Source organism: Bacillus rossius, chromosome 13 (assembly GCF_032445375.1).
Source record: "Bacillus rossius redtenbacheri isolate Brsri chromosome 13, Brsri_v3, whole genome shotgun sequence".
NCBI classification, from domain to species: domain Eukaryota; kingdom Metazoa; phylum Arthropoda; class Insecta; order Phasmatodea; family Bacillidae; genus Bacillus; species Bacillus rossius.
Window position 1 is genome coordinate 12,375,584 of NC_086340.1, and position 134,030 is coordinate 12,509,613.

At 36.8% G+C, this 134,030-nt stretch overlaps 3 protein-coding genes across 3 annotated transcripts; 2 read left to right on the forward strand and 1 right to left on the reverse strand.

Annotated features, from left to right (window-relative positions):
• The first annotated feature begins 10,248 nt into the window (after positions 1-10,248).
• Positions 10,249-95,831, forward strand: LOC134538250 (putative inorganic phosphate cotransporter). Its single transcript, XM_063379401.1, is given in 12 exon segments — positions 10,249-10,572; positions 55,847-56,037; positions 59,046-59,282; positions 64,285-64,372; positions 67,319-67,542; positions 70,116-70,268; positions 80,574-80,706; positions 89,295-89,380; positions 89,383-89,436; positions 89,438-89,536; positions 92,589-92,748; positions 94,366-95,831. Coding segments are annotated over 12 exon segments (1,500 nt in total). The 5' UTR covers positions 10,249-10,538; the 3' UTR covers positions 94,407-95,831.
• Positions 80,786-87,530, forward strand: LOC134538249 (uncharacterized). Its single transcript, XM_063379400.1, has 2 exons — positions 80,786-84,881; positions 85,240-87,530. Exon 2 carries the CDS (start codon positions 85,251-85,253, stop codon positions 87,282-87,284), a length of 2,034 nt encoding a protein of 677 aa, XP_063235470.1. The 5' UTR covers positions 80,786-84,881; positions 85,240-85,250; the 3' UTR covers positions 87,285-87,530.
• A 751-nt stretch (positions 95,832-96,582) lies between the features above and the next one.
• On the reverse strand, positions 96,583-115,074 carry LOC134538596 (coiled-coil domain-containing protein 96-like). Its single transcript, XM_063380023.1, has 5 exons — positions 114,718-115,074; positions 109,852-110,051; positions 105,215-105,478; positions 101,546-101,896; positions 96,583-98,313 (listed from the first exon to the last, which is right to left on the reverse strand). The coding sequence occupies exons 1-5, from the start codon at positions 114,995-114,997 to the stop codon at positions 97,999-98,001; spliced, it is 1,410 nt and encodes a 469-aa protein (XP_063236093.1). The 5' UTR covers positions 114,998-115,074; the 3' UTR covers positions 96,583-97,998.
• Between the last annotated feature and the right edge of the window lie 18,956 nt (positions 115,075-134,030).

Genomic DNA, 134,030 nt, shown 5'->3' on the forward strand with positions numbered 1-134,030 from the left:
TTTTAAACATGGGTTGTTAGTAATGGCATAGAACTGGAATGATACACGGAGCTAATTGTTATGTGTCAATGTTACTAGTGTATCCCACATGTAATATTAAGTAAAAAATAATGTAATAATTTATAATGCAAATAAATTAGACATACGGGAACCCAACCTCACCTATATAAACATATTTTACTATATTTTTTAAACAATTTCTATCTATTAAATAAAAAAAAATTGGTTGTCTGTAAAGTCGGTTTACGGACGATAGTTTAACGTGATAACGTCATAACAAAACATTGATGAAATGATTGCATACTTTTCTAAATAAAATTGAATCATTTTTATTGAATTATCACTTTTTTATGGATTCAAAGAAGGAGTGAAATGAAATCTACAATTTAATTGATCAATTTACTTTTATTTACACTCATTAATTCAAATATGTTTATTACTTTAACGAAGAGATTATTTTAACTATAACTTTCATACATGTTTGCTATTTATGTATTTAACTTCTTTCAATCTGTGTTATTCTGTTAAGGATAGGACGATGATAGGAAAAGTAGGAAACGAATGGGAGTGATTCAAGTTTAATGTGCCTCGAAAAAGTCAAATCGATGGTTGTTCCAATCGAGTGGAAGAGAGATAGATGCGGCGCAAGCGTACAATGAGCGTAACGGGACAATGTGTGTAACGGGACAACGAGTCATCCTTCTTCGTGCGTGCAGCCGGCGTTCATCGATTTATTAGACGTTGTCTCGTCATAAAATACAGGAATCAGTCAGAACAAACGTCACAGCGAAGACTAACGCAGTGGGCTTCACAAGACAAATCATTTTCGACGTTTCCCGTCAACAGGCACAATCAGCCTGGTGACGGGTTATTATTCTCTATGACATACAGACACGCGACAAAGCCGCTGACACTTCGGTTTCCAGTTTCCGTCACGAAAAAAAAAAAATAAATGCGTGTACTTACGTACGAGCGTTAGAAGTGACAGTTACTTGGCGTTATAAAAACAAACTTTAATTTTGCATGCAAATAATTAATATTAATCATAATAAAAGGATTGAAGTGATATTATAAATACAGTTGGTAAATTATAAACTCAACCAAACTAAAATAAAATAATTCAGTATTAAATATTAATAAAAACACGTGTATAAAATTATTTTTTTTCATGTAGTAAAATAATTGAGGTAATTTTTAATTTTTAATGAAAATCAAATAATATGTATGTAGAACATGTAATATTAATTTAAATATTTTAATTATTTATTAAATAATCATGTAATAATTTATAATGCAAATAAATTATACATACAGGAACATAACCTCACTTCTATAAATGCACTTGAAAATATTTTATAAACCATTAATATCACCAACGTTTACAATAAATAAATAAATGTTTTTAACTATATGACCAGTATCAAATATCAATCACTAAAATATACGATTTAAAAGCACATATATAATTTTTTATGTGTGTGTAGCCTTTTTTTCATCCTGTTGTAGTGGAGTGACCAGCAGCACCGCTCCCATAGCCAGTTTAACGAACGAGACGGCATCCCTGATTGATAGGCAACCAGCGCAGGTTGTCACCGGCGGAACGCCCGGGAAAGCGCGGTTCACACGGGAGCGGAAGACGCATCGGGAGATTCACGCAGACTTCAAGCGCGGATCGGTCGGAACCCGAGGAACGAGAGACGTTAAAGAATATCACGTAGTGACGTAAGACGTAAGAGCATTATAGTGACCGTCAACGGGGCTGCTCAGCGTCGCTGTCTTGACGGAGAAATAATATCGCCACAACGGACTGAACGACGCTGTAAAACGGCCCCCGGTGACGTCAGAACACGTGCAACGAGGTGCCACAAGCATAACTTGGGCCCTCGGACGAGTTTTTTTACGTGACAACGTCTAATAAATCGATGAACGCCGGCTGCACGCACGAAAAAGGAAGACTCATTGTATCGTTACACACATAGTCGCGTTACTATGTGTCCCGTTACGCTCATTGTACGCTTGCACCGCATCTATCTCTCTTCCACTCGATTGGAACAACCATCGATTTGACTTTCTCGAGGCACATTAAACTTGAAACACTCCCATTCGTTTCCTACTTTTCCTATTATCGTCCTATCCTTAACAGAATAACACAGATTGGAAGAAGTTAAATAGCAAACATGTATAAAAGTTATAATTAAAATAATCTCTTCGTTAAAGTAATAAACATATTTGAATTAATGAGTGCAAATAAAAGTAACTTTATCAATTAAATTGCAGATTTCATTTCACTCCTTCTTTGTATCCATACAAAATAGTGATAATTATTCAATACAAATTATTCAATTTTATTCATAAAAGTATGCAATCATTTCATCAATGTTTTGTTATGACGTTGTCACGTTAAACTATCGTCCGTAAACCGACTTCACAGTCAACCAATTTTTTTTATTGAATATATTGTACTTAGCATACTTCTTCTTGATACCTTTTTTTCAGTTCATAAAAATAAAGATGTACAAACCCCGAGACACTTCAGGTTCATCATTATGACCTTCATGATCATACCTAAGTGTAGATTGTCTGCCAATACGCTGGCACTGTGAAAATTTTTTTGCATTGTGCACGCGCATCGTAAAACTTCACTCTTTTTTTTCCTCCCATAACGCGCCTAAAGCAGTATAACTTAAAAATAAAAACTGCGCGAAACGATTTTTTAAATTATTTTTAGTCCTTTGATACCTCATGGGTATGTACTAGAATATAGGTATGTATGGTGAACTGTGCTAAAACATCAATAACATCGCAATGCGTGTCAAAACAACATATAAGACCTAAATGCAAGTTAATGCACCATTTAACACATAAATGTAACAAAAACTTTAAACAAATTAAATCAAATAACAAAATAATTATATCTTTTAATACGCTAAATTCATATAATGTAATTTATTTAGCATGATTATGATAATTGTACCAAAATGAATGAAATAAATGGATTGGAACAAATTAATATTAAGTTGTTTGATCGGGCATGGCTTTTGGTAACTCGTTTTTATGTTAATAAGACTGGCACATTTTTCAAACACCTAAAATTTGCCGAGTTTTTTTTAAATTTTTCTGAGTAGTTCTGTTCTGTATGTGCTTATTTACTACTAATGATTTTATTTTCCAAATGCACCGGTTGTCAATGAAAATGAGACTATATCAGTGAAACAAGTATTAAGAAATATTTTAGTTGAATATATTTTTTTTTAATAAAACACTATTTTACCACGTTTTTATTAACTCGTTTCCTTATCTGTTCTGTACAAATTTTGCAACCTATTTCAAACTAACTTCCCGATGAGTTAGAGACTTGAAACTTTACACATAGCTCTGACTTGGATGACAAAGCAATGTTGACTCACACACACACAAACAAGACTAAAGAGGAAAAAAATTAAAATAATTTTTTTAGTATACCACGATTTTAAAATAGACTAAAAGTATAAAATAATTTCGTCTAGTTCTATACTGATTTATAAACCCATACAGATAGTCCTTAAAATTTTCTATTGTGAATTTTTAATACGTACAGAAATATTTGTCAGATAAAAAAATATAACAAAACGTGGGGCTCATAGTAAGGAGTGCAGGGAGTATCCGTCGTTGAAAAAACTCACACACCAATTCATGTCATTCGCAGTGCTGTAAAATTGTTAGTGACTTAGGTGATCGTTTCATGCATCAATTATCTATTGCATGCATCCTGCATTTTTACACGCTTTATATTAGCTTCACCTGTATGTTTGTTTGTTTGTTTGTTTGTAACCGACTCCTTTGGGTACGATTTTGACCCACTTTAAACGGCCAGATTTCATTCAAACTTTGTAGATTAATCGAGGACCGATGACAATACACTAATTTGATAAGATTATTCCATTATTCAATTTGCAAAATAAGATTTTTGTCAATTTATATAACATCACAATATTTAGTAGGCTTTGTTTATATCGCGCCAAAGACAAACTGAAAGAAAAGAGTTCGCACTTTGTAAAGAAAACCATTTCGCTCATGTGCGAACTATTTTCTTTCAGTTTGTCTATGGAGCGATATAAAGTCTACTAAATATTGTGACATTTAATCAAATGAAAAGTGAGAGTGGGTTATGATTATTGTGAACAATATACTTTCTTGAAGAGAATATTATCTATATTTGTAAAAATATGGAAAAAAAAAAACTGAAATAAGGGCTTTAAATGTTGTTTCTTCCGTTAAATAGAGAAACACAATTACGTCTTTCTTTCATTTTACCAATTAACCAAGAGTGAAATATAATTATAAAACAACATTTTTCTGCAAATATTTCACGAAACATGGAAAAATTGAGGTTTGATTTTGCTGTCAAACCAACAGCAGATGGGAAATCAAACATCATATGCATAACCTCAATAGCTACACCTGATGAGCAGATTATTGAAATTCCACTCGAACACCAACCTGCAAATCTACACCAAGCAGTTACAAATACTCCATCCAAACTATGCCAAGGTCAGTAAATCATTAAATAAAAGACATCAAACACGGAAAATATGGATAAGTTTGACAGATGATATATCAAAAACATATTTGGATAGAGAGCAAAACTTACAGTTTAAGGATTTTTACCTGGAAGAAATTGAGGAAAAAACAAAAAGTGCTGAATCTATACCTAGTGGATCAAATAAAAAATTGGAAAAACTGTTAGAAAAATTTCTTGAAGAAATAAAAAACTATATCTGAAACTCAAAATTTAGGGAAAATTGCAAAAGATTTCATGATTGAGAAATTCATGGGCAGAAACTCAAATGCTTACCAGTGGATTAAAGAATTCAACAAAGAATGTGAAAGTTTCCTAATCAAAGAAGAGAAAAAGAAAATAGAAATTTTAAAACATTTCTTAGAATACTCCAATATAGTATGCAAATGAAACTTACAGTGGAATCAGACTGGAACAAATGGGAGAAAAAATTTTGTGAGACATTTGCAAACAAAGAATGGTCACCCATCAGATATGCTGATAGAATAAACATCAATGACTTCCTGAATATATTGATTTTTATAGCAGGATATTGAAATTATTGAGTACTGTAGTTTTTCAACTCACTATATTGGATATATATTTTAGAAGCAGCCAATATCTACTCAAATTCACTTTAATAGTAAAGTCATGTAATAAATAAAAAATTTAGCCACATCTAGAGACACTTCTGAGATAAAACAATATTTATCGATTTTATTTTAACTGCAGCCAATATCTATTCAAAATATACTTCAATAGTAAATTGATTTAATAACACTATCAAGTTTTTTTACATTGTTATAAAATTTCTTTCATACGTCGATAAAGAAGTATCACTTTAAATTATAAATAAACCAAACTAAAAAGTAGAAAATAAATAATAATTAAAAAAACTAAAAAACACGCTTTATATAGAAAACCAAACTAAAAAATAGAAAATAAATTTTAATAAATTTGAATTAAGAATAGTTTAAAAATTTTAATAATTATAAATTAATAATAGTGTATATAATAAAAAATGTATTTTATTTAAAAAATATGCGAGGGGTGCATGGTGCCAATAGTTATAAATATTTTATTGACATATATGAGTAGAAGGATTATCATTTCGTAAATATCTTAAAAAGCACCCCACGCTTTTTTTAAAAATAAAATACATTTTTTTCTTATAGAGGTACACTATTATTAATTTATATTTATTAAAAATTTTTACACTATTCTTAATTCAAATTTATTAAAATTTATTTTATATTCTTAGTTTGGTTTTCTATGTAAAGCGTGTTTTTTTTAGTTTTTTTAAACTATTATTTATTCATTTTAAATCTTACAATCACAAATTTTCAAGACAATCTGTATGAAGTTATGAATCTGTTTGGTGTTATAAATATGTATGGGGCTAGGAGAAATTATTCAAATAATCCCTACTAATATTATAATTATCGGAAAAGTGTGCTTGTCTGTTTGTCCTTTTTTCACGCAGCAACGGATCGACATGATTTTTTTTGCGTATAAATAGTTTATGAACCGTAAGGGGTAAATTCAGTTTTATAGTAGAAATTCATAGAAGGTAGGTCGTAGAAACACAAATGTTGAGTTAGTGTCATTTCTCTCTATGTCCGCCACACGGTCAAATAGTAAGGTCTGGCAACGTCCTATCCTTCTCCTTGGCGAAACACGTCCGCTTAGTGAAGCTTGCGGCTGCTAGCGAACTGGAGGCGCCAACGACAGTTTTAGTTCAGAACTTCATAAACAGATGGCGTTGCCTTGAATTTTTAACGCGCTATCGTTTGGTGCGTCCGTCAAGTATTGCCTAGGGATAACCCTATTTTTTTCTTCTTTTTTTTTTTTGGGGGGGGGGGGGGGGTAAACACAGTTAAACAGTTTGGACTTTAAAATCAAAATTTCCCATTTTTTTAAGTACACGTCACACAGGCTTGGGACACGGTAGTAATGTCCCTTAAATTATGGCGTGTTTAGCCCGGGCCACGCTGGGTATTTCTGATAGATAGTTATTAATAAGGATAATATATAAAACTAAAAAATTGATTGTCTGTAAAGTTGGTTTACGGACGATAGTTTAACGTGACAACGTCATAACAAAATATTGATGAAATGATTGCATGCTTTTATGAATAAAATTGAATCATTTTTATTGAATTATCACTATTTTGTATGGATACAAAGAAGGAGTGAAATGAAATCCACAATTTAATTGATAAATTTACTTTTATTTGCACTCATTAATTCAAATATGTTTATTACTTTAACGAAGAGATTATTTTGACTATAACTTTTATACATGTTCGCTATTTAACTTCTTCCAATCTGTGTTATTCTGTTAAGGATAGGACGATGATAGGAAAAGTAGGAAACTAATGGGAGTATTTCAAGGATGATGTTAAGGAAAATGGCTTACCTAACACCAAGATGCAGTCAAAAATAATATATTTGCGCCACGGACTCTGCAGCAATGCTAGGAGGAACGGGTTAGCAAAGAGCAATGAAAATGTTACATTGAAATGCATGAAAACAGAATTACGCCACGGACTCGGTCGCAATGCTAGGAGGTTCAGGTTAGCAAAGAGCAATATAAAATAAGCGTAACGGGACACAGCAAAACGGGACAATGTGCGTAACGGGACACTTTCGTACGTGCAGCCGGCGTTCATCGATTTATTAGACGTTGTCACGTCAAAAACAATTCTGTTTTAAAAACGAAACTGTCCTAAAGATTCAACAATGAAATCTGGTCCCATCTTATGGTGTTTAGTTCAACTACTACCTAGTTCGCAGGCCGCCGCGGGCTTCACTAAGTATGTAGATGAGACACGTCAAGGTAAATGTTAGGGAAGTAGCCAGACTTATATCTATGGCCGTGGCTTGGACATCTAAGCTAGTAACCATTACATTCACATATGTCGTCGGCTCTTTCATTTATCTCACGAAACGCTTGGAATTATAATTTTTTTTTGAAGTTATACTTTTTTAGGCGCGTTATGAAAAAAAGGATGAGAGTGGAATTTTAAGATGCGCGCGCATCACTGTAACACAAAATAAACAGGTTGAAGCTGCCCGCTAAACCGCTCATTAAGTCTCGAAAAATAGCTACCATCAAAATAGAAATAGAACCTCTATTAGTCGCGCATGTTGGCACGCTCGTCGCCTCTGATCACTGTTTTCATATTTATTATATTTATCCACATGTTTCTAGTTTCTACATTCACAACACGTGTTTTAGTTTCATACAAGTGCGAATTATATATATATGTGCTAATAAATTATATTCAGTAGTGATTTAAATTGAATATTTTGATTAATATTATTTACTATTCGTAAATATTAGTAAACAAAATTGTGCCTTTATACTTTTTAAAGTGCTCCAATATAATTGAGTTTAACTATCCGTATGTATTATTTATTTATATAAATTAAAATAGTATTTTTTAATATAATTAATACTAAATATTATTAAATTATTAATGTTAAATATTTATTATTGGCTATTTAAAATTTACAAAATAAAGACATACATTTAATAAAACATTTAATAAAAAATTGTGATAAAAATTAAAATGGAACATCAAATTAAAATATTAATTTTTAATATTTATTATTAAATTAAATAAATAATAACTATTTATAAAAATTAGTGAACAAATTTAATAAAACTTTTTTGATAAAAATGAAAAGTGAATATTAAATTAAGAAAATAATAAATAATTAAAAAATGAATAAACAAATTAAATTTTTGAATTTATTATTTAAAATATATTTTTTTAAATAATAAATAAAAATAATAAATATTTAAATTTAAGATTCTTTAATATTTAGTACAAATTAAGTCATATATATTAATTATTCTCTAAATTTTATTTTTTTAATTTTTAAAATTTAAACTGAACTTTATTGACTGTGTTGACTATATTTTTCCAGTCCTTTTATTATTTTATTGTAATTAATTATTTGCATGCAATTAAAAACTATTTTTTAATGATGCCAAAGTACAACTTATCACGCGCGTACATAAGTACACGCACCCATTTTTTCAATTGATCTTTAACGTCTCGTCGACAATACATGTGATCGGAGACACTGGCTGAGAATATCGGAGAAGGAGCCTGGAGGGAGTGATTTTCGGGGAAAACCACGGGGAAACCGAAATCAGTGTGACCATACCGGGTTTTAAAGCCAGGTGCTGTGGAATGCGAATCCAGTTCAATTCTGGTACTAAATTCACACGGTTTTATCGTATTGTGTATACCTACTCACGTATTTTTCATTCGAAATTTTGACTGTCAATATTTCGTATTTATCAAAACCGGCGCGGGGAGAGCATATTGAAGTATTACTGTAAAGTAAATATTAAAAAAAATTGGTTGTCTGTAAAGTCGGTTAACGGACGATAGTTTAACGTGACAACGTCATAACAAAGCATTGATGGAAATGATTGCATACTTTTATGAATAAAATTGAATCATTTTTATTTTAATAATAAAAGAATAAATACTTGAATTTATATTAGTAGTCAGATTTTTAAAATGCAAGAATTATTAACCTTTATTGCCGAAATTGTTGTTGTAATAAGCAATGAAAACCACGTTAACTTTTCACTTCACTTTATAAACAGTCGACGAAACAGTTCACGTGTAGATGAATCGTAATTAATTTTAAAAACTGGCGTTTAACTATAAAGTTCAGATATAATTATGAACAAGTTTTCATATAAATAAATTGTAATCAAATATCTATCATCAATTATATGAATCACCATAATTTTTTAGTCGATTGTAACATAACCTATTATTATTGCTCTCGCCGACAGCGTAACGGAACACAGCGTAACGGAACAATGAGCGTAACGGGACACAGCCTAACGGAACAATGAGCGTAACGGGACACAGCGTAACGGAACAATGTGCGTAACGGGACACTTTTTTCGTGCGTGTAGCCGGCGTTCATAGATTTATTAGACGTTGTCACGTCATTATAATATTACGTTAATATTTTTTTAAGAAATAATTTTTTTTTACATTGTAATAAATATTTGTAAACCGTAGACGTATTAACAGCCAGGTCCTTGTGGAATGCGAATCCAGTCCTGTTCTGGGCTGAGTGCGCTACTCGCGGGGTTTAACCTTTGAATATATATATACTGTATAGAAGTCGCCAGCTCAGGTTAAAATTTCTAATACGGTTTTGAGGTAGTTGGTTAATTCACCGCCGCAATCGCCACCATCTCTAGGGCATCGACTTGTGGTGGTCCCTAGCGGACAAGTGTCGTACTCTTCAAACACCCCTTCCCCCTCCCGTTGAACGACGTTGAGCTGCAGTGAATGATGGATGAGGGGTGCGGGGAATGACAGCGGGCGACAGTGCTGCGCTCTAACGTGTAAATAACAACTAAGACGATACAGGGCGTTGCGGCAGCGCACTGCAGCGGTGAAGTTCCCAAGCTGCTCATCATAAGCTCCTGAAAAAACGTAGAGTAAATCCTATCCACTCGCGACTTCTATACAGTATATATATTCAAAGGTTTAACGGACGGGTCCTGGTAAAAGGAACCCCTGAGGTCGCAGGAGACGTCGTTGATCGGTGCGCCGGGCGGCGCCGAAGATGCGCCCCGTGGTTGCGGGAGGTTGAGGTGGAAGGGGGAGGGGGGCAGTCCCTCGACGGCGGCGTCGGGACGCCGGTATATAGCGGGCCCGCGGCGGCCACAGAGCGACAGTGCTCGCGCGGCCGTGCGCGGGTCTACAACTCCGTCTACTCCCGTCTCTCCTTCGGCAACAATCCGCCACCACCACACCCACCTCCGCCGTCGACGACGACGACGACGACTCACGAAGGAAGGATTACGCTGAACCTAGAAGAAAGCACGCGCGCGCCGCGGAGGAACATATCGCACACGTGACACCACACACACATCATCTCTCCAGCGTGTCCGCAGATTCAACGTCGGTGCTAACCTCCCCGCTCGATCAGTTCCCCCACCTCCCTCACCATGTTGTCGGGATGGAGAAAGCTGCTCGCGACCGGTGAGTTCGTTGTTTTTATTTATTTTTTCTCTCCCCCCCCCCCTTCCACCCCTTTTCAAGCAAAATCCTTTCTCCCCTTCCCCTGTTGTAGAACCGCTCCCACCACCCCACCAACCCTACTCAGCGGAAGTACTTTCCATCGCGGGCTGGCAGTTTTTCTCTTTGTGAGGAATAAAGATTTAATTTTTTTTTTTTTTGCGCTTCTGCTCCATACTTAAAGGGTGTTATGTATGTCCCATTACAGGTCTACGTTTAACACTGCTTATATACCGTAGACGTTTCGAGTGTCCGAAATTCAACAAAAGAAAGAAAAAAAGAACGATATATATATATATATAAATAATATATATATATATATAAGTGCTTCATTAGCTGGGAAATTTGAATTTAAAAAAAAATATTTTTGTGCAGTATGGATAAGGAAAACAAAAATTTAATAAATAAATGATTTTTTTTGTTTAAAGGCAAATGCTGGGGTGGTAACGCACTTGCTTACCGACTTGACGCTCTATTTAAATGTAAATAATTTAATTTTTTTAATGTCATACCTATTTACGGTTTACAAATAATAATTTCAGTGGAAACATTTTATTTCTTAAAACATATTTACTATATGTCATTTGATGTTTAAATTACAGTAATAATTCAATATGATCTCCCCACGCCAGTTTTTGAGAAAAAACGAAAGATTTGACAGTCAAAATTCCGAATGAAAAATACGTGAGTGAACATAGCCCAGAATTGAACTGGATTCTCAATCCACAGGACCCTGCTTTGAAACCCGGTATGTTAATCTCGGTTTCCCCGTGGTTTTCCCCGAAATCACTGCTCCGGATTCCTTCTCCAATATTCTCAGCCAGTGCCTCTAATCGCCGATCTTGTCAACGAGATGTTATACACCAATTGAAAAAAAAAAATATATATATATATATATATATATATATATATATATATATATACATATTTCCAAGCGATTCGTGAGATAAATGAAAGAGCCGACGACAGATATTAATGATGGGGAAACCTTCTTTTCACAGACGAGAGAGCCAAACGCCCGAACGTGCATCTTCGGTTTTTTTTTTGTTCATCGTAAATGTGTTGATAAAAGGATACTAATGGTCAATTAGGTTAGGATAGCTACATTAAAGATACGGGGGGGGGGGGGGGGGGGGGAAGCGAGCATGAACTTCGGGTTTGGCTCTCTCGTCTGTGAAAAGAAGGCTTCCCGTCAATGTAACTGTTATTAGCTAAGATGTCCAAGCCAAAGCCATAGATATAGGTCTGGCTACTTCCCTAACATTTACCTTGACGTGTCTCATCTACATACTTAGTGAAGCCCGTGGCGGCCTGCGAACTAACGGCGCTAGTAGCATTTCAACCCATCATTAACATTTTGTTAAATGGACATTTCGCATATAATATGATATTATTCCTAATTCCCACCTCAATTTTTGACGTGATAAAGTCTTATAAATCAATTAACGCCGGCTGCACGCACGAAAAATTGTCACGTTCCGCCTGAGCCGAGCGTACAAGAACCGGCCTGTGCGAGGAAAATCTTCTATAATATCAAGCAGGTTAAGGCGGGCTTTTTAACTAATTGTACGTGATTATATTTAAACAAATTATTTAAATTAAATTTGCAAAAACTGTAAATAATATTTGAAAAATAAAAAGTATGCAATTTTTCATCAATATTTTCTTGTGACGTTATCACGTAAAATTATCGTCCGTAAAACGACTTTACAGACAACCCCCCCCTTTTTTTTTTTTTTAATTATTTCCCAGATTACCATTTTCTCATTCGTTTGGGTGCTCGGTAAATGCCTAATCTGTACCAATGGCTTTAATAGTTTCCCGTACTCGTCAGTTAAGTTGACGAGGTGAGAGAGAATGCCTCGCTCTTGTATTGCGCCAGGCTGTGAAGAAGGTTACGGCTCATAACAGTCAAGTTTTATGTTCTTCTACGTTTCCAAGGACCCCGTTAAAAGACAACACAATGACAAGCTGCAACACCAGGAAAACTAGCGCTGAAAACTTTCTCACATTAAAAAGAATTTTGCTGCATCTCAAAAATCACATGTGAAAGAATGACACTAGCTTGAATATCAAAATGTATAGCAAACGAATATCCATGATTTAAATACGCAATGAACATTTAAAACACGCTTTCTCGTGGGAGATCCCAGTAATGGTTTGCATTATCGAAAATTGTTTCAGATATAAGTTTTAGTTAAAAATTATAAGAATTACAAAGTAAACGGATTTGATGGTATGCCTACAAAGGGAATTGTTAAGTTTTTTTTTTTTTTTTGTATTTTAACCCCTCTTTATCTGCCCTTTGCAGCAATGGTTGGTTGTATCACAAATTGTTTCTGTCAAACTTTTTGATAATATTTATGAGGTTTACAAACAATTTGAACGGATTTGATAGTGTATCTCTAAGGGAGTCATGGGATTTTTTTTTGTCATACAGTTTATTCCACTCCTTGCAATAATGGTTAGTCGTATAAAAAATTATTCCAGACGAATTTTGTAAATAATAATTTAAAGTTTTACAATAAAATAGAACGTATTTTATAGTGTTCATGTACGGAAATTATTATTATTTTTTTTCAATTCTACCCTTTAATTTTTTCAACCCCCTGCAACAATGATTAGTCTTATCAAAATTTGTTTCGACAAAAGTTTTAGATAAAAAATTATAAATTTCCAAAAAATTAGAACGGAATTGATAGTGTATCTACTAATGCAATCCGAACTAGATTTTATGAATCAGTTTGGAAGTGATTTGTGAAAAATGGCGACAGTTATCGTGCCACATACCTATATATATTTCAGTTGAAGATGGTTTTGGGGTCTATGGACCATGAAACGAAAAACTATACAAAAAATTTTCCGGAAGTCGTACCATGGTAACGGCTGCAATAGGTAGTATTTCTTATAAATCTACCTAATACCCGAATCATTTAACATCGCGAAGGGAAATTTAGAACAATAATTTCGGGAGTACATTTTCTTGTATTTCAATAGGAGCTTCATCTGATATTATTAAATTTTTACTTCTATCTACTTTGTAACTGAATGATGCCATCTTGGATTCAACCGTTTTTGCCAATAAATATTTTTATATCAATTATTTAAAAAATTGGCTCTTAAGAGCATAGCACATAATTTAAAAATGCCTTGTTATTAACAGTGACCTACTGATGCAAATAGTTTCTCCTGGGAAAAAAAAATCGGTGTTCAACATTGAACGTATTTTTTTCCTTTAAAAATATCTACAACTGCAATAAAGCTGTTAATAGATATAATTTTGTGGCCGTAGAAAAAGCAACAATACAAAATTAAAAATATTAAAACTTATAATAACTATGAATGGTATACACAATAATGATTTTAATCTTACCAAGCCATGTAGAATCAATCTGGCAACACTGGACGTCATTTACTCTGCACTGCAAACTAAAAGTGAGACACGCTATACACTGGTCAATGACGCGAGCATGCGCGCTTCACATAGGTACGATTTTTCGCGTCATCTTTAACTCCAAACTTATCGCGATTACAACGCATATTTATATATGTATTTTTTATTTACTCCAAATAACTTCAGTCATAAGCTCCTTTGTTTCACATCACCTTTTGCATACTTAAGCCAATTGGCAAAGCGACACTCACTTAATGAGACTTTGTCAATGGTTGTTGGAGTTAGTATCAAACATTTCGATATACCTACTATAGGCCTAATAGGAGGCGGAGTGCTTGAATGTTCCAATGGGAAGTGACATTTGACACAATGTGTTATTATGACCCAAAGCAAAAAAAAAAAAAAAAGTGTATGCCTCGTTCCAAGGTCATTATTTTATATTTATGTTCCACACGGTGAAACTTGTTGGTTTTTTGGGTGGATGAATTTTCACAAAATCGAATATATATATATATATATATATATATATATATATATATATATAATATTTCACATACTTTTTTTGTGTAATTAACTGGCAAATACGTAATTTTAACGTTTTTGAGCGGTATGGACAAGGAGAATAAAATGTAATGTCCACCTGGAATTTTTTTATAAATTTTGGGCAAATTTAACTGGCTGTAAACTTAATTTAGCAGCAGGATTGAGCCCTTCCCCATTGTAATATCTTTGTACGGGAGTGGTTGAACGTCCAAGTCCCTGACCGTTGGATTGGTCGTAATGGTGGAGACGAAAGAGCTGATTTCGCTGGCCACCACGTTCACCTGACATAACGCCATGCGATTTTTTTTTCTTTTGGGGGCTTTGCGGAAGATCGCGTCTACCTAATGATATGCCTGAGTTGAGACAGAGAATTCTTTACTCCGGACTTGTCAACCGAAATTCTGGAAGAATTGGACTTTAGGTTTGGATGTTTGCCGCATAACTAAAAGGTGCACATATCGAACATCTGTACGAAAAAACTATATTAATTTACCTTCAGTTTGTAAATAGTCTACATTAAATTTAAATAATATACCATTGATACTGGTACATTCTTTTATGGGCATCATGTATATTATAATTCTCCTTAGATAAGTAGCAAGGAGCTGTAGTTATAATATTTTACTATTGCTCTCAAAATATTGCTTAATATTTTATTTTTACTTTGTTTATTTTTGTTATTGTGTATTATTTAAAGGTTTTATTTCTAAACATACTTCCCCCCTTGACCTTTTCGAGGCTTCCAAGGGCTAGCGACTTACCGACGCTTTGTGTTTTGTTCACTGTACTGATATGACCTTTGCACCTCCCGCTGATCCGTTGATAACAGCTGACCTTGGTCTGTTTCTGTTCCTTTTTCCGTAACGAGAAGGTCGTCCGCTACAGGAGGTTGGGGGGGTGGGGGGGGGGGGCACTTCATAGGGGATGGCAATTGCATTTTTTCTAGTTGCTATACAGTTTTATCCAACATCTGAGCACGAAAATTATAATCAAAATACCACGTTGATTAAATAATTATTACACTTGTTTTAACATTTTATCAAATTTTTGGCATAAATTGGTATTGTTGAAATGAAAATAATATATTTACTTAAAAGAAAATAAACAAGTTTTCGTTGGCATGTTGAACCACTTGTTTATCCAACAACAACACCATAATTAATGGCGTCGGCGTTGAATTAAGCAATATTAGGTTTAATAAAAAATATGTAAGAAAATTTTGTTTCAATCTTGTTGAAATAGTAATCTCGTTAAATATTATCAATGATTTCATGAACTACTTTATAAATCACTGTTATGAAACATGCCTGATTCGGCTACGTGTTGTGTTAACTACTGCTACAACAAGAGAAGAGATAATAATAATAATTTACTTTACTTTAAGTTTCCGTTTGACGAAACTAGGTATGTGTAAATTATTAAAACGAAACAAAATAAAAGTTCTGTATAATTAAAATAGTGATGATTTTGTTTTCATGCCCTACAGAATTTCCACTTTTTAGGTAGTGTGTAGTCGCACATTGAGGACAAGCACACAAGACATTAATACTTAGGTACTGTTCTAAATGTCAATGAGTCTCAAATTCTGCTCAAACTTGCTGCTTATGTACTTTATTTAGTCTAAATGTTTTGTATGTATTTTATTTTTAGGTCTAGAGGGAGGTGTGGGTAAAAATTTTTTTATTGCGTATCCAAATCTATCCCTTGATACTAATGGCATGATCCTGTGGTAATGATGCTTGCTGTTTTATTTAGTATATCGAAAGATCCTGAATATAACAAAAATTCGGATGTAACAATGAATTATGATCATATTATTAGATAAAAAAATCCTGAAAAACTTTGTTTTACTTCGTAACATGGTTTGTATTGTAATATCATTATGTCCAGATCTTTCGAAGTACTGAATTAAAACAGCAAGCATCATGTGCCACCAGATAAATCATACATGATCATGCCAACAGGATCAAGGGATAAACTTTGATACGTGATACGAAACAATTACCGAGGTGAGGGTTGCGATAAAATGTTAAATTTTGACGTTGAAATTAAGGTTTTTTCCCCCTTATCAACTGCTACACACCTGTCTTCAAGAAGTGAAGATAGGAGAAAGATTTTTACTTTCACCTAATCCATAAATAATTACATGCCATTGGTAACAGCTTCATTTCAGTTTTTGTGGAAAAATTGTACATCTTAGGCTGTTAAATTTGCCAGCAATACACATTGCCTGTGTTAATGATTAAATACTTCTGCACATTTTTTTATGCATTAGTTTTGTTTGCGATTTGTAATGCAATTCGTTATGTATCTACGAAAATCCTAACCTTAACCTCAATCAACATGATTCTACTAGAACAGAAATTAGTAGTATAGTAGTATAGTAGTTTTATTGTCCAAGGTGACTACAAAAATATACAATTATATTGTACATGAATTATAGGACTCGTTAAGAATATTAGACATTATGAATACACATTTAAGTACAATCATATACACATAAACAAAAATAATAGTAAAAAACCAATAATGTAGTCATAATAATAATACATTTTTAACATAGTTTTGCTTCCATAAAATCATTAATAGAATAAAAAATGAATTCCAATAGCAAATCGTTCAGTTTTTTTTTAAATGTACAAAGTTGGTTTTCTGATTTAAAATGTGGTGGAAGTTTGTTATAAAGATATATAGCAGAGTATCTCGGACTATTTGCAAAACATTTTGTGTGATGTTGTAATATATGAAAATTATTTTTTGTTCTAGTCGAATAATAATTATGTAAATTGAAATTCTGCAGTTCATTCAACTGTGAATGAGCAAATATAAGTAATTCATAAATGTATAACGATGGTAATGTTAAGACACCTAAGCTTTTGAAATGTTGTCTGCATGAGGTACGATAATTTACATTCGTTATTATAAGTACAAATCTTTTCTGTATTCGAAAAATTTTAGATGAGTCCGTGGAATTACCCCAAAATATTATTCCATATCATAAGTGAGGTTCAACATAACCAAAGTAAATAATTTTTAAAGCATTTAGATTAGTCAGTTTGGAAAATGTTCTCATAGCAAATAATAATGAGCTCATTTTTTTTTTAGTTAAATGAGCAATATGAGATTTCCAATTAAGGTTCTTGTCAATATATATACCTAGTATTTTGGTTGAATTTGATTGAGATATATTATCACCATTTATCGATACAGTTGGGTCTTGCAAAATTGAATAAGTTATTAAGTTTAAAATGCAGCCATGTTGTTTTTGTGTTATTAAGAATTAATTCATTAGCCTCAAACCAATCTACGATGTCCCTAGTTAAAATTTTGATATTTGCAATTAAACTTAAAGGGTTATCTCCATGTATAGATATATTAGTGTCGTCAGCATATAATACAATTTTCCCACTCTTAACATTTTTAGGCAAATCGTTAACGTATATAAGAAAAAGCAAAGGTCCTAGTGCAGAACCCTGTGGAACACCAACAGATATGTTTTGCCTATCTGAATGAACATTATATTTTATGTTGTACTACGATTACTTGTGTGAACGCCGAGACAAGTAATATGGACATAAAAAAAAAGGGCAGCAATTTATTATAATCCGAAAATATGTTACATGTTATGCATTTTGACAAATGTTATGCTACGAAAACAAAAACATTTTTAACCGAAATGAGGTTAAGGAAAACACTGTCCCGAAGGTAAGAAATACTTATTGTTTTAAAAATATTGCTCTCCTAAATCATTAAATGTTACGTTTACCGATATTTAGTTAAATGATTTGTCTTTTTTATAAGGAAAAAAAATACAATCAATATTTATAAATATTAATGCATGCACGAAACAAGTCAGAAGCTCGCCAACATTCAGTTGAAGCTGCAAATTTCCCTACTATTCAAATTAGTGTCTTAAGCATATTAACTGCAAATTGTACTTTCTAGGATCAATGTCGTATTTAAATTAAAATGTACTTACAATTTGAAACGTAAGTCCTACTACAGAAGGTACTTTATCTCGGTTTTAAGCCATTGCAACTTCGTTTTAATGTTTGTCAAGTTTGCGTTTTTGTATAGCAACTAGAGCATTTCTGAATAAAAAAAAAACGTTCAACTGCAATAGCATTGAATGTCCTCTCTGTACTAGTACTTTATTTACTCTATGGTCCGCTAGGCCAGGCGTCAATCACGGTTCCCGGACTACAGTGGCGTAGCTAATATATATAATATATAATATATATAATATATATAAGGTGACTGGCGCCCCTGGCCAGACTTGATAATGGTGCCCCTCGCGGTTTAAAAGAAGTGGGGGGGGGGGGGGGGTTTCAGTAACTTAAAAAAAATGTAAATTTAGTCAAACTGATTTTTATTATCAAGTGGATTAATTGGAAATAATTGTTATTGTGTTAAAAACTTTACAAGCATAAGTGTGTAATATAAGTTAGGTTCTTAGCACATAATTTTTTTTTGAGAATGGTTTGCAGCTTTTGTTTACTAAAAAAAAAAAAAAAATCTGTACTCAAATCAAATCAGACCAAATAAGATTTATTCCCACAAAAAGCACATTTCTAGTTAATCACTATGGCTTAACAACAATATAAATTTAATTGCATAAATTTTAATAGAATGTGAAAAAAGATTTTTTATTAATGTGTACTATTACAATGTTTTGTCTTTACACTCTCAAAAGAACTACTGAGTAGAAAAAACCCTAGTAAAAAAGGATAAGTTTGTTTTGAAAAATTACATTCATACAATCATACATAAAACTAACAATTTATAATCTAACTTAATAAAAGTTAGCTCAACTTTATTATCTACTTAGAAAAAGCACATTGATTTTAAATTTTATACATTGCAGAGCAGCTGCTGAAATTGAATAAACTTGTAGTTAACAGGAAGAAAACTTTCACATCTTGCCAAGACATATGAAACATGTAAGACAACAACATAATAAAAATATTCACTTAAATGTTACTTTTCTGGCTTTAACTGACACAAAATCATTCATTAGCACATCTAAGTCCAATTTTCTTACTTCTTCTTGCTCAATCGAGAGTATCGCAAGATTCGTCAAACGATATTGTCCCATTGAAGATCTCAAATATTTTTTTATCAACTTTAATTTGCTAAAGCTTCGCTCACAAGAGGAAACTGTATCCGGTAGTGTCAGGAAGATTCTAAAAGCAATTTGGATGTTCGGAAAAATATCTTCCTGTTTTAAGTTCTTGAATTTTTCTTAGCAGATCTAGGGGTATGACTTTTTCTAGATCTTCTTTTACCAGTTCTTTTGCTTGCATTTTAAATGTCTCTATTTCGTTGGTCAGTTCAAGTAAACATACATCAGTGGAGTATTTCAGACCAAAATCTGAAGCATGTTTTTTCAATACATTTAATGGCTCTTTTTTCAGTGCTGGTCCTGTTAGAAAGTAGAAGTCCGAAGATAATGATTCCATCGCTTCATACCAGTCGTTTTCTCACTATCTTTCGTCTTTTTACAGGAAGGTGATCTCCGATGCCAAGTTCCTGTGACGTTTGAATGGCAAAGTCGATTGCTGGCCTGATACCCTCATATCTAATCTCCTGAATTGTCATTGACAGCCCCTTAATCATTTTGCTTGCCTCGCTGACAGAAACTGTTTCTTTTTGAAGGGCTTTGTTTATTTGGTCGAGAGCAATAATAATCCTCTCCCATAGCTGCAAAAGACATATAAATTTGAAGTCAATCTGTTTTTATTAGCTCCTGCGCACCTACTGCAGTTTCCAAATTCCATTTCTCTTGACAGGTTCTATCTATAATTTCTTTTAGGATAGCATAAACCTCTTTTAGCATTTTCTTCAAAGCACTGACTGCTCTTCTTTTTGTTGACCATCTAGTGTCAGAATGACCTTTTAATGTAATGCCAAGTTTGGTTAGGATCGCCTGCCACCTCCCGCTAGAACCGCTGAAAAAGGTGAAAAACTTTTGTACTGTTCCAAAAAATGTAATGAACAAGGGTGAGACAGCTGCAGCATGTTTACCAATCAGATTTAAACTATGTGCTGCACACGGCACAAAATAAGCTTTGTCATTATGTTGGAGGATTTTTGCTTGCACTCCATTATATTTTCCAGCCATATTGCTGCCATTACCGTAACCCTGGCCTCCGCAGTTAGCAAAGCTCAGACCATCATCGCTTAGTTTTTTGCAATATTTCCATCGAAATTCCTTCTCCTGTTTTCTCATGCGTGTTGATGAAATCAATAAAGCTCTCCTCGACTTCACATGTTCCTGCTGACAAATCAACAAACCGAATAATTTGACTCATTTGCTCGATGTGAGCACTGTCTGGAGTGCAGTCAAATATGACAGAGAGATATTTTCCATTTTTTTATTAGATCCAAGATTGTCTGTCTTGCTTTACCTCCAGTCAAATTTACGAGTTCATTTTGGATTGTGGGAGAGAAGTAGCTAGGCACGTTTTTGTTGGACTTGACGTAGGCCATATGGTCGGCGAACTAAGGATGTTAGTGACTTATTAATTCTAAGGTGCTTAGAAACACTCCACTACTAGATTCTCCAATTACTTCTTTCTTACTTGTTCCTCGAAGTGGTAAATTGTTTTTCACACAAAAAAAAGTATGACATCAATGTCAACTTTGAGAATATTTCTCCACTTCTCGATCTCCTTTTGAATACTATCTTGGATTTCAGAATCCTCAAGTCTTTTTTAGTTTCAATCGTTTTTTTTTTTTTAAATCAATCCACTCCATACAATTTTACCTTTGGCTGGATGAGTTTTCATGAGTGAGAATTAGAGGATTTAAGTGTTTCCAATCTTTAAAGCCTTTGTTTAAGTCTGAAAATGGTGATGACTTTCCTTGTTGATACTTTCCAAACAGAACACAAGGGAAACAAAATAAAGCATCTTCTGACTGGCTATAAAGTAACCACTGTCTCAACACTTTTTCGCCATTTGCAATATCAATTCGAAGATACAACTAAAGAAAATAATTACTTTTTTTTCTCTAATTTGTTTATGATATAATGGATATATTTAACTCAATGTAATAGACACTTGAATTATTAGTTTTAAAGCAAACGTTTCAGTGTAGTTATCGATGCGTAAACTGTCAGATGACATATGCACTTGCATAGTACGATAGTAGTACGATAGTAGTACAATAGTAGTACGATAGTAGTACAATATGTGTGAACCGCCAGATGACATATACATTTAGCAACTAGTTAGCATCCACGGTTGAGTGCTAGCGCTAACTGCGCTGGCTAATATTTTTTGGAAATATTGTGTTCAGATTGGATAAGGAAATGTCGCAGTTCTCTGCTAATTTGTGCTTGAGCTCTTTCGTGTTTTTTTCCGAGCCGGAGATTTTAAGTCGAAGAAAATACGATTTGAAGCTTACGTCACATTTGAAAAAAAAATTACCGCTATGAACCCGAAGACATAAACAACACTTTGCACTGGCCTATCTTGAACAATTTATTTGCATTCAAATAAACTCTTGCACTGTCTTCATCCGCACGTAAAGTAACTTCTCACAGCAGTCACCATAGCTTCGTGTGTTCGATTCCCAAATCCCGGCATGACGTTTATTTATGAGTGGTTTGTTAGTGATTCGAAGCCCAGCTGTTATTTCAGAGGTTAATTTTAAGAATATATAAATATATGTTACTTAAATAGAGGGCAAAGATTCATGCATGGATATCGATAAAACGTTCAAAAAATTTACGCTTATAATGATACCGTCATACAGTAGGTTTACTCATGTTACATTATCGTATATATATACACAACATATGTAAATATGATAAATTTCTGAAACGTGTTTAATTTTTCCAGCAACTTAATGAAGTTAAAAAAAAGTTTTTTTCATATGTAAGTTTTGCCGATTTAATTATTCCTAAAAAAATTTCGAACTCTCAGCATATTCACAACATAATTATAGTTTGATTTTTTCCAAAATTATGCTAGCCTTTAGAAATAACTTAAGTATAGGCAATGTCAACGTGTCATTCGGTAATAAGCATTTGTGTGTCAAGAATGGCTATTCCTCTGATCCAACTAAATGGCTAATAGCCGTTGTTCGATGCGCCGCATCTATCTATCTTCCACTCGATTGGAACAACCATCGATTTGACTTTTTCGAGGCACATTAAACTTGAAACACTCCCATTCGTTTCTTACTTTTCCTATCATCGTCCTATCCTTAACAGAATAACACAGATTGGAAGAAGTTAAATAGCAAACATGTCTAAAAGTTATCGTTAAAATAATCTGTTCGTTAAAGAAATAAACATATTTGAATTAATGAGTGTAAATAAAAGTAAATTTATAAATGAAAGTGTAGATTTAATTTCACTCCTTCTTTGTATCCATACAAAAGTGATGATTCAATAAAAATGATTCAATTTTATTCATAAAAGTATGCAATTATTTCAGCAATGTTTTGTTATGACGTTGTCACGTTAAACTATCGTTCGTAAACCGACTTTACATACCAACCATACCAACCAATTTTTTTTTCCGTGATGTGACTAGAGATGTATAACTTAAAAAAAAAAAACAAAAAACAAATGGCGTGTCTTTAACTTTAAAAAAATCACTGAAGATTAATTTTGATTATATAACGAGTATTGTTGAAAAGTTATAGCTGTTTTAAATATGAAAAAATACACATAAAAATTGCAAGGACAAAATAATCCATCCGGCTCTGCAATGATTATTATTTATTTACAAAAATTTAATTAGAATTGAAAAATAATTATATATTTCTTAACAAAAAAACTTTGATAGTAAGACATTATTTAAAATATTTGAACAATTTTTACTTGGGAAGGAAAATTGGATCCATTGTTCATCCAGTATTTCCCCTCCAACTCTGTGGGGTTGAATATGGTTGGAGACGAAAAATTGACAACGTGACCCGCGTAGGGACCGGAAAAATTCGCGGGTTGAATGACCTGTAGGATGAACTCCATAGTTCTACGTACACTCGGTCAAATGCCACCCACTCATTGGCTGCTGTCTTGTGAGACGTAACCAGCGTAGCAGCCTGTGATTCGATAAAGCTTTGGTCGGGCGTTTCTCATTGGCCCGGAGTCATCCAGGTGAGTTGTGAACCAATAGCAGAGGCAGCACTGAGGTATAACGATTTGTATTTTAGCCTATCGCGAAATGAATTCGCGAAATTTTTCCGGTCTCTAAGACCCGCGTCTTAAGAGAGTGTGGCCTCGATTGTATGTTTGAGAAAGGAAAGTTTTTTTTTTTTTTTTCCCCCGCTGTCCGTCAAACCGAGCTAAGAGAACGGGCCCTAGGGGGAGGGGGGTTTATCGAACAAGCTATGGCCTGGATTCGAATCCCGGGTCGAGAGACAGGTTTGTGCCCCAGACGAGCCAGAGCCAGCTTATCTGCTGCTGTCGAAACACTTCTCTCTCTTCTTTGCGGGACCCCCGCGGGGAGGGGGGGAATAGTCATAGCTCGTATCTCTTACCGGCCCGCTGTCGCAGGTCCCGACTACGACCTTGGCTCGTCCCGCTCCAATCCCGAGATAAGCGAAGCGAGCTTGCGAACCACGTCGTCGTCTTTCAACGCTCGCCAAATACGCGCAACACGTGACCTCGAACACTAGAGAACTTCAAGTGTCCTCAATCATGCATCGCAAATGCACTTAATGATACGAAACTCGGGCACGGAATTCAAAGGCAGAATTCTTAAAAAAAAATTGGTTGTCTGTAATAAAGTCGGTTTACGGACGATAGTTTAACGTGGCAACGTCATAACAAAACATTGATGAAATGAATGCATACTTTTATGAATAAAATTGAATAATTTTTTATTGAATTATCACTATTTTGTATGGATACAAAGAAGGAGTGAAATATTGATAAATTTACTTTTATTTGCACTCATTAATTCAAATATGTTTATTACTTTAACGAAGAGGTTATTTTAACTATAACTTTTATACCTGTTTGCTATTTAACTTCTTCCAATCTGTGTTATTCTGTTAAGGATAGGACGATGATAGGAAAAGTAGGAAACGAATGGGAGTGCTTCAAGTTTAATGTGCCTCGAAAAAGTCAAATCGATGGTTGTTCCAATCGAGTGGAAGAGAGATAGATGCGGCGCAAGCGTACAATGAGCGTAACGGGACAAAACGTAACGGGACAATGTGCGCAACGGGACAATGGGCGTAACGGGACACTTTTCGTGCGTGCAGCCGGCGTTCATCGATTTATTAGACGTTGTCACGTCAAAAAAAAAAAGGGGGGGGGGGGGGGTCTTGTGAATTGAAAGGCACCCAAAATAAAATTCCAAACAAAACACTGTTCTGCACAGCATTATTTACAAATTACGATTAAAAAATCACATAGTTACTTGCAACAGGTAATTTGTACGACGTGTTTGTGGAAATGTAAGATATTGATATTTTCCATTGATCCAATAACTTTAAAAAAAAAAAATTACAATAGTAAAACATTTCTAGAACTTTATAATTGTATATAACATTAACTTCCATCATAAAACATATTTAATAAGTTATTTCAAACCTTAAATTTAGAAGCAAAACATTATCTTCTTGAATTTGCTGATGGTCTTCAACGTTTGTACCTGTATATCGTTTCAACTTATTCAATTTCACGAATGAAAATTATTCACAGCGTGTTTAGCTTTGCTACTATTGAAAATATGTGTTGTGCTATTGTTGAACTAGCCGTGTGCAGTTTCAACGAGCGCTATTTTATGGTAATTTCAAAAGTTTCGTATACTCAGTTTCTCCATAATTTCATAATTTCTAATTTCTTCGTTTCTCGAAAATAAGGAAAAAGTTATTGTTTCTGCACAAAATGGCACAAGCAAACGAAACGATCAAAACCTCTTCGTTATTTTTCATAAGTTAAGATATATATTGCACGTGACGTTTTCTGTGTGAAGTTCAGACAGCTCTCTATAGTCACAAGAAAGAAGAGGAAATCAAATAATTCGACCCTAACATTAGCGACCACAGCGTACCTTTCTAAGTTAATCGTTTAGCATCCATCGAGTAAACTCGCAATCGAGTTGCATCGATGTCGTGATGGCTCGATACGTCGATAAACTTAGAATCAGCCGCCAAGACCAACTGAGTATACTCCCATCTAACTCTTTTTAGTAGGCTGCATTTAGGTTTTCTACAAACGTTTCACGTAAACTTTTACAATTTGTAGGTACTTTTTTTTTTTTCAAAACCATGCGACAAAAAAAAAGTAAAATCACCAAAACATTTGCATATTAAATTTTACGATCGTTCATTGTGTCGATAGACTACGATTATTTTTAACTTTTATGGTGAAATTAAGCTTTTTTTTTTTAGCATTCCATTTGCGCTTACGTTCGTTCACCTTATTTCCTCAAGGTCATACGGTTCGTTCACTGCGTTGAGCAAATAAAAGTGGCTTGAAATTCGATATTAATTGGCTCCTGAAAATATAACAACCAATGCTTATGATTAATAACGACTTGAATATTGTGAAACTGGTTTTACTTTGTATTAAATTTCATATAATACAAGATATAATGATAACATTCATTTACCTTCTGTATAATTATCAGTTGTTCAGAAAGATCCCTTTGTGTCTCTGGCAAATTTTTTTTAACTCTTTACCTAACCAATATAAAGTATTAAGCTGCCAAGATGAAAATGAATTTAAGGTTAATGAAAAGAAATTATTACATAAGAATTGTTTTTATAATATCAATGAATATTTTAAGTCGTGTAGTTCTTTTAAAAATCATTTATAATTTATATAGGTAGTTGTTATTCAATATGGTGTGTGGTATGTTGTCTTTTTTTGTTTCATGTTTGTATCGTGATTATGATTGGTTAATATGTCGTATTTGTTTTTATCAATTTTTAATCTTTGTTGTAATTTATATGTGCAATTATTGACGTTCTCTACACCCCAATTGTATTACATACATGTATAGGGGTCAACAGAGAGATGTAACTAAGTAAAATAAATAAATTACGTGCCATTTGATGCGGTGAATTATTTCGCGTTGCTCACCTCTCGAGTGATTCTCAACCTGCTAACCGGGACCACATTCACCACGTGTTCCACCCACATCTGCTCGATTGCACAAGTCTCGTTCGAGTCGACGGTTCCATGTTTGGAAACTTGCTCGCCAAACGGGTATTAATCCGCAGGTATGTGTTACGAACACTGTAAGAGTGGAAAGGTCTGCGAAATGTTTTTTTTATTTGACCCTTTTCTTTAATTGATTTAGCACATGTAAAAATATTTAACGGCAGATGAAAAACCAAAAGATAACGTGAAATAGACACATAAAATTCTAAAAGATAAACAGAAACATGAATTTTTTTTTTTAAGTACTTTCACGCCCAGAGGGAAAATTTTTGAATAGGCCTGTTACAAACGAACTTATCCTAAACAACCAATATTTACAAATTAATTTGCGTTGGACATTAAAATTTGGGGCAAGTGCAGTTGAACAGCTCAAATAAAAATGATTTTTTTTTTTAAACACTGCAAATAAAGTACGTGATTTCACGAACATGTCGTATGTGTCTTTATCTGATCAACTTAATTTTCAACACTTTGCAAATATTCACAATGTTATTTATTTAGTTATTTTTTATACTTATTCTTTAATGTATGATATTTACACAAATGTGTTTAATTAACATATATAAATATAGCATATTTTATTATGAATTCTTAATTAAAAAATATTATGTTTCATTTTTGTAAAGTTTTCTATTTGATAAACCATATTGTACGTATATTTTAATATAAATTTTTAAAGTGTAATAAATGTTAAAATTTCTTATAAAAGATTTGTTGCATCGTTTAGTTAACTCTTTAAAGAAGAACTAGAAAATAAATTGAAGCATTGCGGGGCAAATTGATATAAAAGTAAAAAAAATAAACAAAAATAATTTGTTTAAAAAACCTATATAAATGCTAGCACAAATTACCGTCTCGCTTCTGAGCTACAACGCAATGTCGGACGGATTTAAACCAGCATGTGCTCATAAAAAAATTATTTTCCGCTTAAATCACTTTGCACCGCAACTCTTCGATTAGTCAGTTAATTCTCTAATTACAGCTTCACATTACTCTGTGACCTCTTTTATGTATTGGGCGTCAGAGTGGCCTTGTGACAGGGTTCCGCATTCTGTTTATAGAGCTGTTAAATGGTTGGAACCCGTTATCGACTTGTAATTCTTTTTCTTCCTTTTTCTAGAACAATAACTCACTCCTCTATCTCACCTTTTTTATTATACGGTCTAACGTAAATTTATTTATATAAGCCTCATTTTTATCTTTCAAAATGCCTCGCTTGCGAGGTTTAGGTAATCAAATCAACGAATTATACTCTCATGGAATGCAGTCAAACTTAATCCAGAAACAAGAGTACAAAGTGGACATAAAATAAATGTCACGGTTTCAATGGTAGATATACATTAACAGTTTAATTTAGACTATTTACAACAAATCATACATCAAATTGAAAGTAAACAAACCTGGATTTTTCTTACAAATGTTCAGTATGTGCACCTGCAGTTACACGGCTCCCATCCAACATAAAGTCCCATTCTTCCCGCACTTTGGTCAAAAAGTCCGGAGTAATGGAAGCAACAGCCTCTTCAATTCTGTGTCTCAACTCTGGAAAATCATCGGATAGACGCGATCTTCTATAAAGCCCCAAAGGAATAAAAAAAATCGCATGTCGTCGTGTCAGGTGAACGTGGATGCCAGCGAAAAAGAGCCCTGTGTTCTCGACCATTACGACCAATCCAGCGGTCAGGGACTTCGACGTTCAACCAATGGGGACACATGTTAACCCTCTACCGGTTGGAGAAAGAGCCATTCTTTCGGGCTGCAAACGACAAAACCAACGAAGCAGCATTTGCACAAATGCGTCTAAAAATGTTTTGAGCTACTCTTCAATCATGACCTTTTAACCAACACACTACAACGCTTACAGTTGGTGATATTGAAATTTTATAACTGGGGAATTATTTCACGGACACGACTGTATTTCGCGAACCAAAAGGGAAGTCGGCGTAATGGTGGTTCGCGAGTGATGGCATGACATACAGTTTAATTAGTAATAGACTAGAGACCTGCCAAAATTCGCGGATTCATTCGGTGATAGGCTAGAATTCAAACACATATACCTATACCTCTTAGATATAATTTTGCTACTGGCTCACTGTTCACTACTGGACGAATCTCAACCAGTTATAATAAACCCTCAACCAAAGAAGGATCGAATCACAGACAGAACCAGCTGTGAGACGACTTGCAAGTCGGCAGCCAACGAACTTGCCGTTGTTTGCCCGAGTGTACAGGGGTATTGTGCAGTCAGTCTTAAGCTGGCTTCACAATTGAAAAAATAACAGTAACAGTAGGTCGTGTGCATAGGATATGAACGCCATGTTTCCTAACCTAACGATTCACAATAGCAGAAAGTTGGTCGTGTGCATGGGAGCAAGGTCGTGCGCATAAGGAGTGAAATGAATATATTTTATTTCGGTCGCGTACGCATGGCACAACAGCCAATGAGAGAACAGCAGGGTGTTTTTTTTTTGGGCGGGACTAGAAATATGTTTATATTTACTAACCATATTGTGGTAAGAAAATGTCGAGATGATAATAATAGTATTGTCGTTATTTTGAAAGTTAATATGTTTATTTACCAACGCTGCTAACAGATGTCAGCATCGTTCGCGAAATTTCATTGGCTGAAACTAACAGTAAGAATTCAATTGTGAACCGATTTCGCAGTTCGCACAAGTCGTGTGCACAGGTCGTGTGCACGGCTTGCGAAATTTTTTTTGCAGGTCTCTAGCTGATGGTGGTTCGCGGGAGTGTGTGTGTGTGTGTGTGTCCGCAGAGGATGACCACAGTCGCCGAGGTATCGCGACGACAATCTCTCCGTCTTTGGGGAGTGGGGGGGGGGGGGGGGGGGCGAGGGTCGCGCCTATGGGTCACGGTGTCTGGGTCACGGACGTCGGTGCGCGGTCCGTGTGTCCGTGTGTGTCCGTGTGTGTCCGTGTGTGTCCGTGTGTGTCCGTGTGTCCGTGAGTGTGACGGAGAGTTGGACAGGCCCAGCCCTCCCCGGTGGTGAATGAGGAGGGAGGAGGGGACGGGGGGAAACTTGGCACACGTCGCGTCGCGTCGCGTCGCGTCGGCCGGGCGAAAGTGTTGGGCAATCTCCGAAGGAGGGCTGACGTAACATCACGTCAGGGGTTCGAATGCCGAGCCAGTCGACATAAAAATTCCAGTTCTTTTTTTTTATGTGTGCAACATCTCAGCTCTCGGTACGTACGCGGTATTCGGAACGGAAATGTGTGCAACAACCACACGGTGCTGCTATCTGCGGCGAACGGCGAAGAACCGAAGTTCACAAAGCCAAAAGGGAAACTTTATAAAGTATTAACTGTTTTTAATGAATTTTAACAAGATGAGCGTTATCATAATAAAAAATTAATTGACGAAAATCAGGTCAGTTGCTGGGGTTTAGTGTGGTTTTTTTTTTTAATTTTTTTTTTTTTTTTTTTAGCTTTTATCGGATATGATTCATTATGTAGTTTGGAATTTTGGTCTGCTAATCAAATGATTCAATACTAATCGATGTTAAGCTGCTCGGGCAGAGCATTCTAGCGGCGGGCGCGTAAATCACGTGCGATTCGCGTTCACATATGTACACAATTTACGTTGTATTATCTATCTCGCTCGGCATTATTTTTAAGAATTCTACGTTACATTCTGTGTCCGAGTTTCGTATTATTATAAGTGCATTTGCAACACGAGAACACACGAATTGCTCTTCGCCGAGGTTTCACACATCACGGGCGAGTACTGAAAGACTCGCTCACATATGTTTTGACGTGACAACGTTTAATAAATCGATGAACGCCGGCTGCACGCACGAAAGTGTCCCGTTACGCTCATTGTCCCGTTACACTCAATGTACGCTTGCGCCGCATGAATCTCTCTTCCACTCGATTGGAACAACCATCGATTTGACTTTTTCGAGGCACATTCAACTTGAAACACTCCCATTAGTTTCCTACTTTTCGTATAATCGTCCTATCCTTAACAGAATAACACAGATTTGAAGAAGTTAAATAGCAAACATGTATAAAAGTTATAGTTAAAATAATCTCTTCGTTAAAGTAATAAACATATTTGAATTAATGAGTGCAAATAAAAGTAAATTTATCAATTAAATTGTGGATTTCATTTCACTCCTTCTTTGTATCCATACAAGATAGTGATAATTCAATAAAAATGATTCAATTTTATTAAAGTATGCAATCATTTCATCAATGTTTGTTATGACGTCACGTTAAAATATTGTCCGTCAACCGACTTTACAGACAACCAATTCTTCCCCCCCCCCCCCCCCCCCGGCCAATAGTCAGCAGTCAGTTGATTCCCGTCCATACGAAACAAATCGAGCACGGCTTCGTGATTTATCAACGGAGCTTATCTTAAATTCTGTTAGCAAATTTAATATTGAAAGATATCCACAAGGCACGATCCGAATGGGAACACCAGAAAAAAAATACATATTCACAGGTTCAATTACATGAATGCTATCTATGCTTTACAATCCTACACACAGTATTGCAAGACGTTGTCGCTTGCTCTGCACTGTATATTTTTGCATCTCATTCGGAATAACAAAATGTTTGCTTGAATATTCATGTTACCGAACTATATGTCGCCAAACAGACTTGCAAAACTTTTAACGTATATATTAATACTACTTGAACAAATTTGACTCAACAATTAAAAAAATATATATATATATATAAAATTGCCATTCTCTGTAAGTTCCATTTTGGCATCTACAGTAGAATCTTGTTGGAACACTATCTAAACTGCTCCATACAGATTGAAAATGGAGCATTAGCGAGAAGATGGGACAAGGTCCTTAGCCTCGGTCATATTAGACGAGTCCCGTTAGTTAAGAAGTCCGTAAATAGATAATAAAAAAGGGGGGTTGTCTGTAAAGTCGGTTTACGGACGATAATTTTACGTGATAACGTCAATAAAAAAACATTGATGAAAAATTGCATACTTACTTTTTAATTTTCAAATATTATTTAAAGTTATTGCAAAATTTAATTTAAATAATTTGTTCAAATATAATCACGAGCAATTAGTTTTAAAACAGCCCGCCTCAACCTGTTTGACATTATAGAAGATTTTTCTCGCACGGAAGTTGGTGGCCGGTTCTTGCACGCTCGGCTCAGGCGGAACATGACAATTTGTTCGTGCGTGCAGCCGGCGTTCATCGATTTATAAGGACGTTATCACGTCAAAAGAGCGCGTGTGACTCAGCCACACGTGTTACAAGTGAAACTTCCTTGCCGCAGTTCAAACCTCGACTCTTTAAGTATATCGTAATGGGTAAAACTTCAAAGAAGGAAGACAATTTTCTACATAAACATGGAACTAACAAAATTATCACTCACTTCAAAATAACTGCTCAGGATATCAATAATTATTGATCGATAAATTATGATTAACTAACAATAAATATCACTCACTGTTTAAATACTCGCACCGTAAAGAAAAAAAAATGTGAATGCATGCTGTTTCTTTAAACAATTCTGACATTTGGAACACGTACTAAATATGAAATTCATAACAGGTAGCGCTATCTATGCGGGAAATGCAGGGACTGTCTCAACAGCACCCTCTACGCTGCTGGTTGAACAAGGAGGAACGTGAGCGGGCTGGTAGCAAATATAAAATTCAAGGCACTCCCAGCTGACTGTATAGGATACCTATATCTATTTTATGAAACAAGCGCATAAGCACACTTTCTGTCATATTATTTCGTTCATCTATCTCTCTCGGTTATATATATACTTTTTTTTTGTAAAACGGAGAACGAAAACGAGCCCAGCAATGTATATTGCATAGTGCTCTCTTTATATATCTTTGGCAAGTACATACATATTCTGTGTCTTTTTTGTGTCAGAAACGTTTCTCAAAAATGTTTCACCAACACGTTACATTAAAATTCTGCCTTGAAATTTTACTTTCATCGCGCTCCAAGAAGCTTCACTTCAATAATTAAAGAAATATTTTATGGTTTTATATTTAGGCCAATTTCGTTTTTCAAACAATATTTCGGTTTCATAATTTTTATTTTAATGAAAAGTGTTTATTAATAATTACAGCACAATTATCAACAAAAACGTCACTTACTTGCTCAATGATACTTACTTCACAAAAAAAACTGTCATTTTGACTGATATGTGATGCACTCTCACAGTGTAATAATTTGTAATAAGCATGTTTAACTAATGGGAACAATAAAAATAAATCAGCAAGTACATGTGCGAGCCAGCAGGGTACGTCGAGATTATGACGTCATCATGGCTAAAGGTAAAACGCAATGCTCGGGATTGGGGCACTCGACGATGGAGAAGGGTACAGGAGAAACAACGAATAAAGAAGAGTCAAGACAACTGTAACACTCTTTGCAGGTTTTTCGCCGCCATTTTTGTTACGAAATCTTAAAAACTCAATTGCGTACTTCATTGTTTAGTGTTATCGTTCTAGTGAATTATTGAATATTTTGTTTTATCGTTCGAAGTGATAATTTAAGTGTTAAGAATCACTTTTAACGAGCGTGGCGGCCACGCATTTATGTTTATTTTTTTAAAATTATTAATTAGTTCATTTAGTGAAATACCAGCTAAACAGACGCTAAATACAAAAAAAAAATACAGTTGCTGCACAAAAAGGATAACCAAGACAAAACACGGATAATTAAACATGCCAATGACACACAACATACTATTAAGGAGCTAACATAAGATGAAATATACTATTTGATGGGAAGCCTAAGATGTCCATCAAGTTCTGTCCCTGCCCGAACACGCCCGAATATTCACCTTCGGCCAACTTCGGGATTTGTTTTATTTTTGCGCAGGAAAAATGAATTCAAATATTAAAAGTGGTCGGTTAGGTTAGCTACATTAAAACACTTTAAAACACTATGGACGGTTAGTTAGGTTAGTATAGCTACATTAAAAAAAAACAGAGAAATATAAATATATATAAATAAACCCGAGGTTGGCCTAACGTGAATTGTTTGGGTGTAATCGGGCAGGGACAGAACTTGATGGAGATCTTAATTTTCCCTTATTCGATCAGGTGGTAAATCGAAAAAAAAAAGACTGTTAATATTTACATTCAGAGATCCTGCAAAGATATTTCGGTTAGTATAGAGTTCTAAGACTCTAGATAAATCATCAAAATCTCCCTGCAACACAGGACATGAACGGTTTTATTCATCTATATAAAATGTCCTTACGCCTATGTTTGCTAGACGTAACCTTCACGGAGGTTAAATGGCTCACCACGCAATCAGTGCTGACTTCAGAATGATAGAACGTGCCTGTCTCATAATTTGAATCATCGCCAACATCTCGAAAGCTGTGACCGTTTTGTCCAACAGATCACTTAAAAATACAGACGTATCAGGGGCTAGAAAAGATAACCAATCAGAATCACAATCGGACTCCCCTTCTTTTTTTTTTTTTTAAGCGAAAACTCACTTAGCCGGGTAGAGCGATTTTTTTGGTATAGGGGCAAAACTTATGCGGGTTCGCGTCTCCGACATGCTAGTGCCATAATATCATAATCATTTTCTTACGTACATTTGACGTAAAAAATGATGTCATATTACTATAGACCGGAAAAATTCGCGGATTCATTTCACGAAAGCCTAAAATTCATATAGTTATACCTCAGTGCTGTCTCTGCTATTGGCTCACAACTCACCTGGATGACACCGGGCCAGTGAGAAACTCTCAACCGAAGCTGTGTCTAATCACAGGCCGCTACATTGGGACACCTTCACAAGACAGCAGCCAATGAGAGGGTGACATTTGACCGAGTGTACGTAGAACTATAAAGTTCATCCTAGAAGTCATTGAACCCGCGAATTTTTCCGGTCCCTTCATATTACACATTTAAAAACACAATTTTTTTTTTTAAGTTTTCACTTCTGACAGTCCCCATGACTGCCTTTTCGTTTTTTTCTTTACGTTGACGAGAAAGTTAGGGAAATATGCGGAAACACTTGAAAGGTTTGCGAGGTGACCCGGGGGGGGGGGGGGAGGGTGTGTGTGTGGAGAGAATGTAACAGTAATCTGTATGGTGTGTAACGGTCATCTGTATGGCGCAAGACTTTTTTGAGGGAACATACGTTCTTCGGAGTTCTGGCAAAAGTTCCCGGTTCCGAGTGTGTGTGGCTTGCATATCAACCGTGCTAAACTGTCCAGTCCGCCTGCGGTCACGTTCTGCACTCGCAGTTCGCAAAACAGTCCGCGCTTTTCTATCGCAGTCACGTACAAGCGCGCGCCGAGCTCCGTAGCGCAGTCGGCTTGCGGTGCGAGGGGTTCCGGGTTCGAGTCCCGGGTAAGGCATGGATGTTAATTTACATACAGATATTTGATTGCTAAGATATGTAAACGATTCGAATAAGGACACATTACCCTATGGCCGTGGGCTTCAGGCTGTAGGCCACTATCAACTAAAACTAAAATAAAAATAACGTACAAGCGCATGGCAGAGAAAAGGGAGGGAGAGAACAAAAAAAAATTTAAAAACAGCCATGAGGACTGCCGACAGAAGTGAAACCTTTTTCGCAATTTTACGAAAAAAATATTATCACACAACACGTTAGAAAAACAACTCCTAAATTACTATAAAATACGCATTGCATAGTAATTGTAGGTATTAAAAAAATAAATAATTATGTTCTTAATTTTTTAGGTTATATTGCTACAAAGACTCCGTTTTCTTCGTTATTATAACTATATATCTATATGAGAATACTAATGTATTTTATACTCACTTTTTACTGCACAGTAATCGTATGCTTAAGATTTCAAAAGCGCAATAAGTTATACTAATAGGAACAGATATAGTGTTATCGTTAAAACGTCACGTGACCATGTCGATGATGACTTACATGAATTTACTCCCTATCCAAAGCTTCCCATAGAAGTTTTCACTTCAAAAAAATTGGTTGTCTGTAAAGTCGGTTTACGGACGATAGTTTAACGTGACGTCATAACAAAACATTGATGAAATGATTGCATACTTTTATGAATAAAAATGAATCATTTTTATTGAATTATCACTATTTTGTATGGATACAAAGAAGGAGTAAAATGAAATCTACAATTTAATTGATAAATTTACTTTTATCTGCACTCATTAATTAAAATATGTTTATTACTTTAACGAACAGATTATTTTAACTATAACTTTTATACATGTTTGCTATTTAACTTCTTCCAATCTGTGTTATTCTGTTAAGGATAGGACGATGATAGGAAAAGAAGGAAACGAATGGGAGTGTTTCAATTTTAATGTGCCTCGAAAAAGTCAAATCGATGGTTGTTCCAATCGAATGGAAGAGAGATAGATGCGGCGCAAGCGTACAATGTGCGTAACGGGACAAAGCGTAACGGGACAATGTGCGTAATGGGACAATGAGTCATCCTTTTTCGTGCGTGCAGCCGGCGTTCATCGATTTATTAGACGTTGTCACGTCAAAAGATGTTTTTTGGAATCTGCCAGTCGACGACGCCTCCGCAAATTCACCTCTAAGCTACGAGTACCAACTGACGTCTCAATGGACAGGCCGACTCTGCGGCACAGATGTCCGCGCGCTTCTTCCGGTGCGAGGGACTTCCGGTGCAAGTCCCTGGTAAGACAAAGGCGTAAATAATTCGCATCGACTAATTTGGTCACACAAAAAAGTCAAAGTCAATGAAAATAAAAAGGGGACGCACCACAACGCCGAAATACCACACCGCCGAACTTACAATAACGCCGAAAACCATAACGCCGAATGCCAAATTGACTACAACGCCGACAGCTAGAAAACTGCTGTGTACCACAACGCCGACAGCTAGAAAACTGCTGTGTACCACAACGCCGAAATACATTAACGCCGAAAAATGTCATTGCAGGATTGCCACAAAGGTTAGGTTAGGTAAGCTTAGGTAAGGTTTGGTTAGGTTAGGTTAGGCTAGCCTAGGTTAGGTTAGGTTGAGGTATTTCGGCGTTAAGATACATTTAAGAAACACACACAAATTCATTCAGTTTTTGTTCATTTTGCTCCTGTGGCCTCCCCTCCCTGCAGCAACATTTTTCGGCGTTACTGTATTGCGGCGTTGTGGTACACAGTAGTTTTTTAGCTGTTGGCGTTGCGGTCAATTTGGCATTCGGCGTTATGGTATTGGGAGTTATTGTACGTTCGGCGTTGTGGTAACGACCCAAATAAAAACACCCAACAAACTGTCAATAACAAGTGAAAAAATAATGAGATGATTGGCTTGTTGGTGATGAAAATCACCAAGTGGGCTTTTCGCCAAAAAACAAATAAGCTGTTTTAATAAGTTTCTAGTGAGTGTTTAAATTAAATTAATGGTTTAATGTAACCTAAATAGCAATATATGTCTCAGCGTAAGCTATGAACATGTAACATGTAATCAAGTTGTTTACAGTTTAGAATAAACGTTTCATACGTCGGTTCAATCGTAAATCTCCTTTATTTGAAGTACATTATTAAAATACCAATAAAAATTTGGTTCACCAGAAATCCACAGAAACACATCCGACGCGAATATTTTTATCGAATCACGTTCAACACGTCCATTACGCCAGCGTGACAAAAATTGCGGAGGCGACAGATTTCCCGATTAGATATATTTTCTATTTCCAGCGCGTCGCGGGCGCGGTATTACTGAAATTTGTGTCAGAATTTTGTTTTCGAAAGATGGCAGAACAGGTTCGTTGGTACTTATTATTATTCTAGTGTTTCTATGGGTTTGTTCAATGATTTTTTTTTTTTTTTGGTTGAAATAGCTTAAATGTGTCTACGCACAGTGATTTTTTTTTTTTACAATTTAATGCTAAATTTGAATTAAAGAAATTATGCTCTCAAATATATATTATAAAAAAAATAACCTGCAAGCATTGGTTGCTGTCATATGCCAATAACAGGGACCGAAAAAATTTCGCGGGTTCATTGACCTCTGGGGGTAGACTTCGCGTATATTAACATACTCGGGAAAATGACACCTGTTCATTGACTGCTGACTCAAGGGGCATCTTAACTAGGTTGTCCATAATTCATCACTTTCTTGGTTTTAGGGGTTTCCCATTGGCTCCAGATAGAATGATGGCCTATCGTAGAAGCGGTACGAAGGTACAGTTGTTTGGGCGTTAGTCTACTGTATCCCGAAATGATTCCGCGAATTTTTCCGATCTCTACCAGTTAATCCCCCGAAGTACTCTTGCTTCAAACGATGACCTTGAAGCAGAGAGGAAAACACCAGCACGCACATTTTCTTCCTCTTTTCGAGAACTTTGGGACCTCGATGGAAAAGGAAAACGTCTCCGGAGAAGGAAAGATGCGTGCCTGAAGATGAACCTTTTTCTCCCGACTATTTTTATTCTTCCTTTCCTGGAAGATAATTGCAGGCGCGTCTTAATGCGGCTCGTGTGTGCAGGAAAAAGTCCACGCGCGTGTTTTCCCCCATTCCCTGAGTCGGGGGATACCCCTCTCACCAGATTCACACGGGAAGCCTTATTTTCACAGACGAGAGAGCAAAAACCCGAAGTTCCCCGAAGTTCATGTTTTTTCCCGTATCTTCAATGTAGCTATCCTAACCAAATCAACCGTCCGCAATGTTTTAAAGTATTTATAATGTAGCTAACCTAACTTAAATAACCATTAGTATCCTTTTATCAACGCCGCCATATTTATTGGCAATAAACAAAAAAAACAGAAGTTTAGCTCTCTTGTCTGTGAAAAGAAAGCCTTTCCGAGTCCACACTGCCTGCATGTTTAGTACGGAAGGGAAACCTTACAAATTCACTCACCCTGAGTCAGGTGCCCGAAAAAAAAAATCCACCTTCGTGCAACAACCGTAACGTCTTAGCTTTAGGTATACCGTCTTTTTTGTGGGAGTAATTTCATGATTGGCACAGAAGTCGCATGGAACGGAAAAGCGTAACCGCGGTGCTGCCATCTGTGGCGAATGGCGCGAGCCAAAGTTCGCAAAGCCAAAGGGAAACTTTATAGTATTAACTGTTTAATCAATTTTAACAAGAAAGGCAGTATTTTGAGAGAAAAAGAATTTTCCTTGACATAAATCAGGTCCAAAGCCAGGGTGTAGTATTTTTGACGTGACAACGTCTAATAAATCGATTAACGCCGGCTGCACGCACGAAAAAGTGTTACGTTACGCACATTGTCCCGTTACGCTGTGCCCCGTTACGCACATTGTCCCGTTACGCTGTGCCCCGTTACGCACATTGTCCCGTTACGCTGTGCCCCGTTACGCTCATTGTACGCTTGCGCCGCATCTATCTCTCTTCCACTCGATTGGAACAACCATCGATTTGACTTTTTCGAGGCACATTAAACTTGAAACACTCCCATTCGTTTCCTACTTTTCTTATCATCGTCCTATCCTTAACAGAATAACACAGATTGGAAGAAGTTAAATAGCAAACATGTATAAAAGTTATAGTTAAAATAATCTCTTCGTTAAAGTAATAAACACATTTTAATTAATGAGTGCACATAAAAGTAAATTTATCAATTAAATTGTAGATTTCATTTCACTCCTTCTTTGTATCCATACAAAATAGTGATAATTCAATAAAAATTATTCAATTTTATTCATAAAACTATGCAATCATTTCATCAATGTTTTTATATGACGTTGTCACGTTAAACTATCGTCCGTAAACTGACTTTACAGACAACCAATTTTTTTTTTCTGTTTAGACTGCGAAGCTGCAAAAACGATCGGTGAACTTTGTATATGTTTGGAACTGCTCATAGGTGGATGGATATTGGTATTCCCGTTTCGGACGCTTTGGTTTTTGTTAAATTTGGTTTGAAAATGTATTTATTTATCATTGGCAAAATGTTTGTTACAAGGTGACGTAATACACAACATTAACACTCACAGCACAGAGTGTCAAACCTTAGGTACGGTTTATTTCACTGTAATGGAATATGTTGTGTGTAGTTCAGTCGGTGACCATCACCTTTATGTCCATAATTCGGAAGCTTTCAAACATTAGGGGATATTGGTACAAAATCATCGCCCACAGAAGTGAAAACTAAAATTAAAATGAACAAAGAGTTCATAAACACGCGGCATAGGTCTTTAGTAGCACTGGTTGATTCTGGTTAGCACATGAAGTAAGAAAATAGTGACGATTATCATCGGAATAATCTGTTAGGAAATGACACACACTCTTTGACCAGAACATCTCCTGTGGTATTCTGAGAAATATGGCAAGACAGAGGCGGATCACATATCGAGGAACTACACTACGTAAGAGAAACTGACGGAAAAAAGTCATCCATGCAGAGCCTGTTATAGATTGTACGTGTCATAGTCAAATTTTTTTTTTTGCGTAAGGAATTCCTGATTTTGAGACATTCAAAGTTCGCGTTACTATTTCCCCACTTGAATCACTTTTTTTTGACATTGTATCATGGGTTTATAAGACACGCCCATGACAATCGCCCAGGAAAACATCTGAACGAATCATGTGCGACGCGGATAGAAGGTGAAGTGTGGCATCGACCAATGAACACGTGACATGCACTTGGTTATGAGCGCACTTGAGGTGTCAATGTCTCTAATAATTTTTGAATTCTGTACAAATTTTTTTAAAAATACACGATATTTTTAGCACTATATCAAACAACAAAGTGATAACTTATATAGCAATAATAATAAAACGGTGTAAAACAAAAATGATAACACTATACTTAAATTGAGATACATATGTTCGCGAATGTTTTTTTAAAATATTATTTAGTAATTTATTGATTACCCGCCAAAAACGCCATGTGATTCCTAGAGTGCATTCAATGAAATAAGTTTCTTGGCACTGTTGTGCTGAACTTGGAAGGGACAAAAGTAAACATTTCAATCCTGCAAGGTTAGCACTGCCCTCGTTCTTTTCGTGACCTTGTGTGATAAGATAACGCAAACCAAAGTCACCTACCGTTTACAGATGTTAACTTAGAGTGGAATTCCAGCAGGATAAATGTTAGCAAGGCTAAGTTAGAAGAACACGGAGTTGGAAATCGGATGTAAAAGTCTCATCAGACTTAGTGTAACGGCACCTAAAAAAAAATAGAACATCTTTAAAATATAGTTTTTAATACGCTGATCGAAATAAATTAAATAATAACCAGTGATACTACTAAAACATTAATATTTAACAATACAATTTTGTTGCATTTTTAAGTGCCAAGTTCTGTTTTTAATAATAATGCAATTATATTTCGGTTAAATCTCGTAAGAAGATAAAATCATTTAAAAAACGTGCATACGTTCCCTGATAGCATATTTAGCTTTCACAAGCCCTTACAAACTTCAATCAAGCTGGCGAAAGCTTGAATCAAGCTAACGCCGAGCTTCAGTTAAAGATGGCCATGACAAAAGTCAGCTTTTCTAGTCTCTCGCTCAAGATTACCGCAAAGCGTGTGAATGCAATTATGTGTCATAATCATCCAAGTTAAGTTTGAAAAATCCCTGAATCAGGCTCGATTTTAAAAGCCTAACTCAGTTAAGGCTAATTCGCGTCACTATGATAGCTTGCCGCGAGCCCAAAATGATTTGTGCTTCATCATTATTGCTGTGCAAACATCTTAGCCCATGGTATACAGCATTTGGAAGAAGTAATTTCGTGGACATGGAACGGAAGTCCATGAACGAAAATGTGATACAAAGATGGCGGAACCACGTGTATCAACATAAACCCGTATATAGTCACTTTCGTGAACATTAAGGTACGTACAAAACGTATCGGTGTGCCAAATGAAATTTTAAAATATTGAAACTACAACGAAATATATTTGGTGAAATAAAATAGTCACAGTAAAAAGTAATCTCAAGTTATAAAATTCCTAAGAAAACTGTCATTACAATGATAATAATACACATAATACATTTGGGCTAGGGTAGCACACCTCGAGGGACATGGTTCAAATATTGTCCTTGGATTTTTCTATTTTTTTTTTTTCAAATAACATAATGTTGAAGCAGCTCAATAATATTTTGCTTCGTTTGTAGTAAGTATTTACAGCCTGATTTCAGACGTTTAAGCAAACACATGCATACAAACATATATTAGTGTTATAATATGTTTTAAAATATTTCAGGTTAATCTGTTAGTAATGCCATAGAAGAATAACTTCGAACGTGAGCGTCAATTTCATAGTATTACTGTTTAATTAATTTTAACAAGATAGACAATATTTTAGTAACACTCCTGGTATAAAATCAGGTCTTAAGCCATGGATAATGATTTTTTGTTTCAAGTCTTTTTTCGCTTTTATCGGACCAGTTTCTAAATAGTTTTAAATTTCCGTTTGTTTCTTGCTGCCATCTGCATATGATGGTGGCAAGCAGCGCTTACGGTTCAGGCAGAGAACTCTAGCGGCGGGCGGAGAAAGTGTGTTTCGCGTCTAGTAATTTTGGTTTGTACTTGAAAAGCAAATTTTTGACGTGAAAAGGTCTAATAAATCGATGAACGCCGGCTGCACGCACGAAAAAGGATGACTCATTGTCCCGTTACGCGCATTGTCCCGTTACGCACATTGTCCCGTTACGCACGCACATAGCCGCGTGCCAAAAGATTGTTGCCTGCGTTTCCGTGGATGATCGGGATTCATTCCTCATTCCAGGCACTTGACCGGGGTCACCATCGCACCAATCACAGCCCTCCAGCACGGGAAACAAAACGCGTCCTGGGGCGGCTCGGTCAAACGGGACAATGGCTACCCTTGCAGACGGCTGCCGATTGCAAGGATACACTTGCCAGCACGGGCGTATCTTATTGAAGTCTGGTCATCAAACAAGTGCACAAAGTGACCTTTCCTTTTGACGTGACAACGTCTAATAAATCGATGAACGCCGGCTGCACGCACGAAAAAGTGTCCCTCTACGGATGTGTCCTGTTTGCTCATTGTACGCATGCGTGGCATCTCTCTTACACTCGATTGGAACGACCATCGATTTGACTTTTCAATCATATTTTCGTTTGAATTATTAATATTATGTAATTTAACGATCGTCCACCGATTTTCAGCACAATCGGTACGGTTATTTAAAAGTAATGTTGAATATTCAAATAGGCCTACGTTTTGAACCAACAATGGTGTTTTACAGTTACACATAATAATTCAAATTACACCCGGGATCTTTTGAAAAATGTTTTAAAAAATACTGTAACACATTATAAATAAGTTTGGTGTATTTGGGATGCGTATTTGTTATAAAATCGTGTTATAAAAACGAAATAATATTATTCCCCTACCGTGAACAAAATTTTTATAAATATTTATATGACATCTCAAACTATTCCTTCCAAGTATGGTCTCGTGGCCTTGCGGTCAGCATCACTTTTAAACTTTTCCTCCTATAACAACAATTATTTCATATCTGCAAATGTATATACGAAATGTTGTAAAATGTCTGTAAATATGGAAAAAGAGCACAATGTGCTGGCGTTCCACTAAGTGAACCATTGTAAACAAAAAATGTACACAAACATCGCAATAAAAAGCTTTTGAATTTGAATTTGAAACATCCAATCCAAAGGTTGTCGGTTCGAATCCCGGCAGCTGCGATTTTTTTTTATACTTGTAAAAATAAATACGGCGCACGCAACATTTCAAAAGTAATAAATATATTTGAATTAATGAATGAAAATAAAAGTAAATTTATTAACTAAATTGTACATTTCATTTCACTCCTTTGTATCCATACAAAATAGTGATAATTCAATAAAAATGATTCAATTTTATTCATAAAAGTATGCACAGGTAGATTTTATTATACAAAAATTAGAAAAATTAAAAAAAAATTCTTCCTCAAAGAATATAATATTTTTAATGCCAAACTGGTTTGGTTGCAAAAACCTATTACGGTTCAGTCTCAGGCCGAATATGATATTTCCTTTTCTTCTGGATCAATCATTTCATCAATGTTTTGTTATGACGTTGTCAAGTTAAACTAGTGTCTGTAAACCGACTTTACAGACAACCAATTTTTTAAATGTATCGGTTTCCCGTCTCGTTTCTCATCATCTCGTAGAACAGCAAGTATCACCCTCTAGCACTTCAATGGTGGAGGTAAGAGAACACATCCTGTGGCGACTTGTGGTTTTCTGTGTGTGTTTTGTAGCCTCCTGGCGTGTTATCACACATTATGAAACAATCCGTATTTGTAAAATATGTTTGCCTCTGCAGCTGCGTTGCGCAATACTGTCCCTAAGCTACATATCTTACGTCAATACACCAACGACTATGGCCTCTTGTTTCTGGATTTCTGAAATACGATAAAGCCATGCACTTTGCCCCGTACTTTCCTTTGTCGCTTATGACAACGGAAAAAGTGACATTGCTACAGCAAACATATTTTAAACTGAAGAACTTTGAAACATAAGAAACAAAATCTTCCACGCACGTAAAGAATTACGAAGAATATATTTTTGCTGAGGAAATGAGAGTTGATAGTTGTCCAGTTATTATTTTATTAACATTTCTGACGTTTCTTGAAATCTACGTTCAAGTTCACCACTCACTCACTACCTTCAGTTTATAACTATTCAGTTTTTTTTTTTTTCAGTCTTCTTTATAAGTTACATTTTTTTTTACTTACAAATAGTTTGTGCCTGAAATGATTAACCCGAAATTGTGAACACGTTATAGTATTAAATGATTAATTAATTTTAACAAGATGGACAGTATTTTAATAAAACGCATTGTCGAAAATCAGGTACAAAGCCGGTGTAGCCTACAGGATTTTTTCAAGTCATTTCGCTTTTATCGGAGCCGTTTCATTACATAGTTTGAAATTTCTATCTGCTAATAAAATGATTCAGTAGTTGCTCCAGCAGAGAATTATAGAGGCGGGTGCGGAAACTACATGTGATACGTGTTAAAAAAAATTTAAAAAAAAGTAGTTTAAAACACAGTTTGCGTATATTTCTCACGCTCGGCATTATTAATGTGTAATCCTCTTAGCTCACGGGATAGGGTATTAGGAAGAAGTAATTTTGTAAAAATGTAACGGAAGTTGATGAACGGAAATGTGACACAATGATGGCGGAAACACGTGTAGCAACATAAACCCGTATATAGCCACTTTCGTAAACATTAGGGAACATACCAAACGTATCGGTGTGCCAAAATAAATTTTATGATATCGAAACTATTCCGAAATGTAATTGACAAAATAAAATAATCACAGTAAAACGTAATCCCAAGTTATAAAATACCTAAGAAAACTGACACTACAATGATTACAATACGTATAATACATACGGGCTCGGATAGCACAGAGCCTCTTAACCTGAAGGGACATGGTTAAAATATCGCCACTGGAATTTTTTTCGTTTTTAATAACATTATAATATTATAACAATGTTGAATCAGCTCAATTATGTTACGGTTTGGTTGTAGGAAGTATTTACAGCCTGATTTCAATCACTAAGCTAACACAAATATACAAACATATAGGCTACTTACTGTTATAATATGCGTTAGAAAACGTCTCATGTTAATATTTTCGTAATTCCACGTAAGCCTAACTTCTTACGTCTGTTGAAATTTCATAGTATTACGATTTTATTATTTTTTTTAACAAGATATGCAGTATTTTAATAAAAACTCCGTCTATAAAATCAGGTCTAAAGCCGTGGTTTATGATTTTTTTTTTCAAATCTTTTTCACTTTTATCGAGCCGTTTCTGATAGTTTAAAATTTCCGCTAGTTTCATGCTGTCATTTGCGGGTGATGGTGGCAGGCAGCGAATTCTAGCGGCAGACGCAGAAAGTACGTGTGTGATTCGCGTCTAGAAACTTTGGTATGCAATTCAAAACCAATTATTTTTGACGTGACGTCTAATAAATCGATGAACGCCGGCTGCACGCACGGAAAAAGTGTCCCGTTACGCACATTGTCCCGTTACGCTGTGTCCCGTACGCTCATTGTACGCTTGCGCCCCATCTATCTCTCTTCCACTCGATTGGAACAACCATCGATTTGACTTTTTCGAGGCACATTAAAATTGAAACACTTCCATTCGTTTCCTACTTTTCCTATCATCGTCCTATCCTTAACAGAATTACACAGATGGGAAGAAGTTAAATAGCAAACATGTATAAAAGTTATAGTTAAAATTAACTGTTCGTTAAAGTAATAAACATATTTGAATTAATGAGTGCAAATAAAAGTAAATTTATCAATTAAATTGTAGATTTCATTTCACTCCTTCTTTGTATCCATACAAAATAGTGATAATTCAATAAAAATATTTCAATTTTATTCATAAAAGTATGTAATCATTTCATCAATGTTTTGTTATGACGTTGTCACGTTAAACTATCCGTAAACTGACTTTACAGACAACCAATTTTTTTTATAGATCAATATATTTATCACGCTCGGCATTATTTTAAAGAATTTTACTTTAAATTTATCTTGTCAGAGTTTCGTATTATAGTAAGTTAATTTGCAACACGAGCATCGCGAGAACACGCGTATTTGCTCTTTACCGAGGTTAAATGTATACACTTCACCGGAGAGTGCTGAAAAACTCGCTCATAATTTTTTTGACGTGATAACGTCTTATAAATCGATGAACGCCGGCTGCACGCACACGAAAAAAATTGTCACGTTCCGCCTGAGCCGAGCGTGCAAGAACCGGCCAACCAGCGTGCGAGAAAATTCTTCTATAATATCAAACAGGTTAAGGCGGGCTTTTTAACTAATTGTTCGTGATCGTATTTAAACAAATTATTTAAATTAAATTTTGCAAAAAAACTGTAAATAAAATATTTTGAAAAATAAAAAAAGTATGCAATTTTTCATCAATGTTTTGTTATGACGTTGTCACGTAAAATTATCGTCCGTAAACCGACTTTACAGACAACCCCCCCCCCCCTTTTTTTTTTATTTAAGAGCATGCAGTCGAAATTGCAGTCTGTCGATTTCAGACTCGTCCTGTGTTTAGACAAATTTCCTTCCACCCGTGGCAGAAGTTGCAGCACTAATTTAGGGTAACTGCCCGGTCGTTAGGTGCGACCATCTCGCAGGCAAGACGCGTTCATGCAGATGGTCGTAATGAAGTTCCAGTGACAAAAGCTCTCCTTCTGTAAACATCCCCCTGGTTCTCTCACGGTCACTCGGTCGCTTCGTCCCGAAGTTAACGAGCCAATCACCGACATTTCCCCTTTAAACTGTCCGCCCCGTTAGCTTCCTCGTCACTATTAATAAACGTAGTTGTGAAAACAGCGCTGTCTAGGTCGAACGAACTTCGTTACTGTACGTTTCCGTTTTTTGAAGATCTTCTTAACACGTGGCTGCTTTCTTTAAATGATTCGTCCACTAGGCAATTTTTATTTAACACAATTTTTTGGACATACGCCATTGCAGCTTTGCACTGTTTGTCAAGAAAAACTGGGGTCATAGCTTCTATATCAATCTTAAAATGAGAAACACTTATAACGAACTATAAAAAAAAAAATTGTAACATTAAAACAGTTAACATGAACAATGAGAAAAAAAAATGAAATTGCATAGACAAACTATATGAATTAAAGTTAAAATAATAGTCTTTGCAGTCTGTTTGCATTACTGCTGCTATGCAATTGTCCTATAGCTTTATAACTATATGTTTTTTTTTAATTATTTCAGTCTTTGACGAATTTTTAAATACTTATATACATATAAAAATTATTTGCTTATTATTTTTGTCTATTCAGAGTGGTCATTACCCGCTCAAACAATTAGTTAAAAAAAGCCCGCCTTAACCTGTTTGATATTATAGAAGATTTTCTCGCACGCTGGTTGGCCGGTTCTTGCACGATCGGCTCAGGCGGAACGTGACAATTTTTCGTGCGTGCAGCCGGCGTTCATCGATTTATAAGACGTTATCACGTCAAAATGAAACATAAACCTAAAGAACAAGTCTAAATCAGCTGATGTCAAATAGATAAACCAAACGATGAACCTAAACAGGTGTTATGGGCAACACAACGATGACAGCACAGACTAACACATTCAAACTCAAATATCAGACAGCACAAGAAATCCGTGGAAGGTACTTAGTCATTAAATAATAACAATAACAGCACAGGCGAACACAGTGGGCTAACAACAAGGAGACAGTTTCAACAACAACAACAGCAAACGCAGGTAGACAACCGAAACTGGACAACGCAGCAAATGTGCGAACACAACGATGAAGATTAAACAGATATTATGAAAAAAACACAACGAATACAGCGCCGTTGAACACAATGTAGGTTCCCCACGACAAAACAGTTGCGACGCTTCGGGAACTGTTCCAAACCGTTCGACCGATCGCCATGGGTAAACAGAGAGTAATAGGTCATAGAAATACAGACAGTCAATGTGTGCCGTTTCTCCATGTCCACCACACTGTCATATGGCGCTATCTATTTTGGTATAACTCGCGGACAATATATCACCCTGTGTTCAGCCCGGGCAACGCCGGGCACTGGAGCTAGTTATGGATATATTTAAATCGTGTGCAATAAACACAAATTATTACAAGCCAAATAATTTTGCGACCGTGATTTTCGTGCTTTGGTTGCGTTCTTGCGTTCTTCGTGATTCTCGTGCTTTGGTTGCGTTCTTCGTGATTTCCGTGCTTTGGTTGCGTTCTTCGTGATTTTCGTGCTTTGGTTTCGTTCTTGCGTACTTCGGTATTTTCGTGCTTTGGTTGCGTTCTTCGTGATTTTCGTGCTTTGGTTTCGTTCTTACGTACTTCGGGATTTTCGTGCTTTTGTTACGTTCTAGCGTTCTTTGTGATTTTTGTTTTTTGGTTGCGTTCTTGCGTTCTTCGTGATTTCCGTGATTTGGTCGCGCTCTTGCGTTCCTGATGGCGTGGATGGCGAACGCCGGTCCGACGCCCGAAAAACACTGACCACGGTGCGTCGCCCGATTCACAGGATCTCCGGGCGCTGGTGCACAGTCTGTTCGCGACCACTGGACCGGTAACCCGACCTTCGCCACTCGTCTCGTTGTTCGCCGGCTGCGGTCTCCCGTCCCACAAGCCACCGCACAGGCGAGCAGATGAACATCTAGGGCGGTGTTGCCGGACTGCACGCAAAAAAAAAAAGGGTGGATTTTTTTTTAGTGTGTAACATTATAGCTCTAAGTAGGTAATATCCTTAAATGATATTTTCTAGTCCTTGTACCATTTATTGAAGAGCTTGATTTTAATGAAGCATATATCTTATTTTCATAGGTAAATTAAAATCTTTAAATGATATTTTCTGGTTATTTATTATTCAAAAATAGGTAGGCATAATAAAAAATATAGATATTAATCTCTTTTTTATATTTTCAAAATATATGTTTCTATAAACTTATTAGTTAATTTATTATTTTTATACGGCATTTGGTAGGAGTAACCTCAGAGAATGAAAGTGAAGTCGCATGGAACGGAAATGTGTAACCACGGTGCTTGCCATCTGTGGCGGATGGCGCGAGCCATAGTTCACAAAGCCAAAGGGAAACTTTATAAAATTAACTGTTTTATGAATTTTTTTTACATGATGGGCATTATATTAATGAAATTTCCTTGTCTTTAGAGTTTTTTTTCGCTTTTATCGGAGCCGTTTCATTTTATTTTTTTTAAAACTTCTGCTGATCAAATGATTCGATAGTCGACGTAGCTGCTCCGGCAGCGAATTCTAGCGGCGGGTGCGGAAACTACGTGTTATTTAGCGTCAATAAATGCAGTCGAAAACACAATTTGGGTATATATTTATCACGCTTGGCAATATTTTCGAGACCGAGTTTCGTGTAAGTGTTTCTGGAACATTAGAACACGTGAATGTGCTAATTACGGAGGTTAGATGTTAGATGATTTATATAGGTAGTTGCTATTCAATATGGTGTGGTATGTTGTCTTTTTTGTATCATGTTTGTATCGTGATTATGATTTGTTAATATGTCGTATTTGTTTTTATCAATTTGTAATCTTTGTTAATTATTGACTTTCTCCATACAACTAATGTACTACATACATGTATAGGGGTCAACAGAGAGATGTAATTAAGTAAATAAATAAAATACACATCTCTGGCGAGTACTGCAAGTCTCGCTCGCATTTCTTTTTCTTCTGCACGTTCCATTTCTGGTTTACGCTGTATTGCCTGGAGAAACCTCAATAGCGGACAATAAAGATGAATATGTGAACACATAGAAAACAAACCAAAATCAGCTTATGTAGAAAAAGCTTAATGCGTACACCGCACAGAGAATTCCGCGTGATAAATTGGTCAGAAAAATATCACAGCACAGACGAACACAGTATGGGGCTGACAAAGACGAGACAATAGCAACAACAGCCAAAAACGAGTATTGGACAACACAGCGACTAAAAGACTAACGCAAATGTGATACAAAAACAGATTTTGTACACCGCAACGTCGTCACAGACCAACACAGAAGGGCCACTGTGTTCGTTTGTTTTTTTGTTTTTTTTTCCGAACTAATTTCTTCCACAGAATTTTATGTGTGGTCTTATACACTTAACTTCTGATATCAGCTGGAATTGGGTTGTTTTCTGTGTTGTTTGTTTGTCTTTTATTTTGTTTTTCAAGTAGGTACGCACGGCGCCTGACTTTTTAAAAACAATATTCTTCATTGAAAGAATAATTCAAAGAAAGTAGATTGCGTTGTAAATATGTTTACGTAAATAAGTGTTATAAATCGGGATGCAAGTCTGAAAAGTAGTGTGTAACGAAAACTGGAATGATTTTGAAATGTTCTAAAATATAAATCAGGCTTATTAGATTTTAGTTGCGCATAAATATTTAATAGGATCTATGGTAACAGAATATTTTGTAGGATCTGTTGTGACAACAGTATTTTGTATGTTCTGTGGTGACAAAATATTTTGTAGGATCTGTGGTGACAAAATATTTTGTAGGATCTGTGGTGACAAAATATTTTGTAGGATCTATGGTAACAATATTTTGTAGGAATTCTGATAATAGTATTTTTTAATATCAATGGTGACGGAATATATTGTAGGATTTATGGTAATAGTATTTTGTAATATCAATGGTGACAATATGTTGTAGGATCTACGGTGATTGAATATTTTGTAGGATTATAATGGTGACCAATTTATTTTGTAGAATCTATGATGCCATAATATTTTCCTGTGTCTACAAAATTGTCCCCCCCCCCCCCCCCCCTCTTTTCCTTATCGCTTTTTTACTTTTTCACAGGCGGTTACAATGACCTTCCTCGTTCCTAATTTTACAGGCCAACGTTTCTTTATCTCAAATTAGACTTACATAACAGGCAATTAAACAACTTTGCCACGTATAGAATGAAACACACTTCTTTCAGTTATCAGCTAAAGCCTCAATTCATTATGAATCCGAGAGATTTTCCTTCAAGAAGCAGTTTAGCGTGCTTCAGGGTCACAGACTGAACTTAAAGAGCCTTCTACAAACATGATCTTATTATACAGTAGTTGGTGATAAGAGAGTTTTAAAAAGGTTATAACGGTTATCTAAAGCTTATTTATTAAGGCAATTCAGCTCTGTTAGGAACAGGATTAAACTCTAATTTGCGTGTAAACACTTCTTTATAATCTTAAAACGTCATTTGTTGTTTATACTATTGCATATTAAGCTGTAACAATTGTAAGCTACATGCTCTATTTTTAACATGGTTGACATTAATGCTTGAACTGAATTTCACTGAAAAACTGTTATAACTCCACCAAAAAAATTTTAAATAGAGAAATTTCTACAGTTATCCAATGAAATAACACTACATTTCAGTAATTTCCAACAGTTTCATATTTAGAGAAAAAACTCAAATTTGTTATCCAGGAATTGTAGAGCTAAGTGAAATTTGAAAGTGAAACGTTTACTGGAGTAGAAAAAATAAGGCAAAGATTCAAAATATTGACAGTGAACAGTGTTTCTCGTTGTTATAATGTAAAAGAAGTTAAGTTAGATCTGCAGAGACATATTTGTCGATTATTCACCTACCAGTTTCGAAAAATTGGAAACGAAAATTGCAGGGTTACAGCTACTTTAGCAAAAATTTGAACAGTATGAAATAATAACTTTATTTTGCAACACCAATAAATATACACTCTTTGATTTATGAATCCTGTACTATATAAATCTCCCACTTTAATAAACTTACCATAATATACGTAACTGTCTAGAATAAACATATTATTTTTTTATGACTACAGTTTTTTTCCTGGGAAAAATTTAATAATTCAAAAGTAAATGTCATAAAATTCATTCAAAATATACAGGAACAAACATGTTACCCGAGCTCTTTCAGCGAGGACCGATTATTCGATTACGATTCCCAACTGGATCAAATGATGAACATCCCTGATAGCTTAACAAACCATGGAAGCAAGCTTGAATGAACGCTTGCAAGACAAGCAGCAACTTGCTCGCCTCATTAAAGTTTTTTTTGCAGTCTTGCGAATGCAGATCTTCGTAATAATGATCAAAGTGTAGCTTGAAAGAAGCCCTTTTATCAGGTTAGTTATGTAGGACCGAATCAGTAACCTAGTGGTTAGGAACCCCAAAATAAATGTTTGGACGCCCCATTGCCATATGCCTTAAGTGTAAAACCTTTCAATGTAAAATACTTTGTTTTCAATTTTTTTAATGTCATGTACTGAATCAAGTGTCCCAAAAATGAGGTGTGCCCCTTTTAAAAATTTACAAACAAATATTTCATATGCAGATTTTAATTACAGTGTGAATAAAATTGTTTTGACTGAAATAACTGTAGCTCTAAGTATAGCGTAGGTTTATTTTTAATTGAAAAAAAAAACCTTCGAAAACGTGAAATGTTGCGCTGCCAGTGCCGTAATTAAAGAGTGGATGCATTACAGATTCAACCTTGAGAATAATTACTCTCATCCACGCTGGTAGTTCATGAAGAAGAGATTATGGACATTTCCAATTTGACGAAGGAACTTCAATCCATTATTCTGGCCTTGCATTAAGATGGAGAGGTATCGCGTTCCTTATACGTCAGGCGTGTAGGCGCTGTTTTGGGAAGCCTAATATGTATACATCAAGTTCTGTCCCTGCCCGAACACGCCCGAATATTCACCTTCGGCCAACCTCGGGTTTATTTATATATATTTATATTTCTCCGTTTATTTTAATGTAGCTATACTAACCTAACTAACAGTCCATAGTGTTTTAAAGTGTTTTAATGTAGCTAACCTAACTGACGACTTTTAATATTTGAATTCATTTTTCCTGCGCGAAAATAAAACAAATCCCGCATTTGGTTAGGATGGCTACATTAAAGATACGGGAAAAAAAAGCAGGAACTTCGGGTTTTGGCTCTCTCGTCTGTGAAAAGAAGGCTTCCCTCGTATGAGAGATGTCGTGCGCTTATGAGCGACACAAATATATTTTAATTCTGTTACGTAAGCTTAGCACAACAACCAACGAGAGAAGAGTACGATGCCAATTTGCTGGGATTTGAGAAAAGTTTACATTTATCAATCACATATAGGGACGATAAATTGTCGTGAAATTACAATGCTAAGGTTATTCCTGTTTTAAAAATAAATAACGCAGTTACTTAGATAATGGACACTAGCTATAAATGTAAATAAAAAAACAAAGATAAGGTTTTGTGGTTAAGATTGTTAACTTAAATTTTTTTACATAACCCAAATTAATTTGTGTGTACAAAAAAAACTGTGTTCACAATCGTTGAGCAAGAATCATTTGTTAGTTGATATAGCTATTTACTAACACTAGTAAAATTTGTCGGATACATCACCGAAATACCATAGTCCAGAATTAAACGGTAAGATTCCTATTGTAAACCGATTTAGCACTCGTCGTTTGCAAAGTCATACTCGCTTATTTATTTATTTAAAAATTTTTAAATACAACCTACCGCTTGAATGACAACCCCCTCTGTACAGTGGTGGAATCAAAAGGGGGGAAGGGGTACATATAAACACACCCCCACCCCAAGTTATGAAAAAATTTACAAAATATCAGTCAAGACAATGGGAAGCCACGTCGTTTACGGCTAATACTGTAGTGTCAGTGCCAGTGTCAGTGTATTAGTGTTAACAGTAATGTAAGTTTTTTGACGTGACAACATCTAATAAATCGATGAACGCCGGCTGCACGCACGAAAAAGTGTCCCGTTGCGCACATTGTCCCGTTACGCTCATTGTACGCTTGCGCCGCATCTATCTCTCTTACACTCGATTGGAACAAACATCGATTTGACCTTTTCGAGGCACATTAAACTTTAAACACTCCCATTCGTTTCTTACTTTTCCTATCATCGTCCTATCCTTAACGGAATAACACAGATTGGAAGAAGTTAAATAGCAAACATGTATAAAAGTTATAGTTAAAATAATCTGTTCGTTAAAGTAATAAACATATTTGAATTAATGAGTGCAAATAAAAGTAAATTTATCAATTAAATTGTAGATTTAAATTCACTCTTTCTTTGTATCCATACAAAATAGTGATAATTCAATAAAAATGGTTCAATTTTATTCATAAAAGTATGCGATCATTTCATCAATGTTTTGTTATGACGTCACGTTAAACTGTCGTCCGTAAACCGACTTTACAGACAACCATTTTTTTTGAACACACTTTGGGGCGTACTGGGTCCCATGCAAAACTGTAAATCGCAGAGCGGGTCTCCACCCCCCCCCCCCCCCCTTCTCCAAAACGTTCAGGGCCAGATTTCTCGACAACCAACAGCTAATATATAAATTTAAAACCTCGTAAATGAAAAAAAATATATACTTTACTAGAAATTCAACAAGCTAACTCATCAAGGCTTTGCCCTGTCTCCAGTTAAAAGGTAAATACAGATTGCTAATTAAGAGACACAAATTGCTGAACAAAATTTGCAACCCTATCAAAACGAAATCAAACTTAAATAGATTTAAAATAAAAATGAACACGTCATAACGTGTTCAAATTTTAATTATTTTTCTATTATATTTCATTATCTTCCGCTCCCCCCCCCCCCCTCCGCCCACAAAAAAATTTCGTATCCGCCATTTATACTGTTTAATTTACAACGAAAGTTGCTAAAACCAGAGATTAGGGAAATATCCAGATGGATCATAAGGGCGGACCTGGAAGAGGGGGGGAAGTCAAAAGGGGATGGGGATTTCAGTGTACTACACGTACCAATATGGCGGCCGTTGGTTTACAAATGTTTCAACTGTACCCGTATTGGAGGTTAAATTGGCGAAAAATGCCAACTCATTATCATTACATTTGTATTATGAAGATTTTATTTGGGATTTTAATATATATATATATATTAAAATATTTTTGTGGGTATAATTTTCTTCCGAACTGCTTAACTACAGGCGTTAGTAAAAACTGGCTAGAACAGCTGGTACAAATATAAAACAAACGTCCGCCATATTGGTATGAGAAAATTTAAAAATAATGGGGGGGGGGGGGGGGGGGGGGGGTGTGGGGGAACGGCTTCATGTCTGACGGCTTAAGCTCCGTCTGTATTGTTGTCTTATCGCCGACCTCCGTAGCGTATTCGGATGCACAACGGCTTACGGTAGTTACTAAAAAGTGTGTATAATATATATAGTGTTAATATGTTCCAGGTATAGACTCAAAACAAAAACATTGAGCCAAAAAAGGCTCCAATAAAACATTGCTAAAGGTTTTTTTTTTTAAATTTCATTTAATTTAAATATTGTTTGACTATAACCATATCAGAAATGTATATATATATATATATATATATATATATATATATATATATCAACTAAATTAGGTAAAAGAGCACTGAATGCTGGAATGCCATGTTGCAATAACAAGATCTTAAAAGTGTAAAAAAAAAAAAAAAGTGTGTCAATAAAAACCAATTGAATTGATACGGTGCGAGGGGTTCTGGGTTCGAGTCCCGGGTAAGGCATGGGTGTTAATTTACATTAAGAGATTTGATTGCTACGATTAGATGACGCTTCGAATGATATAGTTCTGGTTGTGGGCGAAAGCAGTTAACCACACAAAACAATTTAAAAAAAAAAAAAAATTGTTGTCTTATCTCTGGTTAAAACACGGATTTCAGGAGTGAGATTTTTTTTTTTTTAACGTTTTTCTTCGTTTTGTTTGGTTTGCAGTATGTCTGCCGCAGCGCTACGTGTTCGCCATCATGGGCTTCCTGGCCATAGCCAACGCCTACACCATGAGGATATGCCTGTCCGTGGCCATCACGGAGATGGTGGCGCCGCGCAACAAGTCCGCGGGGTCGCTCTCCTACGACCCGGATGCCTGTCCGTCCGACCCCGTCACCAACAGTAGCGTCAGCTCGGTGAGAGTCACACACATTCGCGCAGACGCAGGTTCCGAATACCTTCTCAAGGGAGGTAGTATTCTTGATTGTTGACGTGACAACGTCTAATAAATCGATGAACGCCGGCTGCACGCACGAAAAAGGATGACTCATTGTCCCGTTACGCACATCGTCCCGTTACGCTCATTGTACGCTTGCGCCGCATGTCTCCCTTCCACTCGATCGGAACAACCATCGATTTGACTTTTTTCGAGGCACATTGAACTTGAAGCACTCCCGTTCGTTTCCTACTTTTCCCATCATCGTCCTATCCTTAACAGAATAACACAGATTGGAAGAAGTTAAATTGCAAACATGTATAAAAGATATAGTTAAAATAATCTCTTCGTTAAATTAATAAACATATTTGAATTAATGAGTGCAAATAAAAGTAAATTCATTAATTAAATTGTAGATTTCATTTCACTCCTTCTTTCAAAAAAAATGATCTATTTTATTCATAAAAGTATGCAATCATTTCATCAATGTTTTGTTATGACGTCACGTTAAACTATCGTCTGTAAACCGACTTTACAGACAACCAATTTTTTTATAACAATATTTTAAACCCCCTTTTCTTCATGGGACCTTACCGCCCCCTTATATACCCAAAACGGCTGTGTCGACGGGAAGACATTAAGTCCGAAAGCTAGGATTTTCCCGGGGGATTGTGGCCTCGATCGCCGAGGGAATGATTTCGGTGCAGGGGTCGAAGTTCCAAGTCACAGTTATTAAAGAGGCTACATGTTGTAAAACAAATTGTGAAAAAAAAAAAAAAAAAAAAAAACTGCGTATTCGTCCACACCATATTGTTTTTTTTTTCATTCCTTTTTTTATACGTAGGCCTATTTACATAATCACACTTGAAATTTTATTTTTATTTTTTATTTTAAAAAATTAACACTCTCAAAGGTAAACTTATGCGTGAGTGTGGTGTATAAAGAAAAATAAATATTGCAAAACATTAAAAATAATTACAAAATTACCAAAGAAATACACAAAAAATAAACAACAAAACCCTTGATTATTATTAATGCTTATTATTTTTTTGAAAGAGCAAACAATGTTTAGGTAAAAAAAAGTATTTCAGTCACAATTTAAATAAAAAATGCAAATACATGTATGAATGCTACAAAAGAAAACAAATCTTTGCTTCTACCTGGACTACTCCTCACTTGGACTACTCCCCTCCTGGACTAACACACAGTTGGACTTCTTCCACGTGTACTGTTCCAATGGGGAAGCCTAAGATGTACATCAAGTTCTGTCCCTGCCCGAACACGCCCGAATATTCACCTTCGGCCAACCTCAGGTTCATTTATATATATTTATATTTCTCTGTTTATTTTAAATGTAGCTATACTAACCCAACTAACCGTCCATAGTGTTTTAAAGTGTTTTAATGTAGCTAACCTAACCGACCACTTTTAATATTTGAATTCATTTTTTCCTGCGCAAAAAAAAAAAAACAAATCCCGAGGTTGGCCGAAGGTGAATATTCGGGCGTGTTCGGGCAGGGACTGAACTTGATGTGCATCTTAGGCTTCTCACTACCTCACCATCTGGACTACCACCACTTGTACTAGTACACAGCTGGACTCCTCCCACGTGTACTGTTCCAATGGGGAAACAATTTCACAGACGAGAGAGCCAAACGCCCGATCGTGCATCTTCGGGGATTTTTTTTTGTAAATGTGTTGATAAAAGGATACTAATGGTCAATTAGGTTAGGTTAGCTACATTAGAAATACTTTAAAATATTGTGGACGGTTGATTTGGTTAGGATAGCTACACTAAAGATATGGGGAAAGAATTGGTTGTCTGTAAAGTCGGTTTACGGACGATAGTTTAACGTGACAACGTCATAACAAAACATTGATTTAATGATTGCATCCTTTTATGAAAAAAATTGAATAATTTTTTATTGAATTATCACTATTTTGTATGGATACATAGAAGGAGTGAAATGAAATCTACAATCTAATTGATAAATTTACTTTTATTTGCACTCATTAATTCAAATATGTTTATTACTTTAACGAAGAGATAATTTTAACCATAACTTTCATACATGTTTTGCTATTTAACTTCTTCCGATCTGTGTTTTTTCTTTTAAAGATAGGACGATGATAGGAAAAGTAGGAAACGAACGGGAGTGTTTCAGGTTTAACGTGCCTCGAAAAAGTCAAATCGATGGTTGTTCCAATCGAGTTGGAAGAGAGAGATAGATGCGGCGCAAGCGTACAATGAGCGTAACGGGACAATGTGCGTAACGGGACAATGCGCGTAACGGGACACTTTTTCTTGCGTGCAGCCGGCGTTCATCGATTTATTAGACGTTGTCACGTCAAAAAAAAAAAAGCGAGCATGTACCTACTTCGGGGAACTTCGGGTTGTGGTTTCTCTCGTCCGTGAGATGAATGTTGGTGTTGTTATGATTCAACTTTAAGATGGATCTCAATTCTTGACTATTCTAAGACAGGGTGATAGGAGGCTCAAGACTAAGAATGAAAGACAATTCAATATAGAGACTTGATTTACTGTCACGTACCATTACAGTGTTAGCTGTCATCTACTTCCGACAATTATCGGGGAGCCTCGCTACCACACCTCGGCAGGTTCCTTGCCCACGCTGTGCTGGGTCGCGCTCCAGGCAGGTTCTCGACGACGGACTGCGGCGGCCGAGGACCACGGCGCTCCGTGGTTCAGATGTCGCGACTTCAGCCGTCCAGTCGCCGGTGACCAGAAGAAGCCCCCTTCTCGACGGTGGCTGTCGTTTCTATCCTTCTGTCCGCGTCCGTGTTGATGTTCCGTGTTGTCCCCTTTTCTCTCGCAGCGGCGACCCGCGTCGCTGTTTCGCTGGCGGTGTTGAAATTGCTGACACCTCGTGTTTGACTCAGGGCGAGCCTCGAAGCCGCTTGCCAGAGTGCTCAGAGCGAGTCATAACACTGTGTTTTTTTTTTGTTTTTTTTTCCCCGTGTGTGGAGGCGGGGACGTTCGCGTGGAGCGAGAAGACCCAGGGCCTGATCCTCAGCTCCTTCTACTGGGGGTACGTGATCTCCCACCTGCCCGGAGGCCTGCTGGCAGAGCGCTTCGGCGGCAAGTACTGCCTGGGGCTCGGCATCCTGTGGACGGCCGTCTTCACGCTGCTCACCCCTCTGACGGCGGCCTGGGGCGGCGCCAGCTGGCTGCTGGGGCTGCGTTTCCTCGAAGGACTGGGCGAGGTACCAAATGTTTTTATTTTTTCCTAACCTAACTAAAACTAAGTGTATTTTGTTTGGGAGGGGTCTGGGTTAGGAAAGACTCTAGGTGCGTCCCAGGCCGAAGCCTTTACGCCTATTCATGCTGGGTTTAAACCATGCAGACAAGGGAGGCATGCATCGTGTGCTTTGCTCGGGGATTGGCCAGCCATGGCTGCAATTGGCGCCATGACTAACTCCCCTTCTTAACTCTAGACTATAACTAGATAAGTTGGGCCCAGGTAAAACCTCTCATAGACAGAGGGAAAACCCTGGGCACTGTCATGCGGGATGCAATTGCATGCATTAATGACAAGCTGGTTGGCTACGGGAATAGATGATGGTTCAGGAAGAAGAGTTGGTCAGAGTAGAAAGAGTCTACCATGCGGGGGTTGGGCGCTTGGACTGTTGTGTCCGCTTGTGTGGTTTAGTGGCACAGGTTTTTTGGGGGCGACTTAGTCGTTTCCCACCCAGCTGCCAGCCAGCTGAGAGGCGAGGTACCACACCACCTTTGAATATATATATATATATACTAGCTGCCCGACCCGGTTTCGTACGGGTATACTACAGGGAAAAGAAGACCAAATATCACATTTACAGAAACAATAAATTAAATACCATGGCAATTAATTTATTACAATGTTTTTTAATGTATCGGAGAGAAAACGAATAGCACCGATGGTTTCCCGACTCTCGAGCACGCAACGTACAACTGGTGTATCCGTACTTCGCTTCGGCAGTCTGCAGGCAGTACACTCTTGCGCAGCTCATTTTATATGCCCCTATTTGCGGGTACACCACTGCAGCGCCTCGAATGGAAAAAAGAAATCAGAGCGATGCCCGTTGCCATGTTCTGTTCAAACGTTTTAAATTCGAAAATTTACAGGAAATTTCCCTGAATCTAATCGCAGCGTCATCTGCCGGGTCGAACTGAAATTAAATAAACATTTTCCAGTGGACCAAATTGTGAATCTAAACCATCCTCGAATCCCCGTGAACTCACACAAAAAATTTCATCAAAATCGGTCCAGCCGTCTAAGAGGAGTTCAGTGACATACACACGCACACAAGAAATATATATATAAAGATTTATAGATATACTGTATAGAAGTCGCGAGCGGATAGGATTCACTCTAAATTTTCCAGGAGCGCGTGACTAGCAGCTTGGGAACTTCACCGCTTCACCGTAAAGCTGGGTTTACGATTGATTTCCTTAAGAATTATAACTTAACATCGAGCACACGATTAAGTCAAAACTACATTTTCCAGTTTATGATTGACATAGAAGTCGTTAATTTTTAACCAATCACAGCGCAAAACACACGGTCGGCCATTGTTCGAAACGGAGCAGGTTTTGAAATAGGTTATTGACAAACGGGATATCTATTTTTTTCGAAATGGATGATGATTACAAATGACAAATATACGAATTCTAACCCAAAATACTGCCTCGCTCGGTCCAATAATAAGACATAAACTTCCTGTTGAAAGGATCCGGTTTGTTGTGATTGGTCGCTTCCCTTAAGTCTTAACGAAAAATATAAAATACAACCATTTCTGTTAAGTCTTAAGTCATCATATGGTTCGCACACGACCCGTCAAAATTCACACACGACAATCATAAACCATTCCACTAGTTTACATAGAGTCATATGGTAAGTACACGACTAAGTCTTAAGTCTTAATTCTTAATTTTCAATCGTAAACTCATCTTAACGCCCTGTATCGTCTTAGGTTGTTATTTACACGTTAGAGCGCAGCACTGTCGCCCGCTGTCATTCACCCCCCCCCCCCCCCCCCGCCACATTCACTGCAGCTCAAGGTCGTTCAACGGGAGTTTGTGCGTCACAAAACTGTAGGGATGAGAGGTGGGGTAGAGGGTGGATGGAGGACAACGCATGTTTTGAGGGGAGGGTGGGGAAGGGGTGTTTGAAGAGAAAGAAAGAGAGAGAGAGAGAGAGAGAGAAACATACGGTTATGATTGCCGGACAGATATAATTGTGAATACAAACTATACTAAACGCTACTGAAGCACTTAAAACAGAAATGTACCTCGGGGCAGTATGTCTGCTAAGACAGCGCGTTATAAATTAGATTATTTTTTTTGAACGATAGGACGTTACCGTGTCAAAATCGAATAACATGAATCTATGTAAGTATGTAAGTTGATGACTGTTTATAAACTGATATATGTACCTGGAGACACGCTTCAATAACTATTGAGTTATTAAACTGTGTTAAAATAAATACTAAATTAAAAATTTTAAATGATATATTTAAAAACGTACTAATAAATGAAACTTAATACTACTTACCCGATTTTTATTTCTTCTTTTCCATCGAGTGTGCAGTTTCAAATAGCTCAGCCACCTCTTCCCAGCACGACCTCTTCGAATTTCTCTGTTATCGTGATCCGAGCATTCCAAATCCCACAGCAAAGGTCTCTCTACTACGTCATCGATACGACCAGCCTGCTCCGTGGTAGCAGGTACATACTCCACGCAAACAGCGCGTTGAACTGAACAGTCGTACTGGACTCGTTGGCACCTCGGCAGGAAACCTTCTTTTCACAGACGAGAGAGCCAAACGACCGATCGTGCATCTTCTCTATTTTTTTTGTTCATTGTAACTCATGATAACCAATGGTCAATTAGGTTAGGTTAACTACATCATAAATACTTTAAAACATTGTGGACGGTTGATTTGGTTAGGATAGCTACATCAAAGATACTGTGAAATCAAAAATAAAAAAAAGCGAGTATGAACTTCGGGTGTGGCTCTCTCGTCTGTGAAATTAAGGCTTCCCCACCGCGACACGCGACGATGAAAACAATCAGTTTCCAAACATGAAAAATTGAAATTTTTTTTGAAAAGCACATCATGGCACAACATTATTTTTTTTTTTGCCTGAAAACACGTTGAATGAATTAGATGAAAAAAAAAAAAAATTTAAAAAAAAGGGTTTTACCTTCTCTTCGGACTTTCTGCTTTTCGCACCACATCCATGCGTCATTAAAAGGATTTTTTTTTTTTAATATTTGCCAGCCCTGAGGAGGAGAGTCAAGAGCTCCTATGCCCAAACACGCCCGAATCTTCATCTTCGGCCAACCTCGGGTTTATTTATATATATTATTATTTCTGTTTATTTTAATGTAGCCATACTAACCTAACTAACCGTCCATAGTGTTTTAAAGTGTTTTAACGTAGCTAACCTAACCGACCAATTTTAATATTTGAAATCATTTTTCCTGCGCAAAAATAAAACAAATCCCGAGGTTGGCCGAAGGTGAATATTCGGGCGTGTTCGGGCAGGGACAGAACTTGACGTACATCCTAGGATTCTCAGAAAGAAGTACTGGCAACACGGAGTGCTCCCGCGTGCAAGACGGGCGCAAGTGAATCTGCTCCTGACCAGACGTAAAAGATAGCTGAAAATGTGGAAAAATTAAATGTTTCTTGTTCTAATAAACTGGGGCATATGCCACCGCTGACTTGTTTTTATTTTTTTTTACATTGAAAGGGGAAAAAAATCAATCAGAATATAAATATTTTCATATCTCACAGCCTCTTTTTTTTTTTTTTTTTTTCAGATCGCTTGTTTAGAATGGCCAAATGAAGATTATTCATCTGGAATAATAATCGTGCATTCGAGATAATCCAAATATTTTTTGATTAAACTTCAGATAAACAATTTCTCTCGACAACCGTACAACAGTCATGCCTTGAAAATTTTCATTTTATAACATATAAATACAATTACTCGGTTCAAAATTTTAAAACGAATTTATTGATGGAAAACAATTATCAAAAGTTAAAAAGTTCCCAGTTTGTAGGGACTGCACTGTAAAGTCGTTGTTAGGCCACCGTGTTCCGTCTGTGCTACAATTTTATTTTCTGACTAAATTATTTCCACTAAATTCACTGTGCTGTCCATTTATTTAGTAATTCTATACATTTCGTAGAACTTATTGTAATGCAATGGAACAAGTCAGATTTTACGTGAAATCATTTTAAATTACATAAAGAGAGAAAAAATACATACAAAATTTATAAGTGCAATCAAAATAAATTAAGAAACTTAGATTAATATTTGAAACAAAATATAATATATTGGCTTACAAACTATATAAAACGTTACCAGTTTCAACAATGTTTACATTAATTTCGTATAGCTCCTTTAAAATATAAATAATTTTATGGTACACATGTGATATAATAAATATTATAAATTGTTTCAATTCAAAGTATATACAATTATACACTTGAAAACATATTTATTTTTAAATTGCTATTGATACTGACAAAAGAAACAAAGTAAACTGTAAACCCTAACCATTATTACCAATTTGCTATGCATATTCAACGGTATTATCCCCATGTAACATTTGGCATCAGCTCATCGTAGACTTAATTAACAAACCTCGTAACTCCAATATTATCAATTTTAAAATTTTTGCATTAAGTTCCTTGCATTTATTTACTGCTTGTCCTCTCCAATGTTTTTCAACCGAGAAATTTTTCTATGAATTACAATCCCCATTTCAGCAAACCTCTTAACAAAAAATGTGAAAGGTTCATTCAAGTATTATTATATTATTATTACAGTAAGTAGTCATATATGTGTTTTGTTACCACAGTATTGTTAATATTCTCAGTGAAATGAAAACATAGGTTGACACGAAAGAGCAATATGATACAACTCATAATTGGGATGGTGTGTCAAGTTTTATATCTTTCTCTCTCCCGTAAAATTTGCATTCAGGGAGTTAATAGGTTCGCTAATTAGAACGACGTTACATTGTCTTGTTCCCATTGTCTTTATGTATTCATTTTTGCTGTCCCTTCCTGTTTTTTTTTCTTCCTACGACAGCCATTGAAGACCATCGAACGCTGACGTCCATGCGATGTTACCGAATGGAGGAGTGTCTGAATGTGTGCGTAAAGAGTGTAATATCACGACTGCGTTCAAACTAGCGTCTTCTTTCAGGGTCCAACGTTCCCGGCTATCAACGCCATGTTGGCGCAGTGGGCCCCGCCCACAGAGAGAAGTCGTATCGGCTCCATCGTGTTTTCAGGTGAGACTCACACGGGTCGTCACCACAACGCCGAACGTACAATAACGCCGAATGCCAAATTGACCGCAACGCTGACAGCTAGAAAACTGCTGTGTACCACAACGCCGAAATACAGTAACGCCGAAAAATGTTGCTGCGGGGAGGGGGGGGGGGGGCACAGGAGCAAAATGAAAAAAAACAACTGAATGAATTTGTGTGTTAACCTTACCTAACCTAACCTTTGTGGCAGTCCTGCAATGACATTTTTCAGCGTTTATGGTATTTCAGCGTTGTGGTAATTCGGTGTTGTAGTACACAGCAGTTTTCAAGCTGTCTGCGTTGTAGTCAATTTGGCATTCAGCGTTATGGTTTTCGGCTTTATTGTACGTTCGGCGTTGTGGTGCGTCCCCGACACACACAAGTCATAACTCTAAGGGAAACCTGGTTATATTTTCACTGAACCTGAGTAACACGCCCAATCAACCCACCTTAGTGCAGTTCATTTTGTAACATCTTCTAGTATACGGCATTTGGAAGGGAGTGATTTCGCGAATAGAATGCTCAGAGTTCGATTCCCTAGCGTGAGCTTGTACATTTATAATATTTTGTTCTTCAAGCCGCTGCGAACGCTCGATACTCGACTTTCGCGCGCAGACGTTCGCAAATTTTGTTCAGCAAGCCGTTGTGAACGCTTAATACTTGACTCTCTTGCACGCGATTGCGACGCGTATTCTCTCTGACTTGCAAGACGATTTTCAGTTTCTGATGGCGATTCTCTGTCACGACGTATTTTTATTGCCCTAGCCTGTAAACTATTTCTAGACAGTTGAGATCTTTTGAGAATTTTAAAATGATAAATAAAACTAAATACAACACCAACTAATACTAAATTATTTGCTTACATGTTGAACAGGAATTAGCCTGTATATGAAGGGGTGATTGAAAAATTGTAAAAAATTCAAAATATTTTCAAGGAAAAATATACGAAATCGCACACAACCGCTGCGTAGGGAGCCGACCGACCGCGCGAGTGAGCCGCGCGGCACTTTATTTTGTGACAATGACTCCCCTCCTGCACCGCAGTGACGCTTAGGTGAAATGCTGCTGCCAATCTAGCCGAGCGGGGTGTGGGCGTGGTGCGGGAGCAGAGGCAGGCGGTAGTGGCAGGCGGTGGTGGGAACGCGAGCGTCAAGAGAGACACGACGATGACGGACAGTTGCTAGTTACTGAATTACAAAGATAGAAAAATTAAAATATGTTGCTTAAATTATGTGGTTAATAAATAACGCGGTAAAAAGTAGCCTATGTTCATCAGGGATAGAAATATTAAAATATGTTGCTTAAATTATGTGGTTAATAAATAACGCGGTAAAAAGTAGCCTATGTTCATCAGGGATAATGTCGGCTTCTAATGGAAAAATATTTTTTCAAATCGGACCAGTAGTTTCGGAGCTTATTCATTACAAACAAACAAACAAACAAACAAATCTTTCCTCTTTATAATATTAGTGTAGATTCCACGTTAAATGGGTCCGCCTGCCCGGGCACACACACGGTGCGCAGAGCTTCAGAAATAACAACACGATTACAAAACTACTCAAGATATCCGATATGCTCACGTAAATCATTTAAAAGTTCGCCGACGGCCGAAAAAGGACTTTTGATTTCGGATTAAGTTTATTAACTGTATTTTTAGAAGAGTTAGCATGTTTTCAGGGTAATTTTTTAGGAGTGAAGCAACCGGTACAGATTCTTGTAAGCACTTAAGGGACTTGCATTACACCTTTATCATTTCTCAGCCATATAATGTTACGGTCACCGCTTAAATTTCACAGTTGTCCTGTGACGACGAGAAGACCGCGCGCCGGTTCAGAGGCGACACCGCGCTAGAAGCACTAGCGATCATCCCACCTCGCCGACAGTAGCGTAGCCAGGATTTGTGTATGGGGGGAGGGGGGGGGTTAATAAGCATGCCCCCCCCCCCTATTAAAGCGGAAAAATTTGGATTTTGAGGTGTAAAATAGTGCTATTTGACCAGTTTTCAGTACTTAATTTTAAATATTGTAGGTAATGGTAAAAATATTATTAATTTTTTAATAAAAAAATTGTTTGAGTGATGAAGTAAGAAATGAATTAGGCTAAAGATATTTTAATCAATCCAAGTGCCTTGTCCACGTCCAATCAAAATCATGAATCATGCTCGAAGCTCGACCATACAAAAAAAAAAAAGGAAGAATTTGGTTGGGTTTCGGCAGAACTGACCTTTTCCTGGAAACAATTAGCTTTAGCTTGAGGAGTTACTCAGTCACCACCTGCTTATAATTACCGCACTGGTTAAATACAATAGGTGTAAGATATTTGAAAACTTGGGACCCGTCACGGCGTCACAACCTTATAGCTTCTGCTCGCGACAGGGGTAGGGGAAGGGAAGGAGAATCGGTATAAAATAGGGCTCGCTTACTCTTCCCCTCCACGGTACACATAACAGGTACACGTAACGTTTTATAGCATTACAACCTACCGAGCGCGCACACAGGCCCGTGTGCCAAACTGATCCAACAAGACACGCGCCCCGCCCGTTGATCCAAGTGATTCTACAAAAGTGTGGGGTGCACCTGATTTACAATGCACTAAGCGAGTTATAGAAACTTCGGTTTCTGGTCTCGCACACACCAACTGCCCCGGATGGCAATATGATGGATCGGCGGCTTCCCCTCCAGTGCAGTGGCCGGTGATAGCAGTAAGACACCCAGGCTTTTAGCTAACCTGCTTTCAGATAAGAAAAAAATGGGGGCTAAGGGGGAGGGGGTTTAGAACCCCTAACCCCCCCCCCCCCTCAGCTACGCCCCTGCACCTGACCGACACAGATACACCCCTGAAGAGGCGCGTGTGGAGTCTGGAGTGTGATGTCGAGGACACGAGAGAAGGTTTGGGATGTCGCCGACGCCTGTCGTGACTTGTCCGCAGGCTCGCTGGTCGGCACCGTGGTGGGCACGGCGCTCTCCGGCGCGCTGCTGCACTACTCCTCCTGGGGCTGGCCCAGCGTCTTCTACATGTTCGGCCTGCTCGGCGTGCTGTGGTTCCTCTTCTGGGTCGCGCTCTGCTACAACGACCCCGCGTCGCACCCCTTCATCAGCGACCACGAGAAGAAGTACATCGCCGAGTCCGTCGGCTCCGCCGAGAGATCCAAGGTGACGGACGGGCGCGCGGCGAGGCTTTATCTTTGCCCCCCCCCCCCCCCCTTCACCTCCTATCCCCTTTTCTACCCCTTCCCAACCTCATTATCTTCCTTCCCTACCACCTTTTCCCCTTTCCCCTCCTCCTTTTCACCCTTCCCCTCCTCCTTTTCGCCCTTCCCCTTCTCCTTTTCCCCTTCCACTCCTCCTTTTCGCCCTTACCCTCCTCCTTTTCCCCTTTCCCCTCCTCCTTTTCGCCCTTCGCCTCCTCCTTTTACCCTTTCCCCTTCTCCTTTTACCCTTTCCCCTCCTCCTTTTAACCCTTTCCCCTCCTCCTTTTCCCCTTCCCATCCTCCTTTTCGCCCTTCCCCTCCTCCTTTTACCCTTTCCCATCCTCCTTTTCGCCCTTCCCCTCCTCCTTTTCCCCTTCACCTCCTTCACCCCTTGCCATCCTCCTTTACCCCATTCCACTCCCCCCTGTTCAAAACACACTATACATCACCGAATAACCCGCCACTATACTATACCTCTGCTCCCTTTCCCTCCCCTCCTAGAAGGTACTTTAAAAAAAAAACACTGATACCACAAGAAAAAAATATTGTAACCTTGCAAAACGCATGACTAATGGTTATTTTTTTGCTTACACGAAATGCGTTGCCGAGTATTTCTTTAGAAAATAGGCGCATACTTTTATATTTTAATTAGTGTTTCATTCAACTCAATTTTTTTCCCTCCAAAGTATAAAAAAAATACAATCGAATATTCAATAATTTTGAATTCATTTTTGTTGTATCATGCGCAGTTAATACCGGGAAGCTTTTCAGGGAACGGTTTACAAATAAATTTTAACAATTGGAGGTACCGGGTACAACTCAAAAGTATTACTACGAACACTATTTTGTATGTAGTTACACAGTTGCTTTCGTGTGAATGTTCAAATACACTATACACACATATGCAAAGAGGTGGTAAGTCCTCGGCACAATGCCTGGTTCAAGAAAGGGAGGGTCCTGGAAGGTCCTGGGTCCTGGCATAAGGATCTCAGGATCCTCGATGACTAATATTCCATCCTCACATGAGGTGGGTCGAAAGTTCGATCCCATCAACATGGTATGGCTAATTTATGACCAGTTAGAGTCAGTACCGAAAAGAGTCGGAGTCAACTATAGGGATCTTAATGGGGTAGGAACCGATAGACGCCATATTGGTTTCAAAAGTTTATCACTTTTTTTACATTTAATATTGAACATTTGTCAATGAGGATATCTGACATAGTGTCTACTGATAGTATTATTACAGTTTTAGTAATTCCCAAAAATAAGTAATTGCCAAAAGCAAATGAATTCACAGAGGAAACTATTTTTAAGCTGACAGTTAGTGTCAAATTCAGGGATTTTATTAAATTATTTGCAATGCGTTAGTGAAGCAAAATGTTGAAAATTGGAAGATATAAATTTGTTATAGCCAAACAAAGCTTTTGAAACGAAGATAGCATCTATTGGTTCCTATGTTTCCCTCTTGACACTGTGCATAACTGTATGACACCTATAATATTATCAAGGCCAATTAATAAGGGAAAACCCCCTAAAAAAAATAGTGAAATTCACACGTAGTAAACGTTGGCATGTATTCAATAGGCGAAGTATTATGATAAAAGACATTAATATGGATGGTAGTTTCTACCATGGAGTTAGGAATGCTGTAATGTAGTTGAAGTCAATTTTTTTTTTATCTCGCCGTAGCCAATTGTAACTCCCAAAACATTTCAGAAATGGCACTTGACCACATCATGATGGATAGAACACATGAATTACACTCTCCGTCATAAAATAAAATAACTTTTATAAAATACAGTAATTTAAAACTGTTAAAACCGTGCAAAAATGCACTTCAGATATTGTTTGGGTGTTTAACCAACATAGCACTAAGCTGGAGGGGAAAAAAAGGCTTCGCCCGGTTACCATGTAATCATGCAAGATGTGGCCAACAATAGGTTTTCCACACTTATTGACGTGACAACGTCTAATGAATCGATGAACGCCGGCTGCACGCACGAAAAAGGATGTCTCATTGTCCCGTTACGCACATTGTCCCGTTATGCTCATTGTACGCTTGCGCCGCATCTATCTCTCTTCCACTCGATTGGAACAATTATCGATTTGACTTTTTCGAGGCACATTAAACTTGAAACACTCCCATTCGTTTCCTACTTTTCCTATCATCGTCCTGTCCTTAACAGAATAACACAAGATTGGGAAAAAGTTAAATAGCAAACATGTACAAAAGTTATAATTAAAATAATCTCTTCGTTAAAGTAATAAACATATTTTAATTAATGATTGCAAATAAAAGTAAATTTATCAATTAAATTGTAGATTTCATTTCACTCCTTCTTTGTATACATACAAAATAGTGATAATTCAATAAAAATGATTCAATTTTATTCATAAAAGTATGCAATCATTTCATCATTGTTTTGTTATGACGTCACGTTAAACTATCGTCCGTAAACCGACTTTACAGTAAACCAATTTTTTTTTTTTTACTTTTTCTTTTCGGGTCAGGAGCTGATGGTGAATGTTTTCCAGGACATGTTGCCTATCCCGTGGCGAGGTATCTTCACGTCTGTGCCCATGTGGGGGCTCATCGTCGCACAGATCGGACACGACTGGGGGTTCTTCACGATGGTCACGGACTTGCCCAAGTACATGAACGACGTCATGAAGTTCAATATCGCCCAGGTACGTCACTGTTCACGTTACGTGGAATTTGGCCTCACCATCTTGCAATTTCAAATATGTTGAGACCGCTTGCAATTAATCTTCCGTGCTTTTATTTATATATATATATATATATATATATATATATATATATATATATATATATATATATATATATATATATATATATATATATATATATATATATATATATATATATATATATATATAAATTTAGCTTCCGTATGTATTTGGCCGCAAAACTCGGAAAGTATACGATGGTTTGGATTGAAATTTTTACAGAACATTGCATCTTAACAGAAGAGTGTTTATATGAAATAAAGTTTGGGAAAATCCACCGGAAAAGTCGGAAAAAAAAGTTTCTATAACTAAATATCATGGTCACCCAACTTAGTTGTGACCACGCTCGACGATGCTGTACCATATTGTCGAAGTTCAAGCACATCAGGCTACTCGACCATTGTGCCTTGACGACTATGATTTACACAAATATTTCAAGAAAGAATAAAAAACTTTATTTAATTTGAAAGTATATTCTTTCGACTCTATTGATAAAAATACAGATAAACTATCACTAAACATGCAATGCACAGTAAGTCCAACATGTAACATTTCAAAAACATCAGGAATGGGAAAAGTTCTTCAGACGTGCAAAATCATTGTATGGGATGAGTGTACAATGGCTCACAAAAAGTCATTGGAAGCATTAGACCATACACTGAAATATTTGCGAAATAATCCAGATCCATTTGGGGGAGTGTTGGTGTTACTATCCGGTGATTTCAGGCAAACGCTCCCAGTGATACCTCGCTCAACACCTGCTGATGAATTGCATGCCTGCATTTTCAAGACAATTAATTGAAGTTGGTAACGGCACTGTACCTACAAATCCAGAAACAGGAAAAATCAGCTTATCATCTGATTTATGCAACATCGTAGATTCAAAAGAGGAATTAGTAGACAAGGTATTCCAAAACATCCTAACAAAATTCAAAAATCATGCATGGTTGAGCGAAAGAGCCATTCTAGCGGCTAAAAATGTTGACGTACACGATATGAACAATAGTATTATAAACAGAATCGAAGGTGAAACAATGACATACAAATCTATTGATTCAGTAGTGCACCAAAATGAAGCAGTGAACTTTCCAACGGAATTTCTCAATTCACTCGATGTTCCAGGATTACCACCACATATTTTGAATTTGAAAATTGGTGTGCCAATTATATTGCTTCGAAATATCTGTCAGCCTAAATTATGTAATGGTACACGATTAGTAGTTAAAAAATTAATGGATAATCTTATTGAAGCAACAATTTTGATTGGACTTCATAAAGGTGAAGACGTATTACTTCCACGAATGCCACTTATTCCGACAGATATGGCGTTCGAGTTCAAACGACTTCAATTTCCAATACGCCTTGCGTTCGCTATGACCATCAATAAAGCACAAGGACAATCTTTGCAAGTGTGCGGTTTGAATTTAGAAAATGAATGCTTCTCTCATGGACAGTTATATGTCGGGTGCTCCAGAGTCGGTAAACCATCTGATCTATATGTTTATGCAAAAAATGGGAAAACAAGGAATGTAGTCCTTCCATTAGCTTTACAATAAAAAAATTTAAGCTGAACACATTTTTATTTCTTCTATTACATTCCACAGCCATGCACAGTAAAATATTAAATTAAACAATGAATTAATATTAAACTGTGCCACAGCAAAGCGTGGCCGGGTTTAGCTAGTATATATATATTAATATATATAAATCCAGTGTCCTGATGTTTGTTTCCAGTGAACTCTTCACCAAGTCAACCGATTTCGATGAAAATTGGCATTTATGTGTAATTTTTTTCCAACTTGAGAAATAGGATAGTTTTTATTTCGATTAATGGTCTTAAAAATTTATAATTAATTATAAACTGATTATCAATGTTGATTGGTGTTTAAGCCCGGGAAACAGTGGGTACTTCGTCTCCATGACAACGTTGCGTGCTCGAGAGTCGGGAAACCATCGGTGCTATTCGTTTTTTCTTCGGTACATTACAAAGCATTTTATTAAGTTTTAGTCAAAATTAATTAATTTTAGTTTTATTTCATTTATTATAACTGTAAATAAGACAAAGAGATTTGGTCTCATTTCCCCCCCCATTAATACAACCGTGTGAAGCCGGGTCGGGCAGCTAGTGTATATATATATATATATATATATATATATATATATATATGTTTGACATGGCATGGGACCTTTGAATATATATACTGTATAGAAGTCGCCAGCCCAGGTTAAAATTTCTAATACGGTTTGAGGTAGTTGGTTAATTCACCGCCGCAATCGTCACCATCTCTAGGGCATCGACTTGTGGTGGTCCCTAGCGGACAAGTGTCGAACTCTTCAAACACCCCTTCCCCCTCCCGTTGAACGACCTTGAGCTGCAGTGAATGATTGGTGGGGGGTGCGCGGAATGAAAGCGGGCGACTGTGCTGCGCTCTAACGTGTAAATAACAACTAAGACGATACAGGGCGTTACGGCAGCGCCCTGCAGCGGTGAAGTTCCCAAGCTGCTCATCACACGCTCCTGAAAAACGTAGAGTAAATCCTATCCACTCGCGACTTCTATACAGTATATATATATTCAAAGATGGGACTTAGCTTTGGCTACTTGTTGAAGTCAAATATTGTGAACTGGTGTGGTTATCAGTATGGTGTAACCGCCCTGTTGCTTTACTCCAGCAACACCGCGGTCAACCATCTGTCCTCACACTCTCGCCCCAAGGAGGGTCAAACTTCGCGCGGGTGCCACGATCCCACCGCACGCGACTGTACAAAATATAGTTCCCCTTTTCATTCCGCAAGTGTGAGAGGCTTTAAAACCAAACAATGTAAGAGCAGGATTCAAATTCTTTAATTCTCTCATGGCTGTTACTGGGCAGCATGATTCAAACTTAACTCCTAGGAACATTAAACTATAACTCTATATTTACATTTTACATTAAATTCACTTGATTGGCAAAACAAAATATTAAATGAAAGGTCCTTGAGTCTCTATAGTTCCTGTGCGCGCACTTTCACGGTATTATGCATGAACTCGTTTGCCTGCTGTCTGTCTCGAGCAATCACGGCCTAAGTGGGTAATGTTGCACCTCTCGTAAAAAGCATCCTAAAAAGCATAAAAAAAAAAAGTACGTCCACTTCAAAAACTAGTAAGACACGGGCCCGCCCTTCGCCTGTTCTGGCAACAAGGTGTATGTGCGCAGTGTCGTGGCTAGGGGGGGGGGGGGGGTGGGGGGGGGGGGGACGAGCGGGACCGGACCCCCCCCCCCCCCGGGCTAAAAATATTTTAATATTAAATTCATAAAATTAAAAAAAATATTTAGTATGGTATTAAAAAAAATTCAATGACACAAGCATAAATGTTTAATTAAACTTAGTTCACTTTCTAAAAAAAAGAAAAGTTTGTTTTATTTTGCCTTATTATTCTAAAAACGTTTTCATGATAAACAACAAAAATTAAACGCAGTAAATTAAAAATATTTCCGATACTCACAAATTAAAGAATGTTGGAGTAAACTGACTTCATAAAACTGACTTTTATGAAGTTACGGCAAGTATTTTTAGATAGCCTAAATCAGCAATATTGAACACGTATTTTTTCAAAATTTTCCCGGGGGAGGACCACCGGACCCCCCCCCCCCCCCCCCACCTAGCTGAGGGGTATTCCATAACCCCCCCCCCCCCCAGGCCCCCCCCCGGAAAGGCCCTAGCCTTCTGCCTGACCCCCCCCCCCCCCCTCCCTCTCCCCCCAGAGCAAAATCCTGAGCACGCCACTGTATGTGCGCGACTCCTTACTTGATATGCGTTGACTGGGGCCCCAGCTGGTCGCCCACGCGGGTCGCGGTCTGCCGCCAGCTCTCGCCGGCCCATTGTTGCCGTCGTCGTCGCCGGCTCGCAAGTCCCGTCTCACAGGCTCGCGCGCACGCACAAGAGTCTAGCGACAGCAATGCTACCTTCCTGCAACTGGCCGCAAATGCCGATCCTTTCCGAAGTTAGCCGATCGGGAGCGCCTACCCCCTGGATGTTTTTTTTTTTTTATTTTTAAGCGCGCGTTTTTTTCTCTCCGGTATAAAAATGCCACATAGACTGTTTAGTGGATGGTTGGTTATATTAGGTAAGTATAGCTACATTAAAATTACTGTAAAATCATTTTATGGTTGCTTAACAAATAACTTTTTAATATGTAGCTATCCAGCGCTAGGAAACAGTTTACATGATTTCACAGTATCTTTAATGTAGCTATCCTAACCAAATCAACCGTCCACAAAGTTTTAAAGTATTTATAATGTAGCTAACCTAACCGAATATCATGTCCTTACCTGAAAATTACAATTTAATTAATAAATATACTTTTATTTGCATTCATTATTCAAATATATTTATTACTTTTGAAATGTTACGTGATCGTATTTATTTTTACACGTACAAAAAAAAGTTCGTACCTGCCGAGATTCGAACCGTCAACCTTACGTATAGATGATAGCGCCGCTGAGCGCTCAGCCACGAGGCCATAGTTGATAATTAAAAGTTTTAGATGACATATATGATCGTGCCGCCGGCCCCGGAACGAGCGTGAGCGGTGCGGCATTTGCAGCCAGTTGCAGGAAGGTAGCATTGCTGCCGCTAGACTCTTCTCGTCTCCCAGTCTCGCGCGCCACAGCTCCGCGCGTCACTCCGCCACGTCATCGTCGTGCACCTTCGACCGTCCTCCGGGACTGCTCGGAACACCCGATACCCACTCAACACTTCGTCGCCTGAGAATTGGAGTGCTCTATGTCCATTGAAGTAGGAACTGAGATATAAGCATTTGAAAGTTCAAATAACTATGAATACCATGACATAGAACAAAATAACATTGGTCTTAAATTAAGAACAAACATTTTTATGTGCGTAGACGTGTGTGGATATAGTACAAATGAATACTAATATTAATTTCGTGTCCATAGCATAAAAAACCTAAAAAGTGGACATAGAACACTCCAATACTCAGGCGGCGACTTGGCAATATGGCCTCTTGGCCGTGCGGTTAGCATCGCTAACTACCAATCCAAATCAACACTTGGCGTCCATTTAGCAAACGATTTCAGTTTCATTTTAGCATCCTAACGAAATTACTTTAACAAAATGGACAAAAACCAATAAAAATGAACATTTGCTCATTAAACACAAAAATAAATACTTCTTCAAAGAAAAAAAACTCACGTAGGCAACAGCTAACGAAACAATGAAGAAAGTTACCGGAACCGGTAAAAATGGTTGTAGTGAAATAATAAGTTACTTCCTCGCGGTGCTAACAGACTAGAGCCCGTTAGTAAATTTGTGGTAGTAACAATATACAGGAGGTCTGGGAGATATGATTTATGCCTTGACATGCCAAACAAATTGGGGTTAGTTAGTTCAAAACTAGAATTATGTACAGTAAACAGGTGGCGTGGCCTAAACTCACTTTAAGCTTTCACTCAGTGGGTTTTGTTCTACTCACAGTCTCTTCCATGCATTTAATATACGAGCAACATTTTTTATGTGTAATGCGTGGTAAATGAGTTATTTATATTGCCCTGTAAATCACGATCCACTGAAAATTGCGAACAACACAGAAGTAGACGATCGCAGCAAAATACACAGAGGACTTTATCTTTGAAGATTTGTGCAATGGGAGTTCATGACTTGATGTAGGCTAAGCTTTTGGACATACGCCATTGCTATGCACATGTATGTCTGTAGAAGAAAACTACAAAAAACACAAATGACAAAAACACAAATTAAGCAAAAAATTGCTGTTGTCAACAGGATATAAACACCACACAATACTCCACAACAGGAATATGGTCAACAAACAAAGAAAAACAAAGAAAAGTGGACTAACAAAACGAAAAAACCGCCACAAATGATGACAGCACAAAAATACCAAACCCAAAAAATTCAGCACAACAGTTAAAACGAGACAAAAACACAGCAAAACAAAAAGACGAAACAAACACAATAGTTTTCCAAAAACAGAAGAGAACGAAAAAAAAAAAAAAAACAACCAAAAGCAGACATTTTCCGTCACCACTCCTCCTCGAGAGGAGTTACATCGAGAGCATAAGCTCGTTAGCTGGAGAGCATCTCGCTCCCACGAGTAGAACGACCATCCGCCATACTGTTTCCGGCAAGTAAAAACGACCCAAGACGTTAAAAAAAAAAAAAAAAAAAAAAAAATTGGTTGTCTGTAAAGTTGGTTTACGGACGATAGTTTAACGTGACGTCATAAACAAAACATTGATGAAATGATTGCATACTTTTATGAATAAAATTGAATATTTTTTAATTGAATTATCACTATTTGTTATGGATACAAAGAAGGAGTGAAATGAAATCTACGATTTAATTGATAAATTTACTTTTATTTGCACTCATTAATTCAAATGTTTATTACTTTAACGAACAGATTATTTTAACTATAACTTTTATACATGTTTGTTATTTAACTTCTTCCAATCTGTGTCATTCTGTTAAGGATAGGACGATGATAGAAACAGTAGGAAACGAATGGGAGTGTTTCAATTTTAATGTGCCTCGAAAAAGTCAAATCGATGGTTGTTCCAATCGGATAGATGCGGCGCAATTGTACAATGAGCGTAACGGGGCAATGTGCATAACGGGACACTTTTTTCGTGCGTGCAGCCGGCGTTCATTGATTTATTAGACGTCACGTCAAAAACCACATAAATGTCCTTTTGTAATTTAATAACAGATTCCTTTGAAAAGTTCCCAAGAAATAGTTTGCAATATTACAAGAACGATATTGTAAATTTTTATAACACGTAGCTATGGTTATTTTCGTGTGTACTAAATAAGTTTCTCGAGATAATACTGAGCATTTATTTAGAAATTGGCGCATAATTTTATATTTCGATTGATGTTTCATTCAAGCATAAATTTTTTAACCATGGAAATTATAATAGAATATTCAACAATTTTACTTTATTTTGTTGTGTCATGCTTATTTGGGTGCGCAGTCAATACTGCAAAGCTAGTCAGGGAACGGTTTACAAATGACTTTCAACTATTGGAGGTACTGGGACAACACAAAGCGTAAATGCCCGTGTAATAATCCGAATCCTGTTTTACTGCAAACACTATTTTGTAGTGATACAGTTGTTCTCAAGTAAACGTAATATTTTTCAAATATCTATAATTTAAAATTAATATTTCTGTTCCATTTACAAAAAAAAAATTGGTTGTCTGTAAAGTCGGTTTACGGACGACAGTTTAACGTGACGTCATAACAAAACACTGATGAAATGATTGCATAGCTTACTTTTATGAATAAAATTGAATAATTTTTATTGAATTATCACTATTTTGTATGGATACAAAGGAGTGAAATGAAATATACAATTTAATTGATAAATTTACTTTTATTTGCAGTCATTAATTCAAATATGTTTATTACTTTAACGAACAGATTATTTTAACTATAGGTAACTTTTATACATGTTTGCTATTTAACTTCTTCCAATCTGTGTTATTCTGTTAAGGATAGGACGATGATAGGAAAAGTAGGAAACGAATGGGAGTGTTTCAAGGATGATGTGAAGGAAAATGGCTTACCCAACACCAAGATGCAGTCAAAAATAATATATTTGGGCCACCGACTCTGCAGCAATGCTAGGAGGAACGGGTTAGCAAAAAGCAATGAAAATGTTACATTGAAATGCATGAAAACAGAATTACGACACGGACTCGGTCGCAATGCTAGGAGGTTCAGGTTAGCAAAGAGCAATATAAAATGAGCGTAACGGGACACAGCTAAACGGGACAATGTGTGTAACGGGACACTTTTTCGTGCGTGCAGCCGGCGTCGTCGATTTATTAGACGTTGTCACGTCAAAAAAAAAATTACAGCGTAGACTGTGAGAAAAGCAAAACCACGTGCCAATTTATTAGCATGTGCTCTGCGGGGGATTAACAGAATGGACCACAGAGTAAATAAAGTTGTAGTACAGAAAAGACACTCAGTGCTATTGAATCTTCACATTCTTTTTTCGTCGAATGCAATACAAACTGCAAACATGTAAACTTGTTTTACCATTGCTTTAATATATGATAAATGATGTATGCAAATGATATGTAATATATAAAAAGGTAAGTTTTTTATGTAGGTATGGAAAAAAAAAAGATACGTACAAAAATTATAACCAAATCCGTAAGGGAAAACTAGAAATTCTTTTCGTTAAGCATGTAGAGTAGCAGACTTTTTTTTCTTCCAGGGCTTAGTACAATCATTGAATCAATGGTACAATTCAGGTTTATTCTCACTGGCATAAAAATAATAAAGGAAAGGCTTATATGTGATATACGCATGTATTCGGCGCCAAAATCAGTCTTACTGGCGATTGGCAAGCCGAGCCGGGTGGTTCATGTTGCGGCGGGCGGGGATATTGTTGCCTGGCTACGGCGAGTCAAGGTCACGCGTCGCTTTTCGGTTTAGTAGAAATCGCGCGAAAAAATAAATACACGTGATATATCTCTACACACACACCCCCTCCCCCCTTGTGATATTTCGTGATTTTTCCCGACCCCCCCCCCCCCCCCCTTTTCGATCCTCACGTGATTAATGGACGATCCCTAATCAACTTGAATAAATTATATTTAATAACTGTGTAAGTATTTCTCAGCAAAAATAAATATACAATTATATTTTTAATATTCCTACCAAGGCACGTTTCTATTATGTTTATGTAACAATTTGGTTTTGTATATTGTTATAAGTGGAAAAACATATTCGGTAAGAATAGTCCAATTATTATATAAAGTTTCATTTTACTAACTAATTATTAAAATATTAAATTATGACACTCGAAATGTTTGTCCGCAAAATAATTACTCATTAAGGGGCCCGCCTACCTGGACACACATACGGTGTGCAGAGCTTCAGGAAAAACAACGCGATTTCAAAACTACTCAAGATATCCGAGTGGGGCCTATTTACGAATAGCATTTAAGAGTTCGCTGAGGGCCGAAAAGTTCTTTTAATTTCGGATTAAGTTTTTAAACTGTATTTTTAGAAGCGTTAAAATGCCTAAAACGCGTGTTTTCAGAGTAATTTTTAGGCATAAAACAATCAGTACAGATTCTTGAAAGCACTTAAGGAGCTTGCATAACACCTTTATCTTCATTTCTCCGCCATATAATGTTACGGTCACCGCTCAAATTTCACAGTTATCATGTGACGACGAGACGAATGCGCGCCAGTTCAGAGCCTTGAGCTTAGAGGCTATACCGCGCTGGAAGCACCGGCGAGCGTCGCGCTTATCATCCCGCCTCACTAACACAGATACACCCCTGACGAGGCGGGCCCCTTAAGTCAGAAGTTTACAATTTCCACTGGAGCTCGGCTCGACAGTGGCTACTGCTCGTCTCTTTACCTCACACCTCTGTCCCCAACACACTGCCTCGCACTACTTTCTCGTCCGCCGCGCACACAACACAATCCCCGATGCTTCAGCCCCCTATCCACTGATCTTCGCACACGAAGACCGTTTGCTTTTAGTTCGCAACCGATCGCTGAGGGCTCGCTCCACCCTCTTCACTTCACTGCTCTCGTATCGCCCGTTAAGCCACCAGCCCGTGTCACTCACTCACCGGAGGTCGGCGTTGTCTTACATAACTGGGAGGCCCCGACCTGAAAAAAGGTCCCGTAGCCCCTCCGAGGCGTCGCACCATCGCAATCCCCGGACTAAACACTAGAGAAGCTCCGAGAACAAAGGCGTCCTAGTTACGCCGCTTCACGCAGACGGGGCTCTGGGAACGTGACGAATCCTCGAGGGATAAGTAGAGAGGCGCCGCTCCTAATCGGATTACTGCAGAGAGACGGGCCTACCTGTCCGGGAGGGGGCTCCCATGGACCCCCCCCCCCCTCCCGCTGCGCTGGCCGGCGCTCTGGGCTGACTGGCCTGCCTCGTTGCCTCGTCTCTAGTATCCTCGTAACAATATTTTAGCATTCAAATTCTATTTGGGGAAATTTTTCTGTTAAGTACACATTCAATTGAGTTCCACTTGTTCTGTGTTTACCAAGTACCTGTCTTTACCTACTTAGTTACATTACAAATCGCAACTAAATATCATAAAAGGGCCCCCCCCCCCCATTTTTTGTGTTGTAGACATCAACGTTCATACTTCACTGTGCGCTACCCGTGTTTAAAATGTTCGCTGTAAAGTATCTGGTTTGCACAAAATAAATATTGATACCTACTTATGTTGCAGAATGGATACCTGTCCAGCATACCTTACATCGCCATGTGGGTCGCCTCCATAGCATTCGGCGTGGTGGCTGATTGGTTAATCGCAAGACGGACGCTCAGTATTACAAACACTCGCAAAATTTTCACAACTATTGGTGAGTACTGTCAGTTTTCATTTTCTAATACGATAGCATCAGTCTGCTGCTAAATAAAAAAATGATTATATTTAATTATGTTTTCTCTGATTGTTAAAAAATATTCATTATATATTATTTTCGTTCCAGCAATTATATCCACGATAAAACACAAATATCACTAGTAAATCTGGACAAGGCTTATATCTTAAAAGAAAAAAAATAACAGCAGTTAAAGTTTAATTTTATGCACTTTAGAACATAGTGCAAGGCAGTGGTGGATGCGAGAATTTTTTTTTTTTTGGAGAGTGATTAGAAAAAATAAAATAATAATCAGTGTATTCTAAAATATACATCAACAAGGGGTTCTGGACAGTTTAACTACCATTATTAACATGCATCACTTCTGTATAATTTGTAGGTCAGGTGTTGTTACAGCTAGCCTTGCATTACCCACAATAACATACTGCCTTCACTGAGATACCTATCGCAAATTTTTTATCGGTGAACAGGTTTAAGTAAGCATGTTAAAAAATGTGCGGTACGGTCACACAGTAGTTGGTATAAAGTGTGTACAACTAAAAATCCGATTGTCTGTCTACTGTCATAGAATGATTGTGTTATGGATCCTATTTATTTGACCAAGTACCTCTGTTTGAGAATTACCGCGAGCATAAATTTTAAAACAATAAACTATTTACCTGTTTGTATTTACTACACGAACTTGTGCCAGGGACATTCCACATCTTGAATTTTTAAAGGACTGTTTATACTTCCAACACTGAACAACCAATCTGAGGCTTACGTAGAACAGACGTCGTTCTGAACTACTTTGCCAACCTGTTTAGGTTGAATGAGAAATGGCATCAGAACGAAACATGTTCAGACTGTGTGTAACGGCAAGCAAAAGTAGAACATGTTTACCTGAAGTAGTTCAGAGTCCCGTATAACAGGGTCCTTAGCAATTGATAGCAACGTAAATCATCATAATGTTCGCAGGCTTTCACGACCATTGTCTGAAGTACGGTAGCTTGGCTTCTGGGTTGTAGCCGTGTCCTTCGCAAATACTGTATAAAATGCTGTATAAAAACTAATAGGTAGGTATGCAATAAATTGTTTTAATCTCTTGAAAATAACTCGGTAGAAAGAATCGTAAAGATGCCATCATGCTAAATAAACATAGGTACAATACATTTACAATAAATTACCTTTAACCAAAAAATAGTTTTGTTATGGTGACAGAAAAAGGGGTGGGGGTGTATGTTCTCATTTTGTCTTCCAAGTACATATTAACATGGCAAATATTGTACACATTATACCTCCATGAGCCGTATTCTTCGAGACATGCTCTAGACTACTTTTTTATTTGGATGATGAGGGTAGCCTACAGTTAGAAGCCCACGGCCATAGATAAATTTTCGTTGTATGCAATCTCTGAATTTTTCCGTTAGCAATCAAATAGCTGTATGTATGTAAATCTCACGCCCACGCCTTACTCGAGACTCTAACCCAGGACCCCTCGTACCGTAAGCTGTGTGCATCCGAATTAGCAACAGAGGTCGGCATCTCAACTACAACTACTAACAAGAGAGGCTCAGTGGCTCAGATAGACTAAACATTGTTACTAGGAACAATATAGGAAACTCGTTAGAAATACGTGAGAAAAGTGATGTCAGCAAACCTGACGACGTAGAATGTAATTACATTTTTAACTGCACGAGAGTAATGCCATCTAGCGGCGTGGAATGAAAATAGCTTGAAAGAATGCAGTAAGTACATTGTCTCGCGCTTCACCAGTGATAATTCGTCAGATTTAACCATATTGTTTTATTACGATATTTGGTTAGACAAGCAAAGACTCAAACAGAGCCAGTAATCAACATTTACTACAGCAAATACCTAAATTGAATACAAATTTATGGGAGAGGTAGGAACCATAAGACGCCATATTGGCTTCAACTATTTTTTTTATAATTTGAAATTGAAAATATTCCTTACAAAAACCAACACATAGTGCATATTGACAATATTATGATGTCATTCACAAAATTGAATTAAATACTAAATGACATTGCATTCAAATGAAAAACTATTTGTGGCAGCCAGTGACTATGTGTTTCATTGAATTAATTATCATGCTTTAACGAAGATAAAATTTAATAATCTAATGATATAAAATTGTTATAACCTAAAAACTGATAAAACCAAGTTGACGTCTTTCGGTTTCTGCCTCCTCATTAAAAATAAAAGGAGTTAGCAAAGACACACGCAATATATATTATATACACATAGGTACCTATATACACACACCAAGGTCTGTAGATGTTGTACACACATAAAAAAACACACACAAACGCACATGCTTCAACGAATTGTAAACTTGTAAGAAATACGAGAGACAAGTTCTGTCACCGAAACTCATGACGTCGAGTGCACCTACGTTTTTATAGTAGGGCAGTAGGCCCATCTAGTGGCGTGGTAAATAGGTAGCTTAACAGCATTTCAGTACCTAGTGTCTAGCGCTTCGTCAATGCTAATTGGCCAGAATTTCCCATATTTTCCTTCCAACATTATGAAAAGCAGCTGAAAGAAGTGATGCAGCTTTCTTACAGTTAAAAACCGAAATATAGTTTACATTTAGGTAGAAAGATAAAATTACAGAGTCCTAAAATTAATTCAATAATATTGATACTAATAATATATGCTACCTTACTTACATTGTACCTACCTAATATAATATGCAATAATATAGAATTTTATATTATTGAATTATAGATCATAAACAATGAAAAACACTTAATATCATTCACATTGAATTAATTTTTATTTTAGGTATCTAAGAACAAGGGTACAAAACTGTAGAAATCGAAAGGGTGACTAGAAAATTGCAGGCTCCCCCCCCCCCCTCCCTTTCCAATCTTTTTTCACGAGAATTTTAACCAACAAATCATATCTAGATAGGATATCTACTTGTATGTTGTATACTGACTATGTTTTGGCTTATATGTGTACAATAATCATAAAACTTGAGGAAAGTTTTCCATTAAACGTAGTGTTGACGTTTACGTTTATAAATCCTGTTACAGCCACAATTTTTGAAGTGCAAGCGGGCCTTATCACCGAGGGGCTTCTTAGTTCCAGGGGAGGCCCAGCCTCCTCCCCCCACCCCCCAGGATCTAGGCTCATGTCTAAGAATATCTTTATGATAATTTTGTCTGTGAATGAATTGGGGTTTAAATTCTTATAGACATGACGAGATGGAGCAGCAACAGTAGACAAACGGTAGGTGGAGTAGGCCAGTCAGTAAGAGGCAAAGTAAACACTTTTCACCAGCAGACCTGAAAACTTGATATAAGGGTAATTCGAGGACGCTGAGTCGATTGGTGTTATTTTTTTGAAATTGGACGTGAAGTTTTTGGAGAAAAAGGTTAAAATTTGGTTTCACTCAGTTTTTCTCTGAATCTAGGTGTAAAAGCGAAAAAAGTTTCAAACAAAAGTTGTGGAGAATCAAAAAATACATAAAAAAGGAACAAAGGGTCTTAGGCAATTCTCGGGCCTCTCCGTCATGACTAGAGAGTGCGAGTGAGAGATGGAACAATTTGACCTCTCTTTTTTTTATCTCACGCGTTAGCGAGGATTTTTCGTCTTTGGCTTCAAGGAAACTTGCACACAGTTTAATACAACAACAAATGTAAATTTTTTTAGGAATCATTAAATACAAATTTACGAGTGCTGTATTTGTGTTGTGTGGCTCAAAGTTTGAAACCTACTTACAAAAAAATATATATCATTTTGAAAAATATATCGTTCCCAAGCTTTCTTCCCCCAACCTATCTTCATTGACAGTATTATTTTACTTGGCATCACATTGTTTCTTTACAGTCATGTAGGGCAACTTTGTGCCAGTGGGTGTAACTTTGCTCCACTAGCTTCTTTTGTTTTAAAAGACAGTTAACAATATCTCTTTATTCTGTGGAGAGAAATTTTTTTTGTAAACATTTCTGAAATTTCACTTTTCCTGTCAAGTTGGCAGTAGTGCAGACAAGTCCTCTCATCTATATTAAGATATGTTTGAATTCAACTGTGATTTTTAGTTGATTTTGACTGTTGTTTTAAAGTTGTCAGTGTTTTTAGGGTGATGGTCAAGGAGACACCTCTTAAAAAGCACCATCTGTTTCACAGTTAACACTTTAATGGTAAGTAAATAAAGTGGAATAACAAATAATGAAAAAATTACTAATAATACAAATGCATGCTTACCTTCAATTCAGAACATTTCAGGGCAACTTTGCCCCGGCTCAAAGTTACACACAATTTGTGTTTCTGAGATGTTTTGTAGGCCTATGTGACTGTGTAATTTACCAAATATTATATTGTAAACCTAATATTTTGATACAAACCAAAATCTTTTCACAGCCTATTTTAATGTTTAAATATTGTAAAAAAGATACTGTATTTACGGTACAAAGAATGCTAATTTAGGCCTAAGTGATTGAAACTGTAAATGCGGTGATTTCAAAATATTACTTATTGTACTGTATTATTTGTTTACAGAAGACTGTACAATGTCTGAGCTGAGGAAAAAGAAGTTACCTGGTACCAGGCCATATAAATCATATACTGATGCTGTTCTACAGCAGGTATTAGAGGATATCAAAGCAGGTAAAATTGGTCATCGCCAAGCAGAAAGAGAGTATGGTATACCAAGGAACACAATTCGCAACAAGTTAAAGCGATGCCACGAAAAAGCAATAGGCAGGCCTCAGGCGTTTACCGAGATAGAAGAGCAGAGTTTTGTAAACCATGTTATAACATGCAGTGAATTTGGAATGCCTTTATCAATGTGTGATGTGCGCTTTATCGTAAAAGGTTACTTAGATTCAACAAACACTAAAGTGCCTCAGTTTAAAAACAATTTACCAGGCGTGGATTGGGGTAGACTGTTTCTAAAGCGTCACAAAGCTGAGTTAGGTCAAAGGTTCGCAAGTAATATCTCAAGATCCCGGGCTCAAGTCAGTGAAGACATGGTAAAACATTTCTTTGTGCATTTAGAAAAAGAAATTGAGGGTGTACTACCTTGTAACATTTATAACTATGACGAGACAGGTTTCCATGATGTGCCTAGTAAGAAAAAACTTCTTTTTCGACGAGGGTCGCGCCACCCTGAACTGATTTTGAATAGCACAAAGTCTTGTTTTACCACAATGTTTTGTGGAAATGCCTTAGGAGAATTTCTTCCTCCTTATGTTATCCTGAAAGGGAAACAGAAATGGAGTGACTGGCTGAAGGGTGCTCCACCAGGCACTAGGTTAAATGTAACACTTCATGGGTGGATTGATCAGGATGTCTTCGACGATTGGTTTGAGAACCACTTCCTTCCTTTTGCTTTGAAACATCCAGGCAAGAAAGTGTTAATCGGAGACAACATGTCAGCACACTTGACTTTGAAAACCTTAAAGTTATGTACTGAAAACAATATATCTTTCGTCATGCTTATTCCCAATTCCACTCATTTACTCCAACCTCTAGATGTGGCATATTTTTCGTCGCTAAAGTCTAATTGGAGGAAAATCCTGTATGATTGGAGACAAACCAGAGAAGGAAAACGTTGTGTTGCCCTTCCAAAATCACTTTTTTGTCAGCTTCTAAAGTTTACACTAGATATGGGTGAACCAACTGCATCAAGTAACCTAGTGAAAGGGTTTTTAACAACTGGTATCCATCCCATAGATAAAGATAAGGTTATCCAAAAATTGCCGCAATATGCTAAAGAAGCATTGCAGATAACTGACAATGTAGGTGAATGTTTCAAATCATTCATATCAGAAGTGCGTTCTTCTGATCTGGATAAGGTTCAACGATCAAGAAAGTTTAAACTACCTATTGAACCTGGCAGGAGTGTATCAGTAGAAGAAGTAGAAACTTTCTATGACAAAAAAATTCTGTGTGCGCGCTCAGGACCAAAAACTAGAGGTGGTGTTCGGAAGTTTCCAGGACGATGTAAGGTTATCAAACCAAATAGGCCTAGGGAAGGCGAGCACATTCCATGTACTAGTACTTCAGAAAGTCGGGACGTAGTTGACGTTTGTGTGTCATCAACAATACATGCTGGCCCTACTATGTTACTTGAAGATTGTACCAGTGAACATGCTAGCCCTACTGTGTTGATGGAAGATAGTACCTGTGAACATGCTAGCCCTACTGTGTTGATGGAAGATAGTACCTGTGAATATGCTAGCCCTACTGTATTGATTGAAGATTGTACCAGTGACACTATAATCACAACCAGTACTGTAGTCATTAATCGCACAGATGGTTATAAGGTTAATGACTATGTAATTGTAGTGTATGATGGCCATACTTTTCCTGGTACAGTAACATGTATAGCTGAAGAAGAAAATGAACTTTTGTACAAAGTCAAATGCATGGCTACATCTGGTGGATACTGGCGCTGGCCAGATCATCCAGATGAAATTTTTTACAGAGCTTGTGATGTTATTTGTAAGATACCTCCTTGTAACATTGAACCTGTCAGTGGCCGAGGACATTTTAAAATTAATGAACCTCTCCTATTGTCAAAAGTGGTTTTAAAAATATGAAAAGCTGTTCCAACATGTTGCATGTACTGTACAGTATGCAATAACCAATTAAGTCATGTCAGATGTTATAAAATAGCAGACTTTGACAAATAGAGATATTGTAACACATTATGTGTGATGGTTTTATTTTAACATCTTCATTTAACCCTACAAAATTTATTTCTATTAATAAACAGATCTAGAAAATACATTTTCACTTTTTGTATCATCACTGTTGAACGAAAATTATGGTAAAACTTGACAAAATACTTGATATTTGGCACAAATGGTAAGCTATATGTGTAGATTAATATCTACTTTGTGGAGCAAAGTTATACTCTCCAGCAATAGCCACCTTTTTCATGTTAAATAAAAGCAAAATAAAAATATGGTGCAAAGTTACACCACTGACTTGGTTAACTTTGCTCCACCAGAAAAATCAACATTTTAAATATTTATATTCATCTAACACATGATACGTTTCCAAAAATTGGTTCCTTTCCAATATATGGACTAAATGATTACACAGATTTAGCCCACTTTTTTATTTCACAATCTTGGGACAATCAAAATCCTGTTAAGTGGACCAAAGTTAGGCCACTTGACTGTACATTTATCAGGCATACTTGTATCAACCATCCTTTACTACAAAAACAGTTTTGCACTACATAATAACCATACTTTTGTACTAAACAAATTACTTAGCATTATAACTCGTATTTAAATTCTGGGGAATGTGAAAAAACTTTGCATTAAGAGTTTTGAAAAAATTAATAGGGTTTTATTAATGAGGTTTACTGTATCCATAGTGAAATAGTAAAGTGGCGTAACCAAGTTTACATTTTTATCTGGGCATATATTTTCCTGGCCTACCACAGGGTGCAACCAGAAATATTCTATGGGTAGGGACCAGGGGCATAGCCAGGGGAGGGAGGGGGTTGAGGGGTTCAACCCCCCCCCCCCCTTAGCAAAATCTTTAATTAATTTCTTATTTATCACTCAAACAAATTTCATATTAAAATATTAAAATTAATAAAATTTTTACCATTACAATATTTAAATTTAAGTACCGAAAACTGCTAAAATAGCACTATTTTACACCTTAAAATCCAAATTTACCCGGGGGAGGACCGGACCGCCCGCTTTAATACGGGGGGGGAGGGGGGGGAGGGGCATTCTTCTTAACACCCCCCATACACGCCACTGATAGGAACAATATTATATGGCGAACTGCAATAAAACTGAAAAACACGTCAATACACCAGATAACACCAAAATTCAAGCTGACACACAAGAAAAAAAACAAAATGCAATTAAAATCATGAAACTGATCAGCATTTTCTATCACAACATAACTCTAATGACAAATACTTTAATTTTTAAATATTAAACTGAATGAAAGTAATTTATTTTGCAATGTGTTTTTGCACTACAATTTAATAATAAAAAAAAGTTTTTATTTTTAATCTTGCAACTTTTAATGGTTACTCTAAGACTTTAGAACATTTTCCAAACACAGAAAAACTTAACAGATTTTTTTTTTATTTGTTCCAAAAAGTTTAGACATGCTTATTACAAATCATTACATCAAAGACGTGGATCTTGCGTGAATATAAATTACATTGTTTTGAAGAAATTATAATCGTGGAACATTTAAGTGTCATATTTGTCCAGTAACATCAGGGGTGCAAAAACTAAATTTCCAAAAGGGGGGGGGGGGGGGGGGGGGGGGGGGGCAATATACCTTATTATAAAGAATCATCAATCCCCCCTATTGAAGCGGGGGACCCCCGGGAAAATTTGTATTTCAAGGTGGAAAATGGTGCTATTTAAGCAGTTTTATTATCTAAAAATTTATTACACAGCACTTTCTTTGCCCCCGTTTACACCCCACTTCAAGGTTTCAGAGGGGGGGCAAAATACCCTTGCCCCCCCTGTTGTTGCGAATAAAAACAATAAACAGTGAAATACAACCAAGAAGCCTGGTCTCTGTATTCATGGAACTGACCCGCCTGCCTGTTCCCCCCGCAGCGTCCGTCGGCCCGGCGGCGGGCATCATCCTGGCCTCGTACGCGGGCTGCGACCGCACCGCCGTCGTGGCGCTCTTCACCGCCGGCAATGGCCCTCATGGGGGGCCTTCTACCCCGGCATGAAGGTCAACGCCCTCGACCTCAAGCCCCAACTACGCCGGCACGCTCATGGCCGTGGTGAACGGCATCGGGGCGCTGTCCGGGATCGTCACGCCGTACCTGGTCGGCGTGCTCACGCCCAACGTGAGTCAGTCCCCCTCGCCTCCCTCCCTGCCACGGGGGAGAAACTCTAATTACCAAGACTGAGACAGGGCCGTAGCCAGGGGGGGAGGGGGGGGGGAGAGGTTTAGGGGTTCAAACCCCCACCCCCCCCCTTAGCACCAAATCTTTAATTAATTTCTTATTCATCACTCAAACAAATTTCATATTAAAATTAATACAATTTTTACCATTACAATATTAAATTTAAGTACCGAAAACTGCTAAAATAGCACTATTTTACACCTTAAAATCCAAATTTTCCCGGGGGAGGACCCCCGGACCAACCGCTTTCATACAGGGGGAGGGGGGGGGGCATGCATGCTTCTTAACACCCCCCATACACAAATCCTGGCTACGCCACTGGACTGAGACCTAGTTTTTTGAAGTAGTTTTAGGCCCATCTGCTAGATAGTAGTTTTCATAATATATGGCTGACATAACTACATTAGTTTAATTAGGAGAAGTAATGTATAAGCTATTATCAGGCAAACAAACCAGTGAAAAATTCACTCTATTTAGGTAGCCACTAATTTTGTGGTGTGTAATACAATGAGTTTCTGCACCTCCTACTCCTTTATTGATTACATGACGGTTTATTACAAAGCAACATTAAGTATTTTCGCATCAATTAAATTAGTTTTGCGCCGCCAAGGAGATAACTTAATATAACAAAAAAAACGTATTAACTGTATGATCCGATTTTTTTATTTGCTGGTAGTTATGGGCCCGCCCAACAGATAGCGACACACGTCGCGTGAAACATGGTTTCAGTTTCCAATGTAAGAGTCGCACTTCTTTATTTCCCTCCTTGTTCTGTGCTCCCTGCCTCCGTGCAGTCTCGCACCGCCGTGGAACGCCTTGCGGGAAGCCTACGATGTACATTCTGCATTGCACGGACCCGAACAAGCCCGAATATATACCTTCGGCCAAACGTCGGCATCAAAATGATCTGACAGTATTTTTTAATGTAGCTATATTAACCTAACATAACCAACCATCCACAATTTTGTAAAGTAATGAACAAAAAAAAAACTGAGAAGTTGGCCGAAGGTAGATATTCAGGCTTTTTCGGGTCTGTGCAATACAGATGTACATCATAGGCTCTTCATGCCTTACAGTTAAATTCAGGGCGTCCAGGCACATATGTTGTAAAATTTCTCTGACCTCTTTCCCTGATAACAATTTCAAATATTAATTTATGTGTCTTGTAATTTTATGGGGGGAAAAGGTACTCTTTGCGTGTTACTTGGCGCAATAAAAACCCACCTTTAATTTTGAAAAAATAAAATGTCTGAAGTGATATCAAAAATACAGTTAATAAAGTGTATATTCAATCAAATCAAATTTTTTTTTAATATCTTAATATTCAATATTAATATAAACATGGGTAAAAAAAAATAATTTTTTAATTTAGTAAACTACATGATATAAGTAAATTTTAATTGATAATGAAAATCAATTATACATATGACAACATAACTTCACTTGTACCAGATGATAATCGTGTCAGTCTTAAGGTTCGTCTCAGAGGATGCGTTTTGTTACTATTTCAGTCTCTTGACATAACTGTTATTTGGACAAATTTATTCTGATAACTCTCTTGCATTTTTTGTTGGGATACACTTTTTCTCACCTGATATTTATCACAAAACGAGGTATAGAAGTGGCGACTCTTACAGTAGAAAACTGAAACCCATGTTCTGCAGGACATGCGATTCCGATAACTACTAGCATAGATAGATAGAAAGAAAGAAAGAAAGAAAGAAAGAAAGAAAGAAAGAAAGAAAGAAAGAAAGAAAGAAAGAACTTGGGGCGGGAGGTTTAAAGTCAAAGTGTTAGCTTTATAATGATATTTTAATGACTCGACGACTAAATATTATAGTAGAAGACAAAAACAAACTTAATGCTGGTTTGTAATAAAAATCTTTTTCTATGTAAATTAGTAGGAGATGCAGCATTTCTGGTATGCCACAATGCCCAAAACATATGGCTACCAAAACAAAGTGAACTAATTTTTCATTGATTTGTTTGCCTGATAATAGCTGATGCATTACTTCTCACAATCAATGTAGCTATGTTAGTAATTTATTTTATAAAACCTACTGTCTAGCTTGTGTGCCCAAGACTACTTCTAAAACTAGGTTTCAGTCTCTGCAATTAGAGATTTTGATATTCACTAACAAAATTTTTGATCCCTTAGACAGTCTGTCACACAAGGGTTCGTACTTATTATTACTTGTGTGACATTTTATTTATTTAATATTGCAACATGCCCACCAACAGCCGAGGGCTTTAGCGGTGGGCACGACCCATATATACGACAACATATAAACAATACAAACAAACAAAGTTAAAATAAGTATAACTATTAAAAATAAACATCAAAATATAAAATGAATAAAAAGAAATACAAAACATAGACATTACAGTACGTATAATGAAATTACTAATTTCAGGCTTATGTAAAAATTAATTAAAAAAGAAAAATACATTAATTACCTAGCTACACTATTAGATAATCTGTAGTGAATACCTATTGATGAGATGTGATAAGCAACACATGATGAAAGCGTAGATAAATTGTGATTAATTTAAAGGAAAAAGCCCTTAAAATAATAGTAATGACTAGATAATGAAATAGCCAACACGCATGTGAGATAGAGACTTAGCTTATAGTAGCTTAAACTTTTGATTTTTAATTATATTTGAATTTACCTACCAGAATCGAACTGCATTATTCCATTTTTCGTAACACACCGGTGTGCTTTCTAAACACCTAATATTCCTGCATCAAATGTCATGACACCTTATTTTTGATGGAACATATTGTGTGCGCATATTCTGAAAATAAATACCATAAATAAAAAATAATTCCATTTTATCTGCACACATCCACAGTAACTGCTACCGGTAAAGTTGATCAGGAAATCATCGGCTAGGATTACAACCGCTAAGTACGTAGGTACATTAAGGCAGAGTGGTCTAGCTCCGGCGTGATAAATATTTAATTGAGGTGACAATGTCTTTATTTCAGAGCACAATGGTTCAATGGAGGATGGTGTTCTGGGTATCTTTCGCCGTGTTCTTGATAACAAACCTGGTGTTTGTTATCACTGCGTCCGGCGACACACAGATCTGGAACGATTCTGCCCCAAATGACGAAGAAAATGTCAAAGAGAAAAACCATAAAACACGTGAGTAAACACAAAAAAAAAAATTTGAATAATGGTAATACCTAAATACCCTCTTGGCTGCATATTGGCACAAATATAAAATTACAGTTTCCAGAAAAATTTTAAAGGTAAAAATTTAAAACTTGAATTTCATTAGTGTCATCAGCTTCATTTTTAAAGAATGGAACTGAGAGACGGTGAAGGAATGGTGGAGCGACAGAGGAAGATGAGGCATTTTACTTTGCTGACCTGGGTACAGGCACCAGCAGTTGATGATATTTTATAACGATGCGTAATAAAACTCATGAGATATAAAAACTTTTACAATAAAGACTTGATTGCTAATAAGATTGATTGAAAACCAAATTTTGTTCTGATGTAAACTAGGGTGTGATCTTGGGGGGGGGGAGGGGGGGAGAGATACCTGATATATAATGTGGGAGAAATAGAGATTCTACAGCATAAAGAAAGCTAGGCCTTTTAAAAATGTGGCTGTTTTGCGAAAAAAATATCCTTCTGAGGTGCAGGACTAAGTGCTGGGATCTGGATATTTAAGGGTTCTGCCTGCCTGCCTGGAACATATTATTAGGTGTGGTTTGGCCATTTTTCACAATATTGCCTTAAAGAAATAAAACTGTATTGTGAATTGCAACATTGTCTGTTAAAGAAAAATGCAGCAAAACTAAAATCAGAAACACACACCTGCAATACTTTTTCAGTACCTTTTCTTTTAAAGCCAAATCAGTCCCTTTGCAACGAAAAGTGCTTTTTTTTTTTGCTCGAAAGGAATATTGTAAGAAATAGCTGAAAACACACCATATTTTCCTGCAAATGGCAGGACCGCTTAAGCTACCCTTTTACAAAGCGCAAGGCGTACGCAAGATGCACAATTTTCAAGAACTGGTTTATAAACTACGCAAGGTGCAATACCGCAACGTAAGTAATTGTTCAACTTCCAGCTTTCTTGCATTTTGTCTTGAGTTTCTGAATGGCTATATTGGAAGAGAAAGTGTTCCGAAAACATTTAAATATGCAGACGTTCCATTTTTTTTTCTTGAAACGTACACAATGTTATCACTTCATAAAATTCAACTCGCTGAAAGGAAAATAACGCTTTTAAAACCAATTATTGACAATATCTTTTGTTTTAAAGATAAAATGAATTATCAAAATAGGCCCGGGGGGTCTAAATTTGTTTTCTTCTGTTTTACAATTGAAAGCTAAGGGGTTGGTAACGTCTAGCGACATGCGTACAGATCTAGTACATTTTTCTTTAATATAATAATATTATAGTAACTCCAATATGTTTTATTATTAAGCGTAATAATTTTTAAAAACTATGGAATGTATGTGTGTGTGGTGTGATATATAAGTTAGAGCATTGCAATGTCATAATTAACTTCCTAAATTGTTTAAAACCATAACAAAATATAATTTAGTACATTTTTTTTTTAAATCTGGTACTTTTTTTCTCGCCTAAATTGGTACGAAATATTTTTTTTTCCTTGTGGACACCCTGACTGTGATTTTCTTCCATTGGGCGCGGTGTCACGCCCCCCTAGGGTGTGGTTTGCGGGCCCAATACATAAAGATGTCTCCCGGTCCCGACAAGGCGGCTCGCTCGTCCCCCTGTTCCAGGACACGACCAGGGCAGGGAGAAGCAGAACACGGCGCTGTGAGGAGCCCGGCGGGGATCGAGTAACTGGCACGAGCGTCCGTGTCGCCGGCCACTCCCGCAGGGACATGTGCTAGTCGTGAGGCCGGCCGTCGCCCGCGCGCAGCGACGCCCCCCCCCCCCCCCCCCTCCCGGTGCACGGCGCTCCCGAAGATGAACTTAATAGAGGTGTAAAAGTAACGAAAAAAAGTGTACCCGTATGTATTCGTTACTATAACAATCAGTACTCGTTACTATCGTATCGTTACTCGTTACTTCTGATACCGCATAACATGCAACGAATCGAGTCGTATTGCGTATGCGTACATTATGACGTCGCGTAAATAATAATAATTAGAATACATACAATTAACAATATTTGATAATTAACAGTTTTTGTTAACCAAGAAACAATTAAATCTCATTAGAGCGGCCTTATATTATCTCTTTTAAGATAATAAAAAAACGTGAAAATTCGCGATAATAAAAAACAAAAACATACATATTTCCAATTTGTAAAAAATACTTTCTTACGTTGTTTCTGTTCCAATCTCAAACGTTGTCTACACACACAATACCTTTAATAAACAGTAAAAAAACTTGGACGACGAATTTCCAAATTATACTTTACTTAATTAACAAACATCGTTCTTTGTAACATAAATTCATCGAATATGCGCGCGCATGCGTGAAACATACGAAACATGCGAGTAACGAAATATGCGAGTAACGAAATGCAGCCGTGTGTAACGTTTCGTTACTCGTATATAGACGGCGCACCCGTTACTCAGTAACGAATACATACGGTTTGCTACAACTCTAGAACTTAAGAGGCCACTCCAGTGTTTCAGGGGCACCACGCAACCCCGCGTTAACCACATAAGATTCAATGTTATTTTCATTTTGCTCATAACTAATTAACTAATATAGTTTTCGAAATGACGCTTGCTTGATATGTAAGACGATGCTCTTATCAAAGCCCCTCTCTTCAAAAACGTGCGTAAATTATGGTTTTATACTAATCTTTACTAATATGCATAAGTGTACTGTCTAAGTTTGAACCATAATTTATGCACGTTTTTGAAGAATGTGGCTTTGATAAGAGCATCGTTGTCTTACATATCAAGCAAGCATCATTTCAAAATCTATATTAGTTAATAAGTTATAAGCAAAATTAAAATAGCATTGAATCTTATGATGTTAACGCGGGTTGCGTAGTGCCCCTGAAACACTGGAGTGGCCTCTTAATCAACCAAGACACGTTGAAGAGGATTTGTAAGCGTTCCCGATGGAGAAACGCTTCCCCCCCTCGACCAGTGCCATCACGTGTTCTCGTTGGGTGTCTTAATTTAATTATTTGCCTTTCCGATTTTGAAACACTGTTTATGACTGTTAAAAAAAAAATTATTGCTATGTACGACATTTTATATAAAATACAAAAAAAAATTTATGAATTTTTTTTTTACTCGTATCCTAACTGCTTTATTTTTCCTTCTCAAGAATTAAATAGCACCTTTAAATAAAATTGAATGAAAGAACTTTTCAGTATTCATACTAGTAGGCATATGCAGTCCATATCACACATACAAAACAATCAAAATGATAAATCTCAACCTGTTAAAAGTATTAACGTAGACCTTTTTTTGCTGCCAAAATGGCGTCACTACTCTCTCCACTAGTGTCAGAAGTGTAAGTTCTTGCTTATTAGCTATAGATAGCGATAAATTACTAATATTTTTTAATAGAACAAGAGATAATAATTGAGAATAGTAAGCACGTGGCTATGATCTCAAATAAAAAATAACTCTCCACACGAATAAATAAATTGTAAATCCTTTGAATAAATAAAAAAATGTACTATAATTTTTTTTCTCCTATTTAAAACAAACTTTTAATTTAAATAATTCTGAAAATAGAAGCTTGCCAATAATTAGATAGTTACTAATTGTCCAAATGGACGTGTGTGGCCTGAGGTAGGTACCTGGCATGTGATAGTGACAAAAATGGCACATGAACAGGACCTAGCTCAATGTTACTTTGTTGAGCCACAGTCGCCCACAGCTACACTCTGATTGAGAAATATTTACGCCTCTTACATATTTACACACTAATGGGCTTGTAACAATAATACTGTGTGTGATTTAGTTAATCAAATAATAATTTGTAACAAATAATTACCCATGTCCAACTAAAGCGTGAAAAGTTTATACCAGCAAAAATATTAAGTTACACAGCTAAAACAATACTCACATAACACTGTTTAGAAATACTGATTTACACAAGTTATTAAATAAATAATACATAAAGAACAGTATTTTCTTGCAAATATGGCCAGTGGCATGGTGCACAACAATAAGCTCAAACCCCATTGTGTTTCCCTCTGTCCAAATAATCCCTTAAGTCAGGGAGGCGTCAGGCGGGTCCCTACCGCCGCGACCCGCCTATCCCTGCAGCGTGGCGGGGTTCAACTTGAGCCGCACGCTGCCACGTGGATTCCGCTCAAGGCTGCTTCAGCCAATCACCGACCGCGCCAACGGCCCCGGAGTGGGGATAGAGCGACGTCCACCCTCAAGAAACAACCGCGCACATGAAAGTGTGCAAGAGCGCGAAAGTGCAAGCGTACAAGTATGCTGTGTCATTTCTACATTTCCCTGCTGTCTACTCTTATCGGTTCCCCCACCACGTACCTAACTATTCCCCTACTCTCCTGGTTCTCCCACCACATACCTAGCTATTTCCCCTCGTGCGATCGGAATTTTCGTTAACGGTCGAAAATTGTTACCCCCTCAACAAAAATTGCTACAAACTCAAAAGATTTAGGGATGTGAAACTAATAGAGGCATGTTATTTCTTGAGTTAAGTGTCATTAAGATGTTTTAACACTACATGGTTTTGTTTCCTGCCTGACGTTAATGCGATGTACTGCATTTATCAACCTGGTGTAAAAGATACACTGCCTCTCCCAAAAAAAATAATACTACTGCTCTCTGTTCAGTATAACAAAGACTTTCTGTGTTCACTGTTACAAGACAATAAGCCACTAGAAGCAAAAGTCTCAAAGTGCACTCAGCTCTTGATACCCATTTTGTGTTCGACCCGATCAGACTCAGCACCTTCTCCTAGAAAGGACAGAGTGAAGGTGTGGAGGGACGAAACTGCACCAGGCTAACTCTGGCAAACGACGACCATTTCAGCACCAATTGGGTCCGGGTGATTTCGGCACATTATAGTTTGTCATTTGAAAATTTGAAAAAAAAAAAAATATATATATATTTTTAAAATAACTGCAAGGTTATATTAGTTTTTTTTTTAAATATCTGTAATAAACACATCTAAGATGAAACACAACTCACTTTATAAGAATTAAAAAACCAAATCTACTCAATCTCTACTAGAATAATCTGATCTGCTGGTCAATGATAACTCAAAAGAAAAAAAAATACAAATAATTTCAGTTACTTTAATAAGTTGCTTAAAAAAAATATATATATATAATTTATTACAGGTGTCTGCGGACTGGAATCTTTAAAGATGTTTTCCAAGCACATAAAAAATTAACTGTGTGTGAAAATGACGAATAAAAAAAATTTCCGACTAGTGAGGTTTGGACTAGGGTGTCAGCACTTGCGCCCGCCGCCCGGCGCGGCACGGCACGGGATCGAGATCTGCAGGCACTCCACGGAGCCCGAACGGTCGGGCAGCCGCGCCAGCCGCAGCATCGAGCGCAGTTCCGCGAGCCGGCGCCGGTCGTCGTGGTGCGAGTTGCGCACGTTCTGGAGCTCGGCCGACAGGCGGGCCGCCTCCTCGAGGCTCTGCTCGTAGTCCCGGAGCAGCGCTGGCTCCACCACCAGGCCCGCCGCCCGCCGCAGCCGCTCCGTCTCCGCCCGGTGGTGGTCCCGGCGCTTCTTCGCGGCGCTCACCTCCTCCCGCATCTGCCGGCGCGACACACCGAGTCTCTGTCGTTTCACTCCACGACAATACCCTCTCGCATTTGTGGTCCTGTCACAAATACTTTCAACAGATATTCACTGACAGTAACATATACCCTCCTCCCGCATCTGCCACGCATCACCGCTCCGTCTCACACCGAGTCTCCGTCATTTCATTCCACTGCCTCATTTCGCTCCAAACGCTTACTCTTTAAATCTTACCACAACACCCTCTTGCATTTGTGGTCCTGTCACAAATACTTTCAACAGATATTCACTGACAGTAACATATCACCTCCTCCCGCATCTGCCGCGCATCACCGCTCCGTCTCACACCGAGTCTCCGTCATTTCATTCCACTGCCTCATTTCGCTCCAAACGCTTATTCTTTAAATCTTACCACAATACCCTCCTGCATTTGTGGTTCTGTCACAAATACTTTCAACAGATATTCACTGACAGTAACCTATCACCTCCTCCCGCATCTGCCGCGCATCACCGCTCCGTCTCACACCGAGTCTCCGTCATTTCATTCCACGGCCTCATTTTGCTCCAAACGGTTATTCATTATATCTTACCACAATACCCTCTTGCATTTGTGGTTCTGTCACAAATACTTTCAACAGATATTCACTGACAGTAACATATCACCTCCTCCCGCATCTGCCACGCATCACCGCTCCGTCTCACACAGAGTCTCCGTCACTTCATTCCACGGCCTCATTTCGCTCCAAACGCTTATTCTTTAAATCCTACGACAACACCCTCTTGCATTTGTGGTCCTGTCACAAATACTTTCAACAGATATTCACTGACAGTAACATATCACCTCCTCCCGCATCTGCCGCGCATCACCGCTCCGTCTCACACCGAGTCTCCGTCATTTCATTCCACGGCCTCATTTCGCTCCAAAGGCTTACTCTTTAAATCTTACGACAACACCCTCTTGCATTTGTGGTCCTGTCACAAATACTTTCAACAGATATTCACTGACTGTAACATATCACCTCCTCCCGCATCTGCCACGCATCACCGCTCCGTCTGACACCGAGTCTCCGTCATTTCATTCCACGGCCTCATTTCGCTCCAAAGGCTTACTCTTTAAATCTTACGACAACACCCTCTTGCATTTGTGGTTCTGTCACAAATACTTTCAACAGATATTCACTGACAGTAACATACTACCTCCTCCCGCATCTGCCACGCATCACCGCTCCATCTCACACCGAGTCGGCGTCATTTCATTCCACGGCCTCATTTCGCTCCAAACGCTTATTCTTTAAATCTTACGACAATACCCTCTTGCATTTGTGGTCCTGTTACAAATACTTTCAACAGATATTCACTGACAGTAACATATCACCTCCTCCCACATCTGCCACGCATCACCGCATCACCGCTGCATCTCACACCGAGTCTCCGTCATTTCATTCCACGGCCTCATTTCGCTCCAAAGGCTTACTCTTTAAATCTTACGACAACACCCTCTTGCATTTGTGGTCCTGTTACAAATACTTTCAACAGATATTCACTGACAGTAACATACTACCTCCTCCCGCATCTGCCACGCATCACCGCTCCGTCTCACACCGAGTCGGCGTCATTTCATTCCACGGCCTCATTTCGCTCCAAACGCTTATTCTTTAAATCTTACGACAATACCCTCTTGCATTTGTGGTTCTGTCACAAATACTTTCAACAGATATTCACGGACAGTAACATATCACTTCCTCCCGCATCTGCCACGCATCACCGCCCTGTCTCACACCGAGTCTCCGTCATTTCATTCCACGGCCTCCTTCGCTCCAAAGGCTTACTCTTTAAATCTTACGACAACACCCTCTTGCATTTGTGGTCCTGTCACAAATACTTTCAATAGATATTCACTGACAGTAACATAATAGGTGTAAAAAGTCACACAAATGATAATTATAATAATTATAAACATCTGTTTGGAAGTTCACCTGCTTATTGTGTCTTAAACTCGTAGATAATTTTTTTTTTTTAGAAACTTATGTATAAACAGTTTTAAAATCGATGGCATCTTTAGAGTTAAGTAAACACATTTCTAAGTTATGTATTAGTCTGAGTGTTATTTATTAGTAGTAAATAATCACACAAGTGATAATTATGTATATTATAATCATCTAACACTCAGATCAATATATACTCAACTCTAAGATGCCATCAATTTTAAAACTTTTAATACGTAAGTTTCTCAAAAACATTTAATCTATGAGTTTAAGACAAAATAAGCAGGTGAACATCCAGTTTTTGGTGGATTAGCTCTTTCAAATAACTCGTTACCCTCATAGGTTTGCCTGGCAGATTTTGGATACAAATTTCTTTGGTACCTATCAACATTGCATTTGACACGGTAACAGCCTAGTGTCTTTCTTAGATGAATGCTAGTGTTTATTACACCACGATACACCTGTGATTTATCATTCTTTGTTCTACATATTGGTGACTCGTGCCCGTTTGCACAGTCACAAGTAGACATGATGGCACTTGCATATGTAAGTTTGTTGTTTGAGCCTAGCTGTCTACCGAGTTTTCAGTTGTTACTACTACCTTGCCAAACTCTTGTGCTCAAAATGGTCCTCCAGTGAAAAATTTGTTAAAACAAATCTTTATAGTTGATAGACACATGTTTTTTTGTGTTTAAGTCTTAATTACTGTCTCAATAAATTTGAACTTTATTTATAGTTTTTGCTTCTTAAGAGGCCACTCCAGTGTTTCAGGGGCACTACGCAACCCGCGTTAACCTCATAAGATTCAATGCTATTTTCATTTTGCTTATAACTCATTAACTAATATAGATATCGAAATGATGCTTGCTTGATATGTAAGACAACGATGCTCTTATCAAAGCCCCTTTCTTCAAAAACGTGCATAAATTATGGTTCAAACCTAGACAATACACTTATTCATATTCGTAAAGATTAGTATAAAACCATAATTTATGCACGTTTATGAAGAAATGGGCTTTGATAAGAGCATCGTTGTCTTACATATCAAGCAAGAATCATTTTGAAATCTATATTAGTTAATAAGTTATAGGCAAAATGAAAATAACATTGAATCTTATGAGGTTAACGTGGGTTGCGTAGTGCCCCTGAAACACTGGAGTGGCCTCTTAAGGACACTTTAGACAAAAAACTCGGAATGCAAGAACTCTACCGTGATGACATTACAGGAAGTGCTCTCACGCTAGTGGGACAGGCAACGTCACCTGGACCAGCTGCTCCTCGACGTCGCGCAGCCGGCCGGTCGCGTCCCCCACGGCGCGCTCCGCGGCCCAGGCCTTCTGCCGGACGTGCGCCAGGTCGTGCACGGCGCGCATGGCCCGCGCGCGCAGGCGGGCCAGCTCCTCGTCGCGGTCCTCCACCCGCGCCACCAGGCCCTGGTTCTCGGTGCGCAGCCGCGCGTAGTCGGCCAGCTGCGGGCCCCCGCAGCACTCCTCCAGGCCGCGCTTCCTCTCCTCCCGCGCGGCGACCCCGTCGCGCAGCCGGGCGTGCTCCAGCTGCAGCCGGCCCAGCTCGCCCAGCCGGCCCACCAGGCGGCGCGTCAGCCGCTCCACCACCTGCACAGACACCATATCCAAACGCCTACTGACGCCACGTCCACACGCCGACTGACGCCACGTCCACACGCCGACTGACGCCACATCCACACGCCTACTGACGCCACGTCCACACGGACGCCTACTGACGCCACGTCCACACGCCTACTGACGCCACGTCCACACGCCGACTGACACCACGTCCACACTCCGACTGACGCCACGTCCACACGCCGACTGACACCACGTCCACACGCCTACTGACGCCACGTCCACACACCGACTGACACCACGTCCACACTCCGACTGACACCACGTCCACACTCCGACTGACACCACGTCCACACTCCGACTGACACCACATTCACACGCCGAGTGATGCCACGTCCACACAAAGACTGACACCAGGACCACACGCCGACTGACACCACGTCCACACGCCGACTGACACCACGTACACACACTGACTGACGCCACGTCCACACTCCGACTGACACCACGTCCACACTCCGACTGACACCACATCCACACGCCGAGTGACACCACGTCCACACTCCGACTGACGCCACGTCCACACGCCGACTGACGCCACGTCCACACGCCTACTGACGCCACGTCCACACGCCGACTGACACCACGTCCACACGCCGACTGACACCACGTCCACACTCCGACTGACACCACGTCCACACTCCGACTGACACCACATTCACACGCCGAGTGATGCCACGTCCACACAAAGACTGACACCAGGACCACACGCCGACTGACACCACGTCCACACGCCGACTGACACCACGTCCACACGCCGACTGACGCCACGTCCACACGCCGACTGACGCCATGTTTACACACTGACTGACACCATGTTTCAAACTCCCTCTGAATTCATTGCACGTGTAAGTTATGAGTCTAGTATCAAGAAATATACAACCTCATCCTATCGAGTACAAAGACCTAGACTGTAGATTCATGCTGAAGCTACTCACACTACATTGCTAGAGTTTTTCAAGTCTCCATTCATCTCTAAAAATTAACCATTACATTCGGAAGGGAATGTCAGCAGAGACTATTTTTTTTTTTTTAACTATACACCTATTTTGCAATTTTCTGAAAGAAAAAAATAAAATCCAGCTTTAAGACACTACAGCCAATCATGTTTCCTTTCCATTTTTTTTTTAATAGATCATATAATATGCAATTTTATAGTATGCTAATCACTAAACCATCATTACAAAAATTTTTGTTTTCACAGATGGGTAATGGCAGACTGGAACATGATATTTCCCCCTCATATTAATATCACCCCGGGGACTTTCAAATTGTGATAGGCCTACAATAGTGATCTTAAGTTGAATAAACTGACGTCCCTCGGCTTGAGGACCCCGGTTCCCTGCTTGCGTGAATGTCCAGTTATGCCCGTACTGCTCTGCGGAGAGTGGGTCCAGGCAAACGTAGCCGGGACCGGGAACTGCGGGACCTGGAGGGAGGAGTTAGGTGGAGAGGAATATTGGTAAATTGTTCCAATAACGATTCGGTGTTGACGGTTTTCACGAGCCCCTTTTATTAACGATTTATGACCTGGCGAAACCACCGCGGAACCAGCTCCCTTCCCACGGCGACCCAGACTCACGTAACACCGTATGGTCTGCTATGACGTCCCGGCACAGATTGAGGCTGCTTACACGTAATACTAGTCCCGTTAAGTTACACCACGAAGAGGCGCTGTGCGCGCGCGCCCTGTTACGTAACGTATGGTCCAGAATACTCTGCGAGTAACGTCTCTCGGAGACTCGTAAACTCAGTAATGCGGCGAATGACTCGCGGAGGCAGCTTGACTGCCGTACTCTGCTGGTAACGTCACTTGACGACTCGTAAACTCAGTAACGCGGCGAATGACTCGCGGAAACAGCTTGACTGCCGTATCACTCGTGAACTGAAAACGAAAGGTTGGCCACGAGCTCCAGGTACGCGCCTCGCGAGCAGCGCGGAGCGGCGTATTCGACCGTCCTCGTTCGAGCCCTGAACACGACTGACTCTCGGCGCCCGCGGGCTGCGGGGAGGGGAGGGGAAATCGGCCGGTGTGGGAGAGAGCCCCGTCTCGCGGCGCGCTAGGCTGCAATTACATACTAGCATACGTGCGGAAACACAGAATATTCACAGCTAAACGAAACATTAATCACAACAAGTTTACAGAATTAATAAATTATACACAATATTTACACACTCGTTGAGGCCCATGACCATTTAGAAAATATACACAAAAACACAGAATCCTCTCTTGCGCAAAATGCTCATTAGCCCGCTAGGGCGCACGCGGGTGCGTCCCTGGCCGTCGCACTTCCCTGGGGAGAAACACACTACCTCAGGCCCCCGTCGGTGGCCAGGTACGGCCTCTGTATCTGGGAGGGTACGACGACTGTCGTCAAAACAAGAAAATATGTTTTGTATATAACTTACAATCACTGCCATATCACAAGTTTTTGTTGTGTCCCGGATTTTTCGACATACTAAATTAAAATAGCAACCATCAAGTACCACAGGATAAAATATACAGGATCATGCCATAAGGTACAAGGGATAAATATGGATATGTGATACGGAACTTTTACCCACATTACTATTTGGTATATTTTGTTGTGTTAGCATTAGAATAATAAAAATAGTGTTTTACGTCAGTTTTACACTGAATACAGCCTTAAAAGTTGTGAAATTAGAGGATTCTTTGCTTAAAGGACGTGTCCTTACTATTTGGAAACCGCAAAAAAATACCAAGGCCATCTCCAGCTGTGAATTTCGCAAACATCATGCTTGAAGAAGTTTAAATCAAAAATAGGCTTAGGAAAGAATAAATGCATAAATACCTTGCTACCGCAGAAGTACCCTGTTTTATCGCATAATCGTCGCACGTGCATAATCGTCACACCTATATTTTAGGGCGTCAAAATTTGGATAAAAAAAACTTCTTGCGTAAATGTCGCCTGATGTTTTTGGTCCCGCTATTAGATTCCGAGCGCTTTGTGTAGGTGTCTTTTCCATATAAAACAATGTGTTTTAAAGTAGAAATCTATTATTTATTTGGACATTACCACTTACTTATTTAAATAACGGAAATACGAAGTTGTTTGATGTGTAAATTTTCTTTTAAATTTAAATTGTTCGGCGTGCTTTTGTATAATAAACTTTACTTTCCATAAATGGGTTGTTTTTATGAATAACTTTACCTAACAATTTTTTTTTCCGCTTAAACGTCGCACCCCTACTTTTCGAACTCGATTTTAGTATAAAATTTTGCAACGATCATGCGATAAAACACAGTAAACGCTAATTTCTACTCACCTCATTTTGGAATGCTTTATCAGCCTTGCCGTGCTGCAACTTTTCTAGAGCCTGATTGACGTACGCCACCAGCTCGTTCAGGCTGGCCTGGCTGGATTCGTTCAGTTCGAGGGACTGTTCCTCGAGCTCGGCTATCTCGTTCTCTCTGATCTGCTCCTGCTCGCTCAGTTTGTCTTTGAGCTCCTTGAACTCCTGCAGCTGCCTCTGGTATTTCACATCGGGATCCACAAAGTCGTCCTCTTCGGTTTGGCTTACTATCTCCATCTGGCAAAAAAAAATAAAAAAAAATAAAAAAAAATCGACTTTCTGTAAAGTCGGTTTACGGACAATAGTTTAACGTGACAACGTCATAACAAAACATTGATGAAATGATTGCATACTTTTATGAATAAAATTGAATTATTTTTATTGAATTATAACTATTTTGTATGGATACAAAGAAGGAGTGAAATGAAATCTACAATTTAATTGATAAATTTACTTTTATTTGAACTCATTAATTCAAATATGTTTATTACTTTAATGAAGAGATTATTTTAACTATAACTTTTATAAATGCTTGCTATTTAACTTCTTCCAATCTGTGCTATTCTGTTAAGGATAGGACGATGATAGGAAAGGTAGGGAACGAATGGGAGTGTTTCAATTTTAATGTGCCTCGAAAAAGTCAAATGGATGGTTGTTCCAATCGAGTGGAAGAGAGATAGATGCTGCGCAAGCGTACAATGAGCGTAATGGGTCAATGTGTGTTACGGGACACATTTTCGTGCGTGCAGCCGGCGTTCATCGATTTATAGACGTTGTCACGTCAAAAATGTTGTACGTAGGTAGTACATACCAATAAACTAGCAATAAATTAAAGAGCTTCAAGAAGTATGACAGTTAATACTCAAATTTTAAAACTGCATATCATGAAACATGATTAGCTTAATCCAATTTCAAGACTTCTTCAGGGTTCAAACAAAACTCTCTAACACAGAGTAATTTTTTAATATGTAATAAGCAAAATTAAACACAATACATAATAGATCTACAATTAGCAGAAATGTGCTTTTTTTTAATGGAAGAAAGCTAAAACAATTTCAAAGAAAATTTCTACAGGATTAAAAAGAACATGTCTCATACTTTTTATGTTTTATTTGCTACTATAAACAGAAGCAAGGCGACATAAAACAAAATGAACGTTAGAAAAAGGTGCCTGAAAATTGAAGTTTGTAATGCATGTACCTATCTAAAAATACATGAACTAGAAAACACCTACTCCTTTACTTAACTACATAATTTAAAAAAATGATTTTAATATTAAGTGAAACTATGTTCCTGAAGAAATCATAATAGTGGCGTAAAACATGATGGGAAATTATTGCAATTAGAATGAGATGGCATTTTAAACTAATTTACTACAATTCAAACACAAACATCATTTGGTTGAGATCACTTCAATTTCTAAATACCTATCCAAGCATAATTTTACTACTCTTCAGATTTTAAGCAATCTTCATCATAACTTCATAACTACTAGCAACAAATATCCCCCCCCTCCCCCCCAACTTTTGAGTAATACCTTTAAAATAAGATGTTAAGGTTTGAATTAAATTAAAAAAATTAAATTCTGCTTAAAATGCACAGTGTAAGCACATAATATAAAAATATTATGGAGCTTATTCAAAAACCATACTGTTGCTGTGTTCTAATCAATATCTTGAAAAGAGAAGCAGATGTCTATTTAATTTTTTTTTTTGGGAGATAAATTTATATACCTATCTCTAGTACAAGTACTACATATACTAAGCCTGTGCGATTCTTCGACTAAGCGAATCAATCAAAGCTCTTCATAATATTTGATTTTACTTCACCAGGAAATTTGCTATTCATTTTATTTGAAGCTTCGGCCCGTCTGATGTGAAGCTTTGTATTTGTTGCAAAGCTTTAAAATACTGAAAGCGTAAAATTCGCTCATGATTTTTTTTTTGTGCTGTATATGTTTTACTTGAATAAAGTTGGTTACTTAAAAAAAATTGAACAGTAGCACTCAGTTTTTAAAAATGCTCAATACTATTACTACACATGGTTATTTTATAGTTTCTTTTTAATGATATACATAGGGCCCAACTGATTAATCATTTAATCAGTTCAAACATTACAAACACTATCAAATTATTTTACATTGATCTTTTATTTTATAAGATAAGTGTAAGACAGCTTCGCAGAGAACAATATTTGTAATTTAATTTGACTTTTTCATTTTATTTTATTATATTATATTTTCATTTAAATTTTTTATTTCTATTTTGAATATTCAAACTGATATTCATTTTGTTTAAAAAAACTAGTGTTCCCACCGGCCTAGTATATATTGGTACAGTAAAATACTCTTAAGAAAAGGTTTAAAAAAAATCTAGCACTTGACTTTAAAATACCGGTAAATACCTTTTACCCTTTTTGTAAGTTTTCCTTGTTAATAAGTATAAATTTCAAAAGTACCTTGAGAGACTTCTTAACAGGGATTTAGTGTATTTTCTTAAGAACAGCTGTAGTACCTATGTATTACTTCTTATTTTATCATGTAGTTTTGCTTTCAAACTTGCATGAAGATCCAGTAAACATTTATTATGACTTTCAAAGGTAGGTTACCCCAACACATTTATCTAGAGTACAAAATCATCTTGACCATCTATCTTTAGTTTTTCAAAACAAAATTTATATTTTATATGAATCTTTTTTTCCCTATACATACTGAAGTTAAAAAATTAAAAATCCCTTTTTTCATCAGCAAGGTTTTTATTTAGTGGGAAATAATTAAATACTAACAAATTGGAAATATGAGCATTTTCATTATTTTAAAAGATGAAAGTAATGTCACAATACGTACCTATTTATTGATGAATGATGCAATAATTGTAGATATATTTGATGAAATATATCTTAACAATTCTTTGGTTCTGGAAGTCACAGTGAAACACACATCACATTACCTAGATGAAAATCAAAGTAAAAAGAAAAATCCCATATAAAATTTCTTGTTTTTTTCCATTTTAATGATTTTCAGTACGTAAAACCATCCAGTGTGAAAAAGCTCACCAAAATTTTCTAATTTCGCCAACGGCAAGGCATCACGAATATGAAGCACACCTCAATACTGAGTCATGCTTCTAGCATTAAATTTAATATCCCAAAGCACAAAGAAATAACAACCAATGATATATGTTTCCAATAAATCTTAGGTAGTAAACATATCAGTGCACAGATATCAATTTCATCACCAGGAATTCTAAAAACAACAATATTTTTAAAATACAAAGGTATATCGACAAGTTGGCAACTGACAACAGGCAAAATAATTTTCTCAAACAAAAGCCCACTGCAACTTTTAATACTAGGGATAGCAGGTGAAATCCTCAAATAACATAGAACCTCTATCTAGTAACTGAAGAATTTGAAATTGGAGGGAAAAAAATTGAAAAAAAAAAAAAAAAAAAAATGGGAGGAAATGTATTAAATTCAAAAATTCACCACTCAATAACTGAAGTTTACTAGTTCCATCTTTGTTTTTCTTCGTGTTTATTACCTGTATAACTCCCCAAAAGCTCGTACACTAAAAATGTAAATTTTTTTAACAAAATAGGTATGCCTAAAGTATTTATTCGGTTATCTTAATGAAACCAACACTGAAAGCATTGAAAGCATTAAATATTTTAATGCAATAGTTATATCTTGTACATTAATTTACTTTTTTTTTTACCATTTAAACCTACCTAGATTCAGTTTCTAGGGGTGGATTCAAAGTACGCTTTGCGATCCAAAATTGAGATTCTGTACAGCAATAATTATAGTGGCCGAGGTAAAATATGCCCGGGTGTCTACATCTATTCCTACTCTAAATGTATGATGGGCTCATACTACAAAACCTAATAAACCAATAGCAGCTATTGCAAAAATTATTCCTAGGTTAACAAAAACTCTTTCATGGAAAATATGTGAAATTATACCAAAACCAGGTAGAATTGGAATATATACTTCTGGATGTCCAAAAAACCAAAATAAATGGGTTTCGACCCATCAATTATGATAATAAAAAAATTGGTTGTCTGTAAAGTCGGTTTACGGACGATAGTTTAACGTGACGTCATAACAAAACATTGATGAAATGATTGCATACTTTTATGAACAAAATTGAATCATTTTTATTGAACTATCACTATTTTGTATGGATACAAAGGAGGAGTGAAATGAAATGTACAATTTAATTGATAAATTTACTTTTATTTGCACTCTTTAATTCAAGTATGTTTATTACATACTTTAACGAAGAGATTATTTTAACTATAACTTTTATACACGTTTGCTATTTAACTTCTTCCAATCTGTGTTATTCTGTTGAGGATAGGACGATGATAGGAAAAGTAGGAAACAAATGGGAGTATTTCACGTTTAATGTGCCTCGAAAAAGTCAAATCGATTGTTGTTCCAATCGTGTGGAAGAGAGATAGATGCGGCGCAAGCGTACAGTGAGCGTAACGGGACACAGCGTAACGGGACAATGTGCGTAACAGGACACTTTTTCGTGCGTGCAGCCGGCATTCATCGATTTATTAGACGTTGTCACGTAAAAAAAAAAAATTGGCAAGAGAGATTACCTTTCGTTTCTTGAAGTGCTCCACCACCTTCTTCTGGAGCAGCAGGTTGCGGTGTCGGGCCACCGTCAGCTCCATCACGAGGTTCTGGTAGCGCTCCGCCTGCGCGGCGCGATCCGCGGCCTCCTCCTCCGAGACCGACTCGCGACGTCCCGCGCCGTCGGACGCAGCCTCCCCGTCGGCAGGCATGCCCCCGATCTCGACTGCGACACACCACCTCTGCAGCTTTCACCCACACAAAATACTGGACAGTCACCGAATCACCATTTTTGACGTGACAACGTCTAATGAATATGATGAACGCAGGCTGCACGCACGAAAAAGTGTCCCGTAGGCGCACATTGTTCCGTTACGCTGTGTCCCGTTACGCTCACCGTACGCTTGTGCCGCATCTATCTCTCTTCCACTCGATTGGCCTATGCGTCCGAGGAGAAGAAAGACAGACAGCGGCAGCACACAACTTACATATCTACACGTGAACTGTTTCGCCGACTGTTTATAAAGTCAAGCGAAAAGTCAATGTGGTCTTCATTGCCTATTACAACAACAATTTCGGCAATAAAGGTTAATTATTCTTGCATTTTAAAAATCTTATTACTAGTATAATTTCAAGTATTTATTATTCTTTTATTATTAAAATAAAAATGATTAAATTTTTTTTAATAAAAGTATGCAATCATTTCATCAGTGTTTTGTTATTACGTTGTCACGTTAAACTATCGTCCGTAAACCGACTTTACAGACAACCAATTTTTTAGTGTAAAAGTAAGCCTAGTTTAATATTGTTTACGAGAAATTATTAAATTCATAAATTTTGTCTTTTCAATTTTATATATATTATTTTTCAACGAAATCTTTGTCCCTATATTCATTAAATTGCAAGCAGGGCAAGTTAAAAGTACAACTCCCCGGAAGATTGTAATCTTAAAATGTCATCTTGTATACAAAATTATGACATTCTGTTATCTTAATTAATGAAACAAACATTCAAAGCATTGGATATTTTAACGCAGTGTTTTTATTTCTTGTACATTATTTTTTTTTTTTTTTACCATTGAAACCAACCTATATTCAGTTTTGAGTAAATATTAATAATCATGTGTTTTGTACCTACTTAAAAAATATAATCCAAGGTGGTAAAAAAAAAATTGGTTGTCTGTAAAGTCGGTTTACGGACGATAGTTTAACGTGAGGTCATAACAAAACATTGATGAAATGATTGATCCAGAAGAAAAGGAAATATCATATTCGGCCTGAGACTGAGCCGTAATAGGTTTTTGCAACCAAACCAGTTAGGCATTAAAAATATTATATTCTTTGAGGAAGAAATTTTTTTTTAACTTTTTTATCTTTTGTATGATAAAATCTACCTCTGTATACTTTTATGAATAAAATTGAATCATTTTTATTGAATTATCACTATTTTGCATGGATACAAAAGAGTGAAATAAAATGTAAAATTTAATTAATAATTTTACTTTTATTTGCATTCATTAATTCAAATATATTTATTACTTTTGAAATGTTGCGTGCACCGTATTTATTTTTACAAGACCATAAAAAAAAGTCTGTACCTGCCAAGATTCAAACCGACAATCTTTAAATTGGAAGTTAGCCACGCTGACCGCTCAGCTACGAGGCCATACTTGAAAATTGACAGTTTCAGATGTTATATAATAGTTATAAAAAAAAATTCACGGTAGGGGAATAATATTATTTCGTTTTTATAACACGATTTTATAACAAATACGCATCCCAAATACACCAAACTTATTTATAATGTGTTATAATATTTTTTAAAACATTGTGCAAAAGATCCCGGGTGTAATTTGAATTATTATGTGCAACTGTAAAACACCATTGTTGGTTCAAAACGTATTTGAATTTTCAACATTACTTTTAAATAACCGTACCAATTGTGCTGAAAATCGGTGGACGATCGTTAAATTACATAATATTAATAATTCAAACGACGAAAATATGATTGAAATGTCAAATCGATGGTTGTTCCAATCGAGTGGAAGAGAGATGCCGCGCATGCGTACTATGAGCATGAAGAGAGATGCCACGCATGCGTACAATGAGCAAATAGGACACATCCGTAGTGGGACATCCGAAGTGGGACACTTTTTCGTGCGTGCAGCCGGCGTTCATCGATTTACTAGACGTTGTCACGTCAAAAACTTTGTTATGCCACCCAAGGGCAGCTACAGAATCTGGGACGCCAGGATTCCAGTCATACACTTTCACTTTTATTTTCCTTGATTGTCTAGTTTTCTGTGAAAAAATTAGGACACTAATGGGGAAAGGAAGAACTCAATTGTTATTAGTAGGCTATGTAATTTAAAGTGCTCATTCTATTTCAATTTAGTTATGATTTTGCACTGAAAATATTTTAGAATTTTATTGCCTCATATGAAATTATTTAAATGAAAAATGGATCATTAGAATTTATAAAACTATTCATCCAATATAATTCATTAGGAAACAATTTCAATCTGCTATTTATTAAAATAAATTAGTAGAACAATAGTGAAAATTAGGTTCTGAATTGGCTTAAAAACATTTTAAAGAAAATATTTTTTAAATATTCCGAAGGGTGGCCTCCGAAATCCACTTCTTTCTGGGCACTGTTCTATATCTGCCAGACCCTGCGTTAAGGCCCCCCTCAAAAATTTTAGGAACCCTAAAAAATAAAGGCCAGGGTCCCACAAAGTCTAAGGTTATTACTGATACCACCCCTAACAAGTAAACAAAGGAATAAAAAATTAGGCTGGTATGCAGAAGTGGGTAGTTCTTGAACAAAGCAATTCTTTTCGATAGCGGAATACACAGTTTGTTGTTCCCCCTCCACAGCATTGTGATATTACAAGTGGTGTGATATAGTCTTCATTTGGTTTGTTTTTTTTTGTTTTTTTAATATTTTAACTATTATTTACTTTAATGTGTTATTAAATGAACAAAGAAAAACAACTGGATAGAATTATATTATGATAAAATTGGAATTAATAAAATATTTGTAAATATTTCATTGTATGTGTTTATTTGACATTTTGTTATTATATATTTATTTAAAATTATAATGTGCAACATTTTAAGTATGTATTTGTATAGATCTTTCATTTCATGTATTTTAATGGTTTCATTAATTGATTTAGGTTGTTCAAACTTATACGTATGAACTTAAATAGTAGGAGCCTGAAGAAACCATTCAATTCTAAAATCATTAAATTCTGTAAATATATAATGTAGTGGCTTTTCCATGAATAAATTAATACAATTCTGAAAATGGTTTCTTTGAACACTAAGGATGATCTTCTGATTTCCTTTTAAACAGCATTGCTTATTCCTACCTACTTGTTTCTGAGAAATTAAAGTTTATAGGTTATAATAAGTAGCCCTTGCAATAATACGGCCAACACCATGTTGTGCTTTGTTATTAGTGTAGCAGAGACTGTATTTCACGAGAGCCTGTGCTTTCTATAGTGATATAAATTTATTTTGTGCTTTAATAGCATAGCCCAGAATGTTTTCAATGAGAGATATTCCTGATCCTGATGTCGCCACCCAATTAGGATGGAAAACTGTCTTGGCCCCTGACTGAACTTACTGACATCAAACATCCCTGTCGTTTAGAAAACAGTCTCGGCTACGCTGTATTCCTAAGGATCTCTGGAGAACCACAGGATCATGTTGCAGTTGCTATTAAGTAAACAGTAAGACGGTGACAACAGGAATTGTCATTGCGTGTATAAAACAAAATAATTCCTTTAATTTGTCCAGGTTAGTTGCTATTGCATGTAACTAGTGTGTTCTTCGCACCTCCATACTGCTAGGAAAAAAAAAATACCTGTCAAGGGTTGACCCTTGGTTTTGGATGCACAGTAGGGAGTCACAATTTTTTTTAAAGTTATTACTTATGTTACAATTGCGTTAAAATATCCAACTCAAAAATATACACGCTCTTAGTTATGAAAAACCACAGGATAGGCAACGCAATTAAAACACAACATGGCGGCAGCCACTTCACTGCATAGGCTATCTAATGTGACCTACAAACTGTAATTATTCAGAAACCAGTAGGAATTAAGAAATGCTGTTTGCAGGGTAAATAGAGGAAGTCTTTAGTATTCTAAAAAATTATTTTCCCAATTTTATTATTTAATTTTCATAAAAGCCGCGGCGCGAGAAAATTACCCTGAACTCCATTCATACATACATACATATATATATATATCCATATATATATATATCCATATATATATATATCCATATATATATATATCCATATATATATATATCCATATATATATATCCATATATATATATATCCATATATATATATATATATCCATATATATATATCCATATATATATATATATCCATATATATATCCATATATATATATATATATCCATATATATATATATATATATATCCATATATATATATCCATATATATATATATATATCCATATATATATATATCCATATATATATATCCATATATATATATCCATATATATATATATATATATATATATATATATATATATATATATATATATATATCCATCCATATATATATATATATATCCATATATATATATATCCATATATATATATATATATCCATATATATATATATATATATATATATATATCCATATATATATCCATATATATATATCCATATATATGGATATATATATATATATATCCATATATATATATATATATATCCATATATATATATATAATTACTTATGATTATGAACTGCACAGTAATCAGAACAATGGAGTACGCACTTTAATTTTAGCTGTGCTTACAACTGCGTAAAGAAATATGCGTATCGTAGCAAACTAACCTGCATTTCCTAATGTAAACAGTCTTTCCCTGAGCTCCACAATTTCACGTGTTTCTTTGAATTCCACAATATCAATCTTACTAGCTAAACTATCATTTTCTTCGGGTATTGTACTCAATCTGTCGTGTATGTCTCTTTCCTGAGCATCAGTTACCGCGACATTAGACTCAGAAGTTTCATCGCTTTTATCAGAATCATTAGCGGTATCCTCAAGTAAGGATTCATTTTCTAATTCCTCAATTTCTTTATCCGACGGTACATCTGAGTTTTCTTCCGCCATAATTTATTGAAATAAAGTTAGTACACGTGATTACTAGTGCAGCCTACATAATATCATAACACCTTAACTTCAAATCAAAAGCGCCATTTTTAAACAATAAAAAAAACTTCCAGAGACGTTGGGGAAAACTGGGATTCACACCAGTTAATTCCGAGACCCCATTCGTGCATGTTAGGTTTTTTTTTCTCGTGTTTTTCTCTCTCTCTCACTGTTTACTAGCAATTAAAGTTTCGACGATTTAAACTTACAATTTCAGTTATAACGCACGTGCAGTATTTGGTTATAGTTTTTATGTTTATTGGTTTGAACATTGATAATTCTGAAGGAAGACATTTTTCCGAGAAAAAAAAAAGGGAAAAAAAAAATGTAAATTGTTTCCAAACAGCCTCTTCTCCAAACAATTAAAACATTTCCCCCTGAAATAATTGCCAAGAAATTATCCATAAAAGTTATCATTTTGTAATGACTAATAGTGATTATAAAAATCTTAATGTACACATTCGTAAATTATTTGCTGAACCAAGAAACACTTCATAAAATTTATTTTCTCCTGAAAGTGCCATATGCATAAAAATATGATACATGTCGGAGCCAATTAAACAGAAATACTAAAAAGAAAAAAAGAAAAAAACTTTTATTAATATGAATCTGTAAACATTATCGTAAATATTTGTATTTTTGTATTACCTTTTCCCACAAGAAATAAAGTTACAGTTGCAAGCACCCGGCCTCTGTAGAAGGCCCGGGAAGTACCTGACGGGCGCTACAGGCGTCACGGTGCTGCTGTTGTCTGGGGGGCGCCAGGCTAGTAGGACATTAGGCCATTGGTGATGGGTCGCGAGTACTCTGCCTTCGCGTGCCCTGCCAGGTACGCAGCTGCGAATCTACCCTGAGACTCCCTACTTGGCTGTGAGGCCGCTTGGGCGTGTGGAGGACGCAATGGTGCGGAATAATCGTAGACGACACAGTTTATATTAAATTGGCATTTAATCCACTGACTTCTCAGGTGGTACGCATGGGTACGCTGTACTCCCTACACATACACTACACGATGGCAGAACCGCTACAAAATCTATGAAATGCGCTAGGCGGCGTCCGAGCCATTGCACAATTACACTAACACACGCTGATTACAAAACAAAACACGACACTAACATAATACTGTGAATTTTCCACGGCAGTCTCGCATTACTAGTTCGCCGGAGATGGCCAGCGCCGAAAGTTAATTATCTTAGGAGGGCTCAATGAGCGTGACCCTAAATTCTAGTCTACACTTACGTGAGGTTGTAGCTGGCAGGCGTATATGCGGCGATCTTAACGAAAACGAGTTGACTGGAGTCGACCAGTGCCGTAAATTTCATGGTCCACGACGCGGTGCGGAATCACCAAGTAAACGGTCGAGATAAGCCCGGGTGCGCGAAATATACGCCAAGTCTACGTGAGCAGCAATGAATTAAAAAGGTTTGGTTATTAAATCAAGTACAGAGTGAACGATCGGTGGAACAAAATTGAAGTCTGCTCACAGACACACGTCTTGACCCGGCACGGAGTGGTTGGAGACTGCCGAACATGGCCGCCTCGCAAGGGAGGAAAACTTTCACCTCCTTTGTGAGTCGGCGCCAAAAACTTATATCAACTTAATTTGCTCTATTATAAGCTAAAAACACGTTCCAGGTAGCACCTGGTAATTGGGCGCTTAAGGCTTAAAAACTGGTTTATAGTATTTAATTATTTGAAGTGTGGCATCAAGTTGGCGACTGTAAATTTATTAACATATTGTCTCACTGTAAACTGTTTTACTTGGATTTCTCCTAATCTGACTCGATCATTGTAACACTTTAATTAAGGCCAGTGACCGTGGCGACTGGTAATGAGGTTCGTTGTCTACTCCGTGCTATGACACACTTGTTTAATGCCTGTAAATTATTAATAATTGTGTCCTAATGTCTTGTTCTTTAATTTTTTTATGGGGCCGATCCACCGGGGTTTCGTGCCCTGAAGTTTATTTGAGTCTAGTGGGGTCACGCCCGACTCATTCCTGCTGGGATAGGGGTGCGCTCCGAAAACGGGATATGGTACTAGCGGTGCAGAGCATGGGCTTAGAGTTCATGGTCGGGATGACATCACATTACACAATAGTATTTTCCCTCGCTTAAATTTCTCTTTTTATCATTAAAGTCATTGAGTTTTCCATTTCTCGGGCTGTTTCTCTATAACTCATTTTAAATTATTTTTTATGTATTTATACACGTAACTTCCACATCCAACAACTAAAAAAAAGAGATGAAAATAATGAAAAAATTAACACAATTTCATTGGAAATGGTCCTTCCCTCATTGTGATCGGCCTTCTACCAGTGACATCAACACTAAAAGAAAAGTTCTACACTCCCATAGAGACTTTTAGTTAACCAGACAATGTTGATTCCATTAGCCACTAGTTTTAAGAATAGACTTTTACCTGTCTGTCGGAATGAAAGTAGCGGATCATTCCGCTAGCGCAATGCGACATCATCAAGAATAAGCCTCCTGATGTCAATTTTGATTGGGGTGGACTTCATTGAAATTGGCCAATGCCATACAGAGTCTGGAATGTGTGGAGGCTGAATTAAAAGAAAAAAAAGTTGTGTGTCCAACTTATGCCCTTGGAAACACCCAACCAGGAGCAGAGCTGAAGAGTCTCCAAAATATTTTACCAAAATTACAAAGGTTATTTATTAAGGAAAGCGAAAATGCACTTGAACCACATATTCTGCGAGACACTTTTCAGGGATTCTATTTAAATTCAGTACGTACGGAAAAAGTTTATATTCTCAAAATTCATTTGAGTTCAGGATCAATTCTCATCTTTCCTGACGTCGTTGGTTAACGTGCATTTCCTTAGCACGCCAAAAGTTGAATGGGGTCAGGCCAACTATGATGCACAGACGTTCTCGCTGAGAGGAAGTTTAGGGGCCGTCGATACTTACTTGCATACTGTCCTTAGAAAAAAAAGGCAAATTACTTTAAATGTGCCAAAATTCACCAAAATAGGCATCTTCGCTGTCGTAATGGTGTGATGACTGACCTACCCACAGTATTTTGAAGTGGAAGATATTATTTGCAAATTTCATCCCCAACAAATTTTCTGTTCACCTCACGGATTGCCTGCATATAGGTAGTTGTTTTTTTTTGTATTTAACTCTTCTAGGTTTTTTTTGCAGTGGGTGGCAGTTCCCCCAACCCCTTCCCACGAACTTTCGGACCCATCTGTACCACTTCTATCTTCCGGTCTCGGCATCCGCTTTCAGAATGATTGGTGGTTCTCCCCAAATTTCCGCTTTTACGTCCAGTTCAAGTCAGCTACTAGCCTGCAGTGGTTACAACCATAGATAAGGAGAAACGTTTTTTATACAGATAAATAAATCTAAATGGCTTTATTAGAAGTAAGAGTTTACAAGTCTAAGATGTATTTGTTTTGCAAGTATAACAATTATTGTTAAGGGGTCCCTCTTCTTAAAATAATATATGTTTATTTAAATCTACGTAAAACGTGCATAAAGTTTTGATCGAAAGAAAATGATATAAAATCAATCCAAGAAATAATAATTATTTTTATTTTTTATTTTTGAAATATTGATATTATTGTAACGATTTAGAAAACAGTAAGCAAAACTGTCTTCCAGGGTATATCTATTTTAGTTTAAGTTCCCTCCAAATCCAGTAGTTCCCTAATAATAGTAAGACGGTTCACCAAAGAAGTTTCAGCCCTTGTGGTAAGTAATGTTGAAAGAATAGATATTAAAATCTTTCATAATTAACGAAACATACCTCCACCCTCTATGGCCTATGAATATAGTAAATCTTATTTTATTACTCGAACACTTTCTTAAAACTAGAATATAAGAATACAAATTATTGTACATGTTGTTTAACAAAATTACAGGAGATATGAAGTCTTAAATAGTCACATTAGATAGAACTAAGGCTATGGTGTATTCACAAACACAACTAAGACATCTCAATAAATCATGTGTTGTTCCCCTTTACGATGTCAGGTTGGTGGCCATGCTCCCACTCCCCATGCTCTCGACCACCATAACTAAGAGAAACCTAGGGGAGGGAGAGAGAAAGAGTGAGGGGGGGGGGGAGAAAGCAGCAAGTTGAGAGCTCTCAGCATGAAGCACCAGGCACCAGCAATAATACTTTATGCTTTGATCTTGAATGAATACATTGTTAAGATTCCATTCGACAAAATATTTAATAGATACCTGATTAGGAACTGAAATTTGTGCAGCCAACGCACAGAGGCGAGAAGATAGGAGCGACGCTCGCTGGTGCTTCTAGCGTGGTATCGCCTCTAAGAGCAATGCTGTGGACTGGCGCGCAGTCTTCTCATCGTGCATTAGGGCAAATATGAGATCTAGGTTGGTCTCCATGACATTATATGGCGGGGAAATGTTGATGAAATTGTAATGCAAATCATTTGAGTATTTTCGAGAATCTGTGCATTGTGTTTCATGACTTCAAGTTATTCTGAAAACATGCATTTTAGCAATTTTCACTGTTATAAAAATACATTTTTAAAACTTAATACTGAAACAGTACTACTCATCCGCCTTCAATGTAGGTATCTTTAAATGTTTTCCATAAACAGACCCCACTCGGACATATTGAGCAGTTTTCTGAAATTGCGTGGTTTCTTCTGAAGCTCTGCGAATACGGATATATTTCAGGATCAAAATATTGATAATTTGCAATCGATATTTTTTTTTGATATCGATATTTTATAAAATAATATATTTTAAGTTAAAAAAAAAATTATGAAGATTATCAATACAAAATTTCCAGAAAATATAATGAAAGGAACTAAGTAATTTTTTAACTATTTACTATTTGTCCATTATTCTCGTTTCTACATTTTTCGCTTAACATTTTCAAAAAGTCTATAAAAATAAAAATAACTTAAAAATTAAATACAAATCGTTTGAGAAGAAAAACTTATGAAACATAATGAAAAGGTATTATTGAATAATAAAAAACAGAACAAAAATTAGTTGTATTCAAGTTTGCCTTTATATTAGCTTACATAGCCTATATCAAGCACTCAAGGTAGCATTTACTTAAATAATATTAACTAAAGTATGGTTACAAGTTATAACAGACCGATAATAGAACATACAGATATATCCAGGTTGATATTTTATCGGTATCGATAAATTAAACGATACATCAAAATACCGATGTATCGATGTGTTTAAAGGTTTTGCCATCTCTATCTGCACACTTATGTGCGCCCTGATACGACGTTGTATAGGTTCCTAAATTCGTGTGGTGGAAAGGGGGAAATTTGGGGAAAGCTGGTGGGGATGGGGTGGTTTGCCGTGACCGGTTTCAAGACTCAAGGTGAAGGTCAGCTCTAGCCCGGGGCGGTTGAGTCAGCCTTGGACACTCTGACAGACTGCCAACTGCCAACTGCCAACAAAATACTGGTTATCCCGCGTCACCGCAGTGTTTGCAAACAAAAGCAAAAAAAAAGTCTCACGTGGACCCAGACAAGAAATTCAGAGGCGTTGAACTCGTAAATCCGAGCCGCGGATTGGGGGAACCTTACCGTCTCCTAGCACTGCTTTATTTTCACAACGTTGAAGATGCCTGTTGCAATGCAGAGAGAAACGTCAGTACAATCTACCACTTCGAAGCGGCTTATCCTCGAAAACCAAGATAGTTATCTGAACACTACACTTTCCGGTAGGACCTACTTAAAAAAACTTTTTTTTAAAGGGGGTGACTGAAGACTGCCATATCGGAAGACTACCATAATGAGAGTATTCCGCCTGGCCTCTTCGAAAAAGGCGGAAAAGTACCATAACGGAAAATTGCCATACGTCAAAATAACGAAAGGAATTCTGTCATATTTTCTTACACCTTCCATGGAATGAGTACAGCAGCATTGCCCTCGAAGTAGTGTATAGAATACTCGGTAGGTAGTGCTGTCAAACCTCTAGCTGTTTTTCAGGTTAACTTTAAATATTACAGATAGCGCTTCTGACGGTGATAAGAAGTTACAATAACAAATCACATCCAGATCGCGGACGAGTACCTATTCTATTCTTATTACGACGATTAAAAAAAATACATGTGGTACCTAGTAATCCATTCTGCCATTTTTTTTTATACATTCTACGGAATGAGGAAAACGGCCTTACTCGTAATATTGTAATGTAACTAGGTTCATAGAATTTACATTTGTGCACATTGGAATACTTGAAGTAATTGTAGATCATTATTCAATGAGTGCAAATCCAACGCAAATATGCAAGGGTGTTCTTATTTAATGTTTTCATTTTTAGGGTGACAGAACACAAAAAACTCAGATATGAAGGTTTTTAATGTCTACAATAAATTATTTAAAGTATATAAAATGTGTTTTTAAGATGCTGGAATGCGAGGGAAATATTTTAGTGTAGTGTCGTTTGTTGGCACAGGGCAAGCAGCACAGGCGCTCTAGGGGAGACATAGGCTCGTACATCGAATGTTGATGGGCTTTGCATAGGCTTGCAATCTTTCAAAAAAAAACTCTGCTGAAATTTAAGTATTTGTTAATCATTAAAACTGTGAGATAAACGAATTATGACATAAAATAACAAATACACATCAACACAAGACATACAATGATACACATCAATGCGACAAAACACGAAACAACACAACACACAGATAGATAAAGATTGATAATGTTCCTGTTAACCAATTGGTTAAACCGAAACTAAAATGGTGTAACATGGTGTAATGTAACATGTAGATTAAAAAAGTTTTACCAATGAAATTTTGTAGATTACAAAAGTTTTACCAATGAATATTTGTAGATTATTCAAAAGGAGTTATAATTTTTTACACAATTTATAGTTACTAATGGTTTTAAAAGTGTCACTAATTCTGTAATTGCAAGTTTGAATTCTTAATCCAAACCGAGTGATTATTAGAGCCACGGAATTTTCGCGGATTCATTTAGTCGCAAGCTAGAATGCAAACCTCCACACTGTCACACTGTGTTCATGATTGGCACGCAGTTGTTTGGACACGCCCCGTCTACGACTGTGAGCCAATGATGCCCAGCTAGGAGAGAAGTAAGCGAATCAGGTAGTGCCAAATAACAAGGATAAAAATGTTCTCGCTATGGAATCAAACCAATGGGAAAGTAAACATGGGTCGAGCACACCTATAACTTTGAATTCTATCCTGAGGCCAGAGGAATCCACGAAATTTCCGGGACTCTAGTCATTATGTATGAACAAAAAAATGGTAATAAAATGTATATAATAAAATGTGCATCACTGATCGAATGTCTAAGAAATATAAAATGCAAATAGTTCATATAGGAATTTAGCATAATCAAAATTATTTAAAAGCCTGAAATTTTTAAATATTAATTTAAAAACTTTTTCTGCATACTTTCAATTCTTTTCTAATTCAAATCATATGATGCAGAGAAAGTTTTGAATTTAATAATACCTAAAGATCTTCATGTGTTGCCAATAGTATTTTTTTATTTATTCAATTTTTGTTCTGTAGATCCCATATGGAGGTAAGAACTCCGGGATATAGAACAAGTCAATTAATACAAATATATACATATATACAAACAAACTGTACAACCACAAAAACTAAATATTACGGAGTACTTTTACATTTCAAAAGTAAGAAAGAGAGAATAAAAAAAAAAATCATGGGTATTATCTACATGTTGGTAGAAAAAAAGCTTGGCATAAATATAATTCGAAGGTCTTAAAAGAGGACACCACATATAGGGTAGGGTGGGGCTATTTGGGTCGTGGGGCTATTTGAGTCGAAATAAGACTTTCGGCTACTGCGCAATAACTCCGCGCATCATCGGCACGGACTGGACTTCAGAAGCGAGAAGAAGGTTGTGCTGAGCAGACGGACATGTTGTGTGCGGATGTTATGTGATATTTTGTGTACGGACGGGCGGCGAACGGCGCAAGGTAATCATCTCACTGTCTTGAAATATTAAACTCTAACTTTAATACCCGGGGAAATAGTGATATCCAAGTGTAACATGAAACTTTATCGTAAGTGTTATATGTCAAACGAAAGAAGAAGCATTTGTGAGTCTCTTAGTATATTCACAGCAAGAATTATTTTTAATGAATTGAATACTTTGCTAATTTTGTGATTTAAAGTAATTGGGGCTATTTGAGTAGTTTTTCTGGGGCTATTTGAGTCAACAATGGGGCTATTTGGGTCAACACAAAAGTGATTGTTGTGATACCAAGGATATATTTATTAAATGTAAAGATGGTTTTTGCTAATATTTATTATATTACATTACATTTATATGAAAAAGTTTTGTTGCACACCATATTATGTAATTTTATCTCACTTTTTTTTTCAGATGGTTCGCACTTACAAAAGGACTCGTGCATATTTAAAGTGGACAAGTGAGCAGCTTAATTTAGCATCCAAAGCTGTCTTGGAGTACCGTTTAAGCGTGAGAGCGGAAGCAAGAGTATAACGAGCACATGCCATCAGGAACGGTAGTTAAAATGTCAGAGTCTGGGTACATAAACGAGGAAATATTTCTCTTTTGGTTAAAATATTTTAATGTTTTTAGGGTTCCCGGAAAATGTCTTCTCGTGCTGGATAGACATTCTTCTCACTGCTCCCTCGAATGCTTGGAGTTTTGTGAACAAAATGACATTGAACTTCTTTGTCTGCTCCCACACACAACTCATGTGCTTCAACCCATGGACAGAACTGTGTTTAAGACTCTCAAAACATACTATCATGCTGAAGCCACGCAGTATATCCATAGCCAACCAGGTGGAAAACTCAGCAAGATCAATTTTGGGGAACTGTTCAAAAAGGCCTGGATCAAAACTGCAACGCCAGTTCTTGCAGAAAAAGGTTTAAAATGTACAGGAATACATCCATACAATCCTGAAATAGTCCCTGAAGAGAAATTTTTACCATCGACACTATTCTACACACAGCAAGAACCACCTGGGCTAGAAAGCTCTATTCCATCGACTCCACTTTCTGGAGAATCTGCTTCTACGCAAAAAGATCGTGATTCCTCCGAGATATCTACTGCAACTTTAACCACGAAGCAGTTGTCTTCAAAGTCTCCAGATTTTTTACAGATTCTCTCAACGCCAGTTAGAACAAATAGTAACAAAAAACAAGGAAGCAGAAAACAAAAATCTCGACTTTTGACATCAAAAGATAATATTTATGACTGTAGAGCAAAGAGGCAAATAAAACTATTGAAAGGACAACCATGCAAGAAACTAAAGAAAAATTCCAGTGCAAGAAGTGTTCACTGTCCAGCTGAAGATTTACGTGAAATATCTACAAATTCATCTTCTGAGGATGATCCAAACGAAGTATCAATGCACTGCGAAGGAACTGATAACACACCGTGTAGTTTTTGTAGCCTACGTTATAACTCCTTGGAATCGCTGAAGAAAGATGACTGGATAGCTTGTCAGCAATGTGCTCGCTGGTATCATGAAGTTTGTGTTGGAGCTGTCGGTCAGAAAATGTTTGTTTGTGGGAAATGCATTTAATGCCTATGGAAACTCGTGTTTCTGTTTACTTTTTAAACATGGTCTTAGTGGACATTTTATTTATTAGGAAACATTTGTACGCGAAATATTGCCTAAAGGGACTTGCACATAACTTCGAAGCACAATTTATGTTATTTAACAGCTCATTTACTCCAGAATTAAATATAATTTTAACGACTCAAATAGCCCCTTGCGAAACCCAAATAGCCCCACATATTCTTTTATTGACATATTTTACAATGGGTTTTACTTTTATTTCTGTAGTATGCATTTTGATAGATACGACTTCTATAACTGAGATACATGTAATTCAATAAGTGCAATTACAATGTTTAACAAAAATAAATTTTTAAAATCGATTTAAGATGTAAAATTTTTGATTTTAATGTTAGGGTACTCAAATAGCCCCACCCTACCCTAATGTCATTAGTTACTTTGTGATAATTCTGATTAATTAAATTAGTTTTTTACTAAAGGTTATACAATAAATGCTATCGTAATTCAGAGACGTTTGTTAACTTGAAAATTATATCCGGACAGCTGAAATATCTTGCTGAATAGTTTCACAAACATTATTCCCAATTATATATTTTTTCATCAGCATCTCTTATTGATCAATTCTGATTACAGTTGGAATATCATTTATTAAATATTAAAGAGTAGTTGAGATAAACTACTACTTTGCGGAAAACCTAATACCATTAAATTGCATTTGCAAATTTGACTGAAAAGCGTCTATTTGTAAGATAATTAAAACATTTATAGCACGCATTGCTTGACGAGGCCTAAAATTGACAATTATTTATCATAAGATTATGTTGGAAAGTATCAGAGGCTTTGCTCATGTTGAAATAAATACAATATTTTATAGACATCTAGATTTACACACACACACACACACACACACATATATATAAACAACATTTTAAAAAAGTCTATAAAAATAAAAATTACGAATAGTTGGTGAAGAAAAACTATTGAAACATAATGAAAAGGTATTATTGAATAATAAAAATAGAGAAAAAAAAAGTTGTATTCAAGTTTCGTTGTAGGAACACGTATGGTGTTGTGAAAAAAGTATTCAAGTCCAAACAATTTATTAAACTTTATTTTGTTCCATTGTTAAGAAACACGTTCCACGTGTGTTAAAACCGATATTCCTGATAGAAAACTATGTGGTTTTAAAATGCAATATTTTTTCGTCAAAAACTTCTAAAATACTACAAAACAAAGGTTTCTGACTAAAATATAACCGTCAATAATACTTCAAGAAGAAAATGTATACCGATAAATGGCTGAAAACACACCATCGGTATACAACCACTCACTGACTGATACACACTTAATTCAAATATTTTATGTAAAAAAAAAAACAAAATGAAATATATGCTGGTTTGAGCTTTATTTATAACATGGTGGAATGATAATGCTACAGTTACTAAAAAATAAACGCTTAAAACAAAAAAAAAATATTTTTGCAAAACTTCGTTCCCCCGGAGAAACCCCCGGAATGGCCACCGCATGGGGAGCCCAAGAAAAGAAACGGGCTCCCCATTTGGAAGCCACCTGGAAGGTTTTTTTATGTTCATCCCACCGTTTCTTTGGTAGCCTGACTTGTTACAAGGGATTGTATTCCTACCAGAGAAAATGCCACCATTTTATCTGGGCAATCCGCCTTGGAGGAGCCGGGGCGCGAACCCGGGTCCTACAAGTCACAAGGCAGGCGCTCTACCCCAGAACCAGAGTGGTAGAGCGGATACTTGCAGCCTTCTTAACACTGACATGATGTTATTACACGAGTTTACTGTATTTTCGTATGTTATTAACACGTGCATTACGTGCAGTAACATCTAACCTCGGTAAAGAACAAATTTATGTGTTCTTATGTTGTTCGTTCAGCATGAATTATGTAATTTCATAACAGTGAAATATAATGTGTATAACTAGTCTGGCAATTTTTTAGTTGATTACCTGCAAACAAATTTACAGTTATATTACATTATATTATAATTACATAGAAATATAAACTAGTTAAAACATATGTAAGAGCTTGCACTGTCGATGGTAAAGTTATTTTGAAATAAATTTTAAATATTAAAAGATTTTGTTTAGTTAAAATATGTGTGTGCTTACAAGCATGAAGTTATTGTATAAAAATTTTATTTATTTGGTTTTAAAGCCACAGAAAAGTTAACTTTTTAAATATTATTTTGGCTTTCTTTTGTTTTACCGTGCTTAACTTGCGCAACTAATACTGGAAAGCTATTCAAACAACTTGATGTAAGTTTTTGGACATACGCCATTGCTAAGAACTTTTTCTGTTGAAGAAAAACTAAAAAAAAATAAAGAAATAAATAAATAAAAATACCCTAGAAAGACAAAAATACACAAAATTAAGCAATTATATAATAATAATTCGTTTGTCTTTTCGTTTTGTCGTGTTTTTGTCTCGTTTCAACTGTTCTGCTGAATTATTTTGGGTTCAATATTTTTTGTGTTGTCATCATTTGTGGTTTTTTTTTTCGTTCTCTTAGTACATTTTTATTTGTTTTTCTTTGTTTGTTGACCATATTCCTGTTACGGAATATTTTGTGGTGTTCATATCCTTGTTGACTACAGCAATTGTTTGCTTAATTTTGTGTATTTTTGTCTTTTTAGGGTATTTTTATTTATTTCTTTCTTTCTTTCTTTTTTTTTTGTTTTTCTTCAACAGAAAAAGTTCTTAGCAATGGCGTATGTCCAAAAACTTACATCAAGTCATGCACTCCCATTGCACAAATCTTTTAAAGATAACATTCAAACAACTGTTTGCAAATAACTAAATATTGGAGGTACTGGGGCAACACGAAGCATAAATTGTAACACTATTTTGTAGTGATACAGTTATTTTCATGTAAATGTTCAAATTAACACATGTGTAGGTTTACATGAATATTTATGTTCCATTTACAAAGAAAATTTACGGTGCACAACGGCAAACAGAATAACTCAACGATGAAACTTAACAGATAAAAATTGAAAAAAAAAAAAAAACGGCTATACAGAGACGCACAGGTGAACCCAACGATGTGAAGAAAAAAAAACAGTGATGACAGCACAGACGAACACCATAAGGGTAAGCAACAGTTGAGCGAGAAAACAGATATTTTGAAAACCACAACGATGATAGCGCAGACTAACACAGTACATATATGATTCCTAAGAGAACAGTTAAGGCACAAACAGACTGAGGTTTGTCATGACATACAGTTTAATGAGTAATGGCGTAAGCCTATGTCTGAAACTACAAAAAAAAAATCGCATAAATTGCATCTTCTTGCGATGTCTGTCAGAACTGGATGGATGAATCACAGCCTAGCATTCCAGAAGGACCACTCAAGTTAGACTCTGTAGATCTATTTGACCTGTGTCGTCATCGGGAGTTACATACACTTTCGTGATTATGGATTTTTTTTCTTTCAAAATTTTACCAAATTGAATATCATCGTTAACGCCACTGGTAAAAAAAAAATATTTAACGAAGTGAAAAAAAAATTTCGTAAACGAGATAGGCCTACCGTTTATGATAATTTCCGATCACGGAACGCAATTTACTAGCAACATTTGACAATCAGGTTTACGAAAATTGAAAATTACTGCCACGACGACTTCAATTCTCCATTCTCAAAGTAATCATGTTGAGAGACAAGTACGATTGATTTCTTAAATTCTTTATTTTTTTTTTAATGCTAGGTATAATTGGCACCACATGTTCTTGTGAATCGAATTAATCCTAAATGCTAATAAAAAAAATGGTGCCCGATAAATCACTTTCTATTTCCAGTTTTTCTGAAACTAACTTGCTGCAAAGTCTTTATAGAACAATATTTGTCAGAGTTCATTTCTCCGCGTGTAACATAATTCAAGAAATTTGTCTAGCCACGTGAAGACGTAGTTAAAGTTATTGGCGCACAATTCCTTACAAAACGCATAAGGAGAAACATGTACAGAACATTTCTTTTTTTATGATTAACACTTTGTTGCAGTGGGGGGGAAAAAATTATTTTTTGAAGGTCGTACTGTCATTCATTTCTACTGATATAAAATATGTGCCAATTCTTGGGTCGTCCAGAATATTCAACTACCGGAATGCCTTCATTCATATATTTTTTTTTGTGGAACGTGTTTCTTAACAATGAAAAAAAATGTTTAAGAAATTGTTTGGACTTGAATACTTTTTTCACAACACCGTACGTGTTCCTACAACGGAAACCAGGCGACTGAATTCAGATTGCTCCAGACGGGGATCCAGTGCAATATAACTTTTAACGGTAACGTTCTTCACGTTTCTCACACGCCAAACAAACTTTCGATAACGACGTTTCAAATACCCGTTCATAAACTACGCAATACGCGCAAACGCAACGCAAGCTTCGACACACTTTCAACTTCTTGCGTTTCACCGTATGTTTCCGCCTTCCACATTTGAAGTGAAGTGTTCTTAAAACTTTTTTAAAGTCGCAGATGTGGCGTGCATAGATAGGCTACTACGTTGTTTGTTTATTATCTTCATCACGTATTCACTTGTCAAACTCTTAACTCAGTAAACGAAAAAAAAAGATACTTGTACTTATGTACGCGTGTTAGAAGTTATATTTACTTGGCGTGATAAAATTCTAACCTAATTTGCATGTGGATAATAAATTGAAATTAAATAATAAAATGAGTTATATAAGTACTGTTGTTTATGTATAAATAAAATAAAATTTTTTTAAAAATAAATACTCAGTATTCATTATTTATATAAGCACGCGTATAAAATTATTTAATTTAGTTAAATACTCGAGATAAATTCTAGTTAATAATGAAAATCAATAAATGTGCAAAGAAAATATATTAATTATAATTTATTAATTTTAATTATTTTATTAAATAAAATAATTTATAAATTATAATGCACATAAATTATACATACTGGAACAAAACCTCACAAACACTTCAAAGAAAACGGCCAGGCGACTACTCAACCTTCCCCAGACTTTCCCTGCCAGCGACAATGGAAGATTACAAGCAACCTGACATCGTTATACATACGGGAATCTAATCTCACTTATATAAATAAATTTTGAAAAAGTTTATAAAAACAATTTCTATCATATTCAAAATAAAAAAAAATTGGTTGTCTGTAAAGTCGACTTACGGACGATAGCTTTACGTGACTACGTCATAGCAAAACATTGATGAAATTATTGATCCAGAAGAAAAGGAAATATCATATTCGGCCTGAGACTGAGCCATAATAGGTTTTTGCAACCAAACCAGTTAGGCATTAAAAATATTATATTCTTTGAGGAAGAATTTTTTTTTAATTTTTCTATCTTTTGTATGATAAAATCTACCTCTGCATACTTTTATGAATAAAATTGAATCATTTTTATTGAATTATCACTATTTTGTATGGATACAAAGGAGTGAAATGAAATGTACAATTTAATTAATAAATTTACTTTTATTTGCATTCATTAATTGAAATATATTTATTACTTTTAAAATGTTGCGTGCGCCGTATTTACTTTTACAAGTACAAAAAATTTTTGCAACTGCCGGGATTCGAACCGAGAACCTTTGGATTGGAAGTTTTTTTTTTTCAGTTCAAAAAGCTTTTTATTATGTCTTTTTCATACATTAGCACTTTTACATGATACACTTGACATGGCACTCTGTGCTCTTTTGCCAAAAATTATATACAATTTAAAAGGTGAACATTGGTTTTACATATTATATACAGATGAACAGAAGTTTCAATTGATTGTCTTTGAAGGAAAAAGTTTAAAACCTTCATTATATTGGGAGTTAGCGATGTTGACCGCATGGCCACGAGGTCTTACTTGAAAAAATAATAGTTTCAGATGTTATATATGTATTTATAAAAATTTTGTTCACGGTAGGGGAATAATATTATATCGTTTTTATAACACGATTTTATAACAAATACGCATCCCAAATACACCAAACTTATTTATAAGGTGTTACAATATTTTTTAAAACATTGTGCAAAAGATCCCGGGTGTAATTTGAATTATTATGTGTAACTGTAAAACACCATTGTTGATTCAAAACTTATTTGAATATTCAACATTACTTTCAAATAACCGTACCGATTGTGCTGAAAATCGGTGGACGATCGTTAAATTACATAATATTAATAATTTAAACGACGAAAATATGATTGAAAAGTCAAATCGATGGTTGTTCCAATCGAGTGGAAGAGAGATGCCACGCATGCGTACAATGAGCAAACAGGACACATCCGTAGTGGGACATCCGTAGTGTGACATCCGTAGTGGGACAATTTTTCGTGCGTGCAGCCGGCGTTCATCGATTTATTAGACGTTGTCACGTCAAAAAAAAAAAAACAAAAAAAAAAACAAACAATTGTGACATTAAAGGTTCCGTGCAGTTTTGCCTCTAGCGCCTACGTGGTCTGCGCTGAAACTACACGCGTGCAGTGGCTCGTAAGGCAAGAAGTGGGTGTTATAACGCTTCCTCGTCTGCCGTTGGTTGTCGCTTGTGCCGTTGTTGCTCCGGCGCGCGCGATGACCGGAACAGCGCCCACCCGACTTTCACCTCCCTCGCGTACAATCGGTCCGCGGTAGTCGGAAAGTAAATGCCTGTGGGCCGGGCCTGTGAGCGACGCAACAAAAAAAAATCGCAAGCACGCAAGAACCGCAACACGCAAAAAAAAATTAAATTAAAATAACGAACTTTTCAAATACCCGTTCGTAAATTACGCAAGTTGCAAAAACGCACCCTAAGCTACGGCCAACTTTCAACTTCTTGCGTTTAGGCTAGAGTTTCCGCCCCTTCTTTTTATTTGAATAGACGTGTTCCGACACTTTGAAATATGCGGATCTAACTGTAAAGTTGGTTACAGTTTTCTTCTTTTCACACTCATTAAATTTTCACTTTTGCACAGTAAAAGGTTTTTTTTTTTTTTTTTTTAAATCAAATAATAATTAAGAATTCCACACTTTTGTGGTGAAAAATAAAGTTTATGAAAATAAGCCAGGCGAATGAGATTTTTTCTACAGTTTTACATTTTCAAGCTGTAGTGTTGGTGTTCGATGATATTTTGAGACTTGTGTTTATTGTAAACCACCGTATTTTACTGCGTTTGTTACGTGTTGCGTCCTTGCGCTTTTATGTTTCTTGCGTTATACATAAACCCAGCTCATAGGTTTATGCTCTCAGCCTCAGAAGCTAAGTTGGAATTTTATAAAAGAAAAATCGGTAATTAAATTGAATTAGCTAAGTTGAATGCAGTACCCATATGAAAAAAAAAAACATAATTTTATTTTATGAATCAGCATAGTCAGTTTAGATTTTGGATTAGATCATGTTGTTTTTCATTGCACGAATAAGATCGTCCACACATTTTTAAAGTGGCTAAACTTTTAATATTCGTAATATTTTCTTTCTTAATTTGAAATGCTGTGTTGAATTAATTGACTACTACCTCCGTAGGGTGTCAAATCTGAATAAAGTTCGGATAAACGAACAAACACAACTTTTTTTGTACTTTCACAAAATATACCTTTGGGAAACCAGTTGCCAAAAAGTAGTTTGCAATAATTTAATAATTTATATAAAAAAAATACATTCGTACAACACATAACTATGGTTAATTTTTCATTTATTAAATGCGTTTTCGAAAAAAAAAAAATACTAAATATGTTTTGTTGCATTTACGAGGGGGGAAAACGTAAGATTAATATGTGACTGATTTTTTTACACAAGCATATACTTCTAAACTATAAAGAGATAATAGAATATTAAGCAATTAGACGTCATTTTGTTTTATTATGCTTATTAAGAAAACGCCGTTAATACTGGAAAGCTATTGAGGGGACGGGTTACAAATAACTTGAACTATTGCAGGTTCTGGAATAACAGAAAGCATTAATTCCAGGGTGAGAATCTTAATCCAGTATTATTGCAAACACTATTTTGTAGTGATACAGTTGTTTTCATGTAAATGTATAAATGTACAAATATCTGTAATTTTACACGATTTTTTTTAGTTCCATTTACAAAACATATTTACAGATATTGATTTGTATAGAAAACAAATAAACGGAAACTCAAGGAACTTTCTAGGAATTCTTTTGTATATTTTAATATTTTAATCTTTATGGTAGGAAGAAGCGCGCGGTATTCAATTTTAATCTGAGTAGTCAAAAGTACCGTCTCCTTAAACCGATATATAGTTAGATTTAAAAAAAGTCTCCGTTTTCCCTAAAACGATTGCTTTATATGGTAAGAGCACTTAAAGACTTTTTGTTGAATGGTCTATGTTCGAGTTATATATAAGAAAATAGTGTAGTAAAAATATTGATGGTTTTATATTGACAAACTTTGTGTGATAGTATATATTTACCAACTTAAGGGTTTAACATCCCATAATAAATACAATTTATAGCCTGTGCCCAAGTAAGGAGCTCGACTTTGTACCTACGTTTAGTGTGTTAAAATGCCTTTGGTGTTTTATATTAGCGTTAGTGTTTTTTTTTTTTTTTTTTTTTTTTCTTCATTACCGGAGTCGTTTCATTATATCAAGCAGCTTATTCCAGCGGTTATCAACGCAAGCTCCGTTGCTCATGTCGGAAAATTGTGTGTTCATAATCAGTCCGCTGGCGTTGGCACTGCAGAGCGCCGCGCGCAGCTGGGGCGACGGCGTGCGGCGAACCGAGTGTGCCTACACCCGCACAACTCTCCGAGCCGCGCCGAAGCGACGGACGGCGGCTGGTGTTTGTTGGGCCGATAACGCCGAGCGCATCAGGCGCCGGGGATAGCTTTCTCTCCCGGAGTGACGCCGGGCCCACATTAATGCTACATTCTGCCACAGCAGCAGTTTATTTTTTTAAATATATGGTTCAATATTTTCTACGACAGTGCAAAACTAGTAACAATGACACAAAATTTTGTACTAAATCTTTGATCCAAACAATTATAAAACAAGTCATCAAGGTAACAGAATAAAATACTAAATTATTAATTCAGTTTTTAAGGTAACTGATAAATAACATTTATCCGACAAAATGAACTATAAAATGAACATATTGACTGTTGAGTACGTAATTGCTTTCTCTTTGATGTCAGTACATGCGGCACACAACGAGTCCCTGTAGTCGGGAAAGATCGTAACACCACTTGCCTGGGAGTGATTCAGGGGGTCGCAGCCTGGATTTTGTCCCAGCATTAACCAGCGGTGCAAATCTGGACCAACGGAAATTTAGGGGGGGGGGGGGGGGTGAGAGTTCTGCCCGTGGGGTTCATCGACACGTCGTATCTGATGGACATGGTGCTTGTATGTATGCTGTACACGGCTCACAATTTTGGCCGACTTGCACACGCAATAAGCACAAAACTTTAAAGTATACATACAATTTTCCGTAAGACAGGAGATTTCCCATAATTCCAAGGTGG

Bases quoted from the DNA above. Each gene is read 5' to 3' on its own strand.
- LOC134538249 (XM_063379400.1), top strand. From the start codon at position 85,251: ATGTCTGAGCTGAGGAAAAAGAAGTTACCTGGTACCAGGCCATATAAA.
- LOC134538596 (XM_063380023.1), bottom strand. From the start codon at position 114,997: ATGGCGGAAGAAAACTCAGATGTACCGTCGGATAAAGAAATTGAGGAA. The intron at 105,479-109,851 runs GTAATCTCTCTT...TTTTTTTGCCAG, and splicing joins AGCACTTCAAGAAACGAAAG to ATGGAGATAGTAAGCCAAAC. The intron at 98,314-101,545 runs GTGACGTTGCCT...TCGCGCCGGCAG, and splicing joins TCGAGGAGCAGCTGGTCCAG to ATGCGGGAGGAGGTGAGCGC.